This window comes from Anopheles merus, chromosome 3L (assembly GCF_017562075.2).
Source record: "Anopheles merus strain MAF chromosome 3L, AmerM5.1, whole genome shotgun sequence".
Classification (NCBI taxonomy): Eukaryota; Metazoa; Arthropoda; class Insecta; order Diptera; family Culicidae; genus Anopheles; species Anopheles merus.
In genome coordinates, this window is record NC_054085.1 from 12,761,042 (window position 1) to 12,870,557 (window position 109,516).

At 42.2% G+C, this 109,516-nt stretch overlaps 10 protein-coding genes across 11 annotated transcripts; 2 read left to right on the plus strand and 8 right to left on the minus strand.

Moving 5' to 3' along the window:
• Nucleotides 1-289: 289 nt before the first annotated feature.
• On the minus strand, nt 290-36,568 carry LOC121599521 (protein N-terminal asparagine amidohydrolase). Of its 2 annotated transcripts, XM_041927392.1 has the most exons (8): nt 36,307-36,568; nt 18,171-19,041; nt 10,613-10,864; nt 8,857-8,986; nt 8,597-8,779; nt 1,783-1,991; nt 1,547-1,708; nt 290-1,459 (listed from the first exon to the last, which is right to left on the minus strand). In XM_041927392.1, exons 3-8 carry the CDS (start codon nt 10,733-10,735, stop codon nt 1,334-1,336), a joined length of 933 nt encoding a protein of 310 aa, XP_041783326.1. In that variant the 5' UTR covers nt 10,736-10,864; nt 18,171-19,041; nt 36,307-36,568; the 3' UTR covers nt 290-1,333. The 2 variants fall into 2 exon arrangements, with proteins under 2 accessions (XP_041783326.1, XP_041783327.1); XM_041927393.1 differs by lacking the exons at nt 10,613-10,864; nt 18,171-19,041; nt 36,307-36,568 and adding an exon at nt 9,938-10,506.
• Nucleotides 36,569-37,313: 745 nt separating this feature from the next.
• Nucleotides 37,314-39,515, plus strand: LOC121599210 (cytochrome P450 6a2-like). Its single transcript, XM_041926839.1, has 7 exons — nt 37,314-37,586; nt 37,660-37,990; nt 38,083-38,270; nt 38,340-38,470; nt 38,529-38,623; nt 38,688-38,971; nt 39,044-39,515. The coding sequence occupies exons 1-7, from the start codon at nt 37,360-37,362 to the stop codon at nt 39,324-39,326; spliced, it is 1,539 nt and encodes a 512-aa protein (XP_041782773.1). The 5' UTR covers nt 37,314-37,359; the 3' UTR covers nt 39,327-39,515.
• Nucleotides 39,516-40,897: 1,382 nt separating this feature from the next.
• LOC121599632 (pickpocket protein 28-like) lies at nt 40,898-43,054 on the minus strand. The gene is made up of 4 exons (XM_041927589.1): nt 42,917-43,054; nt 42,593-42,850; nt 41,959-42,379; nt 40,898-41,885 (listed from the first exon to the last, which is right to left on the minus strand). Exons 1-4 carry the CDS (start codon nt 43,039-43,041, stop codon nt 41,079-41,081), a joined length of 1,611 nt encoding a protein of 536 aa, XP_041783523.1. The 5' UTR covers nt 43,042-43,054; the 3' UTR covers nt 40,898-41,078.
• A 1,520-nt stretch (nt 43,055-44,574) lies between these two features.
• Nucleotides 44,575-47,051, minus strand: LOC121598761 (pickpocket protein 28-like). The gene is made up of 4 exons (XM_041926035.1): nt 46,762-47,051; nt 46,432-46,689; nt 45,944-46,352; nt 44,575-45,866 (listed from the first exon to the last, which is right to left on the minus strand). Exons 1-4 carry the CDS (start codon nt 46,884-46,886, stop codon nt 45,048-45,050), a joined length of 1,611 nt encoding a protein of 536 aa, XP_041781969.1. The 5' UTR covers nt 46,887-47,051; the 3' UTR covers nt 44,575-45,047.
• Nucleotides 47,052-48,486: 1,435 nt separating this feature from the next.
• Nucleotides 48,487-50,339, minus strand: LOC121598971 (pickpocket protein 28-like). The gene is made up of 4 exons (XM_041926363.1): nt 50,200-50,339; nt 49,870-50,127; nt 49,373-49,790; nt 48,487-49,295 (listed from the first exon to the last, which is right to left on the minus strand). The coding sequence occupies exons 1-4, from the start codon at nt 50,322-50,324 to the stop codon at nt 48,492-48,494; spliced, it is 1,605 nt and encodes a 534-aa protein (XP_041782297.1). The 5' UTR covers nt 50,325-50,339; the 3' UTR covers nt 48,487-48,491.
• A 6,299-nt stretch (nt 50,340-56,638) lies between these two features.
• On the minus strand, nt 56,639-58,400 carry LOC121598972 (pickpocket protein 28-like). Its single transcript, XM_041926364.1, has 4 exons — nt 58,276-58,400; nt 57,947-58,204; nt 57,452-57,869; nt 56,639-57,380 (listed from the first exon to the last, which is right to left on the minus strand). The coding sequence occupies exons 1-4, from the start codon at nt 58,398-58,400 to the stop codon at nt 56,658-56,660; spliced, it is 1,524 nt and encodes a 507-aa protein (XP_041782298.1). The 3' UTR covers nt 56,639-56,657.
• A 367-nt stretch (nt 58,401-58,767) lies between these two features.
• Nucleotides 58,768-61,183, minus strand: LOC121598975 (pickpocket protein 28-like). The gene is made up of 5 exons (XM_041926374.1): nt 60,861-61,183; nt 60,666-60,776; nt 60,043-60,463; nt 59,440-59,978; nt 58,768-59,372 (listed from the first exon to the last, which is right to left on the minus strand). Exons 1-5 carry the CDS (start codon nt 60,983-60,985, stop codon nt 59,102-59,104), a joined length of 1,467 nt encoding a protein of 488 aa, XP_041782308.1. The 5' UTR covers nt 60,986-61,183; the 3' UTR covers nt 58,768-59,101.
• Nucleotides 61,184-62,494: 1,311 nt separating this feature from the next.
• LOC121598760 (pickpocket protein 28-like) lies at nt 62,495-64,481 on the minus strand. Its single transcript, XM_041926034.1, has 5 exons — nt 64,355-64,481; nt 64,025-64,282; nt 63,544-63,961; nt 62,937-63,481; nt 62,495-62,874 (listed from the first exon to the last, which is right to left on the minus strand). The coding sequence occupies exons 1-5, from the start codon at nt 64,477-64,479 to the stop codon at nt 62,589-62,591; spliced, it is 1,632 nt and encodes a 543-aa protein (XP_041781968.1). The 5' UTR covers nt 64,480-64,481; the 3' UTR covers nt 62,495-62,588.
• A 341-nt stretch (nt 64,482-64,822) lies between these two features.
• LOC121598762 (pickpocket protein 28-like) lies at nt 64,823-67,263 on the minus strand. The gene is made up of 5 exons (XM_041926036.1): nt 67,120-67,263; nt 66,749-67,024; nt 66,257-66,677; nt 65,645-66,177; nt 64,823-65,057 (listed from the first exon to the last, which is right to left on the minus strand). The coding sequence occupies exons 1-5, from the start codon at nt 67,242-67,244 to the stop codon at nt 64,826-64,828; spliced, it is 1,587 nt and encodes a 528-aa protein (XP_041781970.1). The 5' UTR covers nt 67,245-67,263; the 3' UTR covers nt 64,823-64,825.
• An 11,880-nt stretch (nt 67,264-79,143) lies between these two features.
• LOC121598763 (phenoloxidase-activating factor 2-like) lies at nt 79,144-80,688 on the plus strand. The gene is made up of 4 exons (XM_041926037.1): nt 79,144-79,270; nt 79,336-79,506; nt 79,569-79,865; nt 79,941-80,688. Exons 1-4 carry the CDS (start codon nt 79,193-79,195, stop codon nt 80,478-80,480), a joined length of 1,086 nt encoding a protein of 361 aa, XP_041781971.1. The 5' UTR covers nt 79,144-79,192; the 3' UTR covers nt 80,481-80,688.
• Nucleotides 80,689-109,516: the final 28,828 nt, after the last annotated feature.

Here is a 109,516-nt window from a genome sequence, read left to right on the forward strand (position 1 = left end):
TTTGCGACAAAGTTTAGCAAACTATAGCACAAATCGAACGCAATATTGTGCACTAAATTAAAATATAAAATTGAAAATGTTATCGCAAGTTTTTTGTTTTTACATTATTTTTTGTCGCATTTTTTTACTACAAAATAAAGTCGCCAAATCAGGTCACGTTATTAGTTCGCAAAATCCTGTCATAAAATCTTGATGAAAAATCTAATCGCAATATTAAATCGCAAAATCCAGGCAAACTATTTTGTCGCAAAATCCTGTCGTAAAACAAAAAAATCAACGTAACAAATAGTTCTAGAAAAAAATTCAAACAATCACTCTTTATTGTGTGAAGTTCAGCTAACTACGTATTCAGCGTAGAAAATCAGCGTTAAAGGTCGAAGTAAAATTGACTTGTTTTTAAAGTAAAGAACAAAAAAGTTGACTAAACTCCTGTTTTCTTAGAAAATCCAATGTCCCGCTTTTTTACTATGCGTCATAACTATTCATCAAATATATCTGCCCGAGTAAATATTTAGAGAACAGTCATTTATTTATTATGACGCCGGACAACCATTTACTTGAGCTCGGTTTTTGTCTTGATTGATTGTGAATAATTTCGGATACTGTAACTTGCTTACAAAACCAATAAAATGCTAATATAAATTGAAGGAAAAAAAAAACTATTCTTGCATAAAAAGCACTATCTCAATTAAACATATTTAAATTGATTTATTATTCGTTAAATAGTAGAGCTCAGCAATCACAATAAACTGCCAATAGAGAAACTGTTCAATACCGAAAAGGGTTTGCAAAGGGGTAATGTTTTTCGTTTGTTTTATAGCAAGTGGAGTCTTTTAGCTCCCTTTGCTCTCTGAACGTATGCCCTTTGTCCTTTAGCATAGATATTGATTTAAAGAAAGAAAGAACACTGAACCGATAGAGAGCGTATTCAGATCGTTACCACTCTTTGCTTTTAACGCTTGAACGTCGTTTTAGTTTAGAAGATGTACAAAAAAACAGGAGCATATTTCCAGCTACACAGACACACAGACAAAGGCACTAAAATTAAACGAATCTTCCAAGGTTCCAAGAGAGGAAAACTAATGTAATGTAAATGTAACAAGCTGCGCGGGAATCATAATATTATAACATTTCGCCTTTACGCATATATATTGTGTTGGCACGACAGGTTTTGTTTTTGATAAATATGTTTGGATTGGAAGAAAACAAGGGAAAGCAGTACACTACTACACTACTACGACGGGCTCTGGGGGGAAATCAATCTACGGAAGCGGTATACAACGTTGTGTCCTCTGTCGTGAGCGAAGAAATAGGCCCGCCAACCGTCTGGCTCTCAGTACCGAACCGGTGTCCAGCAGCCGGTCGTCTCGTCCCGCCGGAAGTAGTGGGGATTGTTGTTGCGGAAGACGGTAACGGCCGGGAACTGATTGTCCTGAATGTATCTAAGTGTGGCACGGACCTTTTTGGGAGTATTGAAACAACACAGTTGTAGTATATTGTAGTTTTGCAGTTCTCCTTTTCCCATTCCTGCATTGACCTTACTCACCTGCATGGCAAAGTGTGGCGGTTCCACCTCCGGACTGGTGGAAAGATGCTTCAGTATAAACTCATCGCTCTGCGCCAACCAAAGATCAACGCCACGCAGTGGATCGTAATTGAATGGACCGATGCGCAGCATACCAACAGCGGCATCATATATATCTAGCACCTGCGAACGGGGAAAGGATCATTATTAGAATTGAATGGTCTTAGAGTTGATTCCTTTGCTCATAATGCACCTACCTGATGGCTTCCAGTAAAGTGTCGCGCCATGCGCAGTGGCAGATCCGGTCCCTTGTCCGGGAAGTTGGCGGGAAAGATTTCGCCCGTCTTGATGTTCACGCCGACGCCGTAGATGATCGGCCAGTTGATGTCATCGCGCACCATCGTGTTGAGCTCGCCGACGCACGACTGGGTCAGATCGATCTCCAGCGGATGTTTGTGGAATGATTCTGATGGTGATGGAGGAAACAAGCAAATGAAGGAAAATGTGTTAAAAATTTGTCAAATCTTGTCAAGTCTTTAGGAGATACTCTCAACCTAATATCCATTGTCATTACTATCATCATTCAAATCATATCATCAAATATCATCCAAAAGTTCATATCTTTCACAAGGAAAATAAAGACATAGCCTTATTCTAGATATAAACAAACTAAGATGAAATTACACGCTGTAGATTTCCGGTACCAAACTGGTACTAGAATCTTCGCGTCATATTGTAGAATCAACTAGAGCTACCATTCATAGCAAAAACAAAAAAAAAAAAACAAAATCCTTATCGCTAACGAGCGCAATGCTCCGGAATGGGGAATAACTAATACGGAGGAAATTATTAGGATTTTTTGTTATAAGCAATATTGAGTATGGTCATGTTTGTTCGCAGATTAGTTGGATTTTGATGTGCCGTATCCATAAAAAATGCATGCAAAATGCTTTTTTTATATTTACTGTATTTATTTAGTTTTTTACTGACCGAATTTGATAACATTTTCGGCTAATATATGATGCCCAGTACATAAAAAGCGTCGGGCAAGAGGACGTGTTAGAACGTGTTCACAGAACGTCATCTGCATCATGGTAGGAACGCTGTGAGATGCTGGTCCTAAGCACGTTAGGACAATCGACGAAAATCCGTTCAATGCTCAAGGCTTTGCGTTGCCGTAGTTACAACAAATATAATTGAACATATTATTCTTGTAAGAATGAATGGTGCTCTTTCTGCCCACAGTTTAGTTGCACACTACTAAAAATCGGTTTGTTTGGAAAATAGGTAACGTTTCCCGGATGCCCATATTTACCTAAAAGCATTCGGCAAAAAATCCGCAGCTCTAAACCTGGACGATTTTCAACCATAGAAATGGGAATGAACGTTATCGTGCAGCACAGTTCATTTTCCCCGTGAGCTCCCTGTTATAAATATATTCTCAAAAATTAAATAAGGTGAACATCTCGCCTACTATGTTAAGCGGGAATGAGTGTCCCGAGGAACGAAATTTCGTCGTTCGCTCCAACGTGCTGAACAAGATCTATTAAGGAGAACAGGTCGATGCAAAGCCCGTTGCTAGGTTGCCATGTTGCCATGTATGTTCCAACTAGGTAACAGAAGTCTTATTTACTATCATTTAAACACTGAGAGTAAAATGAAACATTGAATCGGCACACACAAGTACAATATGCATACCGTCTTGTGCTTCTAACCCGGCGACGAGTGATAAAAGAGATCCTTGGATTGTATCAGCCATGTAATATTCCAGTTGGATTCTAATTCTTCTCATATTCTAACAGGAAATGATTGCAAAACGTTGAACAAAACTCTTATTCCCTACATAGCAACGTCCATCGCTAAACATAAACAATGTTCAATTTAACTGTCAAATTTTTCCCATAGCTTTCTGGCAATTTACTCTAAACGCATCGACCTGTTCTCTTTCAAAGACCTTAGTGCTGAAGACCGCTGTGCTTATGAAATCCTTTTCTATCTTAAAAAATGGCCCGGTTAGAGAGAACTACCCAGTGCTGACCAGGAGAGAGATCTTTTTGAAGATAGAGAGCATGTCCATCAGTAGTTGGCAGTGCTCATGGAATATCCGTGAAATTGGAGGTTGTTACCACTGGTTGATCAAAACAGTAAGATCAGGAGCTCGAACACGATTGGCATCGTTATTCAAAGAGATTTGTTGTGTCTGAGCGCCTAAGATCACCCAGAAAAACCTTTTTCGGTAAGGGGAGTGGGGCTGCCGTGTTAAAACGCCAAAAAGAAACCTGTGCTAGTAATCGACTGGTAATGGATCGTGCTTGTGGCATCTCGGATACTACTCTAACAATTCAATAGCGCAAAACAAAATCACAAAAGCACTATGAAAACGCACTACACAATAGACTACAAGGAAATTTTCAAGAACATAGCATAAGGAATGGCATTCGGAACGCCTAAGGATAGATATTAAGGTAATTTGTTGATAGCCTCGAAACACACCTATCAATATTCGTATTTTAAATGACCTATGATTTGAAAGTTGTGAAGTCAGACTGATTATAATTTGATCGTTAGTTAAATGAGCAATATTTACAAAATAGTTATCACCCTTTCCTTGACCAATATCCTTTCGAAGTCATTCAAGATCATTGAATTCTTCGTATTGCACCGGATGGCACACATTTATCTCACAAAACACAAGATGTCCTACTACTACGTTGTCTCTTACATCAGAACAAACAACATCGCACACTCTCGCACACAACACTACTCCGTCTGGTTGATTGGTGTCAATTTTTTGATTTAATTATTTTCTAATTGACCTTTCGTCGACGACCGACCGGGACCGACCGGGAACTAAATGGTCCCTCTCCGGTCTCTCGATCTGCCACCGTGTTTGATGGTCGTTTGCACTTGATTGAATTAAGTGGCCATTACAATGAGGACCGGCGTGACCAGTGCGCAGGGAGAAAGAGATGAAGAGAGTATGCGGTTCATTCATATTTGATCGTGAATAAAGAGGGATACTTTGCCGGTCGGATGTAAGAACACGTACTATCCATTACTTTTTTGCTTTTCTACTCTCCCATCAGAGACGACGCTGAAGTGGGTTTTAATGTACTTGAACGAATCTAAAAGTACGCTGGAACCCATTCTTCCATTCCTTCACGGTCCGGTTGCTCGCATTTCTTGCCGCGAGGTATCAATTAAATGCATTACTCTTCATTCAATTAAAATTGAAGGAAGCAAACCAAGTCCAACACTGCAGGGCCGCCGCGGGAGAGGGTGATTAACACTTCTTAGGAGAAGGTTCAACAACAGCGTAAACCACCGTCGTGTCTGCCCTACCCATATGGGATGGGTGTCACAAATTAGCCTGCCAACCGGTTCTGTCCTGTACGATACAAAAAAAAAAAAACCGACACGGCCACACCACCATTACCAGCATAAAACAACAAACGCATGCATGCGCAGAGACAAAAAGAAGGAGCCTTCTGGGCATCATATCTCCACTCCCGATGGGTGGGTGTTTGATGCCCGTTCCGGTGGTCAATTATAATTTACGAGACGACGATGTTACAATCACTATAATTAAATTTCTTACACCGCGGAGAGCAGTACCCCATTACAACCACCAAGATCAACGCCGGATCGTGGGCAAAGATCCGTCGAGAATGATGAATGAGAAATTAGAGTCGTACAGATACACATGCGTACACACTGCAGCAATTCATTCCCTTTAGGGCATTCGATTCGATGCAATAAATTATGTACCGCCTGCGGACATTAATAGCCTATTACCGGTCATGCAAGTCTTGTGATTAGCGTGTCGCTTAGTGCGAAACTGCCAAATAACCAAACACCTCGCGATAAATTGACCTTTTATCGTTATATGTTATGCATTTGATTGCGAAATATTGGTTTAAATGGCATCGTCACGGCGAAGATTAAATAGCTGTTTTAAATTGATTGGGTCCGTTTTCATTCCAACAAACCAGAATAATCGATTACAGAACAATTTCATAAACTTATCGTGGATTAATGTGTACTGAGCGGTAATAAATTAATTCAAGTTCCTTTTTTAACACTTATTACATGCTTCATAAGGTTGGGTTTTCCGGTTGCCTGACCGTGCAAATGTAAACTCGAATGCTTTTTTTAAAATTACCCATAGAAATAATACTTGCTAGTATCACTTAATGTCACAAATATTCAAGGTAAAGTATTATCTTTTCGAGGTAAAGTATCATGTTGATTAAAATCGTTGAGAAGAATCGTTACCAACTAAGGAAGGTAGGTACGCTTAGCATTATCTGGAGTCGTTCGGAATCGTCGGGAGCCGTTTTGAATCGTCTGGAGTTGCCCCGAGTCGTTCGGAGTGGTTCTGAGTCGTCCGGAATCGGCTGTGATCGGATTCGTCCGTAGTCGTCCGATATTGGTTGGAGTCGTCCGGAGACGACTGGAGTCGACCTTTGAAACAAAAGCCTGTTCACGCAAGGTGAAAGACAAAAAACACAACGAAATGAATTGTCTGATCATAAGCACGACTTCGAATGACTCCAACTCCTAAAGACTCCAACCGACTCCAACTCCGAACAACTCCGGCCGACTACGACTCCGGAAGACTCCGGGTGACTCCGGACAACTCCAGGCGATTCCGGGTGACTCTGGACGATTCCGTCTCCGGACAGAACTAGTGGTTCCGATTTTGTCGGAGTCGGAGAGGGAAAGGAGTCGTAGATGCGAGAGCACATTACTAATTCGTTGGGTTGGAAAGAGGCCCCTAGTTTCAATGAATTTAGAACTCTAAACCAAAAGTTGCATTGATAAGTACTGAGCACAGCTCAGTTAATAGAATGAGGGCTCAGTTAGTTCGTTCTTTTTCTTGTTCTTTGCTTGGATAGAAGGTTCAGTTCAATGTTTCTAAACAGTTCGCTTTTAAATTGGAATGGGAAAAAGAGTTTCTATAATTTAGAAAAGGGATAGCGGATTGAAATCGAATCCCTTCGCTAGTTGATGGTAGGAGCTGTGTTCTGTTCTTTTTTACTTGTCTCATCTTAATCTCAATAGTATCAAGATGTACTCTTCTCCTTCTTCTTTGGCACAATAACCGTTGTCAGTCAAGGCCTGCCTGTAGTACCAGCTAGTGTGGGGCTTGGATTTCAGTGACTTACTGATTACACACAGCAGGATAGTCAATCAGTCCTACATATACACCGACTGCATCAAAATGTACACGGACCAATATTATAAAGGAAGTACAATATACTATTTTAGAATAATAAAACATAATATAAAGTGCAATTAAACCTGTTTTTGGCCATTTTATCTAAAATATCTTCTATCAAACAATTTTGACTATGATAAATAGCACGAACTAGTGTAAATAAATTCCATAACACTAAGAACAGATTCTTTCGGTGTATCAATTATTAAAATAGGCTCTCTCAGTGTGCATGTGCATGGGAGGCGGTACCAAATTTCCGTTCCAAAATAGTCCAATTATTTTACCTTGTCCCAAAAAAATCCAATATCCCACTGCAATTTGATAGGGTTGTTTATCAACACTGCAGGGAAGGAGCTGCCGGACATTAGACGATTTGTCTAACACCTGGGCGTGAAGGGGGGAAAACGGTCAGTAGACTCCCCATCTTCCATTATAGCACATGTGACGGCAGCAGGAGCCGTAAAAGCGTAGCAGTGCCGGATAGAAATACTAATGGCGTTACCTAATCTTTTTCTATCATCAATTTAGAGAAAGTATCTTGCTAGCCGCAGGGATTTCGGTACGGTGGTGGTACGAAGGTACACACAAACACACAAAGGAGGATGATTTAAGCTTCACAAATCCACACGATGCATACGATCCTGCTGCTAGAGTGTGCGGACAGTGTGGATCCTTATATCGTCATTAAATTTTGACTAAGCTTTATTGGAAGGGGATTGATTTTTTCGTCCCTCCGACTTGTTATTTTTGCGATGAGTTTGGTCAAAACAACGTCCAGGGGAGATGGAGTGGATTATTAATTATTCGAAAATCCCTTTTTTACCAGTGTCCCAACGGACCGGCCGGATCGAATGGCTTTGTTGCATTACACTATTAATCGAAGCGTCAGTTTGCGTGTGATTTGCTACAGAACATGAGAAACGAGGTTTCGTACCGAACTCGCACTGCCATAATTGCAATAGAGAAAAAAGGCGTACACAGGCAAATATAGGCAAAAGGCGGTCGATAAAGCGGTGAATCCGCAACAAATATACGTGGCATGGGAATCAATAGTACTGATGATTTATTGACGCACACAACAACGATCCGTGTGAACACGGCGGTCTGTTTGGCGAAGATGTATTCCCATCCCATTTGTGCCAACCGCCAGCCATCACCTTCACCTGCAGAAAACTATCATGCTTTATGTTTGGTTTGATCGTGCTTCGCGTGCAAAAAAAAGGGAAAACGAACGAGCGCCGTTTTGGGATGGTACTAAATTTCACCACAACTCGACAACACATCGATACGTGGATGAAGTTTCCTAGCGCCCTTCATCACTTCACCAGTCCCTCCCTCTCCCTCCCCGCTTAAGCAACGGGGCGGTTTTAAATAGATTTCAATTCCATAATTATACCACCCCAAGCCGAACCACTCCAAGCGAGTGCGATCAATAGTGAATCATTCCGGGTGTGCAAGTGCTTCGCGCGTCCCTTTTGCAAATCCATTTGCCGTTTAGGATTTTTATGACCACTAAACTGGCAAAGCCTTTTGCCGCAACCTCTGACTCGGTGGGTTCTATGGGTCGCAGCAGCATCAGCAAGGTGGGCTTTTTTTTTGTTTCGTGCCATTGCCAAGTGAAAGATTGCATCTCTGGACACAAATTCCACACCTTTTTATAATGCCGCCACTATGGTGGTGGTGCTGTTTGTGCGCTGTTTTTGCACTTTTATAAGGAGAATACGGATGATACAAGCCGTCGTCGTAGTTGCCGTCGTCGTTTGGTTTGATCTGTGTTTTGCTAGGTTAATGGTTCTGGACGGGCTGTAGTAAAAGCTGTTAAAGCACACGGTTACGGCGGTCACACTTACGCATAATATTACTGAACAGATCTTCCGCATAGCCCTGCGGATCGCTGAAGCCTCCAATAAGCTGTAGCTCGATGCGGCCTTCCGGGTAGCCGAACGCGAGCTCCTGGACGCGGGCGACCATTGCCGACACGGCCTCGTCCGTACCGTTGCCGTCCAGGTGTGCCAGTGCGATCGCACCGGAACCTTTTGGTGGATCAAAGAGAGAAAACAAAAGTAATTAACACTTTAATTTGCTACAAATGCATTAAAGTAAGCCTTACCGGAATGCCGCACTACGACGATAATGCATGTGGTTGCATCGTCCGATCCTATTATGTTCACGTTTCGATCGTGTGGAGCGACGGCGGCCATTTCTCGCTGGCACACATACAGCAAGCCTGGTGCACCAACCTGTGCAAAGTATTTGAAAGTATTTGATTAATTTAGGGAAAAGTCCTTGTTTGTGTTTTATGCTTAATTGTATTAAATGCTTAATTGTTTGAAAGAATTAAACAAGGTTGGGAAATTCAAGGATAAATTAACTGACTAATGTTGTTGTACGACCTAAGCTAATACTTGGACATATTCAAGTAATTTAAAAGTCTCCGCAGTCTACCTAAAGTCTTAAGGATATGACTTTCTCTTTAACCTTTGTAGACACTTATAACATCACATTATCGTGCAGAAAATGGCTCCTCTTTGAACATATGGCATAATTTTTCACATACTGTGGTATGTTTCTATCTGAATGAAAGTCCTTTTGTCAAGAAGGACTGTGGAAATTCACTTTAGAATATGTATCTCCAAGAGTAGCCAATTGTGTAGAAGATATCACCTGCTGGTGATGTACATTTTGAGTCAAAAGTAGTAAGTGTAGCAGCTTATTCACTGTTAATGAAGTCATTTCTGAGTTTGGTAACACTTTAGAGCAGTGATGTCAAACTCGTTTTGGATCGGGGGCCTGGATTATAGACAAAAATACTCGCGCGTGCCGACAACTGCTTTGACTTTGACAACTGCTGATGACTAATAACGATAATCCATAATTTGAGCACAATATCAAAAAGACTTTCAACCGATCTCATAAAACTCACGCCATTTTTGTACACTTTCTCTTGGTTCTCTGAGATTTTTACAGACATCGGCCTGATTTTTTGAAGCAGGATAACTAACAAGTACCTGCACCAATGAAGTGAAGAACGTATTATTACGATACGTAGTTTCCGAACCGTCCAGAAAGCCTCAATGTCAACAAATTGGTTAAAATATGAGGAGTCATCTTTAGGGTGCCGCCGCTACTAAAAGAACTTTTTCAGGAATACTGAAACACATGCTACATGACATCTTTGCGGATATACTAACCATAGAAGCCTCTAATTTACTGCGCTTTTCGTTTGAACTAAGATTGAATGTTGAAACCTTCTTCCTAAGCAGACCAAAATTAGCACACCAATTTTTCTTGTCTATTAACAATCTATTTTGGTTTCATTTAAATAACTGCCAAAGTTCTTCGCGGGCCGTATGTTTGACATATCTGCTTTAGAGCGTTAAATTCCAATGAGTGAGATTTAACTCTTCACACAAACAAGAAACTCATTCATACTGAATCAAATTATTTATGAGTTAAAACTCTTTCGTGAATTTACTTTCAATTCGTGAGTTGAATCACTCTTTCGAGAATTACATTTCGATGTGTGATAGACTATCTTCGTCGACTGTTAAATCACTCACAGTGACTTCAATCATTCGTGAATTAACTCACACTATTGAGGAGTTATGTTATGTTATCACTAATGACTGCATACATGCATACATGCAACGGATCAAACAGCTAAAAAAATCGTAGAAAATTTAAAGAAGTTTCAAATTACTGTATAATATGATACTAAGCCGATAAATGCTTAAGAAGATGGCATCATCGTGGTCCAAAATTCTAAGAACCAGCCTACTTAAATTATTTATAAATGTTAACAAATAATGCTATCTGTGAGTAATTGTCTAAAAATATACATAATACATTGTAGTAACTAAACATACCGTTTTCGTAGGAATCGAGAGAAGCTGTGTGGCCGTTTCCCGGTACACCGGATGCTCCAGGAACAGAGCGTGCGTGTTGATGGGACGCTCGTCCTGTATCACACCGTTCAGCACCAGCACCATGGTGAGTTGAGCTCCGGTTGCTCGAACGATCTGTCGTATTTGCAGTAAGCAAAGGCGGATGGCTTCCCCTGGTTGGATGTCACTTCCTTCAGTTCACTTCCTGCTTTTTATTGTTGTTGATGAAAAGCACTGTGCGAGAAAAATGACAGAGAGAAAGTCCTGCTTTAGAGTGATTGTGATCTTGACGGTTGGTATGACGCATTGATGTCTAATCTACTGCAACGATCGCAATGACACACAGCGGACGATTCAAACATACATTTAGTTTTTTTTTCTTCGCTTTTCTGTTTTGGATGGATGTGATTTGATGTTTTGATTAATCATTCATGTTCACATGTGGCCATTTCAGTGTGAGCAGCGGAAAATCACACTTTGAACGATGTACATCATGGCGATGATGATGATGATGCAAACGAGTCACCTGCGAGGTCGCTCACAACGTCGCCGGGCGAAGACATACACCACCGCCCGCCGCCATCGATCGATTTTGACATTTTATGCTACAATGCGCGTCCATGCCGGAGCTCTGCGGTCTTTTGACGGAGTGTACAGCAAACCTAGCGGCTTGCTACAAGCCGACGGGCGCACCCATCCGCGGGCGATCCACGCTGTCATATTGCCCGTTTGATGGTTGATTAAATTATAGAGATTATAGAGACGCGCGCCTAGGATCGCACGCTCGGTGAGGGTAACTCTTCCTCGAATCGCAGCAGTGGAGACTGCACAGAGCGAAGGACTGCACTGACACATTGCAGGGGAGGAAAGGGCAGAATGTGTCTCTTCACCCTGCGGGGGACGGCTCCTTCTCGTAAAGGGGCCTCGCCCCCTTTCCTTGCGCTTTTGTGAGGCGTATGATGATGGATGATTAATGATAAAACCAACTTCACACAAAACGCAGCCAGCCGACGGACGCACGCACGCGTCGGCAGTTTTGAGCCATCGCTTCACTCCACAAAGCACAAACTTCTGCCGTTGCCTAACGCGATCTTTCTATTTCCTATTCACTACTGCTGCACAGCGGAGGAACTGTGGAACTCCGGGCGGCGGACGGTGACGTTTGCCGGCAACAATCCTCAAACGGCTGGGACAGTAGTGTATTATCTTAAAACGATGGACATCTTTCGCCCGTGAATGGGAGGAACTGATGTGGTTAGCTGAAAATCATAATTCACCGCACTGGAGCGGCCTCGCCTGTTTCCGCCTCTCTTCGGGACAGTCTCTTTCGTGCGATGCCCAGTTATGATCGATGCAGCTGTGCAGGCTCTGTGAGAAAAAAAGTAGGTGCGTCTCTAATGGTTCGTTTTATCTCCGCTTTCCTACTTTACGTCGCCCAAGTCACAATACAAACAGTACAAACCGTACATCATTACATCGTCGAGTCCTTCGTCATCAGCCGCGCGCGCGCTGGTCGCGAAGTACGATCAAATGAGTGCATTGTTGGTTTGCCGACGCAATCAACATTCTTCCTTCCTACTATTGGTTTTGCGGTCGAGCCTCGTAATTGCATTGTAACGCGCTCGTCGGAAGGAAGCGATGGGGATGGAGGGAAAGAGAATGGCAACAATGTAGAAGGTTGAAAGTAATGTTGCGAAAAAAAAATGAGAAGGAAATTAGATTTTCCATAACAAGCTAAAGCTCTTCACTCTTTCGTTCCAACTCTCCCTCTCTCTGTCTATCTATCGGAGTCGATTGATTGTTTTCATCAGTGGGTCAGATGTTTGATGGATGCTGTTTTGTCGGCACTCCACAGGGTTAGGATTATTTTTCAATGTTGCTTACGCGCATTGTTTGGTTTGTAATTGAACAGTATGCAAATTTGCAAGAGGATTGGTAATTTGTTTACTTTCAACAGATGAGATGCGCCAACACTATGTACTTGTGAAGTTAAGATTTTACAGTTGAGTGCTTCTTATATTTACAAATACTTATTTAAATGGGATTTGATGCTGTAACGTTCGTTATGATGAATTGAGCTGTGGCACAGGTAAAAAGTGAATATTTTAAAGAAAACATTTAAGTTTATTTAGTTTTTAAGTGAAAGTTTAGAATGTTTTAGTGGTAGTGAGGTAGTATTTCAAAGATTGCCACAACTAAAAACATGTCAAGAATGAGTACCAAATTGGATCCCTAATCGCAGCTAGTTTTCTTGTTTCACATTTTAGTACTATGTATATATTGCAATATGATAAGATAATTTTTAATTTGTACAACTGTCTCTACTTTAGTAGAATTTATGTTTCAATACGTCAAATATTTTGAAATTTGGCAAGTAGTTTCTACAATTGAGAGGCTCGATCTCTAGCTTTCTTGTTCGCTATCGAATCGAATTCTACGCACGAGGCTACGGGACGGCCAGACAATCGTTACGTTATATTGTTTACATATTCAAAAGATTGAAAGGTAAGAAAGCTGAATTCAAATAGTGTGAACATTGATGAAAATATCTGGACCAGTATGCATGATGTACTGTTTTAACTAAATTATTTAAACTAAAATTACACATAACATCTAGAGATCCTAAAAACTAACAATGTTTATCTTACGCAACTCATTGAGATACATTTTAAGAAGTAAGATTCCACTAACACTAAAATGTAAGACTACAAGCCATTACATGATCAATACTATCATCACTGATGCATATCTATGACGATCAAAACAACAGTAAACATCTTTAAACGTACCGAAACCAACAAAGCAATTTTAATTAATACCGATCCATCGCTACAACCATATTCGCTCGGTTTCGCGATTGTGAAAGGAAATGCAATAAAAAAGAACGTTCCGCATTCACACCCGAAATGAATGTCCTCTCGCTTCTTTCTTCGGTGTACCTTTTTTGTCCGGACCGATCGGATCGGTCTCTTCCAGAAAGCACAGAAGCAGCAGCTCCCTCAGCCTGGGTTGCCAGATCGCTAGCAATTAAGGTTATAATTTGATAAACTGCTGCCATTTATTTCATCATCAACAGCAGCAGCAGCAGCAGCAGCAGCAGCAGCATCCCCACAAGACGATCATCAAAAACGATCGTCGTGTACGGTTGCGTTCCGCCAGCGAATTGGCAACCGAAGTATAGCGCGCACCGCGTAATTGAATACGTACTTGGTGCTTTGCGAAGATGCTGGCGTCTTTCGTGCTGGCCGGGTATTCGGAAATGGCATCGTAAAGAGGTTTTAATTATTTAATGACATTTAGCACAAGATACGGAGGATGTTTCAGATGATGCGAAGGTTCGTTTGTTGGGGACAAACAGCAGGTCTGTAATGCTGGAACGAATCACAATTCGCAATGGAGCTGGTGCGTACGTAAGATGATGGGAAGTTTTGCAAGCTGCATTCTGTACTGTACTCATCATAAAACAAGCTATAAAACTAGTTATGCCGATAGGTAACAAACACTTTATCGGATCGGGTTGTCCAGTTTCCACACACTGCTGGAAAGCAAATAGCAGCAATTATAGATTTATAGGCACAGCAGGTAATTGATGTGCGCTCGTAAAGTCTCTATCTAAATGACGGACATAAGCGATGTCCATCAGAAGACACATAAAAGTCTAGTGTGCAGGAACATTTGCTTGCAATTGACGATTGATATCTCCGGCAGGAGACAATTGTGCATATCCCATTCCTGCTAAGGCTCCATTACAGCCGATGTCGATGGGGATGTTTACGACGTTGGGTGGGTGTGCCGAAAATTAAATTTAATACCCTTTCTTGCATCTTCAAGCGTTCCAGCATTGCTGTGCAAGACCCACCAAAACATGCCCCATTGTACATTCAATCAGACCTCCCGGGGGATTCGAATGTCCGGTTTGTGACACGCTCCGGGGTGAGGTGGGAGGAGAGTGTGTATAATCATGTCGTCATGTCGTCATAAAGTATCAATCGTACAAAATGCTAATTACAGTCGGTTACACAGAGCCATGAGAGTAAGTCATTATCTAAATCTTCGCCACAGTCGTTACCTTCTCCTCGGGTTTCCTATTCTAGGCTGCCCCGGTATTGTCAATTGCTTGGTGGATGGGTCGAACGCTTGAAAGGTAGGCAGTAAGAGGAGGAGCCAGCTGCATTAATTCTCTGTCATCTCAAGCAGTGTTGTGCAAATTTGCCCACTGACTCTCGCTCGCTCTCCCACCTGTCGAACCATTGTGTTGCTGTGGCGCAAGATTCGACGGAGAGAATGCCATGGCGGCGCGGTGGTTTCGCGTGCAATTTTAATGAAACTTAAGTTAGATGTCTCACCGTTGGGCCACATCTGAGATGTGAGAGACACCCAGCGACCCCGGTAGGCGGACCCGGCTCAGGTGCAACGTCAAGAGGTGAGCTGTTATCATTAATTCATTCCTCCTCCAAGGGAAGGAGTTTCTCCCCGTGCGCCTATTGGTAACGCGAAGGACTCTCCCCACGTACGTCGTATCTCCTCCCTGTCAGTGTGTCGATCAAGCGCTCATAACTAATCAGTTGCCGTTGTCTGACGGTGACAGACGGACGACAATGCTAGAACAAATAGTTTCGTTCGCAATTGGATAAGTGACGGCTGGTGGGAAATGGGAATTGTACCAGCAGGGCCCTCCCCCTGATAATGAGGTGTAGAAATTATAGGTTGTTTGGATATGGCGTTGTGGTATGGGCTTTAAACTCGACGCTACGTTCAGTTCTGTGTTGAAAGTGAGACGAGATTGATATATGAAAGGCACATTGCGCACCGAATGAAACCGGGACGAAGCGATCTTGTGTGCATTATGCTTGGGATGGAAGATCGGATAAGGCTTTTGTGTGAAGGGTGTCTTTAGCAATAGAAAGACATTTCTGTGCAACAAAACGTTGAATTTAAAAGGGAAATTTATATCGTTGCTATTAATGGTTTGGTGAAATAGTCAACGATCTGTTGAAGTCATGAGCATTATCTTAAATTTGCCAAATTCATATCTGTTAATTGTACACAGTTTTACGCTCCGTTTGATTTATGATCGCAATTATGTCCATGTATTTTGACAATAAGTCATTTGTTTAGTATTTAAAGGTATTTATTAAATTATCCATTTCAGACTATTTCAATCGCGCATTCCATCTTGTTTACTTTACAATGTTTGACATATATTTGACATGTTTTTGTCACATTCAAATGAAGAGTTTGAGTTTAACTTAAATCAATTCAGCATGTTGCTTACGACATAAAGCATGAAAAAGACATTTTAAAATTCAAATGTTTAGCATTTTTTAACAATTACTGGTCATTTTATAGCATCAAGATGAATTGACTATTTGAGACTCTAGACAGGTTATTATGCAGTATGGAATTTGTTCTTGCCATTTTCAAATATGCATAAAGTTATGCAATTGGACACGCTACCCCACAAGAAATTTAATTAATTACACTAACGTGAGACGCCGCAACACAACCCGCCGAAGGGTGTGAGTGGTAATGAGCAGTTACAAATCCCGCTATTAATTACAACTTGCAATCATCCATCGAGACGAGTAAAGGATTGAATGGAATGTTTAAAATATGTGTTTGATTGTGTGATAATATCATTTAAAAATAAGTCTGAAGATCCGTCTCCTAACGAGATGATTAATGGAACGCATCGGGGATCAGCGCTGGGCACGGTTCTTAATTGATTTAAATCCAATCGATGAACATACTATTGCTGACGCACAATTAAATTGTGTACATAATGTGTGCCGCCGCCCATCACCGATTTGCTAGGACGGTGAGAAATGAGATTCCTTCGATAACCACCTGTTGTGAGCTGAAGACGGTTAAAGAAGGTACTACACAGCCCTGCGAACAGATGTGCTGCGCTGCAGCGAGAAGGCATTTCAGATGGAATGTTTCAAACCTTCATAAATCATAAAATCGATTCAAATGACATACAGCGCGGGTTAGGAGGCTTTGGTTAGTTTGTGTGAGCTTAGACATTTGTTGCATGGCAACCCATGAGCTGCAGTTGCAGAAAATGTTTGTGGGATTGTTTTATGCATTTTAAAGCAATCTCGTTCGCTCAAGGTGTTAGAAATGATTTCATTTTCATCTACAACAAATAGTTCTAGTTCTCCACTACTACTCCCTATTTCCGAAGATTTATTGCCCTCAAGTCCGTGCCAAACCCGTCGCTCAAACTCATTATTTAAATTGATGGAATCGAACTGACCAAAGGGCTGCTCGGAAAGGTTTCTTCAGCAGGCTCGGGAAACGAACAAATCTTTCACCAGACAAACATTTCGCACCCCGTTGTGCACCACATACGGACACCAAACCACACCCGTGTACACAACAACACACACCTTCTACAAAATCAACATCCCGACATGGCACACGATCACGTTATGTTGTTCTGTTCGGTGAGATCTTCCCCAAAGCTTCCATCTGCGATGGATAGAAGATTGTGTTCGTTAGATCACCCGTTTGTTGTTGGTGGTTTGTTGGCGCTTTTTTTTTTCGCACACCAAAGTCCCCCAGGTAATTATTCATTTCCTGCATAGCAGCCAACTCGCCAACTCTTTGCACCACGCGTCGCTTCGTCAATCTCCCGCGCGACCGTAAATCCCGACGCGCCTCGGATAAACGGTTCGACCTAGATTTTGCGCTAGCGCAGGCGAAACTAATTAAACGGTTCAGGAATTGAACCGCTTCAATCTATTTCATTAATCAGATCCGCCCGTGTGCACTGCACTTTCGTGCGCGTTGCTGTTTGCCCGTTTGTGGCTGAAGCTCGCGGAACGGGTCAGCAATTGAACGCTCCTTGTGGCTTGTGGGTGCTCCTCTGGAGCGATACTTGGTGGTTGGAGGGCTTTTTTGGACACGACAACTAATCGCACACGAAGCCCGGCTGAGGATTGTTGTATGGTAAGTAGGGTGGAGAGTGGAGAGGAAATTTCGCTACACGGTGATATATCGGTACCAGAGGGCTCTCCAGAAATCCTCCCGATCACGATCCCGGAAGAGAGATGGGCAGCAACAGCCAAGAAAAGGCAGAAAGTAGTGCGGATGTGAGATAAAAGCGCTTCTCTGATCCAGACGTTGCCTGTGGTCTTGTTGCTAGCTGCGCTGGCTTGTCTAGCACTGAGGCTAGCAGCTATCTACGATCATGCCGTGGTCGATATATCCGATTAGATCAGCAACTCAAGCTCATGCCAACGATTAATCGGTATACGATGGGTAACGCCACACAGTGACCGTGCATGGTTACTCGTCTAATGGGGGGAAGAAATTAAATTTAATTTGAATACGGTTTAAAATCATGTTCAATTAAGTTTTTTGCCACATTGTTCATCACCTCAATTAAAACTGCAATGTGATCAACGATCACATAGACACCTATCTTAGTACATCTTTAAGCTATTTTTAGCAGCTAAAAGAGTCTAAATACATGTCTCATACACACCACAAATGCGTCAGAAGAGGGAAGAAAACAGGAAAACAAAATGCTTACATATGGTCAATTAATCAGCGCGTTCACGTGTCAAATGAAGCTGCAGCACACCCACTAGACACACTCTTTCGCCTGACCCGTTTGCCGGCAGAAAAAAACGGACGTACGGCGTAAACCGTAATCGCTACCAGGAAACAAATCAGCTTCCACTAAATATTTTCCACAAACACACACAGCCACACAAACACTCACTATAATCTTTCCTTCTTTCTATGTTTTCCTGCTCCACACAAGATGGAAGCACATCTAATCAGTTCACTATCAAGCCGGAACGTAAGCACACCGGGACGATATAATAAACAGCCGCGTCGGAAGGATGCATTAGTTGATACACTTTCAGTAGCCACTATCAGCAGTGTTTGTTTTGCTGCCCATAAAATGTACAACAGATGAGCAACACAGATCGGGATGTCTGCTGGATGAGTGTAAGATCATCACTTTCCTCGCTACATCGGGATTTGTGGCACTTTCGCTGAATGTTGTATATCTTTTTTAAAACATCGTCATATTCGTTTTTCACTACACTTGTCCACTCGCGATCACTTTATGGTTCATTGTACAGTGCCTGTGCGCACGAATGTTGCTGAACGATGTTCACCCGGTCGGTGTTGTGGGCAGACTGAGCGTGCGGTTGAGACGTCGATTCGCTTGACGTGGGGCCACAGATCCGCTGTGATGCTGCCGGGAGAGCGTGGACAACTGTTGAGGAGGATAGTGCTTCTCTCTCTCTGTCTTGCTTCAGCGTTATTCGTTTTCAGGCGTTATTAAGCTCAGCTGATTGTTGAACCGCTCACACTGGAGGGATGATCAGCATTTTAACGCACGACGGAACGCTCGTTACATGGAGGATTTTTGTCGCAGGAGAGTAAGTCTGTAAGTATATGAAGAGACGATGTTTTGTTTTTAGTGGATATATAATGAACAATTGCTACATTATTGTCAGAAGATATGTTTTGAATTTGATTAAAGAATGCAATATCAATTCAAATTTCACTTCATACGTTCAACGCCTGAAGTGGGTTCCTAGGGGCCGTTATTTCAATGAAATCTCTGATTATATATTTATATAGTATATTTTAACTTGCTATATCTTAATTATTTTTAAATGAATATATAACAATGAGTTCGATATAGTTTTATTGTATGATTGCCATACAAACCTGTCATTAACATTCTCACTGAACAGAATATCCTTTTTCATTCTTGGGTAAAATTCACAATAAATTCTTGATCATCTTTTGGTTTTCCTGGACAACAATATCACGTCTATTTTTAATGACGTATACAATAGCAAGTCATAATTACTCAGGGATTTAGAAGTAAACTATTTGTCCTCCATTTCAGAGTTGCTTATCAAATAGGTAAAGGAAATATCTCAACTTCAATATATAACCGTGTAAGTCGTTCTTTTGAGAGCAAACGGAGGTGTAACGATATGAACTTAGGTTCAAGAATATGTGTAACAAACCTAACCTTATCTCTGTATTTCTCATAACACTAAATTGATGCTCCATTTATTCATTGGATTGGGTAAAACTGAACACTCCCCTCGAAGATAGCAAATCGTTGGCATTCCATACTGCTTGCTATAATCAACAAAAAAAAAACAAAGCAATATCTTCAAATTTCCCTCCTCATTATTCTACTGATTGGATCATCACTTTTTGCTTGCTGGCCGTCAAATGGGCCAGCACCGAAAAATAATGTTGTACATATTTTTATTGCACCTATCCACCGCGTGTTTGTGTTTTGTGTGCCTTCCTTCGCGACACAACCTCCCCCCGTCCCCCCTGCAACGATTACGAATTCATTTGCCTCTCACTGTCCCTCATCTTCGCATTATTTTTGAAACCTTTTCCAAGAATTGCTTGATAAGCCGGGCTTGGGTTGATAGGGTACAGCACACGCTGCGCACGTTATCAAAGACGCAAGCGCGTACCTAATGAAGGAGGACGCGATCGCGTCTCGGTTCCCTTTTCACACACAACTGTCATATCGCGGGCGGGCGCGCGTGTTTTGAGTGAATCGAATGAAGCTGTCAAACTTTCCCGGTGCGACTAATCTTTTTTCCTCCTCCCTTTGTCGGACCTCTACCGTGCCGCCGCCCGTAAACACCGAACTGAATGTGTGTGTACGTGACGTGCGGACACATGTGCGCGCGAGCTCCCGATCGCTCTTTCTCTGTGTTATCTTATCAGTACTCCATGCTCCTGCGGGGGGAGCTTGTGATTGGACCGAATGGGTTGGCCAATCGTGTTAGGTGTGTAATGAAAAACTTGGAGCCGCGGACCGAAAAAAAAAACAAAATACTGGCGCCACCATTCGATCAACTCAGGAAGCGCAGACGATTCTTGGGGCATTGGAGGAGTGAAGTGATAAGTTGAACAGAGCATCTCGTACGGCGATAACTGCCGCATGAGATGAGCGAAAGTTGTTTTCAGTGATAATATTAATACGTTATTTTGTCTAATCCGCAAACGCTTTATCAACCTTCGAATTTGAATGTTCGAGCAGCAGCGTGGTGATGGAGATGGACGACATTAAGCGAACGACCACATCTGAAGGGACCAACCCAACCGGACATGTCTGGTCCATTGACAGGAACAGATGTTTTCTGATCCTCCCGGGCAATACACTTCACTTGTTCGAATCAATTTACCAATGTGTTAAATGTGTGTTCTGTACCATTGAGCCATGTTCTGTGCCGGCGGAATGTCCAGTGAAGTCCAGTCCGCACCATAATCGTCTCACAACTCGCTCGACCGGCGCACCGTGCACCGAAGGAGTTACCGACCCTGTGGGTGCAGACGAGCGACGTTGCTACATATTTGATTAATATATTCCTACCCGCATTGGTGAAGGGCGATGAGTGGAGTAAAGCGTCTTAAGTTACATACACACACACACGCGTTTGAAATGGAGTTAATTAAACATTACCGGCGGTGAAATTGAAAATGGAATTCATTAGAATACATTATCGGGTTACGCTACGGATGTTGATGGCGATTTTCGATTTTGGACAGGCAGTCGACCAACGACAGGCGCTTCTCATGTCTTCTTCTCATCGCCTCCCCCTCCACTCCGGTGGGTTTGTTGGTGGCTTGAGAAAAAAAGTCAAAAGCACGGTGAAGTGCGACAAGAAGAGTGTCCGGTTTGCATTTCATTTGCAAAATCATGTGTGTTTGTTATAGCTGGTGTGGATTTCGTGATTGTTCTATGTTCCGACCGCTCTTGTTGTCAATTGACGCTCGAGACAGCACGGTTTGGAGGGATGGAGGAGCTCGAAATCAATGACTCCTAGAGGCCGTACACTGCTTGGGGAGAACTGAAGAATTGAGCGCTTGAGAATTTGCGACGATTAGAGCAAACAGTAGCAGCTTATCGCTTTGTTTTGCACGGCAAAAGATGACTTGTACTTGCTTTTCGTTGTCAAAGTACGAAATTAAAAGAAATTGTTTACATCGGCAACAGCAGCAAGATAACATTAAAGTGTAAGTTGTTTCTGAACTTTCGAGAGAGTAGCGATAGGAATAAATGAATAAATGAATTAATCCACTGCAAGACGTATTGATACCGCGAAAGCATTGGACAGATGTCTAGTGGGTAGATGTAGATGCAATTTGAAGATGTTCTGAAGATCTTGAAAATCCTAATATCTTAGCCATCTTAGGACATCATACATTATACATCATGCATACATTCTTCTATTTTGTGTAGCGCTCTACGCGGACATGCCGGCCATTTAGGCCATTTGGGTTCAAGCCTATTTAAGGCTTTCGAGATTTAATTCATTATCGGATAGTCACAGTCCTTGCTACGGGGGACGGTCTATTGCAGACTTGAACCCATGACGGGCTTGTTATTGAGTAGTTCGAGTTGACGACTGTACTACGGGGCCGCCCCAAGACATCATATATAAAAGTGTCCTTACAAGACGGATAGTTTGGTGCACGATTTCACAACACTTAATCACATTTAAGCTATTTAAGCTTGCAATGTTCACGATTAAGTACTTTGACATAATATAGTAACTACCGGAATTTGTTTGGAGGTTTTCACAATATTCTACTGCCCCTACTGCTACTGCTACTCCATATTTCAATACTCCGGCACAAACGCCTACAAGGATTTTTGAACAATATGATACGTCTCTAGAGCACCCGAATTAGTCTTGGACGGAGAACTTCAGATACGACTGGCATCTGACGTTCGTAGAATCATAGTTGAAATAAATGACTCATTTACCATGCTAAAACCAACTTATTCGTAGCAATGAGTCCAAAAGCCTTTTCAAAACTACTATATTAAACTATTTTACAGTCGTATTTAATTACTTCAAAATCATCTTATCATATTATTATAGCTTTGAACTACTATTACACAAGTGAAACCATCCTTTCTAACTGTATATTGGCTGATGTGTTACATCGAACTATGTTATTTGTTCCTGCTTTTTGGTGCATGCTCCAATCTCCACAAACAACACTCAGTGCGAATGATTCACCCAACACGTCCGAAAGATATCTTCAACACAAAATGCGACACACACTCGGTGTTCCCTGTTGCACGTCAGTATGTGGTTTATTTTTTTCTTCTTCTGTGCCTTCACCCAATTACGGCAGTGTGACGAGGGATGGCCTCAGATCCACCACGTATACCTGTGCGCACGTTGGCCTGTTTGCTTCTCAGGTTTATAATTTTATGATTTCGCGTAATAATAGTAATGATTATAAAAAAGTGATTCCAGTCCTGCGGTGAGACTGGCAAGCGCAAGATGGGGAAAACCCATACCCTGTCTACTCCGGCACAGCACACAGCATCTTCGATGCACTGTGGGTTTGAGAATGGTCGATTGTGAAAAAAAACAAGAACACACCACCGCAATCGGATGAACGAGCGCATCACTTCTTGTGCTCCTAGTGGCATGCCATTTTTTTCTTCTGTTCACAGCACAAGAAAATGCCCTTTATTGTAGAAGTTGCCCTACCATTCGCTCCCGGCGAAGTAGGCAACAAGTATGACAGCATGTTTTATGACCATGCGAAATGTGAGCTGCAGCCCATAGTTAGACGGGGCCGCGAATGAAATATCATTTACTTTGCGCGCGCATTATTATCGTCTGCCGCGAGTGCCTTTTTTTTGTTGCCCTCCCCATCATTTTCCTCCGGGGCATCCCTTTCCGTGCCGAGTTTTCCCTGCCTCCCAGAGCTAAATGAGTTCCTGCCGTGGTGTGAAGTGCATCGAATGCACTCGGCCACAAGCTGAAGGAGAAGGCACACGTTGCTGGGGTCGTATGGTTTTAATGCGCGCCATGCCGGCCGTTTCTCAAGGGGCCAAACCAAAGGCAACCCATTTTTCCGTGAGATAGGAACAGTTTGTGGCGGGAGGGCTTTTTTGTTGTTGTGTCGGTTGGAACCACGTGCGCACGCGGGATGGCAGTTATATCTTGGGATCTCTCTCTCTCGTTTTCTGCCTGTGTGTGTATGTCTGTGATCGTAGCGTTGTTGTAAAAATAACCGTCAAAAACACAAAGCTTCAAATAGATACAGCTCCATACACTGAGTCGCCGGAACACAACGCTCGAGCGGACGTAAAAGATCCGCTGCGATGCAAGCGGGTAACGCAAAACACGTAGCCGGACGACCAACATTAGCCATGCGTCATCGTCCAAACGTCGCCGCGTGTTCGACGTTGCGGAATGGAGTCTGATGGTTGTTACGGTTTTCCGCGATGAACTGCATCAGTAGGCACATCAGGGGTGAAATTACAGTGAGTGTAAAGTTTTGGCAACGTTTTGTTGGTTTTAATTTCTAGTCTTTCCTTTTCGATAATTACAATTGCAATAAAAACCATTTAACTTTTTAGCTTGAAATTAATAGTGAAGAACTCACCTAGAAAAGACGAAATTGTACAAAATGTTTGAAAATACGGTTCTTTTCAACATTAAAAATCTTGATATAAATTAAAAAAAGTCATTTAAACCTTTTTAAAATCCTCATTAAATAATTTAAAAAATTACAACAACGTAATTTGATTTTTGAAAGGAACGCAATTGAAAGGAATCTAGAAAAGATTACATTAAAAACAGAAAAATAAACCGATAAAATCGACCAGCAACACCATAAAAGTATAAACAGCTGAATGAATGAATGAATGCAGCATAAGCCTGAATAATACAATACTGAATATCTCAGAATGTCATCAATTACATCATCACAAACATACATAGTTTAGACAAGATAACCGAAACAGTCATAAGTCATTACTGTCATTATCTGTAGAAATTTTCGAGGCGTAAATGATTTCCAGAAAGTTTGCTATACAAACAAAAATGGCTCAATTAATCTTTTGGCTTAGCAGTGTTGCATAATAAAACGAGGCCAAATGAACTAAAAAAAAAATCAACAACCAAAACATGCACTAACAAATTCACAGCTCGTTGATGACTTTTTCAAGGGCAAACGCATCGGTTGGCAGGACCTGTATATGCATGGGGGGGATGATATGGTACAGATTTTGCTTCCACTGACCAAGGGAGAATGCAATGATGCTCGAAAATCAAAACAAACCCGTCGGCGATAACCGGGCGCGCGGCGCGAATTGCTGTGGCCGAACGTTTCATTTTGCAAAATAAAAGCGAAACACAAAACAAAAACTCACCCAAAACCGTTGCAAATACTGCCGGTCGATGCGAGAGGGAAGCACAGAGGAGTAAGGAAAGCTAATTATATGATACTGTATAGCACGGCACAGCAAGCGGCCGTAACCGTAAAGAATGAAAATGAAACAATTTCCTATCGCATTGCACCAGGTCAGCAAACGGTGCGAGCTTTATGGGCGGCTTGCGCATCACATTTCGCATCACACGCCCCCGGGAGACACTTGCGGATGGAAAAGAGTTCAAACCATTTCCCAGTGCCCATTACACTGTTTCGAAGGGTTAAGGAAAGTATACGGTTATGGTGCTAGGGAGCAACACTTATTCACATCGCTGTGATAGCCATCTTAAGGATTTTTTTTCGTTGTCAAACGTGTTCTTCCCCTATCCATGGACACTTGCAAAAAGATCCTCTTTCTTACGAGCTAGAAAGAAAGACATTATGTGCTAGTGTGTATTCCTGCAACTAGACGATAGCAAAGCAAGATAAATTTTTCCGACACAAACATACCGCCCCTAGCACAATTTGTCGGGATGAAACGCGCTCACCGGCGCTCAAGTGTCGTGAGAAATGTCGCATATTTTAATCAACCGTAACATCACGTTCGTACGTAGACGTTCTAGCAGCAGCAAACTCACTTCCGATCCATACATTTATACGCTTTGCATCGTTGCCCCCGAGGGGTTTTGCTCGGGTCAGTAGCGTCGGACAGTGTGTGCTGAAGATGCCGCCATCATAATGACGGTCGATGCGGTCATTGGACGGATTCAATTTAAATAATCTTCCGGATGGGTTCTGCAACATCTAGCAGTTTGTAATGGTTCACTTGTGACAAATGTGCTGACAAAGTGGGTTGGAAGTAGGTTTTTTGAAGACGTATGGTCGAATACATGCTGGTTGGTATGGAAATACCGGAATAGAGTGATGATATTGATGGCTGACATTACAACCCACAAACAGGAATCGTTTTTGGTACATTTGTGATGTATTTTGGATGCACGAATCAGTATCAGCAACGAACATCTTGAAGCTACATAAATGAGGTAGTATCAAATTAAGAGTATTTTTCTTGTTATTTGACGCCACAACCCTAATTGGATGGTCTTGATTTACCTCAGACACTTAAATAATTCACTACGGATGACAATGATTGGTTTGCTCATAGCAGAATGGTCAAATCCTACGTAAGGTAGAAATATTCAAACGTTCAAACGGCGTGGTTATAAATATTAGTAGTTAATAATTTACTGTTGGGACAGTTTACTATGTTGTCCACATACACCCGGTTATTGACCTAAGCCTTATAAAGGTTCATAATCGACAAGAGCAAGAAAGTGCTCTATAAACATTGATGGAGATATCATAAAATTGGACATCATCCTGTCTATAGTGGAGTCAGAGAGGATATGCAAAATGTTTATTGAAATCGTGTTTTTTGGAAACTCTTCTCCAGGAAAAAGGCGCCTATGTTCTTAACGTTGGCATTGAAAAAAAAAGTCGATTTTTCATGGGTTTATTTTCACCTGCATTAACAAAGTGTTAATTGCACTTTCAATATGCATATACTATCTCTAGCCATGATGACAAAAAAGTGAAGAAACTTCGTTCAGGACCGTGTGTGATCAAAGAACGGCACCCCGTAGCGTCTAAAACGGAATCCGCGCGCCAGTTCATGGACGTCGTATAAACCTGTTCCGGCATCTAAAACATTTTGGCATTATTAGACAATAATCAGAGATGGCCCTGAGCGACTTGAAGATCCATAGGAAGGTGAAAATGAAAATCGTTGGACATGTGGCTACATTGCTGCGTTCGATTGGCCGGGAGGTACTAGCTGGGGAGTACCTACCCAATGAAATAGTACATTAACAAATATATCAGTAGAAGTAGAAATCGCGTACACTGGTTTCGCAGCGGCAAGCAATGATGCCAAAACTCAAAGCGATCATTTTAGGTGAATATCATCGGAATTGCTATATGACACGTAAGTCCGCAACCCGGTCCAACATCTGTGCCTCATTGTCTGGACTAACATGATGCAAGAGCTCCATTCCAACAAATAACCGGGTGTATGTGGACAACATAGTAAACTGTTGAAAAATTGTGTGGAGTTGACAGTTTGATGAGTTTGATCAGTTTTTCTTTAGCGCGGGCATGGAGTACCTCAGATAAGATAGAAGCAATCGAACTAACGTAGACATAAGATTATAGGCGCAAAACGTCAAGCTCTATGAACAAACTAGTTGGCGTCGTTGAAACTCCCAATATCTGAAGTCAACAACATGGCTGTAATAAAAGGTAAACATCTCTGACAGACTTATAAGAGTCTACGATTCTCCGACAACTTCAAGATATTTGTTCCAATAACATCTTGAGTCTTTCCACTAGACTTACTGTAATAAAAAATCGCACATCAGGTGGTTCTATGACACAGTACCTCCCTTCTCCAATAAAACGACATAAAGTTGGCCGAATTCCATGCCAATCCCGCACACAGAAACACACACAGGATGTCACAGATTCCATATCAAATGTATGCTACCGGATCAGCTCATCACAACTCCCGCTAGATCCAGCAGGACTGAAGAAGCACAAACACACACATCGAAGCCCATATAATAAATATTTCCATTCCACGATGGAATGTGCCGTAAAGACGATTTCAGCCGCGATCGGATGGATGGGTCGACCGTGGAAAAACGTGCACCACACTCCACGCCAACAATGCACAAAACAGCACCGCGCCGGATCATTCTCTACGTGGGCCAAAAGGGGTAACTGGCAACAGCAACAGGAACGGTACAACAACAACAAAAAAAAGGTCAGTTCGGTTCGATTTTCTTCGCTTTTCCGCTCTCCGCACCCACACGATTCGGGCGGGCATAAAACTAAATGGAACGGAACAGATCGACGACCGAACGCGAACGCCAAAAAGCGGCAAGGTTTGCGAACGGTTGAGGTTGAACATCCTCTGCCGCTGCTGCTGCCGCTGCTGCTGGTGGGAAGCGACCAGGAGATCCACAGTCCGTTATGCGGCGCTTGCGGATAAGTTGCAACTCTAGGGGGAGTTAAAAATTAAATCCGTACCATTAAAATCCAAGTCAACCTCGGCGGCCACGATATCGAGACCACGGCGGGCGGAACTGGGCGATCGAGCTGCGATAGTACTGCGACCCGGAGGTTGCGGGAAAGGGACCCACCAACAAGGAAGCATCTCCAAGGGTTCCTTCCTCACGGTCTTCTGCAACACAATAAGAAGCACGTAGCACCGTTTCGGGGCCAACGCCGCCGCGATAAAGTATCGCACTCTGGGGAAGGGTTGCTGCTGCTACTTCTGCTTCAACACAGCCCGGTGTCTAGGCTAGGAATTAGGTTCTTCTTGGATCTTCTAGCGCAAGATTGGCGCTGGAAGTTTGGGCGCGTTCGCGTTGCGCGCGCACACGGTCATTCTCGTTCCGGGTTTTGTGGCCAAGGCAAGCGCGGCAGTAGCAGCAGCAGCAGCAGCAGCAGCAGCACCAGAGCATGTACTTCTTACTTTGCACACATTTTTCTCCGCGTTTTTGTCTTATCGCGCACGGCGCGGACGCAAAAGAGAGATGAGGCATCGTTGCAACAACCTGGAACCGTGGATGGCGGTATGGATGCAGAAACATACAGAAAACAGCCCTTCCTACCCGGTGGTGATGGTGGTGGTTTTGTTGTGGCTGCAAGAGTACAAGCGATTGCCAGCGGAAGATTAATTGCGAATATATATTTCATTGCACCGGGGCCCGAGAGCCGGGCCCGGCGCGTTTATTGCACCCAAAGGGGGTGCACGCGGGTGGGTCGTAAAACTCGGTGCGACGAGAAAAGCCTGCTGGAGAGGTGAGCTTGACTAATTTTTATAATACTATTAGTTATTTCCATTATTTCTCATTGCCCGCGCCTTCCGTGCGCCTTCCTTTTACGTCACACCCTGTCGTCGTGCTTTGTCGTCTCGTAGGCCATCAAACGGTTTCTTTTTGTTTTGCTATTATAAATTATCAAATTAACTAAACGAAAGAAGTTTTCTCTTGAATTATTAAATCTTCCGCAAGTCTGTGCTGCACCCACCCAATGATCAGTAGTTTGGGGGACCCGGTTTAGCGGTTACAGTAAATCCGCTAACTAATGTGAGTCGCGGCCACCGCATCTAACCTCACATAAATCTTTCCACGGCACAGCAAAAATAATAACAAAACCATGACAAAGAAGAATTGTGTCGCACGGACACACAAATCGAGATTAGACGCTGCACCAGCAACGAATTCCGACACAGCACGCATCTGCCGTTCATCTGGTTGTGTATGAGTTTATGTTGCTCTTCACCGTCGCCAGCGTTATTGTGCATAAATTCGGTGCAACAAGAGACAGGTAGGCGTAGCGTACGGGCGCAGCAACGCAAGGTGTGTGGTGCATCCATTACATATGCATCGCTGTATACCACCACTACTACTACTACTACTACTACTACCACTACTGCTTGCCATTGCCAGAGTGATGCAGTGTTTTATTTTATGATGCCGTAGCTCGGGGACCCAATCCCATCTCTCGCTCAAGTGTCTTCGTGGGATAATGGTACAGCCACGTTAAAGCAAGGGAAGAATGGTAGAAAAAAGATGCAGCAAAGATGAATACACTCCTTCCGTTGCAAGTGTCGCGAGTGGAACCACACAAACAAACACAACCTGAAGAGTGAAGAATGGAACGATCGAATAAATGGGCAAGTGGGAAAGAGTGACCAATTTGAAGGTTTTCTCGCTTGGCGCCGCATTGAAATTTCTCGCGGTTGCACAGTGAAGAATGTACCAACGATATCGTAACGCAGCTGGAGTTGTGTGGTGTATATTTTTCTAGTTTGAAGCTATTCTATCATGTGGAAGTAATGGGTGTAAAAATGGAGAAAGAATAAAATAAGGTTTTAAGTAATGTTTATTATTTGAAAATGAATAAATCATTGAAGGTTAAAAGGTAAAAGCGCGTATTTCGAAAAACAAAACACAATCACAAGAATTTCAAATATTAATGTTTTGAGATAAAAGATAAAAGGAGTAATACAATGGAAAAAAAGATACAAATAATCAACCCATCGCCTATGAAGCATTTGAACAATATAAAAAAAAATAAAAAAAATACATAAAATACATAAAATCGAATTAGACGCATGAAATAAATAGATTACTAAAAAACAGATTACAAAATATTAATAAACAAAATGAATAAACAAGAAGCAATAAACGAAAATAAATAAGTATACCAAAATAACTGAAATAAATTTTTCAGATACATCGCGTTTAATAAACACCATCAAATCGGCATAAAATAAAGAAAAACGTTTAAAAGAACAAATATATCAACAAAAGACTATGAAATGTAAAATTTTAAGATTATATGCTTTGAAAACTGAATTTAATGCACAAATGTTCCGTTAAAAAGTCTTCCTCTTCCATGAACTACTCCCACGACCTGTTCCCATGGGAACATCCTCTTGAATGCACTTTACACGCTCAATCAATCCATTTTTCTAGTGCACCAGGCAATCCGACTAGCCCCAAAATGCACCTCGCTCTGCACCGGACGACGCGAGAGAGCAAGCGAATCGTACGCCGCCCCGTAATGCAATTAGCTCAAAAGAATTTTGTGCCGAAGTGCTGTCAAAAGTGATCGCTATTAACATCGGACACAAATCATGGCGCAGGACTGTGCTCATCAAAGCCAGCCAAACTCCCACGGGACGACAGCGGTTTCGACATCCGAGCGATCCGCTCTGGCAGTATCGCCTCCAGGGTGATACGGTCCAACGCCATCGTACCCAACACATTGCTCCTCTCCAGCCAAGTTAATGCTTCTGCACCGGCAATCCGTGCGGAGTTTACGTTTCGTTTCATTTTACGTTTCAGAAGCACACAACTCACATGTGTGTGTGTCTGTAAACGTGTGCTGTTTTACGTTCTTTTCTTTTCTGTAAAACTCTTCTCTAACCCGGTTGGAGCAGCAGCGCCAGCAAAGAACTGTAACGTACGACGGCATACTTGTTACCTCTTCAGCTGTTCTACTGTATCTCAGCTTCTTCTTTTTGCCTTAGCCATTTTTTGAGGGGGGAGTCTCTAAACGGCATAAGCGTTACCTTCGGCTCCACGAACAAGGTACGGAAGGCCGGCGCTGTCGAATAGCCCGAGCACCAGCGCGACCGGTGCAGCTTCCTAGAGACCGGGGCTACAAAGACGACAAATAGCAATTGTGAGCGCAGCGGCGCAAGATCGTCCCAGCAGCGGACAGCGATCAGCGTAAGCCACCCCGATATAAGACACCATCACCACCTGGAGACGAACCGACCGGCAGCGGCTTGGAATATGTTAAATATTATTTACTCTTGCCATCCGTCCTCCCCGTTTTTTTTTGCTGCTTTTGCTCGGTATGATGGTGCCTTGGTAATATGCCGCGGCCACAACGCAAGTAAGCGCAGGGAAAGATTATTATCGTTCAGCCGGCGTGGAGCGAGTGGTTTGTTGTTTTTTTTGTTGCTTTCGTTGCTTCGTTGTTGTGGTCATATCGTTTTTGTTACCTTGCTTCATGTCGGTTTGCTTCCTTCATTGTGGAGAACCCCCCCGCTCCTTGTTTCGATGGTTGCGGGGTTTATTTTTCATCTCATCTTGGCTCGCCCTTGTTTAGTGAGTGCGCGCGCGCGCCAGAGTAAGCGTTTATTTCCAGCAAGGCCTGGCGCAAAACATAGTAGAAAACCATGCACAGATCCAGTACGGTTTTAGCAAGAAGTTCCCGATTGCTAGGTAAATGCAACCTTTCGCTATGGTGTTGCATTGGAACGGGAAAGAGTGGCTAAACAACAGACCCTGACCAAGAACAAATCTGAACAAATAGATTCTGAACATATTAAGATATAAAAAAATCTAAAAAAGTTCAATAAGCCATTGATAACTAATTACAAACCTTGAAGTCAATTCAAGTTGTGTTATGCAAAACAAATGAAGAAATAAATAATTTCATCTAAAACTAAATAACATCTCATTGCTGAATTAATACTATGCCATTAACATGTGAATTTATCAGACAAATAAAACAAGAAATAAACATCTTCACATCAAATATAAAAAAACGAAAAGTGTGCAATTTAGGCATCTTCGATGTGTGTAATAATGAGATAAACAGTAAAGTAATCGACACAATGAAACAAAACTCCTTAAGCAACAGCTATCAATCAAGTACGAAGAGAAGAGAATAAACAGTAATATATCAGAGGAAACAAAACCTGATGATGTTGCCGTAAACGATTCTTCTCTGTAATTAACACAACTCTTTATGCATGCACGTGGCAATATAATGACTAAACAGATCAAATTAATAATGTAGGGTAAAATCATATAAAATAACATTTTACAACTGCATGTCGAACACAATGACAACTTCAAGTAATGTAAGTACCTTTGGATAGTTTCGTTGTTTTATGCACTCACTAAAACGATCTCCAGCTGGTTTGCCTTCCAGGGGTAAAATTGTTTACGAGTCTTAAACCACCGACCGGCACCACTTGGTACCAATTTTTAAAAACACCATCACGTGCACCGCTCCTTCACATCCCACTTCGCGTACGATTTAACACAATTCACGCACAACACAAGGGGTGTGTTTAAGTCTTGTACACAGATTATGTGGATAACGCGAAATCATTCGAGATCGTACTCGAGAGGACTCGCCAATAACCCGACCAACGCACCAGAGCGCAACCCGAAAACATCCGGCACGGAACAATATCGGACGGCGACTGAACGCTCCAGCGAAAGCTTTCCCGACCGCGATGCAAGTAAAAGATGAGGCGCGCGCGCGGTCGCTTTCAAAGCTCGGCACACGCACACACGAGGTGAAACCGCCGAACGAACGCCCTTTTTGTTGTCGGAAGGCACGAATGCACACCAATACACATACGATTGAACCGCAGTTGGCTGGAACTGCAGGACTATCCGCCGGTCGGGGTGTGAGCGGGTTCGTACGCGGCAATGGTGCTCCGGTACGAAGGGACTGCTTTTGGGAGCGATTAAGTTTAAAAATATGTCGCCGCGATAAGGCTGAAAACGCTGAACCGCATGATTTCGGGGTTTGAATTGCGCACGGAAGACAGAGCTATTGTATCATCGAAGTGAAATTGTTTAAAATGATTAAAATTTATTTTGGAACATAAAGGTAACTTTGAAATTATGAAGAAACATACGAAGTAAAAAAAAGTACAATTTCTGAAATGGAATATAAAAAAATATAACATATTTCATTGAAAATTAAAAAAAACATGTACATATACTAAACAGAAGAACGAAAGAAAATGCAAGGAAATGTACTAAATATAAACAACTTTAAAAAAAGTACAAGAAAAAAAAAGAGAAAAATGAAGCTAAAACGTTAAGAAACACGCAAAATAATGAATAAAATTAGTAAAATATTAAAATTTTCGAGAGTAATTTATTGAATGTCTTAATTTGGCTTTTGTTTTTCTAGTGAGCTCTTTCTTTTACATTGAACATTACCATTGAACAGATATTTCCTATGGTTCATAGAAAATAATATAAAATTAGCTGAAACATATGAAAGTAATACAGGGGTTTCCATGCATTCTGATGGCTGTGGGACACTTCATTGAGCCTTTCTTGTGTGACATGAACTTTATGTAATTTGAATTGGACTCTATAGCACCCTTGTTGGACAAATTGAATAGGAATTTTCATGGCCAATTTCCAGTTTACATCATATGTAGTTCACTTCCAATAGGAAAGAGCCAAGGAACTGTCCCACAACTATACAACCCATGTAAAACAACAAAGCAACAAAGATATTAACATTTTATCTTACTGATTATACTCATTGCGAAGAAACATGCAACAAATCATTCAACATTTGTGAAAGCTCCCTACGAATGATTCACTTTAACAAACAAAAAAGGTTCACAAGCTATTTATTGAACCAAAAAAAAAAGCAAACCAAAAAGGACACATTCCTACTTCCAGCGGATGCTTAATGAGCCACACGAGACACTTGCCACTGTTTTAACGAACGGACGGACGGCGAGAGGACGTACAATTTACACAGCAAATGTTGTCTCTACACTCCAAAAACCAAGATGAACCTCCATCAAGCAAGATCGCAACAAACGGTGGAAATCCCCCCTTGGCTTCAAGTGTGCTACAGTGTGCTAGAGAGAGGCTAGAGAACTACCATCGAAAAATGCCATCGAAAATGATGCTTCAACATCTAAACCGAAACAACCGTACATCCACAAAAAAAAATGAAGAAACCGGTCGTTCTTGACCTTAGCAATAATGAGGAATTGGTTTTGTTTTTTCATAAGAGATGTGGGAGTTCAGTATGCCTTACAAAAAGCTTTCCAAAAGACATTTTAAGCGATAAAAATGAACTCAGACAAAGGCATCAAGCTACGTATCTCCTGCATAAAATATTGAACCAAATCAATCAGATCAGGCAAATGATGCAAAATAAGGCAAATTACACCTTCAATCGTGAATGAGGTGATAATTTTTGCGTTTGCCACCTTTTACATGTATGTGTGTGTATGATCATGATCCAAGTGCCAAACCACAAATGGGGTACATAATTTACCACCCAACAACGGAATGATCCCAACAGAGAGAGAAGGAACACACCACGGTGGCCGAAATGATTTACATTACGATTCACCGTACGGGAAAAAAGGCAGAACGAGAATCGTGCCCGTGATCCGTTTTTTTTTTATTTTGTGCGAAAGTGCAATCATTCCTTACCCTTTCGGTGGCCTTGATTGACCGGGTGATGCAGAAAATGCAGATTGCCGGGCCCAACCGATGGCGACGAGGATGGATTATGAGATCGATGGTAAATGCTTGCATTGGATTCTGATGACGCGACCGTACTTGAAGGAATCTGGTTTCGGTTATCGCGCTGGAACAATCACCAGGAACATTATTTGGAGTAGTTGGCGCTGGTTGGAAGTGGTGCGACCGCTGTGGCCCGGCCAAGAGTGAAGAGTGTCCAGTGGTGACGTTCACCGGTCAGAGATACTGCCATCCGTCCGTCCCTCTCGGGGTCTCAAAGAGAGGGTTCGAGTGATATCTTGAACTCATCGTGAAAGTGGTGGCGGTGGCGATGATGATGATGATGCGCACACCGTCTCCAGATCCATCCATTCAGACAGTACGGCATAAAGCAAGTGCACAAGGTCGCCCGGGGCCATCCTGAAGGCGCTGGATCGATGGAGGGCTCCCAACTCAAATGGTTCGCCACAACAAATTACCCACAATCAACACGAGCCACAGAGCCTTGAATGCTGTGGCTACTATTTGCTTACCGCTCTGGTACACTCAACCAGACCGATCACAAAAAGAGGGAAGGGAATAGGACCGGATCGGTATTGTTTGCGAAATGGAATCGGTGTCAGCCGATGGTGTGTATCGTGACAGTTCAATTGTGGTTTTGCACGGTGTGATAATTTGCCATAATTGAGATTCGGGGTCCGTTATGCTGATTATCTGCGACCGTGAAGGTTGTGCCGATGGATTCTGGATCTTTTAGAGCGCAAAATGACCCAGTGAACTGGAAATACTATTTTTAAATCAAATTTAAATTGGATTCTTTAGAAGTTTGAACCAAAAAAACGGTACTAAAGGTATAGAAATACCTATCACAGATAGCTATTGCGACCACGAGTGACCACCATATTCCAAGTGACCCTCGTAAAGTAGCAGCCGCCACAAACCGACGTCACCCGTGTCTGGGCTTCGGCACGGCGACTTCCGGTCGCGGGTACCAGGGTGCCCGTTTTCAAATAATACATTTATCGTACGTTTCCAATTTTTATTGACCGTACGTTTCCTGTCTCTGCAGGGCATGAAGAGAAGAACAAAAAAAACGAATTAAGAACAGAAAAAAAACACACGCAAACATGCATTTTGGACGTGCGGACAAGAATAAAACAAAAAAAGGAAACAAAAAAGGCTTCCGATCGATGCACTTTTTGATCCCTTTCTTCTTTCGCCTTTTTTGAGGGGGTTTACACACGATCGATTGGACACATCGCCGAAGACAATCTTCCGTGCGAAGGGTAGGGAAGGGAAGACAGGGTGGTGGAATTTCACATTTCATTCTCTTTTTGCATCGTTCTTCGATCGATAAAGGTTTTTGATCGCCGGGTGCGATGAAGTGTGTATAAACGGGATGAAAAAAACAAAAACAAAAAAAGAATCAACCGACAAACGCAAGGGAATAACCGGCCGATAAGGATAATGCAGGGTCCGATAAGTTGTGGTTTATGCTTTCCTTAATGGGGCATAGTTTTCGGTACTTTCTTATCGCACCGGAACAGTTGAGCACTGCTTGTTGAATTATTCAATCGTCGATAGTATGTAATAATGTAACTGCTGTGTGTTTACGTTAATAAAAAGGACGCTTTTTAGTAAACTTACCTGCAATACGAATACAACACAACAATCGGACCCGATACAGGCTTAGGAACAGGATTTGTACAATGTTTACGGCAATACAACGGTAATTGTGTATATTGCTTAAGCTCTTTCGTTACTAGCACCACGAACACTTTTCCCCCTTTTGTACCGCACGGAAGTAAACTAATTTGCACCAAAAAAGTAGCAAAAACAACGTAACTAATTTTCTACGCCCGCACCAAAACGATCAGCTGGCAGCTACGAAAACCTTCGCTGTGCTTGGGCCAGAATCACAACAAAGCGCTTGCACAGTGGTCGGTCCCGTGGTGGTGCATGGTTGACAAACTTATTTAGAAATGCAATAATTTTTGCGGTTCATTGTTTGAATGATGTTGAAAATGAGTTTGATAAATAAAGTTTAGAGTGAAATGTTTTTTTCAAATCGATCAATAATAAATTAATTTGAGAAAATATAAATAAAAACTGGACCCCTTTGTGCAATTCGCTTTGCAAGATTTTCACGTTTAGAGTACAATGTTCAGTACTTACATTCTGATGGGATCGTGTGTCATCGCTGAGAATATTCTTTTCAGTTCAATATTTTCAACTGTTATTTTCCAAAATCCGATGAAATGTTATTAAATAATGTGAATCATAACCTTTCTCATGAATTACATCTTTTTATGAGCATCAAACCTGAAACTTTTGATTTCTCATTCCGTTTTAAAATTTAAAAATTGCACAACATGTTGCACAAAAGCACCACACCCGCTTGCGCGCAACTTGCATGTGCTCGCGTACAATAAATTCAAACGCAACCGAAACACACCCAACTGCACGTGTCATTTCTTTACTTTCAGCAGCAGCTTTCTTATCGCAAAACAGCAATTCATCGGTTACCTAATCGGTGTAATATCAGTGCGAATTAAGAACTGTATCGTTATTTTATTTTTATCTTGCCAAACGGGGAGCTTCTTATCGGTTTATCGGTGATATGCAGCGCCAGCGGTGCAACTACGAACACGCATTCAGTTGACGCGTTTCGTTCAGTCTGCGTTTTGCGCTCGGTTCGAGATGTTCGTGTCCAGTCTACTGCTGAGCGGATTGTTTTACCACCATCCGCTGGTGGCAGTGCCGCTGATTACACTCGTCGCGCTGCTTTACTGGCTGGTGAAGCATAACTACAAGTTCTGGGAGATCGATGGGGTGCCGTATCCGAAACCGTCGCTGCTAACGGGCAATCTGGGCCCTTCGCTAGCGCTCAAGAAACACATCTCCGAGCTGGCAAGCGATTGGTACAAGTGAGTATTGAGGTGGGGTTTGTTTTTCTGTTAAATGTTCATTTGTGAAGGCTTTACTTCCCATCTTGTGCAGTGCCTATCCGGACAAACCGTTTGTGGGCTACTTTAAAATATTCACCCCAGCCATCATGGTGAAGGACCCAGTGCTGGTGAAAAACATCCTGAGCCGTGATTTCGATTGCTTTGCCAACAACGATTTCCTGCTGGACGTCCGGCAGGACCCGCTGCTATCGCACGACCCCTTCCTGGTGACGGGCGAGCGGTGGAAGCGTTCCCGCAGCCTGCTGACGCCATCGTTTACCGGGGCCAAGATAAAGCAACTCTTCCCGGTGATGGAATCGGTGGCCGATGCGTTCGTGACCTTTATCGGGCGTCATGTGGCCCAGGAGCTCGAGGCTAAAGAGGTAAGCCTGTAGAGGTTGGATAAACTTATCGGCTCGTTAGGATGTATTTTAATCTTTTTTCTGGTCTTTGCGTATCATTGTACATTGTGAAGATAGCTGCCCGGTTTACCACGCAGAATGTCGTTGCGTGTACGTTCAGCATCGATGGTGATTGCTTTGGGGAGCAGGAGAGCGAGTTTCGGCGCATGGGAAGGCGCGTGTTCGAAACGTCACCCATGGCCACGGTGAAGACGATGATGGCCGTGTTTCTGCCAACGGTGGCCAAGTACATCCCAGTGCCGTGAGTGGATTGCAGCTGGAAGATATCGAAGGCGCACATTAAACTCATATATATGTATTGTTTCTTCAGCTTTTTGCTAAAGGACGTCGATGAATGGATTAGATCGCTTGTGGCTAATCTCATTATTCAACGATCGGCTTCAGAGAAGACCGTGCAGGAAGATTTACTTCAATCTTTCCTCAAAAATAGAGAAAAGAGTAGTACGTATCGGATTGATTCTCCCCTTTCAAAATTATTTGAATGTGAATTTTGTTTTAGATGCCACTCAGACGGAAATTACAGCTCACGCGCTCACCATCTTCCTGGAAGGTTTTGAAACATCCAGTGTGGTGCTCGGATTTGCCCTATACAGAGTGAGTACTATTGGGTTAAATGAATCTTTTTGATTGAATATATTATTTTAAATATCTACATTAGCTCGCTAAAAGCCCAGAAGTGCAGCAAAACCTGTACAACGAGATAAAGAAACGAATCGACGCAAACGATGGCCAGCTGGACTTTGATGCATTGCAGCAGCTCGAATACCTCGACTGGGTGATGCTGGAAACGCTGCGCATGCATCCACCGGCCGCAACGATGCACAAAGTGTGCACCAAAAAGTACATCATGCGAAAGGGCTTCCGGGACGAGCAGGGGCACGACATGAGCATATACGTTCGCGGAGGCACACCCATCCTTATTCCCGTCCTTGCAATACACATGTGAGTGTGTGTAATTTCCTTTCTTTTGTTTGAAGGTCTCCTGAAATATCTACTTGCTTATTTCGTTTGCAGGGATCCGAAGTACTATCCCGAACCGCACCAGTTCGACCCGGAACGGTTCAGCCCGGCCCGGAAGGTGACGCACGAGGGTGCGACGTTTTTGCCCTTTGGCGAGGGGCCAAGGATGTGCCTGGGGATGCGATTCGCTCAGGCCCAGGTGAAGCTGGCGATGGTGAAGCTGATTCTAAACTATCGCGTGACGGTCGGGCCGAACGATAAACCGTTCGCAATTGATTCGCGCTCTTTCGTTTATCAGGCACGGGATGGTTTGCGGATTGTGTTTGAGCGACGATAGGGAACTTAGTGTGTAGGTTAGTGCTGTGCGGTAGTACTGTGGGTATGATATGTTTTATACTTGCAATAAATGATGAAAAGTAATGTGTTTTGCAATTATCACTAAGAAGAGCACTTGTGGGAGATTAGTAGCCTGGGTTTATCAATAGATGGCGCTATTTGAGCTATCGTTGGCTAGGCGCTGCGTTTTAGCAGGACCGTAATTTACTTTCCACCGATTTTTATACTTTAAAGTGCTACTAGCTATATGTTTATAGAAGCAGTCATTTTCTAAGCATGTTACTTCTTACTATTTTGTGATTTAGTTTGTTAGGAAATGATACAATAAAATAAACAATTGTCCACGTGTTTATAACAATTAGCTTCTTGAATATTCTACACAGCACTATGGTGTGCGTGGTGGACTGTGATGCATATTCAAAGATTGTTATAAAAAGACTAGCGGATTTACCCGGTTTCACAGGGGATAAAATTGATGTCTCGTTTTAATTAAAAATAGAAAAATATGCAATCCGAGGAGTACAAAAACAATGATTACAATGATTACTATGATTTTATCCATAAGCTTCGATTATTCTTATCTGTCGTAATAACAGTAGGTAATTAAGATCTGCTATGACAATCATCCTTTTGGGTATAACTGAGTTTTTGATTTACCACGGAGTTTATTGGACCCATAAACCATATACCATATAAAGGTACTCTCCGATTATGCTATGAATGCGGACTGGAGGTAATCGCGGATCTTGAATATTTGCGTGAGTTGAATTTCGATGTTTTCTGTCAAATTATAGCTAATTGTCGTATAATTCTGCTTGAAGGGGTAGGTTTTAGCTATTAAATTAGTTATTTGATCTGATTTCACCTAAAAATTACAGTTTTGTAACATTTAAAATGGTTTTAAAATTCGACCAAAAGGGAATTTATTTTGAGTTTGACATTTGATGTGTCAAATTAGTATTAGAACTGTCAGATTTTAAAAATTCGCGTATAGCGAAGTAGCGTATAGCGAAATAGCGTATAGCGTGTATGGCGTATATCGAGGTGTATGGCTTTTGAAATGGGTTTTAAAATTCGACCAAAGGGAAATTATTTTGCCTTTGACATTCGATCAGTCAAAATTTGTACAAATTGCTCAAAGAACTGTCAAATTTAGAACATACCGTATACAAAAATTGCGTATATCGAATATGGCGTATATCGGGGAATATCTGTACCCATATACCAGCGCTAAAACGCTATCGCGAATGCGAGGCCTCATGCGAGTTCGCAAACTGCTCGAATTTTCTTGCGAGGTTTTAACACCAGTGTAAACTGCACTTATCACCGAGTGTCAAAGTGCTGTATACAACAACAAAATTGCTCTTGGTATAGGATTGGAAAATTGCAATTAAATTAAGTTGAGTATAACATCTGAAAATGATGTAAGTCTTAAAACCTATTCACATACCACCATAATGTGTGTGCAAAGTTTCGTTGAAAATGATCCAGCCGTTTCAGAGGTTGCTCGCAACAAACACCGTGACACGAGATTTTTATATATTTAGAAGAAGAAGAAGAAAAAGAAGATAGAAGATAGATTAAGATTATTATAAACATGTGGACAGTTCTTATTGGACTAGTTAACCATGTTAACTCTGTAGCTACAACATTGCACTGCATTATGTATATAAATGCAAGGTCGATAAGTAAATGCATAAACTCTCCTTAACTTATCGTATGCTGAAAATATTGAATTCAAGCTGTTCCCTAGCTATTCAGTTTTAGTAACAACGGCAAGCAATGAATTGTGGACTTCATTTGCTTTGCGCTGATCTAACCTACCTAATCTCTTTCTCACCGAAAATGGTCGAATCGTAATGTAGTAACATAACTCCAATAGACTCAATATGCTTACACCCATGAAGAGGCCTAGCAGTCCACCACAATTTGCCAGAAAGTCTACCCATCCGTACAGCTCCGATCGCTTGGAGGTGATGAAGTACGACTCCTTGAAGTAGATCGCTATCGTTGTGATGTAAAACTTGTCCGGTCTATAATATCTACGACGGTTTACGCGCAGAAACTTTTCCAGATCCAGTGTGGTTTGCGTAGTTTCCACGTCGTAAGATATTGAGCTGCATGCTGGCAAGCAGTTGCATCTGTCGACCATTGCCGTGATCTTTTCGTTGACGGGTCGTTCAGGATCGTCAATGTCATACACAATCCATTTGACATCATACATGCATCGAAACATCGATAATGGACAAACTTTCGTGTCGTTTGATCGTGGCATTGAAAAACGAACACACCCACATATTGCCTGCGTCACGTTGGTCAAGCATTCAAGTTCGCAGTTTTCCTGGTTGTAGATCTTAAAGTATCGAAGGTGACGCTCGTGATTGAAGAAGCACTGACGCTTCTCCCAGCTATAGTCAGCGGCCGATGGAGAGGTAACGATCATTTGCGGCTTGAGTGCTATCGAGATCTCGTGACCAAAGGGTATGCGCATGTTGCGCATCGACACCTGCGGGTACTCGCCTGGGTCATGAATCATAAGCTTGTACCCTTGCGAGAATCCCTATAGAAAGATGATTGAGGAAAAAAAACTAGAATTATTTCTGGAGTTGACATTTAGCGTTTCTGTGCTATACCGTACACATGTAGTCCACATCTTCCTTGATTTGTCGCAGGAACAATGTAAGCCCGGCATGCAATCCTGCGCCACGTGCATACATTGGTTCTGTTACTGTTTCATGTCCCGGGACAGGGTACCACATCTCTGTGTACGTGTACTCCGTGTGGAGTGAGGTTTGGCGAAAGATGTCCTCTTCCGGCATCATGTTGAAGGTATAACACAAACCCTCCTCGGTGAGCGTTGTTGCCAAATGATCGTCACAAAGTATGAACTGGTTGCTATACACACATCCCTGGATCGTATCATGGTGTGATAAAGACAGGTTCTTCAACATGCCAACAACGTCGTCCTTGGTACCGTTTAGGTACTGCAAAAATTCATAATTGGAGTGAAACATCATGTTGCACAGCTGAGCGACGGCTTTCAGTTGTTCAATGCTAGTGAATGACAAATATTCTTTACTCGCGAAGATCTACATATATTCGATATGTTAGGCCGCAAATACACGACGCGTTTAACAGTTCGTAGAGATATCCAACATGAGTATCTCTGCGTTTCCGCGGTAACACGTTCGAATAGTAATTAATTTCTATAGCTGGATTGAACGTACGTCGTGTATTTGAGGCCATATAGTGCATGGAATAACTCACGATTCCTGGTCAGATGTTGCGTTGTTGTCATTGTAATCCTTCAACAATGCTTCGATTTCAGCAGTGAAGTTAAGCGTCCTTGCGTGTACCTTTGTCTCGGGACAGATTGTTATGGCTGGGAAGTAAATGTCCCTCACCGGAGTGGTTTTCTCCGAAAAAGTAACAATGATTGGAGTTTGGTTCCATTTCACGTACGTCTTGTATATCATCACGCCACAACCCAACATAGAGAGCAGAAACACCACTAGCCACCAGAATCTAGAGAAAAACGAATTAGGTTCAAGATTAATGAAAATTGAGAGTTAACGTTAACTATTGACACACCTTTCACAGGTCGTTCGTTCATCACGATCGAAGTATCGTACACCGTGGATGGAGCTGTTGGCACAGTACTCGCGGAACACTTCCACCTGAACGGATTGACGCAAACGCCCGCTCAACGTTGGCATTGTTGGCGTGAACGAAGCGAAACACGCCCGAACGAGCAGATTATTCAGAAGGAACTAGTTGTGAAGGATTCAACTGACCGAATGGTTAGAACTGGCATCTTATTCTGTAAAACGATGGCCTCGTGCGTGTGTGTAGCGGTCAGAGGTAGTAATTAATTCGTAGTAGCAACATGACACGCGTAAGTAATACCCTTAGGTATTTTTTTGCTCATTTTTGAGCGCTTTGACAACATATTATGGTGGATGATGATTACATATGCATGAAATTTGCATAACAAGCGTTAAGCAACAGCATCAAGAGAGGGGCATTGTTCCTTGTGCTTTTATTCTCTGGACCATTGTTAGTTCTAAGCTTGAATGTGCATTGGGGTTTTTTAACATTATTTTAAACTATTATTGGTATCTATATCTAAAGATACGTAGTGAAGCCTTGTCATTATGAAATGTATTACATACTTTATGCATTTTAACGTTGAAGTTAGTGATAAGTTCACGCAACTAGTAAAGAAAATGATGAAACAAGTACACTACAGGATGGCAGGCATGTTCAACTTGTAATGTTAAGAAAATGAAAGCATTTAAGTTGCATTACAACACTTTGAATGTATGCAAGTTTGAATATGTGACCAATTGTCTTACTTTAGTAATTTTGTTCGATCGCGAGTAGACTCTAAACTCATTGCGTCAGTGAATTGGATGGAGACGTGGAGAGAAAATTCCTTACGTGTTAGGACCATAGCAAATGATTGCATTATAACAATGTTTGAAAGTTTCGGTAACCCAAGTTATATTTATTCATTCGATGAAGGTACTTGTTCTCGATGAAGGTACTTGGTGTTAAATACATTCATATGACAAATAGCTCTCCAATTTGTCGGCTGTACCGAACTGTGTGGAATAATATGAAAGCTATTGATACATCCCAAGTGACATATGCTCGAAATTGTTTTTCCATGTCTGCAAGAATAGTACTCGATACGCCTGAAATTGTGAATTTGTGTGTGATCAAGTGTGTTGAAAGCGCCAAGATATGGTGTATTAGTAAATTAGACTTTGTTCTATCGATGGACGATTGAGCTCATTTTACATTAATAACTTTAGTTTTTGATGAAAAACAAAAGCTAACTTTGTGTGACATTATTTACCCAAAAACATCGGTATTATTTAAGTATAAAATGGCTACATGACCAACTATAACCAGTGGCGGATTTAACGGTGCGCGGACTGAGCGGCCGCGGGGGGCCCCGTCAATTTAAGGGCCCCGTGGATGGTAATTCCAGCATATAGAACAGTGTGTACAGTAGTGTTAAAAAGGCCCCCCCCCCCCCGCTCGACACAACCGGAGGGCCTCTTCTCCTTTTAACGCTTAGGGCCCCCAACACCCTAAATCCGCCACTGACTATAACAATAGGAAACATGATTTCCGCTCTAGATTCGCTCTAGAAGAAAGCAACGAAAAATCCGCATCACAGTTGAGTATGAAGGACTTTTTGTAAATTTAATTCTAAATTAACTAGTACAGTTTAAGGGAAGTTTAAGGTTCCAGTTTAAGGATCTTTGCGCAAATTCCCGGTTATTCGTGCTAAAAAATATCAATGTCAAGTAGAACGTCAATTATTCGGGGACGGAATAACCGGCGGGCGACTTAACCGTGGGCATAAATTTGACAGCTGTTCATCATGGTAAATATTTGCAGCGATATTCAAGTTGGTAAACAGTATCTCTGTGCAGCTATCTAGTGAACATATCACTTTTCGAGCTTCATTTTTGTTCATGTATCGATGTAAAACCTGTAGTTATTGATTAAAATACTATTGTACTAATGATTAATCAATTAATTCAAAGTGAATTGATAGCCTAACCAGTGAAATTTTTAATTTCAATATCAATTTGATAGTTTTGGAGCTATTATCCGTTAAATCCATAAACCACTCAGTTTCGAGCTGCCCGAATAATTGACGTTATACTGTACAACATTAAACAAATAGTAATATATCATAAACAATTCAACCTACAACTGGGTATTCACTCTTAATGATAACGGGAAGCATGACATTCTGGACTTCGTTTGTATCTCGCTTTTCAACACTGGCTATTCTACTTCTAACTGAAAATGGTCGAATCGTAATGTAGTAACATAACTCCAATAGACTCAATATGCTTACACCCATGAAGAGGCCTAGCAGTCCACCACAATTTGCCAGAAAGTCTACCCATCCGTACAGCTCCGATCGCTTGGAGGTGATGAAGTACGACTCCTTGAAGTAGATCGCTATCGTTGTGATGTAAAACTTGTCCGACCTATCATACTCATGGTTGACGCGCAGAAACTTTTCCAGATCCAGTGTGGTTTGCGTAGTTTCCACGTCGTAAGATATTGAGCTGCATGCTGGCAAGCAGTTACATCTGTCGACCATTGCCGTGATCTCTTCGTTGACTGGACGTTCAGGATCGTCAATGTCATACACAATCCATTTGACATCGGACATGCAGTGAAACATCGACAAGGGGCAAACCTTGGTGTCGTTTGATCGTGGCATTGAAAAGCGAACACATCCACATATTGCCTGCGTGACGTTGGTCAAGCATTCTAGTTCGCAGTTTTCCTGGTTGTAGATCTTAAAGTATTGAAGGTGACGCTCGTGATTGAAGAAGCACTGACGCTTCTCCCAGCTATAGTCAGCGGCCGACGGAGAGGTAACGATCATTTGCGGCTTGAGTGCGATCGAGATCTCGTGACCAAAGGGTATACGCATGTTGCGCATCGACACCTGCGGGTACTCGCCTGGGTCATGAATCATAAGCTTGTACCCTTGCGAGAATCCCTATGGAAAGGGATGAAGAGGATTAGTCTTTATGTATTTCTGCAGTGAGCATGGCATCTGTCGTCTGTATGGTATACCGTGCACATGTAGTCCACATCTTCCTTGATTTGTCGCAGGAACAATGTAAGCCCAGCATGCAGACCTGCACCTCGTGCGTACAGTGTTTCATGTTCCGAAAATGAGAACCAACTCTCCGTGTACGTATAGTCCGTGTGGAGTGAGCTTTGGCGAAAGATGTCCTCTTCCGGCTTCATATTGAAGGTGTAACAAAAACCTTCATCGGTGAGTGTTTCCTTCAGATGTTTTCCACAGAGCATGTACTGGTTGCAGTACTGACACAACCCAAGTGTACCGCGGCGTGATAAAGACAGGTTTTTCAGCATGCCAACGACGTCCTCATCCGTTTCGTTTAAGTACTGCAACAAGTTATATTTTGAATGAAACAACGTGTTGCACAACTGAGCGACGGCTTTCAACTGATCGATGCTAGTGATAAACGAGAACAAAAACTCTTTACCCGTGGATATCCACCCATTTTGAGATAGCATTATATGGGATTACTTACGACTCGCGGTCGGATGTTCCGTTAATGTAATTGTAATCTTCCAGCAGTGCGTTCATTTCGGCTGTGAAGTTAAGTTTATTGGCTGGCACCTTCGTTTCAGGACAGATCGTTATGGCTGGGAAGTGAATGTGCCTAACCGGAGTGGTTTTCTCCGAAAAGGTAACAATGATTGGAGTTTGGTTCCATTTCACGTACGTCTTGTATATCATCACGCCACAACCCAACATAGAGAGCAGAAACACCACTAGCCACCAGAATCTATTGTAGAATGAATGAGATTATGCTTGCTGAAAATCGAAATACACAATCCTGCAGAAACTACAGACACACCTTTCACAGGTCGTTCGTTCATCACGATCGAAGTATCGTACACCGTGGATGGAGCTGTTGGCACAGTACTCGCGGAACACTTCCACCCGGACGGATCGTCGCAAATGTCTACGGAACGTTGGCATAGTTGCTGAACGAAGCGAAACACACCCGAGCGAGCAGATGATTCAGAAGGAACTAGTTGTGAAGGATTCAACTGACCGAATGGTTAGAACTGGCATCTTATTCTGTAAAACGATGGCCTCGTGCGTGTGTGTAGCGGTCAGAGGTAGTAATTAATTCGTAGTAGCAACATGACACGCGTAAGTAATACCCTTAGGTATATTTTGGCTCATTTTTGAGCGCTTTGACAACATATTATGGTGGATGATGAATACATATGCATGAATGAATTACATATGAAATTTGCATAACAAGTGTTAAGCAATAGCATCAAGAGAGAGGCATCGTTCCTTGTGGCTTTATTCCCTTGACCATTGTTGGTTTTAAACTTGAATGTGTTTTGGCGTATTGCTTTTTTTCTTTGAACATTATTTTAAACTATTATTGGTATCTATATCTAAAGATGCGTAGTGAAGCCTTGTCATTATGAAATTTATTACATAAGTTATTTATTTCAACGTTGATGTATTCCTGTAACTAGTAATTTAACTCAATGCTTCAGTGAATTGGATGGAGACATGGAGAGCAAATGCAGTACATGTTAGGAAAACCAAAGCAAATGATTGCATTACATCAATGTTCGTAAGATTCGGTAACCAAAGTTATACAGTAGAACGTCGATTATCCGGGTAGCTCGGGACCGGGCGGATGCCGGTCAATCGATTTCCACGGATAATGGTCCAAGAAATGTCAAATTAATATCAAAATCATAAAATTCACTGGTTTTACCAACAATTATCGAGCTCATTTTACATTAATAGCTTTGGTTTTTGATGAAAATCAAAAGCTAAATTAATGTGACATTATTCAATTTAAAAATGGGTATTATTTAAGTATAAAATCATGTGATCAAGTGTTGAAAGCGCCAAGATTTGATATGTTCGTGAATTAGACGTTCCACTATCGATGGACGATACCGTCGAGCACATTTTTCATTCATAGCTATGGTTTTTTGATGAAAAACAAAAATTATTTTTTGTGACGTTATTCTATAAAAATTATGTTTTATAATTTAAGTATAAAATGGGTATATAACCAACTATAACGATAGGAAACATGATTTCCGAGCAAATCTAGAAGAAAGTAATGAAAAAGCCGCATCTCAGTTGATTGTAAACGACTTTTTCTAAATTTAATTCTAAATTAGCTGGTGCAATTTAAGGGAAGTTTAAGGTTCCAAGTTTGAGGACCTTGCGCAAATTCCCGGTTATTCGTGCTAAAAAATGTCAATTGGGATAGCATACTAAAGTAGAACGTCAATTATCTGCGATATTCAAGTTGGTAAACAGTATCTCTGTGCAGCTATCTAGTGAACATATCACTTTTCGAGCTTCATTTTTGTTCATGTACCGATGTAAAATCTATAGTTATTGATAAAAAAAAAACTATTGTACTAATGATTAATCAATTAATTCAAAGTGAATTGATAGCCTAACCAGTGAAATTTGTAATTTTAATATGAATTTGACATTTTTTGAACTATTATCTGTGAAAATCCATAAACCACCCAGTCTCGAGCTCGAGCTGAACAATAGTAATATATCATAAACAATTCAACCTACAACTGGCTATTCACGCTTGGTGATAACGGGAAGCATGACATTCTGGACTTCGTTTGTATCTCGCTTTTCAATACTGGCTATTTTACTTCTAACTGAAAATGGTCGAATCGTAATGTAGTAACATAACTCCAATAGACTCAATATGCTTACACCCATGAAGAGGCCTAGCAGTCCACCACAATTTGCAAGAAAGTCTACCCATCCGTACAGCTCCGATCGCTTGGAGGTGATGAAGTACGACTCCTTGAAGTAGATCGCTATCGTTGTGATGTAAAACTTGTCCGACCTATCATACTCATGGTTGACGCGCAGAAACTTTTCCAGATCCAGTGTGGTTTGCGTAGTTTCCACGTCGTAAGATATTGAGCTGCATGCTGGCAAGCAGTTACATCTGTCGACCATTGCCGTGATCTCTTCGTTGACTGGACGTTCAGGATCGTCAATGTCATACACAATCCATTTGACATCGGACATGCAGTGAAACATCGACAAGGGGCAAACCTTGGTGTCGTTTGATCGTGGCATAGAAAAGCGAACACATCCACATATTGCCTGCGTCACGTTGGTCAAGCATTCTAGTTCGCAGTTTTCCTGGTTATAGATGTTAAAGTAGCGAAGGTAACGCTCGTGATTGAAGAAACACTGACGCTTCTCCCAGCTAAAATCGGCGGCCGATTGGGAAGTGATCATCATTTGAGGCTTCAACGCGATCGAGATCTCGTGACCAAAGGGAATGCGCATGTTGCGCATCGACACCTGCGGGTACTCGCCCGGGTCATGAATCATAAGCTTGTACCCTTGCGAGAATCCCTATGGAAAGGGATGAAGAGGGTTAGTATTTAAGTAGTTCTGCAGTGAGCATGGCATCTGCCGTCTGTATGGTATACCGTGCACATGTAGTCCACATCTTCCTTGATTTGTCGCAGGAACAATGTAAGCCCAGCATGCAGACCTGCACCTCGTGCGTACAGTGGGGCCAATGTTTCATTTTCCGAAAATGAGAACCAACTCTCCGTGTACGTATAGTCCGCGTGGAGTGAGCTTTTGCGAAAGATGTCCTCTTCCGGCATCATGTTGAAGGTGTAACAGAAACCCTCCTCGGTGAGCGTCTCTTTCAAATGTTCTCCACAAATTGTGTACTGGTTGCAGTACTGACACAACCCAAGTGTACCGTGGCGTGACAAGGACATGTTTTTCAGCATGCCAACGACGTCCTCATCCGTTTCGTTTAAGTACTGCAACAAGTTATATTTTGAATGAAACAACGTGTTGCACAACTGAGCGACGGCTTTCAACTGATCGATGCTAGTGATAAACGAGAACAAAAACTCTTTACCCGTGGATATCCACCCATTTTGAGATAGCATTATATGGGATTACTTACGACTCGCGGTCGGATGTTCCGTTAATGTAATTGTAATCTTCCAGCAGTGCGTTCATTTCGGCTGTGAAATTAAGCGTTTTTGTGTGCACCTTTGTCTCGGGACAGATAGTAATTGCGGGGAAGTGAATATCCCAAACTGGAGTGGTTTTCTCCGAAAAGGTAACAATGATTGGAGCTTGGTTCCACTTCACGTATGTCTTGTATATCATCACGCAACAGCCCAACATAGAGAGTAGAAAGACCACTAGCCACCAGAATCTGTGGTAAAATGAATGAGATTATGCTTGCTGAAAATCGAAATACACAATCCTGCAGAAACTACAGACACACCTTTCACAGGTCGTACGTTCATCACGATCGAAGTATCGTACACCGTGGATGGAGCTGTTGGCACAGTACTCGCGGAACACTTCCACCCGGACGGATCGTCCCAAACGTCTACGGAACGTTGGCATAGTTGCTGAACGAAGCGAAACACACCCGAACGAGCAGAAGATTCAGAAGGAACTAGTTGTGATGGATTTAACTGACCGAATGACTAGAAAAGGCACCTCGTTCTTTACAACGATGTCCTCCTGTGTATTCTTAACGCTCACAGGCTGCAATTAATACACAGTAACTACCTGGGGCGCGTAAGTAATGACTACAAGCTTTTTCTTCTCTTGCAACGCTTTTGCAGCAGTTTATGCTAGTTGATGATTACATATGCATGAAATTTGCATAACAAGCGGTAAAGAACCGGACCAAGAATGGGAAATTGTTCCTTGTGGCTTTATAAAATGTATGTTCTTTATAGAAAAGTTGAACGCGCTTGAGCGTATTATTTTTGTGTGTGCACTCCAGTAGACTACAATATCTACCAATAATTTATCTACCAAACTGATACATTGTACGTTGATAAAACGTACTGCTTATTATTTTGCTATTGACATTCAGGATTATAATTATTATTGGTGAAATTTTTAGAGAGAGAAAGACAGATAGAGAGAGAAAGAAAGACACATAGAGAGAAAGAGAAAGAAAGAGAGAGGAGAGCGAATAAGAAAGAGAGGGAGAGAGAGAGATAGATAGAGAGAGAGAGAGAGAGTTTTAGGTTCCAAGTTTGAATGAGATGGATGATTTTATATTTTAGTCCATTATAGAATTTTTTGTTGTTTGATTGTATGTTATGTATTGGTAGAACCTAAACCTTTTTTATATAAAACTGACATTCTGATTCGTCATTTAGTTTATTGATTTTTACATGATTTATGATTTTTCGTTTACATGGTGTGGTATGTCCTAGAAAATCGTCAAAGAACTCTGTATGTCCCATAAAGTCGATGTACACACATTAACCGGAAAAAAATTTGCTTTAAATAGACGAGTGTAGCTCACGCACTCAACATCTCTATGAGCAAAACGAGTAACAGCAACAGTCAGAAAATCGTCACATTATGTAAAGAATTAAAGATGTGTGAAATTGATGACCACATCCAACATACGTAAAATGACTAACATGAATGGTGTTTCAATTTCTATTATATATTATATTTGAATTATATTTATTATAGCATCAAATATGGGATTATGGTTACGGGATTAGGAACAAACAACACTTGAAGGCTAGAATATACGCAGAGATTTAGATGAAGATTGAATGAATTGTATAGTGAATTATAGCATGTAAAATGAACTCAAACGGACAAGTGAATACACATAGGTAAAGTGAATGTTCAACTGCTACACGTTATTTATTCCGATTCACAATGTCACAATTTTCCTCCAATTTTCACACCCGGTGTAATTTCCTACATCTTGGAAAACGTAAATCTACAGCCTACGGTAAACGAATTATAGTAATTCAATTTGTTTATGTACTTGATCTATATGTCTACATACTTCCAAGCGGTACTGCACATTTATAAGTACATTATTTTGATATATACTTCTCCAACATCACGTCAGGATGGACACTGAGCCAAGAAGTGAAATGTAAGCAGACCTGTAAAAATTTAACAGATTGTTTAAATTACATTAGAAAGAAAAACAACTGACTATTCAGGAATGCAGATAATGGGAAGCATGGCATTCTGGACTTCGTTCGATTTGCGCTTTTCAACACTGGTAATCCTACTTGTAACCGAAAATGGTCCAATCGTAATGTAGTAATATATATCCAATAGACTCAATATGCTCACACTCATGAACAATCCTAACAGTCCCCCACAGTTTGCCAGAAAGTCTACCCATCCGTACAGCTCCGATCGCTTCGAGGTGATGAAGTACGACTCCTTGAAGTAGATCGCTATCGTTGTAATGTAAAACTTGTCTGACTTATTATACTCATGGTTTACTTGCAGAAACTTTTACACATCGAGCATGGTTTTTGTGGTTTCCACGTCGTAAGTCACCGAGGTGCAGGCTGACAAGCAGTTACATCTGTTAACCATTGGTATGATCTCTTTTATAAGCGGACGTGCAAGATTGTCAGCTTGATGCATGAACCATTTGACTTCGTGCATACATTCCCACTTCGAAAGAGGGCAAACCTTCGTGTAGTTCGATCTTGGCATCGAAAAGCGCACACACCCACATATTGCCTGCGTCACGTTGGTCAAGCACTCTAGTTAGCAGTTGGCCTGGTTGTAGATCTTAAAGCATCGAAGATGACGCTCGTGATTGAAGAAGCACTGACGCTTCTCCCAGCTATAGTCGGCAGCTGCCTGAGAGGTGACAATCATTTGCGGTTTGAGCGCGATCGAGATCTCGTGACCAAAGGGTATGCGCATGTTGCGGATTGAGACCTGCGGGTACTCGCCCTGGTCGTGAATCATAAGTTTATATCCTTGCGAGTATCCCGAAGGAATAGAATAGAATTAATTAAATTATAACTCTATAAGTTCAACAAAAACCTGTTGACTTATGTATGGTATACCGTGCACGTGTAGTACACATCCTCCTTAATTTGCCTCAGTGAAAGTCCTTCAACCAGATCGACCACGTGTTAATAAGCCGCCGACGACAGTCGAGCCTGTTAAACGTCAGAACTTATCGAGGAGCCAATATCGATTCCGATCACTACTTGGTTGGCTTAGTGATACGTTGTAGAATCGCCCGCCCCCGCACCAATGGGGGCGGAGAAAACACGCAGCCTCGGCTCAACACGGACTCTCTAAGGGACATTACTGTCCAACAGGAATTCAAAGCCGCTTTAGACGAGTCTCTACTACCAGAAAACAGATATGAAACTACGAGCGAGAGGTGGAACGCTCTAAAAACAAAAATAATAAACTGTGCAAGAAATATACTCCCACCACGTCGTGGCAACACCAAATCTGGCTGGTTCGACGATGAATGCAGACAAGTGACCGAACGTAAGAACACTGCATACCGAGCAATGCAGCAACGGCATAGAACGCGGGCATGCGCAGAGGAATATTCACGGCTCAGACGCGAAGAGAAACGAGTTCACCGCTCTAAGAAGCATGCTTTGGAAGAGCAAAACATGCGGGAACTCGAGCAAACCAGAGAGGCGTACGGACCGACACGAAAGTTTTACCAAGCGATAGCAGGTCACCGAAACAAGGTAACCTACGTACCTAAGGTAACCTGCTGTCGCAACAAGGATGGAGATCTGGTTAGTAACCAGCCAGAGGTCCTCTCGCGGTGGGCTCAGTACTTTGATGAATTACTCAACGACCAGTTAAACAAACAGCTAGAAGCGCCACTAGCAGATAGTGTCATGCTACTGCCACCTAGCATAGAAGAAACACGAAAGGCTATCCGTCGGCTGAAAAATAACAAGGCACCCGGAACCGACGGAATTGCAGCTGAACTGGTCAAGAATGGAGGTGCACGACTAGAAAACGAGATTCATCAAATTGTTACTGAGGTGTGGGATAGCGAATCGATGCCTTGTGATTGGAATCTCGGCATCATCTACCCCGTATACAAGAAGGGAGACAGGTTGGACTGCAACAACTACAGGGGTATTACGGTGTTGAATACCGCCTATAAAATATTCTCCCTGATCCTTCAGGATCGCCTTGTCCCGCACGTCGAAGAGATAGTAGGAAACTATCAAAGAGGATTCCGAAACGGAAAATCAACCACTGATCAGATCTTCACCATGCGGCAGATCTTGGAGAAGATGGCTGAATACAAAAACGACACATACCATCTCTTCATAGACTTCAAAGCCGCATACGATAGCATAGCCAGGGTAAAACTGTACGACGCTATGAGCTCATTTGGAATCCCGGCCAAACTGATAAGGCTAGTTAGAATGACTATGACCAACGTCACATGCCAGGTGAGGGTGGATGGAAAACTCTCAGGACCTTTTGCTACCACCAAAGGTCTGCGCCAGGGGGACGGGCTTGCCTGTCTCCTATTCAACTTGGCGCTAGAGAGGGCCATCCGCGACTCGAGGGTGGAGACTACGGGAACCATCTTCTATAAGTCAACCCAGATCCTGGCATACGCTGATGATATAGACATCATTGGTCTGCGGCTCTCCTATGTAGCAGAAGCCTACCAAGGGATTGAGCAGGCGGCAGAGAGCCTCGGATTGCAGATAAACGAGGCAAAGACCAAACTGATGGTGGCAACATCAGCGGACCTACCAATAAATAATCCGAATCTACGTAGGCATGACGTACAGATAGGTGAACGCACTTTTGAAGTCGTCCCACAATTCACCTATCTTGGGTCAAAGGTCAGCAACGACAACAGCATGAAAGCTGAGTTGCGCGCAAGGATGCTGGCTGCCAACCGGTCATTCTATAGTCTGAAAAAGCAGTTTACCTCAAAGAACCTGTCGCGACGGACGAAGCTGGGACTATATAGTACCTATATAGTACCAGTACTCACATACGCCTCTGAGACATGGACACTGTCCAAATCTGACGAAACCCTCTTAGCCGCGTTCGAGAGGAAGATGCTCAGAAGGATACTTGGCCCCGTATGTGTGGAAGGACAATGGAGGAGCCGCTATAATGACGAGCTATACGAGATGTACGGCGACCTCACTGTCGTACAGCGTATAAAGCTCGCCAGGCTCCGGTGGGCTGGCCATGTTATACGCATGGAAACGGACGACCCAGCCCGTAAAGTCTTTTTAGGCCGTCCACAAGGACAGAGGAGGCGTGGTAGGCCCAAATTGAGGTGGCAAGATGGCGTGGAGGCGTCCGCCATTAAGGCCGGGATAACGGACTGGCAGACGAAGGCGCGAGACCGTGAGCGGTTTCGGACACTCCTGAGGCAGGCCAAGACCGCAAAGCGGTTGTAGTGCCGGATAATCGAATCGAAAGTCCAGCATGTAGTCCTGCGTCACGGGCGTACAGTGGTGTCAATAACTTGTTATCCGGAAAATAAGATTTCCGATAAGATCTGTATACATATATTCCGTGTGGAGTGAGATTTTGCGTAAGATGCCTTCTTCCGGCATCAAATTAAAAGGTGTAACATAAACCCTCCTCGGTGAGCGTCTCCTTTATTTGCTCGTCACAGAGTTTGTTCTAGTTATTAAACTGGCAAAACCCAAATGTACCGTAGCGTAAGGGGGACAATTTTTTTTTTTTGCATAAGGGGGACAAACGTTGCAATCGTCTACGGCACGTTTGCATTGTTTCTGGGCGAATCGAAACATATCCGAACGAGCAGATGATTCAGAAGCAACTAGTTGTGAAGGATTCAACTGATTTGGGCAATGGCTAGAGCTGAATAAGAATTCTCAATCACAAAGTTGTTATAGGTAATCATTAATACACAGTAGCATCAAGATGTGCCTTAGTAATAACCTATCTTTTTGCTGCCTCTTTGAATGTATCTCATCGCACCAGGTAGTGTTAGTTCATTATTACATATGCATAAAATTTGCATAACACGCATCGATAAATAATAACTGGAATGGAAAATTCCATACACTAGCCTGACAAAGTCATCAAAATTCCAGAATTGAATGCTTGACTGTTCTCAGATCATTGATGTGTGTACTCTGTCGATTACTAAAGCTAGATTCCATTAATGGTGTTTATTGCTGTATTTATGCTTGTTATTTGAAACGAGACAGGTAGTTATTATTAAGAATCCGATAAGCATAATTTGCTAGAGTGATATGCCTCAAGTATTACTATTGAAAGTCTTTAGACTAACTAATTGACAGAGATTGATATGCCTATCTTATTTAAATTAATTCTGCAAATTTGTTTCAATACAATACAAATAGAATTTCTCAATTGGAAACAGTGACTTCATTTATTTTATAAAGAATCATTGAACTTCGGATTTGTTTCAATTGTGAGATGGCACTTGGCTTAAAACTTCGATCAATCAATACTGATTTCACCGAGAGGGTCATAATCTTCGCTTTTCCCTGTTTTGGTACATCAATACATTGCACAGCATGGGTAAAGTCTAACACAAAAAAGCACTAGGCAGCATTGTAATTAAGCATTGTGGACGATAACAGTATCCTATTCAAAGTATGGTATAAGAGGAGTGTTTATATGATGTGGCAATCTGAATTCAAAAACTGCATCGATCGTCTATGTTTATCGTGTTACCCCAAGTACTTACATCTTTTGGTAACTCTTCTCAGTTGAAGTGTGGATTGGCTGCTCATTTTTATATAAGATGTATAAACAAATTATTCAGAGAATAAATCCATTCCTAATATAGCATATCCATTCAACCTTAAATTCTAAAATCCAGCCTGCACTTGGCTTTTCAGGTTTGGTAATAAAAGGAAACATGGCATAATGGACCTCGTTTTCATTGCGCTTCTCAACACTGGCTATTCTACTTCATACCCTAAATGGACGAATCGTAATAAAGTAACATATCTCTAACAGACTAAGAATGCTCACACCCATGAACAATCCTAACAGTCCTCCACAGTTAGCCAGAAAGTCTACCCATCCGTACAGCTCCGATCGCTTGGAGGTGATGAAGTACGACTCCTTGAAGTAGATCGCTATCGTTGTAATATAAAACTTGTCTGACTTATTATACTCATGGTTTACTTGCAGAAACTTTTCCACATCGAGCATGGTTTGTGTGGTTTCCACGTCATACGTTAAGGAACTGCAGGCTGGCAAGCAGTTACATCTATTGACAATGGCTTTGATCTTTTGGTTGCGTGAGCTTGCAAGATCATCGGTTGGGTGCATGAACCATTTAGCATCGTACATACATTTCCACATGGAAAGCGGGCAAACCTTCATATCTTTTGACCTTGGCATTGAAAAGCGAACACATTCACACATTGCCTGGGTCACATTGGTCAAGCATTCTAGTTCGCAGTTTTCCTGGTTGTAGATCTTAAAGTATCGAAGGTGACGCTCGTGATTAAAGAAGCACTGACGCTTCTCCCAGCTAAAGTCAGCGGCCGATTGGGAAGTGACGATCATTTGAGGCTTCAACGCGATCGAGATCTCGTGACCAAAGGGAATGCGCATGTTGCGCATCGACACCTGCGGATACTCGGTCGGATCATGAATCATTACTTTATATCCTTGAGAGAAACCCTAGGGAAAAGAAAAGCAAGAAGTTTCATTCTTTACAGTACTGAATCTAATATGACATCTGTATGGTATACCGTGCACATGTAATCCACATCTTCCTTGGCCTGCTTGAGATACACTAAAAGCCCGGCATGCAGACCTGCACCTCGTGCGTACAGTGGTGCCAATGTCTCGGTGTCGGAAAAAGGAAACCAACTCTCCATGTACGTGTACTCCGCGTGGAGCGAGCTTTTGCGAAAGATTTCATCATCCGGCATCAAATTGAAGGTGTAACAGAAACCCTCTTCGGTGAGCGTCTCCTTCAAATGCTCGGCACAGAGCATGTACTGGTTACTGTACTGACACAACCCAAGTGTACCGTGGCGTGACAAGGACAGATTTTTCAACATGCCCACCACGTCGTCCTCCGTACCATTAACATACTGCAGCAACTTATTATCGGAGTGAAATATTATGTTGCACAGCTGCGCGACGGCTTTCAGTTGATCGATTCTAATGTTAAAAGAACGACAAAAGTTGTTCTCCTATAAATGCGTGAACGTGTTATAGCATCGCATAGAATAACTCACGATTCTCGGTCAGATGTGCCGTTGTTGTCATGGTAATCCTCCAACAGTGCGTTCATTTCGGCTGTGAAGTTAAGCTTATTGGCTGGCACCTTCGTTTCGGGACAGATCGTTATGGCTGGGAAGTGAATGTCCCAAACCGGAGTGGTTTTCTCCGAAAAGGTAACAATGATTGGAACCTGATTCCATTTCACATACGTCTTGTGTATCATCACGCAACAGCCCAGCATAGAGAGTAGAAAGACCACTAGCCACCAGAATCTAGGGCAAAGTGTGTGAGGAAGAAGTTGAAGGAGCATTAAGACATACAATGCTATACAAACTGAACACACCTTTCACAAGCCGTTCGTTCATCACGGTCAAAGTAACGTACACCGTGGATGGAACTATTAGCACAGTACTCGCGAAACACTTCCTCCCGTACAGATCGACGCAACCGTTTACCGTGTTTTGACATCCTTTATGAACAGGCAAACACACTCGCACGAACAGATGCTTCAGAAGGGACTAGTTGCAAAGGATTCAACGAACTTAATGGCTAGAACTGGGAGAACAATTTGCCTGCCACGTCACTCCCATATATGTAGCATGTAATTAGCAGAAGCACCATGACGCAGGTAAGTAATAACCATAAAGCTTTCTTTTTCTTTGAATGCTTTCGTACCAGGCACCCTTAATTGATGGTTAATATGCATGAAATTTGCATAATAAACGGTAACAATACGAGTGGGAAATGGTTTCTTTGCTTAAGTAATGCATTAGTTCATGTGCTGTTCCTCAAACATTGTCGCTTCATTTGAATAGATTCATTGTTTAAAGCATGCATGTGTTATTTGTGACGTTATGAATTGTTATTGTTTAAAGCATTTGAGTATGATCCATCGATTACTAATTAAAGATTTAATAGATGGTAAACTGTTTATTGATGAAGTTACGTCTTTATGGAACGAAGGATGCAGAAAAAAAGTTCAATATGCAACTAAAGATTTGTTTAACCTCTCTATTTGATGCTGCTATCAATATATATTGACTAGCTAGACATAATATTAATCACCAGACGTAAGGACAAACCAAATCAATTCCTTGCTACTGCGTTTTAGCTGCAGAATTCTACACCAGATTGTGTAATTAATGAACATATTCCGACGACGTAAACATCTACTCAGGTTTGCAGATAACTGGAAGCATGGCAGTCTGGACTTCGTTCGATTTGCGCTTTTCAGCACTCGCTATCCTACTTCTAACCGAAAATGGTCGAATTGTAATGAAGTAACATATCTCTAACAGACTAAGAATGCTCACACCCATGAACAAACCTAACAGTCCACCACAGTTTGCCAGAAAGTCAACCCATCCGTACAGCTCCGATCTCTTCGAAGTGATGAAGTACGACTCCTTGAAGTAGATCGCTAGTGTTGTGATGGTAAACCTGCAGAAAGGACACAGTGATACTTAATGTGTACATTTTTCTTGAATACTTGAAACATTTTTTATACTTGTCCAAATGATCGCGCGGTAGCTCATTGTTTGCCAGCCGGAACTTTTCCATATCGAGCGAAGTTTGGGCCATTTCCACGTCGTAAGAAACCGAACTGCACGCTGGCAGACAGTTGCAGTTTTTCACCATTTCAAGAATCACTCTGTGAGGTTGTCGCTTTAGCCCGGGAATCGGGCGTAAGAACCACTTTGAGCGGTACATACAATGCCACATCGAAAGTGTGCAGACCTTTGTGTCGTTCGATCTTGGCATCGAAAAGCGAACACATCCACACATTGCGCGCGTCACGTTGGTTAAGCACTCTAGCTCACAGTTTTCCTGATTGTAGATCTGGAAGTAGCGAAGGTAACGCTCGTGATTGAAGAAGCACTGACGCTTCTCCCAACTATAGTCAGCGGCCGACGGAGAGGTAACGATCATTTGGGGCTTGAGAGCGATCGAGATCTCGTGTCCGAGTGGTAGGCGTAGGTTGCGTTTTGCCATATGCGGATACTCATCTATACCATGGATCTTTAGTTTATATCCTTGCGAGAATCCCTATGAAAAGAAAGGAACTACAAAATGTTATCCTTTAAGGAGCTTCACGACTGCTGGTGCGTACCGTGCACAGATAATCCGTGTCCTCATTTTTTTGCGCCAAATAAAACGTAAGACCTGCATCCAATCCTGCATCTCGAGCGTACGAAGGTCCAGGTGGCTGAAATCCGGGAAAAATGTACCAATTCCGCGTGTAAATGTAGTCAGTGTGCATGGCACTTTTACGAAAGATTTCCCTGTCAGGCAGCATGTTAAACGTGTAGCAAATACCCTCCTCGGTGAGCGTTACTTTTAGCTGATTCTCACACTCCGTAAAATCGGTACCGTAATAACATAAGGCAACTGTTGTGCGCCATGGTAAGGACAGGCGCTTTAACATATCAACTATATTGTCTTCCGAACCGTTGACTTGGTTCAACCAACCATAGTTTGAATGGAACATTATGTTACACAGCTGCGCTACGGCTTTAATTCGTTCAACACTACTGCAGAAGAAACCGAGAGAAGTTTAATGCCATACAGTAGTACTCTCCTTTTTGAGCCGTACCTAGATTTGCGTTCCGATGTTTCGTTATTGTAATGGGTATCGTCTGCAAGAACATTCATTTCGGCTGTAAAGTTAAGTCTATTTGCTGCTACCTTCGTCTCGGGACAGATCGTTACAGCTGGGAAGTGAATGTCCCAAACCGTAACAAGATCGTAACAATGATTGGAGCCTGATTCCATTTCTCGTACGTCTTGTGTATCATCACGCCACAGCCTAGTAACGAAAGCAGAAAGACTACTAGCCACCAGAATCTGTGTGGAATGGACATGGAAGCACCTGGATGTTAAGGTTTAAGGCGGCTGTGAGATGCAGTTATACGCAAGCCAGAGACAAACCGTTCACAAGCCGTTCGTTCATCACGGTCGAAGTATCGTACACCGTGGATGGAGCTGTTGGCACAGTACTCGCGGAACACTTCCACCCGGACGGATCGACGCAATCGTTTGTTGTGTTTTGCCATCGGTCGCCAACAGAGAAACACGTTCACTCAAGCACACAAACTTCGAATATGGCTGACTGCAAACGGTGCTGCTGACCGAATGACTAGTGCTGTCGAAGGATTGCAAATCATGGTGTATTCATGTATGCGTTTAGCCTTCCGAAGGCAGCAATTAGGAGTTTTTTTTGTAGTCGCATGGTATGTACGCACCGCTTTCTTGTTAACGGTAAACCATTCTCGTTGATAATTAGTTATGCGTATAATTTGCATACATATTATAAACAAGGATTTACAAGCATACTCCTTTTATTGTTTGAATAAAATATAAGCTTAGCGTAGGAATGAAATTTGATAGCATTATTCGTAGTTTTTATGCGGAATTAAACAATCACAAGGAGTTTTGCATCCTTCTTTTACCATAGACTTAACCATAGTTTCACCACATGTGGTTTCACCACATGATTATTTTGTGTTTTTTGCTCTCAATTATAATGAAAAACAACCGTCTAGCTTTAATAAGTATTTAAAAAAATTGTTTTTATAATAAGATGGTAAATGGTATATTATTTTGATTTTGAAAAAAAAAACTGTAACCTTACCTCCTGGATCATAAAACACATTCCTTGATGCTATTTAGATTGATAGGAAAGTTACGGGGCACTTTTATTAGCAATGACTTTGTTTTTGAAATACTTTAACTAAGGATAACCAATGTATAAATAAATAAAATCTCATTCATCTCAAGAGTTCATTCATCCGTTTGATTTCATGACATTTTACGACCAAAAGGACAAAACTAGTAGAATAGACTACATGACTATCGCTCTGAACGTTGTTGATCTAATTGTGTTAGGCGTAACGTCCTTCGCGGGCATACACCCGGTCTATATAGGCTTGCGAGACTTAATAAATTAATTACTGCGCAGCCGGATAGTCAATCCTTGCTACGGGGGAACGATCCATTCTAGGCTTGAACCCATGACGAGCATGTTATTGAGTCGTACGAGTTGACGACTGCACCAAAGAACCGCCACGGGACGTTGATGATATTCGACATGGTGATCTGTCATTCTGTAATTAGGTACAGTGCATACTGCCAACATATAACTCAGAGGGGACTATTTTGCTAAATTACTGTTTTTAATGGTTTTAAATGCAGGATAATAGCCGGCATCGCGAATAAATGAACTCTTTTTAACAGTCGTTTAAAGTTCATTTTGGTTTAACCGAGTTCATTTGTTGTTCATTCTTGTTAAAATAAACGATCGTCAAAACAGTTAACGACTGCTCGAAATGGCATATATGCAAACACGGGAAAAAAATTCGAGCAGTACAATTAAACGACTGTTAATTTGTATCGCATACGCTCTTGACAGTCGTTTGTTTAACGGCGGCATAGGACCAGTCGTTAAAATTAACAAATGAACTCAATGCGTTCGCGATGCCAAATTCTAGCAATTTTTAACGACTCTGGTTAAATTTTAACCACTGTTAATTTTAAACCAATTCTTTCGCGATACCAGCTAATATTTGGAATCTAATAGCATCCGACATATAGTATTGCATGAATTCAATAAAAAGAGTAATGATCAACAATTTAGCTTACGAAGAATCGACCTTCCGATTATTCTGAAATTGTAACAACAGGAGGAATACTATTTTGAACGTCATTGGTTGTGAGTGGATCAGAACACTTATTTCTCCTTTCCCACAAAGCTTTTTTTAACGAAAATGGACGAATCGTAATGAAGTAGCAAATCTCTAACAGGCTCAAAATGCTTACACCCATGAACAAGCCTAACAGTCCACCACAGTTTGCCAGAAAGTCTACCCATCCGTACAGCTCCGATCGCTTCGAGGTGATGAAGTACGACTCCTTGAAGTAGATCGCTATCGTTGTGATGAAAAATCTAAAAAAATATTATAATGTAATGTTACCAAGATCATAACCACATCATGGAAACACGTTTACTTGTCTGAATCATCGCCCATTAATTCGTTGGTAGCAAGCAGAAACTTTTCCATATCGAGCGAGGTTTGTGTGGTCTCCACATCGTAATACACCGAACTGCACGCTGGCAAACAGTTGCAGCTGTTGACTATTTTTGTGATCTCAAACTCTTCATTTGGTGGCAGTCTTGAATTGTTACTAGGACGTAAAAACCACTTCGCCCGGTACATGCACTGCCACATGGATAGCGGGCAGACCGTTGTGTCGTTCGAGCGAGGCATTGAAAAGCGCACACATCCACACAGTGCTTTTGTCACGTTGGAGAGACATTCCAGTTCACAGTTATCCTGATTGTAGAGCTCAAAGAATCGAAGATATCGCTCATGATTAAAAAAGCACTGACGCTTCTCCCAGCTAAAGTCAGCGGCCGATTGTGAAGTGACCATCATTTGAGGTTTCAGAGCGATCGAGATCTCGTGACTGAATGGTATACGCATGTTACGCATTGAAACCTGTGGGTACTCATCTGTACCATGAATCATTAGTTTATATCCTTGGGAAAATCCCTACAGGACAGGAGGTATTAATTTAAATATAAATTGTTATTGATATTGTTGGCTATATGTACCGTGCATAGGTAGTCCGTATCCTCCTGCATGTGCCTCAGGTAGAGCGTAAGTCCATCGTGCAATCCTGCACCACGAGCGTATACCGGGGCCAGTGGTTGATGCTCCCTAGAATTGAACCAACCCTCCATATAATTGTAGTCGCTGTGAAGAGAGCTTTTGCGAAAGATTTCTCTTTCAGACATCATGTTGAAGGTGTAGCATATACCCTCCTCAGTGACCGTTTCCGTTAAGCGATCCTCACAAGCGTCGTACGTATTACCGTACTGACACATAAGGACTGTCTCATCTCGTCGTAAGGACATGTCTTTCAATGTACCCACTAAATCGTCCTCGGACCCGTTTAGTTCGTGTAGCCAGTGGTATTCCAATTGAAACAACATGTTGCATAGTTGAGCTACAGCTTTTAGTTGAGGAACTCTGTTAAAAAAAGCAATTTTACTCATTTAGTTACCTTTTAATGGTTTTCAATGGAATACTAACGATTCCCTTTCTGATGACCCATTGCCACGCTCAACTGCTGCAGCCAGTGCGTTCATTTCGGCAGTGATGTTAAGCTTTTCTGCGGACACCTTTGTCTCGGGACAGATTGTTATAGCAGGGAAGTGAATATCCCAAACTGGGGTAGTTTTCTCGGAAAAAGTAACAATGATTGGAACCTGATTCCACTTCACATACGTCTTGTGTATCATCACGCCACAGCCCAACATAGAAAGTAAAAACACCACTAGCCACCAGAATCTAAGGAAAAATGAATGAGATCAAGCTTCATGAGAATTGAGAGACACAATTCCTCCTAAACTATAGACACACCTTTCACAAACCGTTCGCTCATTGCGGTCGAAGTAACGTACACCGTGGATGGAACTATTAGCACAGTACTCGCGGAACACTTCCTCTTTGACGGATTGCTGCACACGTTCACAGAGTCTGGACATCGCCAGAAACAGGGAAACACATTCGTACCAACAGATGTCTCGTATGAAACTAACTGTTGCGGACAAAACTGTCCTAGTGGTTGGCACTGTCGAAGAATTATATACAACATTGTCCTGATGCCTGACAATCTCATTTACATGGTCGCGTTAAGTCTCGAGGTAGTAATTGGTTTACTATGGTGCTAGTTACACTTGTGCAACACTTGTGGTTGTTCGGAGAGTGCAACACTTTGAAAATAACGATTATTTAAAATTTGCATACAAAGAGTGCTGTGCTGCGTATAAGAAAAAAGAGTATAAATTGATTGCTGGTTTTCCATGCACTTTAAAGAATTAAAATGTTCCATTAGCAAAGCTCTTTTTGTTCTTTATCATTCAGTTTTTGCTTTCGTAATGATAAAGGACGAATGGTGATGTAGTATATTGCTTCCACTATGCTCAATAGGCTTACGCCGATGAACAGCCCCAACAGTCCACCACAATTCGCCAGAAAGTCCACCAGCCCATGCAGCTCGGATCGTTGGGCCGGTATGAAATGAGTGTCTTGAAAGTAAACCTGGAGCACTGAATATACTGGACTGGAAGAGATAGAATTGCAAAACAAAAAAGAAAGACCAAAATAGATTGACATCAATAGGTTCATATGATGATTAAAATGCTTGAAATAATCGTATGTTTTAATCCATTAACAAGGAGATTGACCGTTTATCTAGCAGTGTAGTTTTTTCCCCATGACAGGAGAATTCCCTCCATATGAAAAAGCAATCATTCCGACCATCATTAGTGCAAATAATAGGCCAAAGAGAAGACTAATATTGAAATGTTCGATCAGCGAATATCCTCCAAATCTTCATTCTTTGAAGCTATCTTCAAAAATTCAATTGATAGGCACAATTTCAGTATTCAATTTACAAAACAGAGCAATTTTTGACAGCTTGAACATCCTAGTGGCAATTTTAATCAAGGCCGTAATTAAAAATGAAAGACTTGCCACATTTTACAGATTCATATTCGACAGAGTCACTTCCCACACATTGTACCTACATTTCTCTTCAAAACATTTAATGTCAAAACCTCACACAAAACATTGCCACAAATTCGTTATCCCACCCCCCTTAACAACCAAAAATATGTAAATAACCCAAATGGTAACCAATTCACTTACATCTGTAACCTTGCCTGCAGCTCTTCCAACGTCTCAAACCGTGTCCGCACTTCACGCTCTTCCGTGTGCGAGTCTTGAGTAATCTGCAGATCGAACCGTACGGACGAGCAGGCCGGCAAACAATCGCACCGCAGCAGGTAATCATCCGTACCGGTGCGATTCTGTTTGCGTATAAATAGTGCCCCACGTGCATCGTACGGACAGTGCTCCTCCTCAAACCGGCACACAAGCGTCCCGTTCGTCCGGGGCATCGAGAAGTGGACGCAACCGCACCGAGCCAGCGTGTAATTTGTCAGGCACTCGAGCTCACAGTTGTCCTGGTTGTACCGTCGGAAGAAGCGCAGCGGATGCTCGTGTCCGAAGTAACACTGGCGCTTCTGGGCACTGTACTTCGAAAGCTCCGGCGAAGTCATCATGATGTTGGGCTTGAGCGCGACGGTAAGCGTCTGCGATAGCGACAGCCGTATGTTGCGCTTAGAAAGGTCCGGATAGACGGTGGGCTCGTGTATAAGTACCCGGTAGCCACGGCCACGCTGTGCCGAAAAAGAGGGACATGCATTTGCGGCATTTCGTAGATATGAAACTGCCGAGAATAGTTTCACCATTACTCACCACACAAGAGGTATCAATTTTGAGTGGATAATGGATTATGTTGAAGCCGATCGAGGCATCCAACCCGGAACCGGCAACTTTTAGAAGCTCGCCCCGCGCCGCCGTCGCGCTGTCCGTGTCCCAGGGTTCCAGATATTGGTACTCGTCCTGCAGCACGTCCGGGTGAAACATTTCCGCCTGCGAGATCATATTGAACGAGTAGCAGATGCCTTCGTTCGTAAGTGTCACCTGCATGTAGTCGTTGCAGCGAGCGTCACTGGTCGAGCTGCACATGGTAAATACGCCCCGCCGGTCGAGCGCAACGTCCTTCAGAAAGTCGACCAGGTTGGGTTCGGGCACGTGGTTGAAGTTAAACATAAAGTTTTCCTCGTACTTGTAAATACCCGAGCAGTGATGCATGATGGCTTTCATTTTTCCAATGCTGATGATGCAACATCAATAGGAATGATTAGTTTTTTTGCCATCGGAATTCAAATACATATGAAAAACCACCTTTCATCAGTAATGGTGATCGTTCGATTGGTGGTTCCCTTTCCCTGATACCACTGACTCTGGAGGGCTTCAAATTCTTGCGTAAAGTTGTACTTTGTATTTAGCACCTTTATCTCCGGGCAGATTGTAATCGCAGGGAAGTCCATATCCCACACCGGCGTGGGCACCTCCGACAGTGTCACGATGACGGGCGTTCGGTCCCATTTATTGTACGCCTGTTGAATCATCATGCCACACCCGGCAAGCGAAAGAATGAAAACGCTCACCCAGATTAGTCTGGGAGCACGAGAAAGAAGAGCAGAAGGAAAAAAAGGACCATTTTGTTACAAAACAAGTGTTTTAATTTTACCGCGTTTTGTTGTTTCACTTACTTTACACAGGCACCTCTCTGGTTGCCCACAAAAAACCGCACACCATGGACCGAACTTTCGGAACAGTACTCTTCAAACAATGCACCAACTTTGACGCTCGATTTTCGCTTCGTGGGGGTTTTCATTTTGGTCAAACCGCTTCTGACCAACTCACTAGCAACTGGCAAACTAAACTAAAGTTGGCCGATGTTTGGGTTGTTTGGGTAATAACGATGACACGGCTACCGGTTAGTGTCGTGACCTGTAGTGTGGACATTGCTGGGAGTGGCAGATCAGCTGTTACAGTGCCACCAAATCCGTCGAGAGATATAGAATGTTTTAGCCTGTATAGGGAGTTTATATTGATTTTTTCTTTCCCTAAGGCACAGTAGTTCGTTATGAGCTGTTTGGTGTGACCCTAGGGGTGAGCCCGTGTAAAAGGTACATACAACCTTTCTGCGGGCCCGGCTATTGTAATATCCTCCATCGCGTCATCGACACTTTAATGAACTTGATGTCAATGTTCATGGTCTTCGTTTATGTGCTGAAAATGGTTCTGTAAACTATTCTGCTTTGCTCATCTAGGGGTTTACAAGTCAGAACTCACTGTCCACAAAGCGCTTTTGCTAGCTCAGGATACAATTTGATTGTTATGCATTGAAGTTTTCCCTAAAAGACGGGAGTTTTAATTAATGTATCAATATTTGTTGTACAATCTTCGTTGCCTGAACGCGGTATTCAAATCAACAGTGATGAAATTGTTACCAAAATCACTACAAACAGTAAGATATTGCTAAACTATCTTCTAGAGAAATTCATTAAAATTCATTATCATTTAAAATAAGCACTACGATGACCAAAATTTACATCAAATGACGACATTTTGTTTTCGCACAACAGTTGTGACAAGCTGACAGTAACATAGAAATATAAATGAAATGTCAAGATTTAATAACATGAGCTACAATACAAATGTTTTGATGTGCAATGGTTGAGACAAATCACCCAACATATAATTCTTTTTGAGTCTTCGACTTAAACGATCATGGAGGCTTTATATAAGATTCACAAACTTGTTTGGTTCCTTGCAACCATGCAGGATACGAATAATTCTAAGCTTGGTTTTTGTAGGAGTTTTGCAGACAACTTATATCAAATGTATTGCTAACTTCTCTAGCACGCTAAGAGCATAATTAAATTATTAAAAAAAGGTAAGAAACTGTAAAACAGTCATTTAAATTATACCTTCTGGTGCTGAAACTTCGCACTGCCCCAACCATTTCTATCACATTTCGCTTGATTGCATTCGAAATTTAAAGCTGCACATTACACCTGACAGCACGTTACAGATTGCACCGTCATACAAGCGCAACCGTGATCTATTGCGGCACGTCTCTATGAATTCTACTCGAAAACACCCTCCCGCCGAGAACGGGGGCGAAAGTTCTACCGAAAATAGAGTGGAGAAACCTCTTAAAATGTGTAACAACTAACGGGTGGCCCGCATCTCAAACTCCAACGTGAGCCTGGGAAACCTCAGTATAACGAACTGAAGAATATAAGTGAAATGAATTCTACCAGGCTGACGTGAATGCGGGAGCTAATTGTGTTCAGGTAATTTATTGCCAATCTCACGGTTCCGTAGTTTTCCACCCATTTGGCACTGTGTGTGTGTGGGTGGGTGGTAGGTGGTTCGTTTTTTTTGCTTTTTGCCAATTTCTTTACGTTCGCAAATACTTCCCAGTGCCTGATTTTAAAATGGCTTTTCTTCTAGGGGGCGTGGAGGGTGCATGCCGGTTGGAATGTTATATTGCTCCCGGAGCACGGCATCTCCGGGAATTGCAACTTCGGCGTGAAGGTGTGAGCTGCATCATCGCGGTAAGGTAAGCTGCCGAAGCGATAAAGGTGCATCAATTTATGGCCTTACGGGTGCGGGATGGAGTGCAACCGTTTGCAACAATTATTTTCTCGATCAGCAGAAATTAAAAACTATCGAACGTTCAGGGCAGGTGTAACTCTTCTTTTATAGGGTACGGTACTTTTATCTACCAAAACGTTAAGCTGGTTTGAATAAAATATTATGCTTTAATGGGGTTTTCGGTGCTGGTTGGAAAGGTTTTTGTTTTATGCCCTAACCGGATTTGCTTGTAACTTTGAAATTGAATGATGTTTAAATTTATAAAAGCAACCACACGTAATCATTCTCCCACCCAAATGCATCCCGGATTAAAAACCTTGCCGGAAAGGCATAAACTTCCCCCCCAACAAACTCTGAGACCTCTGAGCTTGCTTGTACTATTTGTTGGCGCTGTCAGTTGGCATTTTGATAACATCCCCTTATTGTTTATTCTAATCCACATCTACGCTTGCGGGGAAGGAACACCGAAGCGTACACTTTTCACTCCACACAATTTATGCACATTCAAATTGCTTTAGACACTATCTGCACTCCACCCGGAAAAGCTCTCGAACCCGAAAACAAACTCCCCACAATCAAAGAAGCGCTCCTCCTCGACACAGTCGCACCCCGTAGCGGGTTGGTGTTGCAAAAGATTTTGTAATTTAATAATTCCCCTCGGTAGCACGGTAGGAGTGAGTGTGTGTGTGTGTGGAGTGAACGACGTCGGCTTTCGTGCGGAAACTGTTTAAGGATGGAAGCAGCATTTCTTTCCAGCAGCAGCAGCAGCAGCACCCCAAGGGATAACCCGTAACGAACACGAACGATGCTACTGCGCTCTTCCGTCCGGATGCAGATTTTTGGAATAAAATAGAAACTTTTGTACGTGTGTGCGTGTGTACGTCTAAGTAGGGAAATGAAGAGAATGAAGTCCACATTGGAGCATTGGAAAATGCTCTCCGGGAAATACATTCTTTCCACTCCGTAGTCCGACCCGAACAATGGCGGCGTGGAAATGAAGCTTCAGTCGGTGTGGAAAAGTTAGATGATTGCCGTTTTGAATGGAAAATTAGTTCATAAACGGCTGAAGCGCAGTTTTGATGCAATGGATGAGAGTGGAATAAACAAGTAGCAATTCTCTGCCAACGAAATGGGATAGTGGGTTGATGTGACGGGGATTTCATGTGATGGCGGGTTTTTGAAGAGTCGAGTAAAAGAGTCAAAGAATTTGAAAAGATAAATAGATAGTTAAAGGTTTTTCTATTGAAGATTGAAGACTATTTTATAACTCATTCATAGACTTCAGACTTCTTCAAAAATTAAAAAAAAAACAAGACACACGACTAGTTAGATCTTATTTATATTTATACGCACTTCACGTGTCTAAAAGCCTCATTCTTGGGATGGTTTTAGGCAATGTATAAACCAGCCGTTTGCTCATCAGAACAGATATCTTAAAGGTGATGAGACCTGGTAGAACATTATGGCTGCGAAACAAACTCATGAAATTCCAGAAAGATGTATGTTTGTTTGATTAGGTAGGATGAACTTAAAACCTCCGAGGAACTTGAGGAACTATTGGAAATATTGTTACATCAACTCCTCTCAAGATTGAGAAACGTTGTACATCATACAGTAAACTTTCTCTAATCTGCCCATAAGTTGGATTTAAAGGGATGAATAAGCAGTAAAATTCTTAAGTTAGTTACTTTTTTTTCTTATGTGAAAAACAGGAAGTATACTAAAAACCTCAAATATATAATAAATTCTACATTTTATAGTAACAAGCGTGTCCTTAAGTCTTTTATGAGCATGAATGCTTTACCTTTCTAATGGATTTCTGAGAGATGTTTATAATACATACTGTTTTAGCAAGGGATGCGCTGAAAGAAGGAAAATGAACGACCTAATCAATTGACGAGTCAAGACTGAAAGAAATATTAATATTCATTTCATGAGTTATTGCAGGATCTTTGACAAAAAAGTCTAGTATATCAATACAAAGCGTAGAGTATATGCGTAGTAATTAGTTGTTTAAGAAACACAAAAACTGTTGCTCTTTTCATGCCACTACATACATACATTTCTATCAAACAGGCAAACGCTCAACTTTTCTCCTGTAACCTTTTGCTCGAGCCCCATCTACTCAACTGTATTCAATTAATAAATCTAATTTTCGCCTGCCGACATTTCACCACCACGCACCAAACACACCAAACTCAGCTGAACAAATCGCCAACGCAAAGAACACATCATACCAGAACCATCAACGCCGCCACCACCACCATCACCGGAACAGTGCTGTTTGTGAAGGATCGAAGAATCGGTTTTGTTTCCGAATGCCGATAATTATGTTTGCCTTTGATTAACGAACTTCATTTTTACCCAAACCGCGCGCACAGAGCGCAGAACTTTCGGAACCCGCGTGAGATGTAAATACCACGCAAAATCGAGCGGTCGAGCTGAGAGCTGAGAGGTCCCTGCTGTTCGCATGGAAAATTTGGCCACTTTTCGTCGAAGTAAATGAGCGCTGGTTTCCAGGGGAAAGGGAAGTTTATTTTTTGCGTTTTGGAAGGCTCAAACTTTCGAGCCATTGCTGCCACTGCTGGGTGTGCTGGCCCATATAACGGAGTCGTGTGGTGCTGGCTGCTTAATTAAGCAGATTGTGATTGATGGAAATGTTGCGGCTAATTGATGGAAAGAGGCTATGCCCGTTCGGGCGTACGATATCGATAGTGCGGATTTGGTGTTGTGCGGTAAATGGCACAAAGCCCATTTATTAGCGAATGGTTGGTGGCGTAGAGTCTTCCAAATTTGAATCTGTTTATCTGGTGGTGCGCGAGGCTTTAGAGTTTGTACAGTGGGCTGATAAGCTGGGTGAGGCGTTGCGTGGAATAATGTGATAGAATTAAGCCAAGCCATTAGACTTCGCTCGTTAAGTAGGCATTGGATTTCTTTGAACACTAAAAATAGAAATGGTGCTGTAATATAGCATTAAATGAATCTGACAAATGTAGCTTTTAATTTGTTAAATTTAAGCTTTTAAAGTTAAAACTCATTCTCACCAAACACTGAACACTTCTACTTTTCAGTATTGTGAATCGCTCACGAATATAATCTGCGTAAAATATGCTTTCAGCTACGGATTATTGTAATCCTGATAATTCAAAAGAGTGAAAAATGTCCCCATTCCTCACTCCACTCACATCTCCCCTATAGCAGGATGATGTATGGATTTGCAAAACTTTTATCCAGCTGCATGGCCAACAAGCAAAGCTTAGCATGAATTAATTAGGGTGCTAATCTGTTGCAAATGTCACTGCTTTAAGCCTGCCCATTTAGAAAAGTTAATCGTGTTCGTTTGTATGTTTGTTCGCCACTCTCGTTACTGCCATTCATCAGCATTAGCTCCCGGGGACCAATGTTGAAAATTTGCGATAAGGAGATACCAACGGGAAACATCTGAAACTTGTTTTGAAAGATGTATTCCGGGACAGGGAAATGAGACTTAAAAATAATGAGCATTGTCTATTGGGAATTTAATAACTTCCTAAGGCGAACGTTTATAGCGTACGTTGTTCTAAGCATTACAACAGGTCGCAGCATAGAAAAAGGATCCCTAAAAAGTTTCCCAGTTCAAGCTCAATCTCATGAGCGAAAACTATCAGAATATGAGCGAGCTTACGTGCCAGCCAAGACAAACAATCTTTTCCTCAAGAATGAAAAGCAAACGAACGAGTGTGTGAGTGCATGTGTTTGAGGGTCGATTGCTCAAATATTGACGACCACCTGGCCAGCCCATTCGATGGGTGCCTCTTCTGAACGGGACCTGAAGTTATGACGGACGGCTAATATTTGCCAAGTGTTAGGTTACGAACTAGTTACGAAATCAAACAAACTTCCCCCGTCAAGCAAGTGTTAGACAAGAGAGCGCTCGAACGGTATGGAATAAAAGAATGCCAACCTGCTAGTTTATCACCTTCCGGCTAGATGGAATAGAAAAGAGTGCCCTAAAAACACAGCTAACCGTACGGTTCCATAGCCCCCTAGCGTACGATTACGGATTGCAAAGATAAATGTCTTTATTCCGCACACTGGGATTCCACTACACATTGCTGCTGCTGCTAGAACAAAGCTAATAAAATTCCCCTCTGAGGATAAATCTACACAAGAACACTTCAAATCATTAGCATAATCTCGAAAGGAGCTTTCTGGAGTGGTTAAAAATGAGGAGAAAAAACAGGAAAAGAAAGAAAAAAAGAGAGAGTTAAGTAATGATTCCTATTAATTATCCAGCTGGCATTAAATTTATGTTGCGTTTTTTTGGTTTCTTTGTTTCTTGGTATTTGCAATTTTGGGTCTCGAAAAGCAAAAAGCTTCATTCTCCCCTTACCTTAAAGCATGATCCTTTTCGGGATTTTGTTTTGTTTCGGATAGCTGTGTTAGCCTGGAACTGTACGGAAGCTAATCGGGGTTAACTAGTTGCCGGTTAGCTTATCGTAATCGCAAGAATACGCCGTAGAATGACGCTAGTGCGGACAAATCAATATTAATTAATTAGCATAAACAAACCATTACGAGACCGGGACCGGGGCAAGATTGTGGCAAACGGCGAAGAGTTATGTGCGATAGGACTTTGATTAGAGGCGAATTCGGCGGCTGAGAAGCTACTGCGGAGATATTCTAGTGGAGCTTTTTTTGATAACGGGCAATATTTAAGCATAATGAGATGTAAAAATTGCAATTTAAATCATATCAAGCGTTATGTTGTGCTGCTTATGCATATTGATGTTTGAAAAAAGGTGTAACTCTTCTAAAAATAAAGCAGTGATCAGAGGACATTAGCGATATTTGCCTAAAATACAGCAAAATTATGAGTTTTAAGGGACTAAACGATAGAAACTTGAATGATTTGCTATGTAATATATATGAAAAGTGTATTTTGGCTTCAATAAATGTTTCTCCCTCTAACAACATGTCATTTTGTTTGCGAATAAGTATAGTCAAAAAACCAAGATTTTAAAAATTATTATTGATGAAAAACTACGTCAGTACCTAATGGAGCTCTTCAGTTTAAAATGAAACTTTGATTTTTGATTATTGGGTGGTTTGTTCTGCTGTCTTTTTATTCATGTTTTTCAGTTAAATCATTCTTTTTCATTGCTACGAGGTGGTATAATGGGCTGTATTTTAACAACAATATGAACGGTACATGATTCCTTTATGCACCTTCATCCACCGAGCGGAAACAAAAGGCACTCCCCGCCGACCGGATTGGGAAGACAATACATTTTGCCCCACGCATCCACTTTCAATTATGGAAAATTATCAGAATCGTTAATGAGCATGAGTGATGGCGCATAGGCGAACGAAACCACCCCCATTTAGCTGTACACCCCATAAATGTATCGGAAACACATTTCCAATTGACACATCGAGCATCGAGCCCACACTGCAACCGCCCGAGCTACCCCCGGGTTGGATGAATTAAACACCTTTCCGTCCGGTGTTGAGATTGAACTATGAATCACACCGTGGGAGACCCACAACGGGGGAGAGTAATATAAAAAAAGAATCCCCATTTTCCATGATTGGCGGCCCTTCTATGATATATGCGCGTTTGCGAAATTATTCCATTCTTTATGACCCCCTGTCAAACGAAGCGCAACGGAATAATTGCTAGAATTGGCTGCATAATACATACACTTCGGTGCAGCGAGCAAAAAATCTGCGTTATGAGGCATTTTTTTCATAGTATTTTGCTATTTTTGAAATAAATTGATGGAAGAGTGGTATAAATAAGCTTGCTAGTAACACCTTTTTCCCTACTACTCTTCTCATCATTTGTTACAACAAGCGTAAGCCGCCTCTGGGAGTTGCAAAGAATGAATACGCTAAAATTCACTACCAGTACTATTTCCTTTCCAACTGAGCTCAGTACAATCTGGCAAACAAAAAAAAAAGCCCCATGGAGGTCCCCTCACAAAAAAACCCCAATACAGAAGGCTCATTAATCAGTGGCAGAAAAATGACAGACTCATGAATAACGGAAGCGGAAACGTGAAAGTGCTGAATAATTTATCAGCTCCATCGAAGGAGGGGAGACTTTTGGCTGTCCTATCCTCCCCACCAGCAACTCCCCAAGAGGATTCCCCGGCGCAGTGATGAAGCATGCAGCGTGTAGTAAAGCTACGCGTACGGATGACGGTTTCTACTGAGCCGTAAAGAAACAAAAACACAGACGGCCTACTACACGAAGCTGCCATTCATCCCAAACCATGGCACCCACTGGTACACCAAGAAGGCTCTGCTGCGCGGTGGAATCTGGAGTGTGACAAAATCAAAACCTGCTGACGGCAACGAATTTATGTTTTACTTGATTTTGGCCTTTTTTTTAGGTGTGTGGCGTCTGATTCGATGGCAAAGTGGGTTTTTTTTATCATAACACTTAATGTTGCTCGAGATGGATGTATCGAACAGCTGTGGCGGATGGACTCATTTCCTGGCGTGCGTTTTGTGCTGAAGCTTTTGAGAATTATGTTTCTAAGCACATGGAAATGAAGATGGTGATTGGAATAGGCCAATCGGTGATGGATGAGAGTTAAATTTTTTTACACTTTTGATTTGGATTTTTGTTAGTCTTCTTTGGACTGTTAATCAAGTTTACCCGTCGTGCCAATGGATGGATCGATTTTAATTAAAATTTTACAACGCATCTTTCCGGCGAGGGTTGGGATTTTAATGAATATATTATAACAAAATAAACTTTTTGTTATTTAATTTTTAATTTGTAGAATAATATATTTTTGCATTTGACAGCAGCAGCAAAGAGCACGGAGATGAAAACCGAAAAGTGACCGCACGGTGCCTGAAGCATAACATGAATCAAACAAAACAGTTATATAATAAAAATAGTAACGCTTTTGATAGCATAGAGCTAAACGTAAAGCGTTATAACTGAAATCCCTCTCAAATATGTCTTCTTATTGGCGTCTTGCGACCTTCACGGCCATGCCGATCTATACATGCTTCCGAAACTTATTGCGAGCGCCTACACGTACGGTCCAAAACACCCGAAGTCATACAAAATCATGAAAAAGTCTGCGCCTTTGCGTTCTAAATAAATTATATATGAAATAAATAATAGAATTCGAAGTGACTAGCCGAATGCATTATTTCTTGTTGAATTTAAGAATTGACGCTAAGTTTCAAAATTCAAATCAATAATTGCAGTTCCGAATTGAATCACTCACAAGGGAGTCATCAGTCATCAACGATGAATGGCACCGTTGAAACTTTCCTTGAAATAAGCATTCTGCAGAGAAGTTATTATTGAATCATCAAATGCTTAGAGTCTTGAAATGCTAAGAGCTATGAACTACAATATGTTGTAAAATAAGTGAATAATTTTGTTATTCTGGGGGATAATAATATTAAAAATAAACTCGATTTTCTATAAAGAAATTCATGGGTGATTTCGAACTCTTCATTTATAATTCTCATAATATTTGACCCAAATTATTGGCATACTTTGTCAAACTTCAGCCATATGATATCGCTTAAAGTCACTTACAAAAGTCCCAATTATTGTTCCAGACCCCAATTCAGAAACTCAATCAAGTTTGCCGACATAGCTGACAAGTGAGAAACCCTGCCAATTATCGATCGATCTATCAAAATACTGTGTAAACTCGGTGCATGAAAATAGCTTAGAAAGAGCTTTATTCAACAACATCCCACCGGCATGTTTAGCCGTCCTGTTTGTAACAAACATACGCTACAGTTTTCATACCTCCCAAATTCAAAGCACTCCATTATTTAGCAAATGCCACCCACTGGCGTGTCACCGTATCGCCATCGCTGTAATCGATCGAAAGTACAGCGAGGTGTGGAAATTGATCATTTATCATCAATTTGCATCTGGGGAGCAGGGAAATGATGAGCTGGTCGTGTTTAATCCAGTACGCGGGCTGGCAATGGCAAGGATATAATCAACCACCAGCAACCACCAGCAGCATCAGAGGCTGGGTTTTTGCTGCGTAATGTTGTACGCCACACAACACACAGGCAGGAATACACAGGCCTGAGTATTCCCAACACGGATGCAAACGTTTTCCCGAAACAACAATTTAATTTCCATACCGAGCCGCCGTGCCCAAAAGATCGCCGCGCGCTTCGAAGGTGCGCATCGTACAGGGCTTTCGGGCGGTGGTGTTTAGGATGTTTCCGATACGCTTATCGACACCATCGATAAATTGACTACTTTCGACGAGCGCGGGCTCTTCCTCTCTCTATTTGCTGTCTACCATCCTGCCACTTAATTGGAATTTATTCGGGTTTGCTTTTAACGGGAAAGCCGGCGAGGAGACGAGCAACGTTGTTCCGTTCCACGAGGTGATGAGCATAGTCTGGTATTCTTAATTTAATTACAAGTTTTTGGGCCACATTCGACATTTGACGGTGCCGCTTCGGAAGTGCGCGACACTTCATAAAGCGAGCCTACGTAAGGGACGACTACGACGACGACGGACGACAGTGTTATGTACTTGATTGGCGGGAAAAGTCCCGAAAATCCCGAACGAGATACACCAACACCCGGGCACGGATGGTTGAGGATGAGGAATGATAAATCAATTAACAAAATTGAATGTTGTTCTGCCGACGGCGGGAGGTGTTTGCATTGGCTTCAATTTTGGTGAATTAGTGGTGAAATCAGCAGACACTGACAGCAGGAATACGTACATCGGCTTGCTTGGTGGGTAATTGTTTAATGAATCATTAAACACCAACCGGCAGAATGCAATTGAAGTTGGGTCGTTAACTGATTTGGGATTAAATTTGATAAAAAAGAGCACTCAATAAAAACACCTCCAAGAAGCTCCTTTACATCGAAAGATCGACTCTCTATTCCTAAAACCTATGCTGCCGCCTGCTGCTCTGCCCAATCGAAAAGGAAGCATAAATAAAACGCCCCAACAACACCACCCCCCGGCGCAAAAGGCACAAAACGATTGGCACGTGGAAAGATTTGCCTGGCTTTCTCTCGGACTGACCGCTTATGTTCGGCATCATTTAGCAGTGGCACGATTTATGTCATTTTAATTCAGTCTAATTCGGAGTTTCGGGGCCTCGGTACGAGAGACAAGATAAATTACACTCGTTAGCATGTATCTGTATCCTCCATCCGCTTCACGCTAGAGCTGGACAATGGCAAATGGGCATAGAATGGAATATGCTAAAGATGTTGCCCTGTATTTGCAATGGCAGGGGAATCTGTTCTTATGGATGTGTCAACTTCCTTTCGGAGGAACTTTTTATTATCAGCTTTACGTTTTTGTTATGCAAAACAGTAAAATACAAGACAGTATGTTGTAGCATATAAGGCAAAGATTAGGACGAGCATGCACAAGACATAACAGATACTATGTTTTGACATTTATAAAGTATCCTTTAGATATCCTAAGAGCGTAGTTCAGAAATAATGGTTGGGTTTTCAAGACTCATTAGATACTTTATAGCGTTTTTCAGAAAACACCTATCGTAGTCGTCTAATTTAATTTCGTTATTCTGGCACTATCTATCGATGTTCTCGCAACGATGCAACAATACGGGCGAGCGAACGTTTATAAATTATTCCTAGATTAAGAAATTGATTGAAATCATTGGTGCTTGAATCCAAATCGAGTAACATCCATAAACACTGTAACTTAGCCTTAGACATTTTCAAGCAAAGATGTCTCCAAGTTTCTCTTTCGACCCATCCGTCGAAATGTGCTCAACCAAAACCCATAATCAACTATTTGGCTGCTAAATTAAGCCTAATTACAATAGCTTCACATGTTATGTGTACGTTTCAAACACGATCCACATTTGCCTTCACACGCCTTGGTGTCATTACTCACGCATAACACGATTGAAAGCGAACGATGTGAACCTCTTGTAATTTCTTGTATTTAATCATTCCTTGCTCGCCTGGGTGGCCTTCGGGATGAAATGTAAATAAACACAAGTAATCGTTATTTGAATCTCTTCCGACTTTTACCAGCCGTAGCTTTCAAGTGGCAAGTGTCGATGATACGATTTGATTAGAGATTGCTGTAGGGTGGCAAACGTTCTTAAAACGACACAACACGGAAAGGTCAGTTAGTTTCATTTCAACCGGCAATCGCAGCAAGTGCAGTTCCAGAAGGTGTAGTGATGTTATTTCCAAGTGTGATCATTTTGCTGTCCGTAGCAGCACACGTCACGAAGGCGAACGTTATAACACAGTCAGATGTAATGTGAAACGAAGTGCTAGGAATTCAGCAATGCGCTAATATTTGTTGGAATTTGTAATTTAGGTTTGTAAAGGAGGACTCTGTCTGCCGAAACACTTGTGTCCAACGGGAAAGCTTGAGGATGGACCAATACCACAGGGAGAGCTTGTAGCGCTCAACGTGGACGAAGAGAACGTTTGCGGTGACTTCATGAAGAAATGTTGCATCGGAGCATCGAGCGCTGATGGCGATTTGGTAACAAAAAGTGAATTTTTGTTTTACTGACAAAGATAGGTAAATGTTTTCTATGGTCTTAGATTCAAGAAGCACAAACGGCTGAAGTTAAATGTGGAAGTCCAGTCACTTCTCCGCTGGTGTACAATGTGGAATCAAACCTGACGTACGCCAACTACGGCGAGTTCCCGTGGACGGTGGCCATTTTTAACATCTCGTTCTCAGCAAACGACATGAAGCTGACCCTCGTTGGTGGTGGCAGTCTCATCCATCCTAAGTTTGTGCTGACGGCAGCCCATACGCTCAAGAAGCCAGATCGGTATGTGGCTCGGTTTGGTGAGTGGAGTATAAATTCTGATGCGGAAATATACCCTTCACAGGTAAATATACGCTAGAAAGCAATAGTTGAAGTGTATTCTAAGAACTGTGATGCATCTTTCACGAAACTTCTAAAGGATATTGGCATCGAGGAACACATCATACACCCTTCATACAGAGATTCATGTTTACTGGAGAACGATATAGCGCTGGCCGTGCTGAAACGCAACGTAATCTACACCGAGCACATTCGCCCCATCTGTCTGCCAAGTCCGACGGACGTGTTTGACGGTCAACGGTGCATTGCAACCGGTTGGGGACTGGACGTTAGAACACAGCAACCGGCGCCGATTATGAAGCGCATCGAACTGCCCGTTGTACCGCGCGATCGCTGTCAGCTGTTGTATCGGAGGGCTGAAGTGGACTACTCCTTCAAGCTGCATCGCAGCATGATGTGCGCCGGTGGTGAGGCTGGTGAGGATACGTGTGACCAAGACGGTGGTACGCCGTTGGCGTGTAAAAAGGAGGACGGATCTTACGTGGCGGCCGGGATAACGTCATGGGGATTGGATTGTGGTCGAGTGGACGCGCCTGGTATTTATGTAGATGTGGCAAAGTTTACCTGCTGGATCAACGACACGATCGAAGGGTACGCAGAGCTGCATGCTGAAGAGTAGATGGGGGTTTGGTTTGTAATGAAGGGGTGTGCATGTAGTAAAGGAACATTTGTAACGTTGCGGAGACGTAGTGAAGGAAAGCTATTAAGCATATATTACATTATGTAACACTTTTAGTTGAAATTAAATTGAGATTCTTATCAATATTGCTTTAAAATTGATCATCATAGAACGGAATTTTGCCTAGGAAGTGACTCATTACAATAAAATCGTAAATAGCAGGTGGAAACATGTACATCAATCTAGCACACGAAAACCATCTCCGGAAGACGCTATTTATGAGTGTGCTATTCATCTACCCATTAACGGAGGGTGTGAGAAATGCCTTTCGCAGCTGCCACGCGGAAGCTCTGCAGTGTTCCATATTGCAAAATTGAAATTTTATGAGCCTCGGAAAAGTCACCAGTAACCTGCAAGACTTCAAGTTCTACCTCCGTTCTACCGCTTTACCATCATTGACATTCCAAAGCTGCTACTACTACGGTGGCGGCTGTTCCTTCACCTGCCTCTTGTTGAAATTCTACAAAGCGACGCGAAAGAGGCTTTTCAAAGATGTTCTTTAAGGATGGATGCTTTCGTGTTTATTTTTTGGAGGTTAAAAAGCAAAAAAAAGAGGAAACCCAAGAGAAGAAGGGCCCAGTAATTCCATCACAGCAGTGTAGAACAGCAGATTTACAGCTTCCCGGCAGATTTACGACAGCACAAAGTCGTTCCCTTGTCAAGCAGTTGATGCGCTTGCCCGCGGAGATGACACTAGACGAAGCAGCCCGTACCGTACGAACGGGCGGCGTTGGGTTCCGTGTTTCTTTTCCCTTCGTTTTCATTACCCTTCCCTCTTCCAAGGGAGAAAAGAAAAGGATCGTCAGCGCACGCACGTTTTCCTTCATTCGGCCATGAAAAAGCTGCCGTTTGTCACAATGTTCACGGGAAAAGCTTATTAAAAATTATAACATCCAATGCCGCCCCGCCGGGTGGCTTCACAGCCGCAACCCTCCACCGCACGCCATGTCTTTCTTGTTCCGTTCCGGAAAATGTCACCCTGGCTGGAACGTGTCACGCGGTGGATGAATAATATGGCAAAAATGTTAAATTTTACATCGCAACATTTAAACGCTTTTGGCGGTGGCTCGCCGGTCTGGTACAGTACGCTCAACTCCCCGAAGGTTGAGGTTGTTTAGTGTGAAAAGGTGAGCAATAAAACCTGGGGGAAGAAGATTGTGGTCTAGGACGGGTGATGGTTTAATATTGAAGCTGAAGAAAAGGTAAATAGGTATACTCAACAAAAAAAAGCTTAAAAGAGTCATGAGAAGGAAAAGAACCTTTTTAGCTTTTATGCAGAAATTAACAATGTTATGAAGAATTTCGTTTGACTAAATTCTTTATAATGGATCGAGGTGTAAGGAACCAAAATTGAACAATTCATACACAAAATATAATAAATGATAAAGAAACGCTTCAAAAACATTAAACTCGTTAATTTGACGAGTCTTTTGATGAATGATTTAGGTTATTTGAACAACCTCAAATTTTCATAAAAAACCATTTGATACAAAGCCTTGTGAGATGGCAATCAGAAAGATGACTTCAAACAAACAAAGAACTTTTGGAAAATGATTGGTTTAAGCTTACGAAAATAGGTTTGATTTTACACACATCAACAACCGTGGGATATTTTAACTTAATCTATTCTAGAAGAACTCTCAGGAAATGCAAAAGTTCTATTCGTGACCTACATTTTACAAAATTTCTATTCTTTCAGTCATCACACGGTGCTGTTGCAATTCAAGCCTCTAACGATTTGCTCCATATACCGTTCCATTCCATACTTTCAACACATTTTTGTTCCCATTTTGCATAAGAATAAGAGTGGATTCTGTTAGTGCCCACCATTGGCCACAAGGCCACTCAGCACTGCTCGAGCTCGTTACAAAATCGCACCAAAAACCAGCACCGTTGAGCAGGCATGTGTTGTATTAAAATGCAATCATCATCAGGCGCATTAGTAAGGCAAACGGTAACGAAGAAAGATTTGTACGTGTATGGTTAAGGCCGGAACCTCACCGGCACATTTGGTACATCACGGGAAAATGTATTATCACATGCCGGAAAAGCTGAGCTCTTCCGAGCGATTCAGGAAATGGATTTTTCATTGCGTTTTCAAAGGAGAGCTCGGGGGAAAACATGAAAGAACTCGTTGAGGAAAGAAGAAACCGCTAAGCGAGAAACACTCTAAGGATAAGCGTGGTTAACAAAGAATCTTTACGTGTTTTTGGGCAAAAATTATATATCCTGAACATTTTTAGTATGCAGTTGACACGTCCGCATTGTCACTGGGGGCTTACACAAAACTTGATTGTCTCTCCCGTCACCATCATCGGCTGTGAGCTGATGAAGTACCAATAGCGCACTTTTAACCCTTTTCTAGATAAAGTTATGAAACGATGGTGCGACTTCCTTATCAAAACAAAGACCATTTTGACCCTTTTTCTCTCGTTACACATAAGAACCTTTCTTGGCCCAACTTCTCCAGGGAAATAAAGCTACGGAAGGAGCTCTAACGAGCAATTTAGCAACTTGTGCCGGAGGTTAAGCTTTTCTGCAGACCTTTTGGGCATTGGCTAACTTGTACAGCGCACCAACTATTTATGTGTCATACAGAGCAATGGAAGGATCTGATGGGAGTTGGAAATTATTAAAGAAGGGGGGCAGCGTTTGGGTTGTTTTTGGCCAACCAAAAAAGGTCGTCTGGCTCTTGTTTCAAACAAGAGCTCTTTCACCATAAAAAGACTTCAATAACTAACAATAATTCAGCAAAAATTGTAAAAGTCACGCCAAAAAAAGGGCAACACATACTCCATTGGAAAACAAGCGCCCGAACGGGAGGAGTGGCAATCGCAAAAATAACACACATTAACACAGCTGTCCATTTTTCCATCGCTCGTTCAGTTGATAAAACGCTCGCAAACAAAGAACGTAGCGGGATTGTGCTCCACTGTATAATTGAACGCTACTTCGTTGGAAGCTGCTTTTCCCTTGTTCTCGATCATTGCTTTCCCCCTCTTTGTTCAATTCCACCCTTCCGCAAACCCAAACACTCCCAAAAAAAATCCACTCAATGAAAGCTTAACGACTTCTGCGAGGTGCGGCGAGTGTTGTTGTGAAAAAGGCTGCCACTACTACCCACTGAGTTTTCCAACCCAAGCGTACCGGAAAAATGTGTACGTTGTGGCGCAGCTAACAAGCAAGTGTGTGAGCGTGTGTTTGTGATTGCACACACACATTGTGTTTGTATAATTTATCGAGAACGTCGAAAACTCTCCCGAAGGAAAACCCATTTCGTTCGCCCGAACGCCGTAAAAAAAGTGGTGGAAAAATCCCCGTAAAAACAATGAAAAGCGAGTTTTATTCCTTCCGCAAGAGTTTGTGCTTTCTTTTGCGCGTCGTTCATCGCGATCCCGTGGACCGAGGGGTCCGTGGATCACCTTCCCTTGTGCCCGGACGATGGTAGCGCCACCGCCGCCGGAAGTCATTGGGAAAGCGTTCGAAAGCGCATCACCCGGTGTGTGTTGCTCCACTACCTATCCGGAGTTTTGCGATTTTATTTGTCTAGCACTGAGATGGGTTTGCAGCACGGTTCCGTTTACCGAGGGGTTTAAGCCCGCATGTGCAATGCAGGTGCAGGAATGTTTGAACAGTTCCCGCCGTTCCCGCAGGAACACTGTCATGGAAGTGATGCTGGGGTTTGAGTTTGATTTTTTATTTCGCGATTTTAGTATGGCTATTGGGCGAAGAAGGGTTGAAATAGTGTACAGCCATTCATCTCACCGGAAGATTGTTTAACTCTCTGCAGAGATACAGAGCGGTGAGGGTTTATAATAATGTTAAACTTTTAAGACTGGCACGTTTATTTGTGTGGTTAAGTAAACAATCGTCGGAGTGATTGGTAAGGATCTTCAAGATTTGTATGGTTCAATATTGGATGTTTAAGGGAGCTTTACCCAAACGTATTCTTTGTTTGAGGAAACCGTGGGAAATTATTTTTTGGAAGTCAGCTTAACGTATTCTGTTTCTTCTAGATACATTCATAGGAATATTTAAATGATAGTTCGTAGCCAAAGTAAAAAAAAAAAGATGCATTTAATCATATTCTCAATTATTTGCACACACATTATATTTTTCGGAGTTTATTTTTACGTTTACAATGCTACACATTTTCTGAAAATTCGAAAACAGCACCTAATCAAAGTTATGATTTCAGGATTTTGTTTTAAAGTAAGATATTCCAGGCAAAAGGCTGCCACTACAGCAATAATAGCATTGACTTACTGAGGCTAGTTGTGTTACTGAGGTAATCACACACACAAGGTATCCGACAACTTCTTTATTCTATTCAACACAAACACATCTGCAGATGACATCACATTCACCAAACTTACAGCAATTCAATGCAGATGTTATGCTACCTAACACATGATCTACACTCAAGTTACACGACAAGGAATGATCTTCGGGGAATGTCTATAAGAGCATTGAAGCTGCAACGTGCTTCTCAATACTTTTATGACTTATAACGCTCCAACAAAACACAATATGCGCATGGTTTCATGCCGCAATGTGTACTGCTGCAAAATTTAATGTCCGCTTCCTCACAATCCTGTGTGTCTTGGGAAGGACATGTGAGAGTAATCTACCAAGGAACACCATGATGGAAGGTTACCAAGGAAAGCAGAAGATCTCAACGCACTTGGCGTTAAGTATGAAAGGAAATATCGTATGCACCCGTGGACGCTGAACAGCAGCTATGGATTGTATTGTCTAGAGGAACCAACGAGCAACGTTGCTAAGCATTCCAACTAGTCTCCTAACATCGAAACAATATATCTATCCGTAAGAGCACTGTGTATTACACAAAAGCACCGTCAAGTGCGTCTGTAATATATCGTAAAACGCATCTTTTCACAGCACAGCAGCTCGTTCGACGATACCTGTGTGGTGTACCTTTTAATTACCCTTACGCCCCAAAACTACCCGCACACACCATAATACGTAACACCGGAGCAGATTGTAGGCACTAATTAAATTCCTTACCGTTTATTCTCCGCATCCGTTGGGCGATAAGTGGATCTAACAAACTAACAGCGAACTCCCTAGCAATCACGAGTCGACTTGCTTCCACACAGCATACGCTTTGGTCATTTTCTAATTGGACAAAGCAATCTGTTCCGCAGCCCGCTTTACAACCAGCCAAAGACGACGACCAACACGACAGCGTCGGGTTTTGTTTGCTAATGTTGCTTGGCGCTTTCCCTTGCGCTCCTTGCGCCCGAAGTTTAGCAAACGCTCTAAACTTAACGGCCTTGCGAAACAGCATCTTCGGAGTCTTTGTAAACTTTTAACGCACCGAGTGCACACAGTGAGGCGGTGGCACTCTCGGGGACACTTCAGCACACAGGATGGTTCCCCATCGTGCGGGGCGGCAGCTGGCCGACCAAAGGAGAAGACACGGTTTCGGTCGTTCCGGTGCGAAACATCTTACTAAAACTATTATCCTTGACTAAGCTGCTGCCGGTTGGTATGCCAGTGTTGGTTTCCTTCGTTTTGTAAGCGTCATCTCCCTCTCCTCAAGAGTGCTCTTCCCCAATGCTGCCTTCTCCCAGTAAATATTTATTTAATCACATCGTCTTCGGAATGGAAAGCCCTTTGCTCATGGTGAAAAGTGCTACTGGCGTTGCCACTGCTTCAACTACTACTACTACTACAACTCTTGGAAGATGGTAGAAAACGTGCAAATTCCTCACGTGTCTGCAGAGCGAGCAAAACTATCGTTACACTGCACTCCCCTTACACGGATCCCCTTCTCGAGACGAAAAGACGGTCGCCGAGCATGGTTAAACGAGCTCCATTAAACATATGTCGCATTGGTTCCGTTTTGGCGCTCTTGTGCCCTTTTCTCGTGGGATGAAGCACGCGTACGCCTTGGTGCGCTAACCATGAATTCCAAGTACATAATAAATTGTAACGTTTTTACTCCGCTTGACAATACGCCCGCCCGTACACCGACAGTTTGCCTTTGTGCCGCAGTACAGTACAGGGCTCTTCCCCTCAAAAAGCGAACGCTAAAGTGAACACGTTTTCCCATTGCTTTCCCAAGAGCGCAGGGAAAAGTTTTCTGCACCGAATCGAGAGATTGTCGCCCCGGGCAGGATTGTCGTAGCTTTGAACTTTTCCACGTGATAACACTTGCACCTTCCACCGCTTCGTCTAGCGGGGGAGAAAATTACCTGCTTCCCCACTCTATCCCCCGGGCCTCAACCAGACGTGCGCAAGATGAATGTTTACTGATATAAAGGAAACTAAACTGTAACCGAACGACGATTGCCGAAGACATGTGACATGCGGAATGAAACACGAACGTAACATAGCTAAGGGCAGCAGCAAAGGAAAACTAGGCAACAAGCAAACAGGGTGAAAAAAAAATGCAAGACTTCCTTGGAGTCGAGTTTCAATCAGATGACCAAGACACTTCTTGTGCAGAGAAAATATTGGAGAAGTAAACCGTCCCTTCCAGGACACGACGAGGCTCACTGTTTGAACTAGAGATGGGTTCGCCGGATCGCACCCACGGTTCCGCTCCGATTCCGGCAAGTATGATTCCGATTCCGACTCCAGAGAAACGGAATCGCTAGTTCCACCGGAATCGTCCGGAATCGTCTGGAATCGTCCGGAATCATCCGGAATCGCCCGGAATCGACCGGAATCGCCCGGAATCGACCGGAATCGCCCGGAATCGACCGGAGTCGCCCGGAATCGCCCGGAATGGTCCGGAATCGCCCGGAATTGTCCGGAATCGTCCGAAATCGCCCGGAATCGTCCGGAATCGTCTGGAATCGATCGGAATCGCCCGGAATCGCCCGGAATCGCCCGGAATCGACCGGAGTCGCCCGGAATCGCCCGGAATCGCCCGGAATCGTCCGGAATCGACCGGAATCGCCCGGAATCGTCCGGAATCGTCGGAATAGTCGGAATTCCATTTCATTTCATGTCCAGTGACGTTAAACGGTGGTCGGACTGGGCGGCCGCCAGGGGCCCCGGCGATCTATGGGGCCCCGTCATTGTAGATGTTCGACTTCGTATCGATTCTACCCCCCCCCCCCCCTGGATGGGACTTTTACCATCTATTTCAAATAAACTTATTTTTAATTAATTAATTTTTCCCATCGCTTCAAGCACTGTATTACGAGGGCCCCGAACTGCAGAAAACCGGGGCCCCATACTACTCAAAGCAGCACATAAAATGTTCTAAGAAATCTGCCAATACTTGCATCAAAGTTGCAAGCGAAGAACGCTGCGACACGCGCGCACAGCTCAAATCAATACCTCATCATCGTTGGCGCAAAGTATTGGACAGAGCGAGAAATCGTCATTTTTTTCTGGTGTGGGTGGCCTGCGCACGAGCACCCAAACCCAAAACCACGCAGAGCAACTTGCTGCTAAAATGGAATGCACAGAACGCTGCGCTTAACTACCACCGAAAACCCGTTACACAACACAATCATACAACACACCCAAACAAAAATTGAAAGGCCCCGAAACACAATATCAATACACCGGCTCGTAGCCGGTAAAATTAGCAGGAAAAATTGACTAACACCAAGCAAGCAACGGTGCTCCAGTGGGTAGAGGTTTCATTCGAGAAACGATTCCATCGATATCGATGTGTGCGCTTTTCAATTTGGCTTGGATGAAACGTGCCTGTGCTTGCTGGGGGCCCCTATACTTGTTTTGCAGATGTGTGCCGAAAACAGTCAGCTTTCACGCGAAAAATGGTATTCACATTTCAAGCCTGAGATCGTGGAGCGTACCTGCTTTTAACCCAAAACCTTAAATTTTCACGCGGGGCCCTACTCATCTTTTGTGGTCAACTGACAAATAGGGGAAATCGGGAAGGAGTGGTATTCATATGTTCAAAAAGGAGCTGGGCCATGTTAATATTAAAATGATGTTTTATCACTATTTACATACAACTTTTTGGGTGAAGACAAGATAAAAAACCGATACAGCTATACTGAAGCCAAAACTCAAAGGTGGTTTACGGAGCCCCAACGATTATATGGACTCTTCGATGAAGGGGCCCCGTCGGTAAGGGCCTCCGTTGGTAAGGAGGCCGCGTCAATAAGGGACCGCGTTTATAAGGGGCCCCGTCAATAAGGGTCCCCGTCAATAAAGGGCCCCGTCAATAAGGGACCACGTCCATTTGGTGTCTTAGTGTGGATGGTCGGTGCACGAGCTCACCAAAAAAACGCGGAGACACTTGCTGCTAAAATCCAATGCACAGAACACAGAACAGAACACTGCATTTAACCTCAAAGAAAACCCGTTACAATAGCCACAAGCACACATCATACACAGACAAAAATTTAAAGGCCCCTACACAGAATTTCAATACACCGGCTCGTAGCCGGAGAAATTAGCAGGAAAAATTGACACCAAGCTCGCGTCGCTTTAAAAAGCCTAGGAAGGTCGTTTGGTCAACGGTGCTTCAGTGGGTTGAGGTTTCATTCGAGAAATGGTTAAATCGATGTCATTGTGTGCGCTCTTGGCTGGGATGAACCGTCCTGTTCTTGTATACGGGGCCCCTACTACCGCTTTGCGATTGTGTGCCGAAAGCAGACAGCTGTTTCACAGCTGAAAAATGGTATTCACATTCCTGGCCTAGGATAGTGGATTGTGTGTGTCTTTTAATGCAAAAAATAAAATTTTCATTCTTGGCCCTGGACCGAAGAGAAGGGGAAATGGGAAAGGTTTCAGGTTAGAAGGAAGGGGGGAAGGGTATAAAAATACTCAATATGGTTTTTATCGACTATTTAATTTTTTGCGAATACAACAAGACCAAAAACCGTTACAGCTGCATCTACATACAGCCATACACAGCCATAATACGAAGAACAATCTCCATTGCCTCGGCCATTTGGGGCCCCGTTGATGATCCCGTCGATTGAGGGGCCCCAGTGAACGTATGAATGACTTGAAACGTCTAATATATAATGTAAATATAGTTTTAAGTTAGAAACTTATAGTATGTTATGATGAGTTTACGAAAAGAAAAAAAAACGAAATTAAACAAAAGGTATTGTTCGTATTTCACTGCAAATATCAAGTCGTACGACTTTAAGAACATGGCCTTTATAGGTTCGATTCCTAAGCTCTTTTGTTCCGGGTTCTGGGTAAGCTCTTTTGTTGCCAGTATACTAAGACGTTTCATGAACACTCCAAACATTTTTGGGAAGCCATACTTGCCGGAGGTGCATGCAAAGCAATAACGGAAAAAGTAAAATATGTATTAAATGTGGCTTCTAACATTTACTACTATTGGTTGACTACGATTCCTCACGATTCCGGTTGATTCCGGTCGATTCCGAACGATTCCAACAATTCTAGATGATTCCGGTCGATTCCGGGCGATTTCAGTCGATTCCGGTCGATTGCGACTGTTCACGTTCCGGCCGCCGCGCATCTGTCAATGCTGGCTGTCGTTCATTTGAGCCAGGAATGTCGCGCACTGAGTTCCTCAATATCGTTCGACATGCAATCTAGCTTCTTGTGTTAGTGGTTGTATCTATTTGTATTAGGTTATGCACTGAAGAAATGACATGAAATGAAATGGAATTCCGACTATTCCGACGATTCCGGACGATTCCGGGCGATTCCGGGCGATTCCGGACGATTCCGGTCGATTCCGGTCGATTCCGAACGATTCCGGGCGATTCCGGGCGATTCCGGGCGACTCCGGTCGATTCCGGGCGATTCCGGTCGATTCCGATCGATTCCGGGCGTTTCCGGGCGATTCCAGACGATTTCGGGCGATTCCGGACGACTCCGACGATTCCGGACGATTCCAACGACTCCGCACGATTCCGACGATTCCGACGATTCCAGACGATTCCGGACGATTCCGGGCGGTTCCGGCTTGTCGGATTGAACCTACCCTTCGGAACTGGGTCCGAAATTTGTTGGAGTCGTCCGGACCCAGTTCCGCTTTTTTGTGCGTTTTGCCCAACTCTAGTTTGAACCAAGCACATACGCACACAAGGGAAGACGAATTCTTTGCTTTGCTCATTGCAATTGCCCAAGGAAGTGGGAGATCAAAAGGTGCGCAAAACGTACCGACGTCTGTGGCACGTACCACATCCGGGAAGCAGCCCTCGTCTGGTGGGAGGGGGGGGGGCGAGGAGTTAGTGGCATATGACTAGAAGCCGGTACTGTACAAGCAAATGTCCCCATTAGCTATTAGATTATTGTTATAGTTCGGACGTGCCAGTAACGTTAATATGGGATGACATTTTCTTTTGCTTTTCACCTCCTCCATCTCCGCGTGTTTGGCAGGTACTACGGAGAAAGGACAGGCCTCCTCGGGAAGGAATGTGTGTCCTCTTTTGTGTGTGTGTGAAAGGAGAAATGAAATTGCGTTCTGCTGACACGGGCACATCTTTCACTAGAATATTGCACACAAGCACGTCTCTCCGTATTGAGTTGGTTGACATTTTGGTTGATTCGGTACCAAGCGCACCATTGTTTGTTTTAGCCGCGATGACAAGAGGTGAAATGGTGATGTAAGACATTTTATTAGCCAGGGCACAGGCGGGGGCAAACTAACGCAGCTGTGAATCGCAGCTCTGTGATAATGGTGGGTTTTGCTGTGGTCGTTTGAACAAAACTATTCGATCGATGGTAAGAAAACATTTTTTTTATATTTTACTCGAACGTACGAACCATAACCTAACATGTAATGCTAGCAATCAATCTCACAACATCAAATTGTTTTGTTTGTTTCATTGAACAGATTAAGAGAGATTCGTTCCATAATATAAGAATACAACGTCGTATGATGTTACCAGAAGTTATTCATATCCGGTATTAGATTTTATCTTTATCTGATCCATCATTAAAAACCAAAGTTATTTCTTCAAGTACTACAATGTGAAGCGTATAAAATCTACTGTAAATCAAGTAATGTATTATGTCCAATATTACGAATATTTTCCAATGTAAAAATGTGTTCCAACAAGGTGTTATTCAAGCTCATCTTGTTCAGCTAATAAGTTCTTATTTCAATCATCTTATATTAAATTAAATCTAGAAGTTTAAGACAATCAAGTCGATGAATTCCAACCGAGTACCATCAGCCAAACCTGTTTCATTTGAAACATAAAGTTTTATATGATCAATCATCGAAGATTCGATCATCGAAAACACACAGAAGCAATACTGGCACTCAAAGTAGGCAATAAAATAAATAACTTATGAGGATTGTAGAAATACATCCTCAAGAACTCAAGCAAACCTATCGAATCAAAATCCTTGGCCGATCTAAAGCGTAGCTTTGTTTAGTTCGTCTAGATATGCTCTGATTTCAAAATGGATTAGATTGGGTTGGATTGGAGAAGGATTCTCAAATAAAGATAATGTGTATGAGGTATAGAACCATGTTAAATGTTTTAGATGACATAAAGCTTTATAAACTCGGTCCTCCTAATATATGCAATTGCAGGGTCGCTTTAAGCCTGAGCGACACGAGTATTAACATCATATTTGGATCATGTCTTCTTGTCTAAAATAAACAGATCCAAGGTATAGCCTAGTAAGCACACCTGGACCTTTGAAATACATTTAAGAAACATCTAGGTGTGCTATTGGCCCTCTCAAGTTCATACGAAGGGCTCCTCGATCGAGTTGTAGACATGTTGAGGTATCTTCCATTGATGAAGTCTTCGGTACAAGAAGTATGAGCAATGCAAGATATAATTAAGTTCTTATAGACGTAAAATGCTTCTTTTCTAACATATTTTTCGATTTAGTGGCGTTTATATATTTTGGAGCTATTTTGAAAACATTTTGAAAAGGCGCGTGATTCTCGCGTTGGAATTTCTCTTCTAAAGCGATCCTGTAATTTCAATAAGAATCAAATTAGCGAATGATCCAATTTCAATGAATTCCAAACGAGTAACATTAGCCAAACCTTTTCCATTTGAAACATAAATCATTGTAAGAAGACTGAGATATGGTTCCATTCCAAAGCACTCAAAAAAAAAAAAAGTTACAAAACATTAAACATTTTCACGACAGATCCCAGATCCGATTGCACACAAATCAAACTGTAATTTAAGCCCGAGATTCCCGTAAACCACTTGAGAAATTGCACCGAGCTTAAAGTTTTCTCGTGCCGAGCTTTCAATTCAATCCTTCTCTCGTTGTTTCGAAAAACCCCTTCAGGCCACTCGACGCCAGGCCAACCGAGCCAAAAACCTGTCAGTCACCGAAGATAAATCTTCACTTCTTTCAGCTGTCACCGCTCTGTTCCGGGAAAGGAAAAATTGTCACCCCGACGTAATTCGATTCGTCAGTTCTGGTGAATTATCGACCCGCAAATCGAATTCACGCCTTCAAACGCACACTTTGACGGGAAGGCGTGCAGCAGGGGAGGGTATGATGTGCCAAAGGACACCTCCACTGAATAATGGTTCGTTTGCGGTTCCAAATGACGAATGCTAAATCGTTGTACGTTGGGTGTGAGTGTTTTTTTTTTGCTTGCTACTTCTCTTGCGTTTTCCTTGTTTCTAGGGCTCCTTCGTGCGATCAAATTCACTCTCGCTAACTCGGTGTTCGGTGGAAAATAAAGGCTTTTTCCCTTGCCCGCCCGCACCGGAGTTGCTTGCCCAACCCCCGCCCGCTGATTGAAAGCATGTCAGATCGGAAAATTAAATTCGAAAATGAGTCTCTTGCCCGGGCTCGCTTCCAGAGTGCCGGGCTGCGACGAGCCAACGCCAGCTAACACGATCAGCGCCGGGTGTGCATTAAGACGCCCGTCCAATCGAACCGTTGGAATTCAAATCAACGCATGCCGAGCCAGTGAACCGTCGATTTCCTTTACTACCCTTTTCTCGCTCACTTTTGCTGCCTCCGAGCCCCCGGCTGGGCCACTTGCCATTGTCTTGATCAACGAGACGCCGGACCGCCGGTTTCTACCAGCTTGGAACGGACCAACTATTTTTGCATTTTGCGATGGTGCACGCTGGGCGAGACGTGAATCAAACCCCGAGCCGTAGCGCTGACGCTTGAGTGGAATGCTAAGCAGGAGTAGCAGTAGCAGCAGCAGCAGCAGCATCAAGGCAGAGAGCAGCTTCCAATTCAACGGATGTAGAAAATTCAATTGATTGATTGAGAGGATTTTGAGGTCGTTTCCGGGCTTAATGGTAATGCTTTTCTCGCCCGTTTTGCTGTCGATTTAGGACGGCGGTTGGGGGAGATGCTCTTTGAAAGAATGGAGCGGTTCATTCCTTGCTTTGGTTTTGTTCGATCAAGCTCCTTGGCAAATTCGGGGTGTTCGGTTGTGCAGAAGTATTTTGGATTTTTGGAAAATTATCTGTAAACTGATATCAGCAGCAAGTGTCTGCGAGTAATCGTTCCCGAAAGTTCATCCAGCGCTGAACGCCGTCAGCAGTTCAAAACTTAAACTTACTTATACGCCTGAAAGTATGCAATCATGCTGACCGATGAATAAAGCAAGCATTACAGACAGAAAGCAGTGTGAATTAGCCTTTGCTATTCGTTGTTAACTGTATTTAGATAAAAAATAATGAAATATTCATTTATTTTACAATACTAAAAACTCACAGAACTCATAACACGAAGAAAAAATTGTTTATTTTTCTTAATTTTCGGATAAAAAGGCAATCAAAATTACCACTGAAACACAATACACTGCCTACTTTCAGGCGTTTGCCGGCAGGTGTCCAGAGCAGCTTTTCAATAATGTTTTCGTCAATATCCAGTGTTTTGGCAAGCCTTCTCGCTACCGTTTACGAGTTATTCTAAAACATCAATTTGTGATTTTCTTAAATATTTCACGTTTCATACTTATACTTTCATGAAGCATATGAAGCGGACTCTATAAAAAGCCCTAATTTCTAATTCATCTCATCAGACAACGCTTGTTCTAAACATTCCCGTGTGCCCTTTTAAGCGATGCCGAAGTAACGGTGCCAACGGTGTAGTTAATCAAATCGTATGCTCGTGTCAATTTGCATAAACGATTGCAAAATGCCCCGCGACTACCTGGAACGCCGGTGGTGCACACCGGAGAATGGTGGGATGTACATTTTAATCAGTTTAGTCGGCAATCGGAAAACAAATCACTCTCCAAATTACCGGACCGTGCGCTATCGATTGATTTGGAAACACATAATTATGACAAAGCCAGCGCAACGACGACGATGAGTGCTGCGTTTTAGAGCTTGTGAAGGGAAGAGACTGCATTCTTCGAGAAGGGTGCCACGCGATAGGTGTTGTGGTTACGGGGAACGGAGGTCGGTGGGTGCAAATGAAACCCACCCACCCGGTGGGATGAGTCTTTAGTGCTCAGTTCTCTTATCTTTAGCACTATTGAGTGCACTGTCGATAAATCAATCGATTTCGCTCTTCCTCTACCAGAGGGAGTCTTTGACCCTGCCCCGCTTTGAGCGGACCAGCCCGTTCCCAAAACCTGGAATGCGCTTTCGGCGGGTCGACAATAGTGCATTGACTGCTGGAGCCGTTCCGGGACAGGAATGGAATCGATGAAATCAATTTTCAGCCAACATGTCGCGCAGCATAAAAGCCGATGCCGCCCAAACCGTCTATTTGCTGTGTGCTGGCCTGCTCCGAAAGGTCTCTCTCTCTCTCTCTTCCTTTCCACCAGAGTGGTGGTGTCTTGATGCACACTTAGGTGCACTTGCATTTAAAAGCATTTGCGCTGCTCGGTGCATTAACCAGTCGGCCAGCAGGCAAAGCAAGCTGGAACTCTACTTTCTTGCCGGGTGCCGGGATTAGTTATACCCGGGTGCCGGCATTTGCAGGACACGGACACGAGTCGTCTGTTCCCGGTCATGCTGATACTGCTCACTCGCTTTGTGTGGTGCGCTTTTATGTCTGCGTGTGCAGCGCGAAAGCCAGCTAGCAGCAAGTGGCGCTTTAACTGATGTCACTATAAATCTTGTCTCGGTAGGAAACTGTCTTCCATTGTCACGATAAATTAAACTAAATGACCTTAAATACCTTCCCCCCGGTGGTGGTGGTTGCTCCTCGTTACACTCGGCACCGGCAGAGGAAGTCCCTAGCTCCCCCGTGTGACTGTCCTTGCGTGGAATAAAGTGGAATAGAGATGAAAGCAAACAAAAAAAAAAAAAACAAGAAGAACCGTAGAAGCGATTTACCATAGAGTGAAATTAATTTCAATAATGAGAGTAACGAACTGCTTCGAAGTGATGTATTTTAGCGGTGGGTTGAGAATCGTTTTTTAACTTCTTGTAGATAAATATGGTTTAGCAAAGATTCATACGCCCAACCTGACGGTACTTAATGTGGGGTAATATTTTCCCATCCGAAGTAAGAGCGATTTCTTGCAAATGAATTTTCTATCGTGACACTCATCCGTTTGCAAACCGTGATCCGTTGGCATGGCTTTCGTTCGATTCATTCAATCTGAAGCAAACTTATTCGTCGTTCATTTATCTTTACCCCGATCGCGCACAGGAAGCGTGCGGGATTTCATCGAACACGAAGTGGCACGCAATCTTATTTCCAGGATGATGGCACACATTCGCTTCATTACATGTCTAATTAAGTATTCTCGGCTGCTGCGCGAAAGGAACTTCGTAGTAAAGTGATTTGCAGCAACGGAATAACTTCTATAACTGGATTTTACGTTTATGATTTCATTATGATTCGTTTTCCATCTTTGTAGACAGCTGCTCTTTTGCTGCTTTTGAATATTAAATGAGGCTTAATTGGCTAACATGATTAACAACTACAGTCGATAACTCTTACAGAAAACCGAGAAAGCTCGAGATAAGGTAAGTGAGTAGAGGAAATATCTTATATAGAAGGGTGTATTGGATATTAGGATTTAGATAATAAGGATGTAACATTTTTGAACAAATAATCAAATCAATAAAGAAACTATACGAAAAACTCAAAACAAATTACCTTGAAAAAATGTTCATAAACATTGAATAAAAAATCACTTAATCAAATAATGTACAATGTTTGAAGAAATAAATAAACAAATAAATAAAGTTATACAAAGACCTCATATAATTCAAATCAAATAAAGATAAAATAACTAAGGAATTTGTCGAAATAAGAAATAAAGAACTAATAAATAACTAAATAGTACAAAAATCTCTAATTATTTAAATCACATAAAAAGAAAAAAATAGCTAAGAAGCATCACAGAATAAGAAATAAAATAATTTAATAGTAAGATAAATTTTGAAATAAATAAGTAAACAAACAAAAATAGGAACAATACAAAAACTCAGAAAAAAGTAAAAATAACTAAGAAACGATTCAATAAACACAGAATAATAAATACCCAGTTGTTTACTGAACTGATGACCCAGTCACGTTAGATTAATGCTTCAAGATAACTTTTAAGAATGGTATACCTTAAAGTATCCTTTTCTTGGTTACTTTCAGAAATCATTTGGAAATCATTGGTCAATTCCAGGAGAAAAATTGGACAAGAAACCTAGAAACATCAATTTTTCAGAATGTCTGGTAAAGATCTTGCTCGTACAGCGAAGTGTGGTTTATAAGTAAACAGCCAGAAAGTTTTTTTACTACATTTAAGGTGCAATCGATACTATGTTAAATCATCTAACAAATGATTTTGAAAAAAAAAATCAACATCACCGAGTAAATCGAAGTTATTCTGAAATTATTCTGCTCAATTGCCTTTTTTATGCAATTATTGTTCAGAAACAGCATGTAGTTATTAAAATGTGCTTCATGAATAAATGATAATACAGCATAACTTGAACACTAAACAGTGAAGAACATTGCTCGTTTGCTTCAAACCAATTGTCTAGCATTGATTAAATTATTCCACTATTTCTCTCTCTCCCCCATCCGGATGCGCCCAGTAAAACCGCAAGAAGTGGTAATTCACCCATACCACCGGGACAGGTTGCATAATTTTATTGCCCCGAAGCTGATCACAGCTCTTCAATTAAACATGCAATTTTCCAACAACTTTTGCGACCTGCGTATCGGCGACAACACGACAAATCCCAGCCAAATGGCTCCAGTCCCATGTTTGCAGGAACTTACAACCTTCCCATCTTCCCGCCTGGGAAGGTCAAGGGAAAAACCGCACAGCTTCAAACCACTAACCGGATATCTTTTCCACGCACCGTGGCGTACACCTCTCCTCGTCCAGTCAAGTCGAGTGGTCCAAGAAGAAGCGTGCCAAGGAAACAAATAAGCGATAAATTAATCCATAGCCGCTGCCGGATATGCTCCCAAGAGGACAGAATGGGCTGTGTGCCATCATTCTTCAGACAAGTGTGGATCGTGTCTTTTCCGTCCGAACGGTCCACATCGTCCTTGGCACTGGGTGGAGATCCGCTTGGTTTGGGCGGTCAGGGAAGCCACAAAGTCCCCCCCTCCGCCTGGGGAAAACTTTAATTACCCCGTTTCAGGATTCACATGTATGAGGATGTTTTATGTGCGGTATATTGCCCTATCCCTCGTACGTGTGAGTGTGTGTTTCGGTCTGTCATTTTGTCTTGGGTGTCCGAGAAGCCAAGAAAGCCAAGACGTTACACTCGCAGAGGTATGAAGATGGCTTACGGAAACTTTGGCTCTTGTGAGTCGGACGCTCTCTCACTCAGCTCTCCTTCCTGTTTGGGGCAGAATTTGTTGATTGAGAACGTGGCCGGCCGGTAGAGCTGTGCCAAGAAATGTTCATCCCATTGGCATAATTCTAGTGCGTGTACGTTGGTTTTCCAGCCTGGAGGGAGAGGGTGAGGGGGACTTATACCCAGGGCCTGAGTGAAATGTGATCGTTTGCTGTTGGCACATTGAGCAGTGCCGGATGATGGCAGGAAACCTTTCGAAAGATAATTTTCCAGCAAACAAGCGCAGAGCAGAGTTTGTCTTTTCCATTGGGACTAAAGGATGCGTTACGTTTGTGTGACAATTAGGAAAGGAACTTTTTGGTCATGAAAATGTGGGATGTAATTTGATTTTTGACCTATTCAATCGAAAATTTGGCAAGGAGAGTTGAGATGAAATACAAACAAGTCCTCCAAAGGATTCGTATGAATTTCTCCATGTTTGCGGCTATTAATCAACCAATTATCATCCCTTGCGAGCGAGTTTAACATTTTAGAGTCTTAAATAGCCTTTTAATTAAGTATTATAGTTCAAACGATGCTGTGATTTGTACTATTTACTAGCAAATTGTTAGAACATGTCTGTAAGGTATATAATTATCGTTTGACTGTGAATATTATTTCACATAACATAGTTCATACATCGAGCCGAGAATCAGCTTACACGCGCGTGTCTCGATAAGAGAAGCTAGTAATTGCAGCAAAACTCACCTGTCATGTAAATGTAATTGAGGCTCATTATCAGATTGTGTTACAAACGTAGGTTCAGCAGCGTGCGAATAATAGAGATCAAATCGCAGCGGGCATAATGTGCTGCTAGGAAAACCGATAGGAGGGTTTCCTATTTGGACTGACATGTGCAGAACATCAAAGCGAATTTCCAGCCGCTTTAAACATGTATTGAAAATACCGTTTGTGTAATTACAACCCACTGCGCTATTCCACAATTCAGGCGTGTATAAATATGACTGTGTTAAGCAAAAAATTTGCTTTCACAGCTTCCGTGAAAAGTTCAAAGAAATATTCAAATAACATCTCATTCTGAAAAGTGGTTCAAACATTTTATTTTCCAAGTATTGGAAATATAAAACATGGCCTTAAAAGAGGACAAAGAGCTGGTAGCTTCCCCGAAATCGTAATTTATAAAGGAGGACAAATGCATTGCCGTTTTAATTCTTGTTGATAGTTTTTTTTAATTCCAGCTTTATTTCGTAAAATGTTCCATAATAGAATGCTTCAAGCAATTTATATAATATTGCAGGTTTGTCCAAAATCGTGTGTACAACAAAGGGATACTTTACGATACTAGCCAGGTTTTTATATGGAGTTTGACAGTTGGTGGCTGAACTCATGTCAACACTGCTTACAAAACCGCACGGAAAACCTCGGCTTCGGATTTTCAGGATTGATTATTTCAGCGTAGAAAACATGTATACAAACGTCGAGAGGTAAAAAGCAGTAATTGGATTGACATTTTAAAACTTATCAAAACTACTGTAACCCATTTTAAACAACAAAAACTATTTTTTTAAATACATTTTTGTTAGGACACAAATGCTGAATTGTCGCCAATATGGTGAAATGTAATTGTCAAATGAATACAACCCCAATGATGAACATTGTTCCACTGGCGGGCTAAATTTTCAGTTGGTTGGTTTGGAATAGAAAAGTGGTGAATATGTGAAAATAATAAATTTTAAACAGTTTGTTTCTACAAATACATCTTAATTAAAGCAGAAAAAAAACCAGAAAACCCTATGTTTTAGAGATAGTGACAAGTATTTTACATAAATAAGAGGAAAATGTTGCAGAAGGAAGTATCTCTAGTATCTTTTTTGAAGCGAAAAATGTTAAATAATATTATTTTTTACTTTATAGATAATTTGTATTTTTTAGTTAAAAAAAGAAACCAAGCGAATAAATAATTTGCAGTAGTAAAAAAACCTCAAAAAAGTATTAAAAACTGACGATAAAAGAAAACAAACTACACTAAAAATGCGTTAACGAAGCAGCAAAATCAGAGAAAATTAAATTTATTTCCTCTAACTCTGCACACGTGCACATAAATTTATTCCAGAATCAGGACACAGTCGGTTCAACGGAGGAAGCTAGCTAGATTTAAAAATAAAAAAACAAACACAAAAACGCATACACACACAACCCAGTAGCGGTCAACCATATCTTGTGTACTACCGGGCGGTGGTCGGAAACGCCAGCATTGGGAATTTTCGTAGCCAAACCGCAGCGCGGTGTTCGAGTGTAGCCGCAAAGTTTACCCATCCTTTCCGCCTGTAACTCCCGTAGCCATTATTTTTCAATTTAGTTTTTCTATCTTGACCTTTTCACTACCTTCCGCTTTTTCTCTTTCTCTCCTACAAACATGCAAGTGTTGTTTGAGGGAGTCAGAAGGCTCCATCCATCCTGCAGGATAAAATGCTGACATCGGCTCGGCAATGTGGTAAAGTGGCAACTGTGCCTGCTATTCAGGCTTACAGGGAAACGAAAGAAAGATAGCGAGAGAAAGAGAGCGGAAAAACACACGAAGTGCAAAAGGCACGGCATACATTTTCACCCGAGTCCTTTTTCCCCCGGTGCCGGTGCCAAGACGAAAGCCTTTTTAGAGCCTCGCCCAGCAGTGTGCAATAAAAGTGCAACTTTTAAATTGAATTTGGAAACAGAATAAATAGCAACTATCGTCCGGCTTTTTTTTCCTCTCTATAAGTTACGTTCCTACCCGCTTGGGTTGAAGGGAAAATTCAACCGTTTTTGTGTGGAGCACTTTAAGTGTTTAGATAACAGGTTGATGCTACTTGTGCTTCATAATATACTCCTAAGCTTGACAATAACTTTTAATGAACTAACATTAAAGTTTAAGTCCAAATGGTCAATTTCAAAGCCATTTTATGATTATTTGTAATTTAAATGAGTACTCTTTTTTCGGAACAACCCAATAGATTGCAATCGAAAAATGCAACTTTTTGCCTTCCGACATGACACACCCTGCCCTCTCAGACTCCCATAGGAGTCACGGGCAAGACACTTTTAGCACTCGACACTCGGCAGAATGAGTGTGTGTGTCCAATTTAAATTTTCCTCCGTAAGTAGGTACTTCCGGCATGAATGCGGGATTTTTGCACAAATCTGCTTAAGTGAAATTACTTTTTTCTTTCTCCCTAGCTTTTCCCCCACACCAGAGCTCGGGAAAGCTGTGGTGCTGTCTTTGGGATGGGTTTTTTTTCCTGTACGGAAAAACACCACAATGAATTATTATGCTCGTGGTGACTTTTGGCGAAACTACCGAAAACTGAGAAACATAGGGGAAACGGGAAAACTTAAGCCCCTGCTCGGTGCAAAAAGGATCAAAAACAAGTGTGTCTCGTTGTGCACCAACAACAAGAGGTGTGTAGGAAAATGATAGTTTGCTAAGCCGGTGGAGGGGAATTACGAAAAAGAAGCTACGAGCACAAAGTAATTCTACGAAGCGAAAGAGACATTCCCATAATTGGATATGCTTATGTATGACAAAATTCGTGTAAACTCTTCTTGTCGGAAAGCAATTTCGAACTAATTAACTGTTTTACTGTACCAAATTGGCTCTGTGATCGACCACCATCCTTCATCCCATTACAACGAACCATAAAGTGCCAATCAGCAGGGATAAAATTGATTTATTAAGCTTTAAACGATTGAATAGTCATCATCATCATCATGAAGACTCAATTAAATCGATTTAAATAAATACGCCCAACCCGGCATAAGGGAGAGCAGCGGGTGTTGTAGAACCTTTTCATGCTCAACGAGCGTATAAATAATTATAGTTGCTTATGATGAACGACTTGCCCCGGGTCATCGGGCTAATTGCTTGTACCTCGTTTTCAGCACGCTCAAACAGGGTCCTTTGGCTCAAAAGTGCAACTACATGATGAAAGGGTTTTTCAATGTTAGAGGCTTCGGGTTGCACTCATCGCTCGCCACCTTCGAAAGGCCATCCTGCATAGCATGAAGCAGGTCAGGTCGGTGTATGTGTGTGTACGGGACCGTTAATCATCCTATGCATTTAGTGCAACTGACATTTGAAGTTGCTTGCTGTGTGATTTATCTACATTGAGTAACATAGTAATTGGGCATTGAGTAATATTTTGTTGCTTGAAATTCAATACATAAAATAATCAATTTGAGGCTAGATACGAAAGAATATCGTCCAATTGAATGTGTCTGCCGTATAATTCTCAGTTCTCAGGAAACTGTGATAAGGTTGAATTTATGGAATTATAATTTTTAATGAACTGTGCTCAATTCAACATTTATGGAAATTTGAATACATTAAAATTGAATGTACTTTATGACATAGACAAATTAGTTGAAATTAGTGATGTGCTCTCTGGAGCTTATCCACGACTCCGATGCGACTCCTCGGTTATTGTTAGTATCCGATTGTGATTCCAGCAAAATTGGAACTTCCAGTTCCGCCCAAATTCGGAGTCGTCCGGAGTCGGATGTGTACGGAGTCGGAGTCACCTGGAGTTAAAGTTTTCTTCATTTAGTTCGTTTTTCTCTTATTTTGATTTAACATTTTTATTTTTCACCGACATTGACCGAGGCTGGTCGACAACCGACTACGGATGATTCTGACTCCGATCGACTCAGGATGACATAAACTTCGATTCCAGACGATTTTGGATGGCTCCGGAGGATTTCAGACGACTACCGCTGGTGGTACATATTGCTAGTCGGACCTACCTTTAGGAGTCGAAATTGGATCGGAGTCCATTTTTTATACAGGCTTTGGATCATCTGGCTCTGGAAGTCCAATGAACAGTGACTTCTACACGTAGGAATGATTATGAGTAAGTCACAGACATCCAAACCCAGTGGTGCCTTAATTGCCATCAGTTTCTGCGTAAAATTGGCTAAACATTCCATCTACCCTCCGGCTTCAAAACCTGTAGAATTCTGCAACAACAACAACAACAACAACTGTCAGTCCAAATCTTCACTCAATAAAGAGTCATCAATCCTAGGTTTTGCGTTACTTATCCATTGCAATTCAACAGTTTTGGTATACAGGGAAAAACTGGCTATGATTACGTCCTTTTTGATGATAGTTTTTGCCGTCATATTTAGCCTCTTAGTCATCAACTTTTTTCTCTATAGCCCGACTTTCAAAAACGTGTGTTAAGTTTTGCTTTCAAAACATCAATTTTTGTCTCCAAGGCACCGTTTTTGTCTCGTTAGTACCAATTCAACTTTTAAAAACACATTTTCATCCTGGCTCATTGATTTGATTGGTTTAGATACTTTCTAAACCAGTTCCAAGATATGTTATATAAAGTCAAAATTTTAATATAATTTTCTAAAAATAAATGTCTTAAACGTCTTAAATGCATAATTTAACAGCTCTAATGTGGTGCAATACTGCTTTGCAGCCAAACTGCCGTATCGGTCAAACCAAAAGCATAAACACATCTTTCTCTCATATGGTTGTAATTTAAACGTACCGTTGGCTGTACAGCCTGCCAGTATATGCAACCTGTGAGTCACATGTTGGCAAAAATGTTTCCTTTCGCTTGCGGATCAAAGATAGCGATCGAGAAGCGTCGAGCGATCCTCTATCACGTCGCTACATCGCGCGCACTGTAACCTAATACGTAAAACTGTCCAGCAATAACATACTCATATAGAGACCGCAAGCTGCACAAACGCCCTACGCTCGTACGCGGGGTGCGTTCTGCCGGGCCATCTGTTGATCATTTGAGATCGGGCACCACCGCCGAGCACCTTTCAGTGCGGTTGTTTTGCATGCCCGAATCAAGTTTCAACCCCTGGAGGGGAGTGGGGCGATGGAAGTGAACCTTAAAAGATGATCATCATCATGCGCAGTGCGCGTTTGCGCACGCGGGCGACGACGAAACTCAATCTATTACCCCCAAACGGGCCTAGTTCCGAGCCGTCGTCTTCGTCGTCGGCCCCGTTGAGTACCGCCCGCTGATAAGTCTTGAAGGTCTTTCGATGTGATAGTTGAGTGGCCACCCAGTTGTCCCTTTCAATCCTCCTTCCAACTCTGAACCGAAACCAAATGAGCCTATTTTTCTTCCGCTTGGGGAACACAGTTTGGAACGAATTTGGAATAGATCTTTTTCGCAAATCGCGACTCACATTCCACCCTTCGGCGGTGGACTTCTTCTGTGTTTTTGTGTGTATGTGTGTGTCAGCTGTGGTTGTGGACCATTTTCCAACTTTGGAATGCTTCCCCCAACTCTTTCAGCTCGCTGTCAGACCACCTTTACGGTTGCTGGTGCTGCCCGTTGGGCACACGCGAACTTCGTTGTGCGCGAGGTTTCAAGTTGTAATTTAGATACACATCTTGATATCGTGCAAAAGGGTGGAGAGAAGAGTTGCAAACGGGAAAAATGGTCATTCACTGTACCCACCCACCCAGTGGGGCACCATCCCGTGGCGCTATTATATTTCTTCCCCTTCCGATCAGGAGTCCCAATTTACCCGCCCCGACGACGAGCTCGAAGCATTGAAATGTCAGCTGGACGCACCCACGGGGTCCTGCACTATCTGCATCTTTTAGCATTTGGGTCCACCAGCAACTGGTAGCGCACCGCGTACAGAGAAGAAAAAAAACGCAGCTGCCTCGCGATAGAGATGTTGTCGGGCAAACACATCTCGGACCGTTGGAGCAAGGGTTGGAGCAGCAACAGGGAGAAAGCGCACACGTACTGCTGCACTCGACAACGGGAACACACGAAAAGGGCCAACCAAAGTGTTCTTTTCGCTCTGTTTTGGAGCATTCAACACGATTTGCGAATGCGATACTTTGAACTTATCCGCCCGAATGGTCGCGAATAATGTGTGCTCGTCGTCGGTGAACTGTTTATTTCTTTATTTAACCTGATATCGGCCACGTACACAATGGTACGAGGCGGATGTGGCATGGGGTGTCAGCAGAGCGCATTGCATACGCTCGCGAATGAATCACGTGGAAGTGGTTCGCGAACGCACCCAGAGCGGCTAGGTGGAAGAGACAGAGAGAAAGAGAGAGAGAGAGAGATGCTGCTAGGCGATCGTAGTTCCGTGCCGCTGATACTGGAGGTATCACATATATTTTAATCTAGAAATCTTTCGAGAATTGTATTTGAATTTATGATCACCTCCGGGGGCCGTCCGGGGTGGATGCAAACAATGCGATGCAACGTACGGCGATTATACAGTCAGTTACAGCATTGTGACGCACTGAGTGAAGAGGCTGATATTTTGCTATTTCATTGAGTTAATTTAAAAAAAGATACAAGAAAAACAATTCAGAATAGCAAAACAATATGAAAGTGATCTGAAGAAGATTAATAACATTAAAAAACATGAAGAAAACATGTTGAAAGATATCAAAAGTGTAGAAAAGAAAAGAAAGAGTATAGAATAGATAAAACAAGAAAGAAAAGAAAATGAAGCAGCTAAAAGTTATAAAAAATGAAAGAGATAACAACGGAAAAAGGTGATGTGAATCTAAAATGAATTAAAGAGCATGAGTTTATACAAACACAGAAAGTATAAAATAAAACAAAAACATGAATAAAAGTCTAATATTGAAATTGTCGGTAGAAACAAATAAATAAATAAATGAATAAATAATATAAAAATTAATAGTTCACATTCTGCCTCAGACATAATAAAGAAATAGAAGTCGCAATTCCAGCACAATACAAGAAATAAACAGCAGAAGCAAAAATAATTAATCTATACCACAACAATAAAACATGTGCTTTTTGCATACAATTAGTAATGATTTTTCTTTTCACAATTCAACGTTTTGATTAGCAAGGCTTAGGTAACTGATTTGATTTTTTTAATTATAAATATTATTTTTTAATACATTAATATTACATTTTGATATTTTTGATTTCAACAAAGCATAACATAGTTTAAATTCCTTTTTCCCTTAATTTCTTAGGGGACACAAGCTGCTCTCGTTAAGAACTGTAGCGCCCAAATGCGCACGCAAACTTTACATACCGAATGGCGCCCGCCATCGCATTTCGTTCATTCCATCCCCACGTAATCCCACGCGTAGTATTCCATCCCCGCCATCCTCCTGATGCCGCAGCAACCCCGTTCCCACAATTGCCCAATGCTGCGGTTAAGCCTGTGCGCCTCTGGAAGGCACATACGGTTTCAATAAATCAGCTGCCCAGCCATTGCACACTGGTAGCAACTTTTGCGCCCGGTAGAACGGCAAACACACGCGACGCCGGCCGATGGGGGGTCGCCAGTTTTCGCGCAGTTATTTAGTTCGTGTTCTGCTGTGTCGCGTCTTTATGGTCAGTAGCACGGAACATGACGACAGCGAACTACGACTTTAGCATTCGGACGCGGGCACAGCCCCTTGGTAGGAGGTTATGTACTTGGGTTCTTTTTATTTTGTACATCCGACAAGTAAAGCGTGCGGCAACATATCACTAATCTTGGGTATGTTGAAGCTGTTAAAGCAAGCGTGCATTGGAAGTTGTTATAGGTGTTCGGGCTAGGTGAAAGGAACACATGATTCTGATTTTTCACAGTCAGTTCGATTAAAAAATATTTAAAATATTAATTAATTAAGTCAAAATTGCCTTAGAATCTCTAACAAGAGTGTAAAATGTGCTGTTGAATTACAGGACAGTTTTGCTCTTCAAATGGTTCGCTTTTGCTACTAACGTCCTGCGGCAAGTCCTACCCTGAGACAGAAAGTACCCCTGCAGCGATTAAAGTTTATTGGCAGCGTAATCATGTCGCGGCAAGGCTCCGGCAGTCGCACGCGTTCTTCCTTCCGCCCTCAAACAAATGGCCACCATTCCAAACTCGCTATAAAGAAGATGAATCTACTGTCGGGTTAAAGTCTACTGATAGTAAACTAAAAGAGAAAAAAAAAACTACAAACTCCGGTTCTACCACGTTTCATGCTGCTGGCACTCCACCACAAGGAATGCAGAAGCGTGCCCGGAATGTCTTGTGAAGAAGATTTTATCGATGCTTTTGACGCTTGATATGCAGTGAAACGACATTTTACGATTTTATCCGCTCAACTCTCCATGAAACAACTTTTTTTTTATGTACCATCAATAAACAATGCTTGGTGGGTTAGTGCCAGGCCCAGCAGCGCACCAAACTATTAACTCTTCTCGTTTGGTACAAGTAATTAGACGGCGGTGATGGAGTTAAATGTAATGATTGCAGTGGCAGCGCAGCGGATCAGGGCAGTGATTTTCTATAAAAATGAACTTTATGATCAATTTCTTTGGAGCTATAGAGAGGACCTGGAGTAGCTGTATTAACTGGCGTAATCGATTTGTCACCCCTCCAGCTGCTTCCTCGAGAAGATGGTGCTGACAGACGACAGTAACGAATCGTAAAGTTGTTAGTTACTGCCAATGAGCTTCTCACATAACTTATGCCTAGGTAAGTTGTAAGTGAGATAACTCATTAGTGGGGAAAACGTTGGTGGGACATAAACCACAGCACATAGTCGATTCGATTGGACACTTTTAAAACTTTAGATGAAATTAATTACATCTTGATGTTAATCTTTCAATTGATCTCATCGATGCAATTGATTCTCGTACTTCAATCACTTTACGATCTATTCTTTCATTATTTTACACTGATCTTCTGACAAGTGAAAAATATCGATCGAATAAAACTGGTTGTAACTTTCTAAGGTATTAATTAAATGGTAGTTGTTTTATGTCATCTATGGGAAAAGTTCCAATGAACTTTTACTTTTATTAGCTAAAACTGGTTAAAAGATTTCTCCTTTATTAGTTACATGGACAAGTTACAGGACAAAGAATACAAAAGAAATTATGGAAATAATTGAGATAATCGAAAAATGGAACTTGTTAACTATCCACTACTATCACCTTATTTGACATCCATCTCATCAGCAACTTTACAGAAATTAGTCTTTTAACTTTTCAACACACCATTACTCAGCCAAGCTGTACAGCAGGTCCATATTTCAAACTTGCTGCAAAGTGCAGCCACTTTTCCACGAAGGTAAATGTGTTTCAATTTGTTGCAGTTCTCACTTTATCAGACCCAAACTAGATGAAAAAGCGATGGCCCAACAGAAAAACAAAAACAAAAACACAAACCAAGAATGTTAACTATCACGCCTGAACTGCGAAAGCGCCGTAAAAACAAGAGCAGTAATATTTATTATCCACGCGCACATAAAAAAAGCTGCTGCCAACACACACCGTCGGTCTGGTCCACAACCCGTTTATCTGGAAATCAAATGGGACTGTAGCTCCGCTGTCCCTGCCCGAAGCCAGCCCAGAAAGCTCTGCTGCTGCACGCGAAAAGATGTCCAGGTTTATTTATTTCTTTGTCATCTGTCTCTGGCCACACTCCAGACGGGGCCGCTGCACGCGTGTGTGGGTAGTAGGTTGCCCGCGACGATGATTTACGGTGTCTCACTAATCTCCGATCACCACCATACCCGGTAATTATTACCGATCAGATTTAGTGTGCTCAAAAAACTCACTCCCTTCACCCATCCACCGTCGACTGTTTGTTTCTGTGCAGTGGTACGGAGCGCGGTTTTGTCACCATTTAGCTTATCATCCAATTAAAATTGAATGTCATTTTTATGTAACGCACCATAACGTCAACGGTTTCGGGGAGCCTATCAGGTGCCTATAAACGATAGACAAATGTGACGCGTGTACCATTCAGGGGAAGTGCGAGTGGCGTTATCGATTATTGTGGGATTCTCATCCAGTTTAGGTTCAGGTTTCGCCCAAGGTGAAAGATGACTGATGAGATGGAACAGTTGAACCTTGGTTTACAAGGAATGACTTCAAATTAATGTGTGGGAATAGAATTGGACATGGAAATGTCATCACTTCCAAGAATTTGTGTATGGTGACAAAGGCTGGAGAACATTGTTAGTGTGTTGATTATAAATTCGTGGTTCAGAGATGTCATTGCTCGTTCTGAGAACAAATTTGAAATGCTTTTGACCACTGCCTTTAATCCAGATAATCGAGACTTCTATTTTAGCGCTTACGAGGCTTCGATGATGATCGTTAAAAAATATGGAGAGTAATAATAAAATAAAATTGCCCACAAATTGTAATAACTGTTTGATGTCTTATAATATATAGATATAACTTATAACATAGGAAACACTGTTAAGACCTCAAAATACTTAAATTCTATGACTCGTTTTACTATGCTTTTATACCTCTGGATCTACCCAAACACAGACTTGAAGCATCTTTGGAACCGTTTTCCTCAAATATTCTGTTTATTCAATGACCTGTTAATATTATGATAATA

What these genes read in the sequence shown, in the direction of transcription:
- LOC121599521 (XM_041927392.1), bottom strand. Translation starts at nt 10,735, where the DNA reads ATGGTGCTGGTGCTGAACGGTGTGATACAGGACGAGCGTCCCATCAAC. An exon ending in TCTCGATTCCTACGAAAACG is followed by an intron (nt 8,987 to 10,612) that starts GTATGTTTAGTT and finishes TACTTTGCACAG; the next exon opens with GTTGGTGCACCAGGCTTGCT. An exon ending in ACTTTACTGGAAGCCATCAG is followed by an intron (nt 1,709 to 1,782) that starts GTAGGTGCATTA and finishes CCCCGTTCGCAG; the next exon opens with GTGCTAGATATATATGATGC.
- LOC121599210 (XM_041926839.1), top strand. Translation starts at nt 37,360, where the DNA reads ATGTTCGTGTCCAGTCTACTGCTGAGCGGATTGTTTTACCACCATCCG. An exon ending in AGGAGCTCGAGGCTAAAGAG is followed by an intron (nt 37,991 to 38,082) that starts GTAAGCCTGTAG and finishes TACATTGTGAAG; the next exon opens with ATAGCTGCCCGGTTTACCAC. An exon ending in GCCAAGTACATCCCAGTGCC is followed by an intron (nt 38,271 to 38,339) that starts GTGAGTGGATTG and finishes TTGTTTCTTCAG; the next exon opens with CTTTTTGCTAAAGGACGTCG.
- LOC121599632 (XM_041927589.1), bottom strand. Translation starts at nt 43,041, where the DNA reads ATGCCAACGTTGAGCGGGCGTTTGCGTCAATCCGTTCAGGTGGAAGTG. An exon ending in GAACGAACGACCTGTGAAAG is followed by an intron (nt 42,851 to 42,916) that starts GTGTGTCAATAG and finishes GTTTTTCTCTAG; the next exon opens with ATTCTGGTGGCTAGTGGTGT. An exon ending in ATGTGGACTACATGTGTACG is followed by an intron (nt 41,886 to 41,958) that starts GTATAGCACAGA and finishes ATCTTTCTATAG; the next exon opens with GGATTCTCGCAAGGGTACAA.
- LOC121598761 (XM_041926035.1), bottom strand. Translation starts at nt 46,886, where the DNA reads ATGCCAACGTTCCGTAGACATTTGCGACGATCCGTCCGGGTGGAAGTG. An exon ending in GAACGAACGACCTGTGAAAG is followed by an intron (nt 46,690 to 46,761) that starts GTGTGTCTGTAG and finishes ATTCTACAATAG; the next exon opens with ATTCTGGTGGCTAGTGGTGT. An exon ending in GGAACATCCGACCGCGAGTC is followed by an intron (nt 46,353 to 46,431) that starts GTAAGTAATCCC and finishes GTTTATCACTAG; the next exon opens with CATCGATCAGTTGAAAGCCG.
- LOC121598971 (XM_041926363.1), bottom strand. Translation starts at nt 50,324, where the DNA reads ATGCCAACGTTCCGTAGACGTTTGGGACGATCCGTCCGGGTGGAAGTG. An exon ending in GGAACATCCGACCGCGAGTC is followed by an intron (nt 49,791 to 49,869) that starts GTAAGTAATCCC and finishes GTTTATCACTAG; the next exon opens with CATCGATCAGTTGAAAGCCG. An exon ending in ATGTGGACTACATGTGCACG is followed by an intron (nt 49,296 to 49,372) that starts GTATACCATACA and finishes CCCTTTCCATAG; the next exon opens with GGATTCTCGCAAGGGTACAA.
- LOC121598972 (XM_041926364.1), bottom strand. Translation starts at nt 58,400, where the DNA reads ATGTCAAAACACGGTAAACGGTTGCGTCGATCTGTACGGGAGGAAGTG. An exon ending in GAACGAACGGCTTGTGAAAG is followed by an intron (nt 58,205 to 58,275) that starts GTGTGTTCAGTT and finishes ACTTTGCCCTAG; the next exon opens with ATTCTGGTGGCTAGTGGTCT. An exon ending in GGCACATCTGACCGAGAATC is followed by an intron (nt 57,870 to 57,946) that starts GTGAGTTATTCT and finishes TTTTAACATTAG; the next exon opens with AATCGATCAACTGAAAGCCG.
- LOC121598975 (XM_041926374.1), bottom strand. Translation starts at nt 60,985, where the DNA reads ATGGCAAAACACAACAAACGATTGCGTCGATCCGTCCGGGTGGAAGTG. An exon ending in GAACGAACGGCTTGTGAACG is followed by an intron (nt 60,777 to 60,860) that starts GTTTGTCTCTGG and finishes CATTCCACACAG; the next exon opens with ATTCTGGTGGCTAGTAGTCT. An exon ending in CCGCGCGATCATTTGGACAA is followed by an intron (nt 59,373 to 59,439) that starts GTATAAAAAATG and finishes TCCTTTCTGCAG; the next exon opens with GTTTACCATCACAACACTAG.
- LOC121598760 (XM_041926034.1), bottom strand. Translation starts at nt 64,479, where the DNA reads ATGTCCAGACTCTGTGAACGTGTGCAGCAATCCGTCAAAGAGGAAGTG. An exon ending in GAGCGAACGGTTTGTGAAAG is followed by an intron (nt 64,283 to 64,354) that starts GTGTGTCTATAG and finishes ATTTTTCCTTAG; the next exon opens with ATTCTGGTGGCTAGTGGTGT. An exon ending in ATGGGCGATGATTCAGACAA is followed by an intron (nt 62,875 to 62,936) that starts GTAAACGTGTTT and finishes ATATTTTTTTAG; the next exon opens with ATTTTTCATCACAACGATAG.
- LOC121598762 (XM_041926036.1), bottom strand. Translation starts at nt 67,244, where the DNA reads ATGAAAACCCCCACGAAGCGAAAATCGAGCGTCAAAGTTGGTGCATTG. An exon ending in CAGAGAGGTGCCTGTGTAAA is followed by an intron (nt 67,025 to 67,119) that starts GTAAGTGAAACA and finishes TCGTGCTCCCAG; the next exon opens with ACTAATCTGGGTGAGCGTTT. An exon ending in ATCACCATTACTGATGAAAG is followed by an intron (nt 66,678 to 66,748) that starts GTGGTTTTTCAT and finishes TTGCATCATCAG; the next exon opens with CATTGGAAAAATGAAAGCCA.
- LOC121598763 (XM_041926037.1), top strand. Translation starts at nt 79,193, where the DNA reads ATGTTATTTCCAAGTGTGATCATTTTGCTGTCCGTAGCAGCACACGTC. An exon ending in ACGTTATAACACAGTCAGAT is followed by an intron (nt 79,271 to 79,335) that starts GTAATGTGAAAC and finishes TTTGTAATTTAG; the next exon opens with GTTTGTAAAGGAGGACTCTG. An exon ending in CGAGCGCTGATGGCGATTTG is followed by an intron (nt 79,507 to 79,568) that starts GTAACAAAAAGT and finishes CTATGGTCTTAG; the next exon opens with ATTCAAGAAGCACAAACGGC.